The 123957-nt window shown below is 39.7% G+C and overlaps 3 protein-coding genes across 4 annotated transcripts; all 3 read right to left on the bottom strand.

Moving 5' to 3' along the window:
• Window positions 1-8964: 8964 nt before the first annotated feature.
• On the bottom strand, window positions 8965-50188 carry EOGT (EGF domain specific O-linked N-acetylglucosamine transferase). Its single transcript, XM_036738451.1, has 18 exons — window positions 50122-50188; window positions 48953-49090; window positions 46225-46279; window positions 43896-44121; window positions 40247-40347; window positions 39524-39632; window positions 38000-38094; window positions 36118-36222; window positions 32962-33068; window positions 28543-28646; window positions 22972-23064; window positions 21991-22062; window positions 21756-21842; window positions 21005-21073; window positions 17685-17746; window positions 15748-15867; window positions 14226-14328; window positions 8965-9875 (listed from the first exon to the last, which is right to left on the bottom strand). Exons 4-18 carry the CDS (start codon window positions 44100-44102, stop codon window positions 9729-9731), a joined length of 1581 nt encoding a protein of 526 aa, XP_036594346.1. The 5' UTR covers window positions 44103-44121; window positions 46225-46279; window positions 48953-49090; window positions 50122-50188; the 3' UTR covers window positions 8965-9728.
• Window positions 50189-59006: 8818 nt separating this feature from the next.
• TMF1 (TATA element modulatory factor 1) lies at window positions 59007-91164 on the bottom strand. Its single transcript, XM_036737958.1, has 17 exons — window positions 90803-91164; window positions 87334-88562; window positions 86187-86290; window positions 84705-84831; window positions 83078-83183; window positions 81296-81438; window positions 80946-81112; window positions 80303-80459; window positions 78474-78566; window positions 70596-70752; window positions 68770-68962; window positions 68100-68169; window positions 67782-67874; window positions 66448-66567; window positions 64386-64538; window positions 63664-63789; window positions 59007-62169 (listed from the first exon to the last, which is right to left on the bottom strand). Exons 1-17 carry the CDS (start codon window positions 90942-90944, stop codon window positions 62026-62028), a joined length of 3324 nt encoding a protein of 1107 aa, XP_036593853.1. The 5' UTR covers window positions 90945-91164; the 3' UTR covers window positions 59007-62025.
• Window positions 91165-92147: 983 nt separating this feature from the next.
• Window positions 92148-120307, bottom strand: UBA3 (ubiquitin like modifier activating enzyme 3). 2 transcript variants are annotated; one of them, XM_036737930.1, is made up of 18 exons: window positions 120177-120299; window positions 119962-120003; window positions 116775-116895; window positions 114858-114938; window positions 112494-112576; window positions 109042-109122; window positions 102130-102173; window positions 101435-101499; window positions 100445-100600; window positions 97437-97539; window positions 97156-97269; window positions 95233-95286; window positions 94548-94584; window positions 94306-94387; window positions 93598-93698; window positions 93431-93494; window positions 93283-93337; window positions 92148-92972 (listed from the first exon to the last, which is right to left on the bottom strand). In XM_036737930.1, the coding sequence occupies exons 1-18, from the start codon at window positions 120194-120196 to the stop codon at window positions 92884-92886; spliced, it is 1392 nt and encodes a 463-aa protein (XP_036593825.1). In that variant the 5' UTR covers window positions 120197-120299; the 3' UTR covers window positions 92148-92883. The 2 variants fall into 2 exon arrangements, with proteins under 2 accessions (XP_036593825.1, XP_036593826.1); XM_036737931.1 differs by lacking the exon at window positions 119962-120003 and having other exon boundaries at window positions 120177-120307.
• Between the last annotated feature and the right edge of the window lie 3650 nt (window positions 120308-123957).

The following is a 123957-nucleotide window of genomic DNA, read 5'->3' as shown; positions in this document are numbered from 1 at the left end:
ATAATATCAGTTAAAGGAAAAAAGCAAAAAAGATGGAAATAGTATGGCACAAAAGAAAGAACATTGACCCTAGAGACAGAGGACCTGGACTCAAATCCCGCCCTTCATTGCTGACTCTCTATGTGGCCTTAACCAAGTCAATTAACCCCACTGGGCCTCAGTTTCTTTGTCAATAAAATGCTCTACATCTGTGATCTTATGAACAAGGAGAATCAGGAAAGATCTCATAGAGGTTGAGATTTCACATGATCTAGGGATTCCAAGAGCATAGAGGTGAGGAAAGCATGAGGTACAGTCTGTGAATCTCAGGATGAGGGCTAGGAAGTACCTTATAAGCCATCTAGCCCAACCCCATCATTTAACAAATGAAGGAACTATGATGAGCAGGCAGATTTCAGAAAAACATGGAAGGACTTACACGAACTGATGCTGAGTGAAGTGAGCAGAACCAGGAGAACATTGTAGACAGTAACAGCAACATTGTGCATTGACCAATTTTTATGGACTTAGCTCTTCTCAGCAATGCAATGATCTCAGAAAATTCTGAGACTCAAGATGGAAAATGCTATCGACATCCAGAGAAAGAACTATGGAGTCTGAATGCAGATTGAAGTATACTATTTTCTCTTTTTTTTGTTGTCTTTTTCCTTTCTCATGGTTTTTCCTTTTTCTTCTGATTCTTCTTTCACAACATGACTAATGTGGAAATAAGTTTAATGTGGTTGTACATGTATAGCCTGTATCAGATTGCATGCCATCTTGGGGGAGGGGGAGGGAAAGGAAGGCAAAAAAAATTGGAACTCAAAATCTTGTAAAATTGAATGTTGAAAACTATCTTTGCATGTAATTGGAAAAAATAAAATACTATTAAGTGGGGAAAATGAAGAAACTGAGGTGCAGAGAGGTTAAGTGACTTGTCTAAGGTCACACAGTTAAGACTTAGAAAAGGTTACATTTGAATTCTGGGTCCTGTGACTCCAGATCTGGCTTCCACTGTAAAGCACACTGCCATGGCATATAAATAGAAGAGCAAGTGGCCTATTTTTGCTGACATGCACCTTCAAAGTTCTTCCAAAGCAAGTGAGAAAGTATTTGGATATGCAGCTCTGGTCACTTGAAACATTTCATACACTCAGGTAAGCCTTTCATGAGATGATGAGGAAAAATTATATAGGATTTGGCTGTATGATACAGCTACGAAAATCTACATTAAATCTGAAAACTGTCCATAATAATTCTTTCTGCTTCCTCTCAAACCAGGAAAGGGAAAAGGGAAAAAAAAACCCAACAAGCCATCATTCATCTACTCAATGCTTGCTCTGTTCGCGTATGAAACGCTCTGAATTCACAATGAAAGTCTGGAGAGCGCGGAAAAAAAAAATCATGTTTATATTTGAAAGGCTTCTACTGACACCTAGTGGTGGAATCTTGAATTACGTACAGGAGCTGTCCCCTTCATCAGACTGGCCATCAACAGATGAGCTCATTCTTTTCAGCAACCAACTCCAACCCTTCTGTTTATTTGTTTTTTACAAGAGCTCTCCTGATACCCTTTGACATCTCCCAGTAGCCTACTGAGGAATTACGGGCCAACTAAAGCCATGGGAGAAGCTCTCTAGAATCAGACATAAACTCCTCGAGCTTTTAAAGCTCTTTCCAGGCACATCGGACATTAAGCTCCCCTTGCATTCAGACCAAGCCAAAGTGGCCTCCATGCTATTCTTCCCACTTTACAAATATTCTTCACCACAACCCTACGTATAACCCTATTTGCACATGAGGAAACTGGGGAAATAGATTAACTTGACCACGTTCACACGACTAGAACCTGAAAGCTTAAATTTCTTCTATTTGGGAAAGGTTCTTATTCTTATATATTTGTACCAACGGCCTATGGATTTTGCAGATAAGACTTTGTTTTGAAAACTTTGCCTGTAAAATTTTTCCCGAATGAACTGTTTCCCTTCTAACTACATTGGCTTTATTTGTGCAAAAAATGTTCAGTTTTATATAATCAAAATTGCTGATTTTATTGCCCATAATCTTCTCTATCCCTTGTTTGGTGAAGGATTCTTCCCCCAGGGGATGGATGTAAGAGCTGTCTCTTTCCTGCTTCCTCTCATTTCTTTATGACACTTCTTGCACGTAGGTCATTGTCGGAAACACGTTGACGTCTACTTCTTCCTACCATCCTCTCCACTGCTTTTTAGGTGGCCTTTCTGAGATAGCATTGTTTCAAGATTGAAGCCGTGGAGAATCGCTTTGACAAACAGAAGGAAAACGGTTAGCTGGGGGTGGGGGGAGGACATTGTCGCAGCAAGGTATTTTTTTTTTTGATAAAGGTCTTGTATCTAAAATATACAGGGTGTCCCAAAAGTCTTAATGCAGTTTTAAGCTTTAAGAACTTGAGACTTTGGGGATACCCCATGTAGGGAATTAATACACATGTATGAGTAAGACCTGTTTTCCATAGAAAATTAAAGGATATTAAAGAAAAAGTGTGAGCTATCAATAATCTTGTGGAAAAAATGTTGCAAATCAGTAATAAAAAGACAAATTCAAACTAAAACAACTCTTGAGGTTCCACCTCACACACATCATTTTAGCCAAGATGACAAAAAAGGGAATTGGCAATTGTTGGAAGGGCTTTGGGAGAAGCACACTAATGTCCTATTGGTCTAGAAAACAATTTAGAACCATACCCTAAAAGTCACCCAATTGTGCATACTCTTTGACTCAGCAACACCACTACTAGGCCTGTCATTTTCAGACACACAATTTTGCTCGACTCTGCTTGCTTGTTTTAAGGGAGGGTTTTTCTTTTTGGAAGGGAGGGATCTTTATGGGAGAAAAGAACATAATGACGGTAATGTCAAAAAAAAAGAAGAAAAAAGAATCAATGAAGCAATTTTAAAATGCACAGAAGAGAGCCAAAAGAAGTTCAGGAGGCAAAGAGACAGGGAAATGTTGGTATTACCATGTTAAATTTAATATTTTCATTAATATTTAATATTAAAAATCTAATATCAATACTTTTTAAAACAAGCTATATGTAATAGTTTCAGTTTTATATCTAATCTTTTCTTCTCTTCTTTGAATGTGGAGATGTTCATATTGGCTGGTGTTTGTCAAGTTCAGAATAATAAAAAAGAAAATGTAATAAAACTTTATTATTACATTCAATAAAAGCTTTTGTAGAGGGGGGAAAAACACAGATACCAAAGAAATGTGTGATCAGAAAAGGGGATGGGATGTAGGAAGAGCACGGAGTATAGAGGATAGAGGATAAAGGATAGATCCCCACTCCCTGTTTCAAGCTTCTTTGGTACCCATGGAATATCAAAAGACCTAGACAAAGGCTCCCAGCACATTGGGCCACCTTCTCTAGAAGATGTGTGAGAGAATATGGATAAGAATCACATAAAATAAGAAGGCATTGATGGGTGGAGATTGAGTCTAATGGAGGGGATACCCACACTAATGGGAGAAAATAGCCATCTTCTACTACTAGTATTACTACCACTACTACTACTACTATTACTACTACTAATAATAATAATACTCCCCCTTCCTCTTGGGGGGAGTAGACCATGAAAACTGCTGCACAATTTCTGAAGCACTGTTGTGAGAATACAGCCTAAGTGGGCCTGTGATTCTCATAAAATTTTTCACTGAACAATCTTTACCTGGCAAAGTACAGGAAAACATTGTCATTTTCTATGTTTTAATTTTATATATGATATAATATATAATTTATAACATAGTATGGTATAATACAATAATAATTTATATATAACATATATTTTGTTTTGAGAAGCAGGAGAGGCATCTGGCCTTGTTACCATCTCAATATAATGGACTCCCACTTTGGAAATGAAAACTCTTTCCACCCAGACAGATCAGCAGCTTATGGGCAATTTAACAGCTTAGAAAGTTCCCTGGGGCACTGAGGAGTTAAAGGACATAAGCCATTATGTGTCCAAGGTGGGATTTGAACCCTGGTCTTCCTAACCCTAAAGCCAGCCCCCCATCCACCAAGCCATGCTGCCTCTAATATGTCTGGAAGCCTTATTCTTTCTTAGCCTTATTCTTTTCTTAGGGGTAGAGGACCAGACTTGCAATTTCCTTGGTGCACCCCCGGGAGTTTCAGGTATAGTAATTTTATCCATGATAATCAGCGTCAGTCTTAGAAAGCTATCTGAGGACCCTGAAATGTTAAGAGCCTTGAGCCAGAGTCACACTGCCACCATGACTCAGAGCTGTCAGGAGCTTATTTTAATCTCTAGAAAACAGCTGAGGAAAAAAAAATCAGAATTCAACTAAAATCAGAATTCAGTCCTTAGGAAAGATAAATACAAAGGAAGTCATATAGAAGGGGAAGTTATTCCATCTTTGTGATGTCTCTCCTAATAGTAATAGAAAAGAAAATGGCCCCAGATTTCAGGTATTCTTGTAACTTCACAACACTGAGAAAGTTGTATTTTCCTTTGCTGACTGTTCAAACCAAAGTCTCTTGAGCAGGACAAAGTTTATATGCCATAAACTAGTTAAATAAGACTCCCAAGGAAAGAAACTCACAATATTCAAAGAGAGAAATAATTTTTAAAAATAAAATGAAACTGATATTCAAAATAAAATACAAAAAAATTTATTTCAAAAGCATGCCCCCCCAAAAAAAATAGCAAAATATATCACAGGCTTTTTACAAGTTAATCTTAAGAATTTGGATAGATAAGAGTAGCAAGATTTGCACTTTAAAATTTTTAAAGTTTTCAAATGCTAGGATGACTCCTTCTGTAGTTATTTTTTTTAAAGCCTGATGAGATAACCATATAATTATCAGATGCATTCTCTTGTTTTTATAAAATTTATCATTCTCTCTAAAATATGTGCAAAGTATAATAAATATAGCTTTCTTCTAAAAAAAAAAGCTTAATGTTCTGAAATTCATGCTATTTTACAAAACAATGCTGTCCTAGACACTTCTGTAAAATGAGGTAATAACGCAAATACAGAAATACTGCATTTAACATTTTTGATCCTGTCCCAAAGTGAGACTTTGTTTTTTTCTATTTCCCTTTTGAATGAAGCATGTTTTCCTGAATAATCACTCGGTATTCTGCACACAGAAAAGCAGCAACAACCGTGATTAGAAAATCCATTGCCATCCGCTGAGTTTCTAAGAAAAGGATTTTTCTAGAACCCAAACCAACCTGTGTATCAGTAGTGCTACTATCATTCACCCAGATTTTCACAGGCAGTATAATAAATAGGCCTAACCTCTAAGAAGTCACTTACAATAATCCAACAAAAGGTAGTCAAGAGCCTCAAAAATTAAACTCCGCAAGTGTTTAGACAGTTGTAAACTTCTCATTTCGCAGCAGAATGAATTCCAGCAACAGAAATGAAGCATCCTAGAAGGGCATAAATAGCAGAGCTGATACTAAGACTTTTTCCCAATATAGAGTTTAGTAAGATCTTACCTGTTTTCATAATGGTATCCTTCTGATCTAATAGATCCTTCCGTTTTTTTAATTTGGGTGAAAAAAACCACTCTTTACATTGACGATCAGGTTGAATATAGAAATATGTGAAGACCTAAAAAACTTGGGTCTTTCCATGGGGGTGGTGACCCAGGGAAATACGGGGTTTATCTACCTCAATGACAGAACCTAAGCTTTCTTTAAAAAGAGACACTTTACAAATTAGGGGGTCTTGTTTTCCCTCACTAAAAGGACAAGTTAACCAAAATACTGCTACTTAAGCAAGAAAAATTAAATACTTTGCTATACAATACGTAGTTCACATTAAAACTTGACTCCCATTAGTTATAGACCCTATCGCAATTGCATAGGATGCAATTTGATCTCAGGATACATGGCACCACTAGGTGACTGAAAAATCAGACTAAGGTTGAAGGAATTATTAGCTTATTCTATTTGAAATTTTTTTTTCATGTCCCAAATCATATTAGGGTTGGTTTATAGGGGAAAAGAGCAAGTTCTTTGTTAAAGGTGTGGTAGATAGCATTTCTAGGGGCAGAGCCAAGATGGCGGCTGGAAAGCGGGGACTAGCCTGTCCCCGCCGAGTCCCTCCAAAAACCTATAAAAAATGGCTCTGAACCAATTCTAGGACTGCAGAACCCACAAAACAGCAGAGGGAAGCAGGGCTCCAGCCCAGGACAGCCTGGATGGTCTCTGGGTGAGGTCTATCCTACACGGAGCTGGGAGCTGGGAGTGGAGCGGAGCATAGCCCAGTGTGAGCAGCTCAGACCAACCAGACCAGGAGCCAGGTGGAGTGGGCCCTAGTGCCCTGAATCAGTGAGCTGCGGCAGTTACCAGACTTCTCAACCCACAAACACCAAAGACAACAGAGAACGTTAGTGGGAAAAGCTGCAGGAGTGGAAGGAGTTCACAGTTTGACCACCGCCCCCTGGGCAGTGGAGGTAGGGCAGCTACAGCTGCAGTTGCCTCCGGCCCCAGGCCCACCTGGTGGGAGGAATTAAGTGGCAGATCAGAGCAGGAGTGAAGAGCCTGCTGAAGATCTAAGCCCAGGCCGGGTTGGGGGCTCTTGGGGAAGGAGGAGTGCTGGTGTGGCAGAGCTGGCGCATCCCCCCCAAACGTGGAACATAGAACTCTTTAGTCTACAAGCAGTCATACCCCGCTGAAAAACTCAAGAGTCAAATTAGTTGGTTGGGAATATGGCCAGGCAGCAAAAACTCACCCAGATTCAGTCTCAGACTTTGGATTCTTTCTTTGGTGACAAAGAAGACCAAAACATACAGCCTAAAGAAGTCAACAAAGTGCAAGAGCCTACACCAAAAGCCTCCAAGAAAAACATGAACTGGTCCCAGGCCATGGAAGAGCTCCAAAAGGATCTGGAAAAGCAAGTTAGAGAAGTAGAGGAAAAATTGGGAAGAGAAATGAGAAGGATATGAGAAAACCATGAAAAACAAGTCAATGACTTGCTAAAGGAGACACAAAAAAATACTGAAAAATACACTGAAGAAAACACCACCTTAAAAAATAGACTAACTCAAATGGCAAAAGAGCTCCAAAAAGCCAATAAGGAGAAGAATGCCTTGAAAGGCAGAATTAGCCAAATGGAAAAGGAGGTCCAAAAGACCACTGAAGAAAATACTACTTTAAAAATTAGATTGGAGCAAGTGGAAGCTAGTGACTTTATGAGAAATCAGGATATTATAAAACAGAAACAAAGGAATGAAAAAATGGAAGACAATGTGAAATATCTCATTGGAAAAACCACTAACCTGGAAAATAGATCCAGGAGAGAGAATTTAAAAATTATTGGACTTCCTGAAAGACATGATCAAAAAAAGAGCCTAGATATCATCTTTGAAGAAATTATCAAGGAGAACTGCCCTGATATTCTAGAGCCACAGGGCAAAATAGAAATTGAAAGAATCCATCGATCGCCTCCTCAAATAGATCCCAAAAAGAAATCTCCTAGGAATATTGTCGCCAAATTCCAGAGCTCCCAGATCAAGGAGAAAATACTTCAAGCAGCCAGAAAGAAACAATTTGAGTATTGTGGAAACACAATCAGAATAACCCGAGACCTGGCAGCTTCTACATTAAGAGATCAAAGGGCTTGGAATGTGATATTCCGGAGGTCAATGGAGCTAGGATTAAAACCAAGAATCACCGACCCAGCAAAACTGAGTATCATGCTCCAAGGCAAAATATGGATTTTCAATAAAATAGAGGACTTTCAAGCTTTCTCAGTGAAAAGACCAGAGCTGAATAGAAAATCTGACTTTCAAACACAAGAATCAAGAGAAGCATGAAAAGGTAATCAAGAAAAAGAACAAGAAAAAGAAATTTCAAGGGACTTACTAAAGTTGAACTGTTTTGTTTACATTCCTACATGGAAAGATGATGTGTATGATTCATGAGACCTCACTATTAGGGTAGCTGAAGAGAATATGCATATATATATATATATATGTTTATGTGTATATATATATAAAGTGAATGTGTATGTATGTATATATATATGTGTATATATATATATATATAGAGAGAGAGAGAGAGAGAGAGAGAGAGAGAGAGAGAGAGAGAGCGGACACAGGGTGAGTTGAAGATGAAGGGAAGATATCTAAAAGAAATAAAATCAAATTAAGGGATGAGAGAGGAATATATTGAGAGAGGGAGATAGGGAGAGATAGAATGGGGTGGATTATCTCACATAAAGATGGCAAGAGGAAGCAGTTCTGTGGGAGGAGGGGAGAGGGCAGGTAAGGGGGGAATGAGTGAATCTTGCTGTCATCAAATTTGGCCTGAGGAGGGAATACCATACACACTCAATTGGGTATATTACCCCACAGGAAAGAAGAGGGAAGAAGATTAAAAAAAGGGGGGGGGGATGATGGAGGGGAGGGCAGATGGGGGTGGAGGTAATCAAAAACAAACACTTTGGAAAGGGGACAGGGTCAAGGGAGAAAATTCAATAAAGGCGGATGGGTTGGGAAGGAGCAAAATATAGTTAGTCTTTCACAACATGAGTATTGTGGAAGGGTTATACATAATGATACACATGTGGCCTATGTTGAATTGCTTGACTTCTTAGGGAGGGTGGGTGGGAAGGGAAGAGGGAAGAGAATTTGGAACTCAAAGCTTTAAAAACAGATGTTCAAAAACAAAAAAAAAAGTTTTTGCATGCAGCTAGAAAATAAGATACACAGGCAATGGGGCATAGAAATTTATCTTGCCCTACAAGAAAGGAAGGGAAAAGGGGATGGGAGGGGAGTAGGATGACAGAAGGGAGGGCTGACTGGGGAACAGGGCAACCAGAATATACGCCATCTTGGAGTGGGGGTGAGGGTCGAAATGGGGAGAAAATTTGTAATTCAAACTCTTGTGAAAATCAATGCTGAAAACTAAATATGTTAAATAAATAAATTTAAAATAAAATAAAAAAATCAAGGTGTGGTAGATAGTTTTGGACTTGGAGTCATTAAGATCTGGATTCAAATTCTACCCCAGACCTATCTTAGCTGTTGACCTTGAGCAATTCACTTAACCTCACTAAGTCTTGATTTCCTCTTTTGTAAAATGAGTTAGATTCTGTCTTGAATCAATTCTCTTTGTTAGATGAAAGTCAGACTCCAAGTTTCCCTCTCTCATGAGTTTCCTTCTCTCTAAATGTCCAATCTCTCATGAGTTAGAGTTAAGACTCCAAGCCCAGAATTTATGTTCCTCTAATCCTACCACCTCTAAGACTCCTTTGGGCTCCAAATCTATGGTTCTATAAATCTGAATATGTCAGAAATAAGCCAAAGTGATGATTGAAATTACAATCACTATCATATCATAAAAATGAACATAACAACAACAAAAAAAAAAACCCCTTTGCAGATTCTGAGGCCAGAATGCTCAGTAATGCATTCATGAAACTTTCGTTATCACTCGCGAAAAAAACTGACCATTCTTATGAACCTGAAAACATTTACAAAATGGAAGAATTAAAATGATCAGTGCGAAAGTCTTAAATGGTCTTGATAAATAGCAACAAAATAGAAATCAGAACGGTCAAGAAAGACCATAGTCCAAATACTTCAACATTCTAAATGTGCATTTTGGTATAAAACATGGCACTTTTTTGGTTTAAAAAAAATTGTGAGCTGGAGGGCTCTGGTTTAGATCCTGTTGGTTTCCATTCCACCGCAGTGAAATTGATGGGAAAAAACAGAAATTAACATTTCTTTTTCACAGCTCATCACGTTTTTTCTTAAATGGCCACTTTGGGTGTTGAGATACATGATCTGCAGCCTGGAGGACAATAGACATAAATTCTTCTACGTCGAAAGAGTAGTTTGTAAATTTGGGGTGCTCTCCTAGAGTTGGATGGTGACCCTGCAAGAACAGAAAACATTTGTGAACAACCAACATTCCTTAGGTTTTTGCTTTCCATGTAGGAAGGAAACTGCAATTCTGTCACTGGCTATTATAATTTGCTGGTAACTGTAATTTATGGCTCTTTCTAAACTATTAATTCTAGGTAGCTTATTAATATGGAGGTAAAACTGAATCCAATAAATATTTGTTTACTTATTTGTTGACTTAATTTATATTATATATATGTAAATGTACTTATGTGTATATACATGTACATGTAAAAATGTATATTTATATGTGTGTGTGTGTGTGTGTGTGTGTGTGTGTGTTTGTTCAAGAGGAAGCTTGGCATCATGAACAGAGAGAGAGCCTTAGAGCCAGGTATCACCTCTAATATGTGTGACCCTGAGCAAGTCACTTAACTTTTCAGTGTTTTGAGCAAGCTCAAGTAGAAATGATCCCTGCAACCCACATACTGACTTAGAAAACCACAAATTAACATTACCTATGTTGTATTATATTTTTACTTATTTTGTTACATTTCCCAATTACATTTTAATCTGGTTCCAACATCTCTGTTCTAGGCAACTTTCTTAGAAAGTTGTCAAATATACTGCCAGATCCCAGTGGGAGTATAGCCTGAACTGGATTAAAATGTAATTGGGAAATAATAAGATAAATAAAAATACAATAAAACATTGATAATATAACATTTCAAAACTCAGTCAATATGTGGTCCCCAGGGTTCCTTCTGTGTGGACTAGTGGCCATATTGCTGCTCTGAGAAGGTGCTGACCTGCACTAGTAGAGAAAGCTGCCTCATCTGGGACTTCCCTGTACCAATAAAATCATAGACTGTCTTTATCTTCCTATCCTACTGACTTCCCCAAGTTGAATGTGAGATCCTTGAAAGCATAGACTGTTTAATTGTTGTATTTGTCTTCCCGGGCCTAACCCAGTGCCTGGAACTTAGCCATGGTTCAATACAGCCTTGAAAAATTAAACAAAATTGATTTGATGTTTTGAGGGGAAAAGGGCTTATGAAACTCAATTTCTCCAGCATGGTACAGTGGCTGAAGAGCTGGCTGGCCTCAAAGCCAAGAACTGTGTTCAGTTCCTGCCTCTGACACCTATTGGCTGTGTAACTGGGCAAATCACAGTGCCTGAGGTAACTCCAGAGAACACATCAACCTACATTTGTCTAATGAATTTCCTCACCAAGGAGTTCCCTATATGGGTGAAAATACATGTCCAGTCCCAATACTCAGCCAATCATGTTTTTAAAAAATATTGATATCTGTTTTTACATTATCTCCACTTCCCCATAAATATTTCCTCTCCACTACCCAGAGAGAAGGATACAAGGGAGCCCAAATCACTTAGAAAATCACCACTTCACAAGTTGTTTTGTTTCCTTCTGAAGGAAAAATCTAACTAAAATATTGCTACTTATCTGGCTAAAGTTCTATTTTTTTGCCATATAAAGCATAGTTCACATTATATATTAGGGTTAAGGTTAAAAAGAAAGAAGGTAGAGGAGGAAGCAATTCAGTAAAGCCAACCAAAATACCAACTAAGTCTTCCAGTTAATGCGATGTTGTATATACCCATAGTCCTCTACCTCTGCAAAGGGAGGGAGGTGAATTCTTGTATCTCTTATTCCAGGCCAGGCTTAATTATGTTAATTATATAACTCAACAAACATTTATCAAGCCCCTGTTATGGTGCTAGGGATACAAAATCCAACTGCAAGGCACTGCCCCTTTCTGAGGTGAACATTTTATTGACTGCAAGGGACAGGGGAGGGGAAGGATATTTTGTGTGAAACAAAAAAAAACATGGCTGGGGAGAAACATAGACTGTGCTGAAATAACCAGAGAGGAAAGCAACCACCCAGGAGAGAAAAGGTGGTAGGCGGGTGGGGAGGAACGGGGAGAGGGGCTGCTGAGGAGACATACAGTGTTCTGAGAAAACCGAGTGAAAGCAAGACCTGACTGACTGTAAAGACGGCTCCAGTGCATCTGTTTCCCAGCAGCTGTTTTGAATCTGACTTTTTGGGACTATGATGTTTAAACTCTGAATCAAAGATCTGTTCTGGGACTATGGGACTATTACATAATAACTATGTGTCATCTCTGACAGAAAGGTGGAATTTTAATTTCTAAAGCTAAGTTAGAGATGGGTCACTCCCTATTCATGAAGAGACTGCTGATTTGAGTCATTAGAAGCTAAATGAGGCTAAAAATCAGAGGCCAAATCAGGAGTCACCAACCATAGAAGATGGAAAAATCAGAGAAGATGCTGAGAGAAGTCGAGACTTCAGGCTACAGAGTACAGAAGACCATGGTGAGAAGCCAATGAGCCAACAGCTTGACAGGAGCTCAGCAGGGTAGAGAGTGGCTTTGTGGTAGATGCAGGACCTGATGTGACTGGAGGATAAGTCTGCTGGTTGAAAGAGCTGATTGGATAAAAGTATAATCCTTCTTTGGGAGTCAAGAGCTGGCCCCCTACATCTTCCATCTACAGCTTGAGAGAGAGGAAACCCCTGAAAGGCTAGGCTATGTTACCCTTTAAGGCCCTCTATTGCTCAGGGGCAGGAATTCCCCAGACCCTAGTGAGAGCAAATCCTAAATAGTGTTGCAGGTTTCAGGATTAAAGGGAACTGCTTTTTGCTTAAAAAGTGTCAGGATACCCCAAGCTTGTAAAGCTGCTAACTGGTTAAAATGGCTGAATACTCCTTTAGAGGCATAACAGGAGCAGAGAAGGGGTTTCATCCAAGAAGAGAGTGGAGAGGCTCAGAAGAGGAACAGTCTCACCCAGTAATTGTGGTGTGGTACAGTCTATCCCCTAAAGAGATCAAAGATATTAAGACCTGAAGTCTAGAGTCTTGAGTTTTCCAAGGAAAACATGGGATTCCCTACTCATATGCCTCAGTGCCTCAGTTCCTATGAGTTGGTGCTCACTCTTCCTCTTGGACACTGTGAAAGAGTGGTAGCCCAGGTTTACAAGTGGATTGTTATATTTTGATTATTCCTACTTTTGCCTTCTATTGAGTAAATGTTAGTTATAGTTACGTTTGCTTTTGCTTTCTTATTTAGTAGCGTTTCATGTTTAAGTCTTAATAGTGTAATTTCTTGTCATATGAAATGGCCCTCTGGGAGGGAGAAGGAAACAAGTTACAGAGGGAAATTTAGGATATGTAAAAAGAAAAAAACATCAATAATGTTTTTTAAAAGTTAATAGTGTCATTGTGACTAATTTTATAAATGGGAAGCACACCAGTGGGGGCTCAGGAAATAAAATTTTAAGGGTTAACATATGTCTTTCTCCCACAATAGGGCAATCCCTAGGATTCTGAGAGCACGTGTGGCCGCCCCATTATGACAAACCATTCCAACCTACCAAAGTAGGTACAGATTGGAGTGAGTGAGCCATCCCAGGAAGAGAGAAAGCATGGAGGAAGAGAGTTGGGGAGTTAGTACCATACTCCTAACTATCCAGATACACAAAAACAAAACGTTCTCTAACCTTGAGGAGCTTGCATTGGGGTGAGGAGTCCTGAACAAGGGACTGGGGGGTGGGAAAAGTCTATAGACAGGCAAATAAATAAAAAGTATTACCTAAATAACCTCCACCCTCAATAAGTTTACATTCTCTTCAATGGGAATACAATGGGGATACCAAGGCAAACGTAAGGAAATGCAAAGTATTTTATTTGCCCTGACCTCAAAAAGTTCACCTTTCCAGTGAACTAGGAAACTAGCCACATTTCCTTGTTTTAGCTCTTGCTCCTTTAAGCCAAAATAACTTACCAATTAGAGGAGAAAAATTTATTTGGGCTAAAGTAGGTGAGTATTTAAATTCATTAAATTTACTTAATTAAAATATGCAGTATGAAAGTATATAAAGCCTTTCACGTATGAGTGTGAATTCTACTACCCACCTTGAAGGGTTGTGATGAGGAGAGCACTTTGTAAAACTCTCAGCAGGAGAGAAAGACAAGCTACTAAAATATTGTTAATATTGAGGCAGCTAGGTGGTTCAGAGAATAAAGCATTGGGTGTGAAGTCAGGAAGACCTGAGTTCAAATCTGGCCTCAGACACTTAACAGCTATGTGACTCCGGGTAAGATTCTTGACTTGTCTGCCTCAGTTTCCTCAACTGTAAAGTGGGAATAATTCTAGCACCTACCTCCCAGAGTTGTTGAAAGATCAAATGAGATGATGTTTGTAAAGTGCTTAGCATGGTGCCTGGCACACAGTAGGCTCTTAATAAATGCTTATCCCCTTCCCCTTTCCTTTATTATGGAGGAGACCCTAACATTTTAGTTGAGTTACAAACAAGAATATGAGAACAGGCAGGATTTACCTTATCTTGAGGGAAGACTTTGCTCTTTTTCTTCCAGGTGACATAGTGAATCCCTCTCAGCCTGGCTAGGTCTAAATAACAGTGTTCATCCTCACAGTTATACCTAGAGACACAAAGATTTTCACAAATAATGTCCCCATAAAGTCTTTATCATCCAGCAACCTGAAAACAATTCCTAAGAAAATAAAAACCTCCTTGAAAAAGACAACTTTAGGAGCTCAAATAAATTTTAATCTCTAAACAATAAGGAAAAAGGGAAATCACTTTTGAAAGGTCACCAGAAATGAACTATTCGGTCTGTCTTTAAGGTAAGGACGATAAAAAACAAATACTAGAGATGAGGCCTGAGGTTGTAGGGAGAACACTGGACCTGCCTCTGTCATAAACTAGCTTTGTGACCTTGGGCAGGTCTGTCAACCTCTCTCAGCCTCACTTTCCTTATCTGTAAACTAAGGCTAACTCCTTTACTACCTGCTTCACAGGGCTGTTGTGAACTTCAAATGAGATCATGTTTGTAAAAGCACTTTGTAAACCTGAAAGTACTCTATTAATACCAGTTATTATGATTATTATCAAGTCAAGGCAGAGAAATGAAGAGAAGAGGCAACGAATCGGGTAATCGTAAACCAGATAATCTGCTTGAATTATCTAGATATTTCACAGAGATGTCAATTACTGCAAATGGTTAGAAAGTCCAATTACTGTATGTGGTAGAGTAGAAGCCAAAGGCTCTAGATTCAAATCTCATCTCTGACATTACCCGAGTGATCTTAGACAAGCCACAAACTCCCTGGGCCTCAGTTTCACCATTTGTAAAATGCAGGAATTGGGCTAGATATCTCTGAGGTCCCTTCCAGCTCTGGAGCTATGATCCAGGGGCCCAATAATAGCCAAGTAGCTAGCCCAATTCAAGGGTAAGATTCAAAGCACATATAGAATAATTTGCACTGTAATCGGTCCACTGAGAACCTATGGTATGTTTTCCCTTAAACATTTGCCATCCAGCTACCACTGAGTGCAATTATCCCAAGAATGAATTCCTAATATGATCATGGACCTAGATGACCATAGACTTACAGATGAGAAAACTGAGACCCATAGAGGAGAAGTGACTTTCGCAAGATCACCCAGCTAGTAAGTGTCAGAGGGAGAGGTTTGAAAGCAAATCTTCCTGACTCCTAGTTCGACAGTTTATCCACTCTATTAGGATGTCTCTATAAAACCAAGTGGAGAAAACATAAGAACGTTGATGGGTGGTATGCTCCAGAACATAAGACAACAGTGTTATGCTATTCAGAGCCCTGAGGCCTTCTTTATCTTCCTCACAATAGATTCACTGGGTAACCTTGGAAAAAGGACTCTTCTGTGGATGAGCATTGAGTTCGTCTACTTGTCAAAGTAAACGACATTCATTAGTGACAAGATACACATCCCCATGTGATGACAACATACAACCATACTCAGGCCCAGCATAAGGAACAAAGACTGGACACAACCAAGTAGTCCTTACAGGATGACTCACAGTTCAAAAATCACAGCCCAGTCTGGGAGAAAAAGCAAGTGCGTCAGGCCAGCTCCGTGCATGCCGATAAATATGTCTGTGTTGTGCGTAATCCTCAATTGTTCCAAAAACCCAATCTCCCTGCACAAAGGGGAAACATGAGAAAAATGTAGGAAGGAAAGAAAGAAGAGTTCAGTTAGAGCTGGTATATGAGAAATGCTTATATCATCTATCAGGTGATAAAAATCCATTCAATAAGCATTGGTTAGACTCCTCCTAGGTGCTAAGCAGGAAAGGGACCAAGACTGGATATGTCATACATTGGCATAAAGGACTAACTACCAGATGAAGAAAGTCCTCATCAATGTACTGAGAGGCCTCCCAGCCAATACGAGTAAGAAAGATTTGAACCCAGGTCTTCCAGGCTTTGAGGCCAGTTACCTAGCCACTTAAAATCCACTGCCTCTGGCACAAAGACCCAAATGAAACAAGTCCTTTATCTCCATGACACCTACTTTATTATCTCTTCCAGCTGCACCCAGTAGGCACTTAATAAATGTCTCACAAGTCTGAACTACATGAACAGTATAGCTGCTCCTTCAGGCACCCAAGCTTAGAAACCCCCAATTCTAGTAAAACACAATAAACCCCTATCACAGGCTACCTCATATTTAACTCCTATTCATGTTATATATGCTGAAATAAGTGTTTGCTGACTCCCTATTGGAATGTGTAAACTCTGTACAAATAGGGATTTTTTCATTCTTGCTATTTGTATCTCCCAGCGCTTGGCACAGAGCCTGGCTCCTGGTGGGCATTTAATAAGTGAATCTGTTGATTGGCTGACTAATTGATTGAACAGGAACCCCCAACTCGAGTGATCAGAGCAAGCCAGCTACTACCAAGTTTCAGCAGAACGTCTCTAGTATATTTCCTTACGTTTTTCCTTTGATGTATAATGTTTCATTCACACTGAGTAAGGGCCTCATATGGTATTCATTCCAAGTTGAATGTAAGCAATTTGAGGGCAGGGGGCCTATTTTTCATCTCAATCTTTGTGTCTTGTGACATATAAAATGTTCGAGACACATAGTTTGTTTTATTATTTTATTAGTCATGGTAGCATGTAATTAATAAACGGGGTCAGCAACACTCTCAAATACCAAAGACCTGTCATGGAACCCACTCAAAGCTTATATGCCCTTGAAAAGTGAGTGTCCCTGAAAGTAGCAATCAACTCTGATTGGTTAATAAGTAATGAGAGAATTAATATCATAATGAGAAGTAGGCTTATTCTAATGAGAGTCTGATGGACATGACTGATCACTCACTCTTGGTCAAAGAGACTTATCAATAGAATCCACTTTTTCCCAGACCTGTCTGAGTAAAAGACAATGGGCTGGAATCCATGAGTTCACCTAAGCTAAAACTTCCTTACCTTTTGAATAAATCTGAGTTTCCCTTCTCATTATCAGCCTTGTACTTCAAAGGGTGCCTGAATAGTCTATAGGGACTGATTGCCTGAATAAGGAGGTCGTAATTCAATACTTGGTTATTAACACAAGAGAGAAATAATCATTTCTCTCAGTCTCCAGTGCCTGGCACATAGTAGGTACATGATAAATATTTGTTTTTTGTCTTTGTTCAAGCATATTTCTAGCCTCTACGGCAGGACCCCATCCCACATATTTCTAGCCTCTACAGCAGAACCCCATCCCAGTGGTATTCACTGACAAGTGTGTGATAGGTGTGAATATCACCATGTGACAAAGATTAAGGCTCCTTAAGACCATAGGCAGAATGGATTTAAAATCCCAATGCAAATCTGCTTTCCATAAACACTTGAAAAATTAATGATTCCCTGTCTACAGAAGACATCAGACTAAAAAGCCCTGACTCCCCATTAATGAGATTCAAGCAAAAGGTAGCCCAGGCAGAAGGTAAAGCACCATACTTACTTGTATTTGTAATCTACTATTTGGACCTCAAATGCAGACACAGTTTTCAACGCATTTACAAGCTAGGGAGAAAGAGAAGCATTTAGATTGGAAATTCCTTCACTCATCTCCTTTCTCACCATCCCAAAAAGTTACCAAAGCTAAAACCACATGTGAAAAAAAGCCTCCTCATCTGACTTTCAACCAAAACACCAAAAAGGGGCTGGGATTCAGGATGCTACTATTAGAGGGTTTGATGTCCTAACAGCTACAAGTGAGCTCTGGTGCTAGAAATGTTAACCTGTCATCTGAAAATGCAAGCCAAGGTCATTCTCTGCTGGGGAAACACTCTGAATGCTTTTTAGACTGAAATGTTTACTCCATTAACAAAAGGAGATCATTGGGTCTCATCCCACTAAAACCACAATTATGTTGCCTTGACTTATAAATCACTTCCCATTTGGTAATAACAAATGACAAAAGCCCTGAACTAGCAAGTTTTCTGTAACATATTACAGGGTTGTTCTAATGACAAAAGGGGACAGAAATGATTTCCCCCTCAAATGTTCCCAAGACAGTCTTCCTTCCTAGAGAGCTCCAAGATTTTCCCAAACATACCATTTCCATCAGAGCTGAAGGAGGACTACAGTTATCCCTTCCACATTGTGATTTTCCCCATCATGGTTTCGATATATCTTGGGTCAACATAAGAATGGGAATTTGGGGGGAGTTGTGTGGAAGCCACAGACAACATGTGAAGGCTAGCAGATGACAAAGTTTAGAAACTCTGAAATGCATAAAATATATGTATAGTATTGTGTAATATAGCCTAAGACCAAATATTTAACCCAAATTTTATAATAAGGTGCTGTAAACACCCCATAAAAGAAAAAGGAAAAAAATTCAGATTTTTTTCTCTGGTATGAAGGGAGAGCTGAAAAATTTTATGGAGATTTTCCAGATCACAGGCGCACCACATCCCTAACCCCCAAAATGTAGAAGAGATAACTGTAGATGAGTAGGGGAACTTGAGTTTCCTTTTCCATAGGAGAATTAACCAAGTTTGAACTTTCAACCAAAAAGGCCAACTTAGAAGGAACCGCCAGGTCCTAGAGCATCCAACCAGAAATGTACTTATTTGGAAGGTAGAGCGTTTCCCTGGAAAGCACACTAAACTTGGAGATGTGAGTTCTTAATTCAAATTTTCATGCTGCCATTTACTCCTTCTGCGACCCTGGGAAGATGCTTGGTCTCTGTGGGCCTCAGTTTCCCTATCTGTAAAATAAAGAGGTTGGACTAGATGACTTCTAGATCCCTTCCAACTCTAGAACTGTGACCCTACAATCCTAATTTCCAACCATAGCAGAGAGGCTGTCAACAAAAAATGTATCCTTTCCTAAACCCTGCAGAAGGATGTGATTTCATTAAAAAATAATCTGGTTGATGCACGTAGGCTTTATCATTAATTTACAAATCCAATTATGAAAGAAAGTCATTTCTTCAGTACCTACCAGCTAGCTTTTCAAGAAGTCTATTACTTAAAAGGAATATGGACACATCATATGTGGCATAAAATCTGTAGCTGAAAGAGCAAATTCCACCCATGAACTAGAGATGGGGAAGAATGCATCTGAAAATCTCAGTGCCCAAGGTGAGGATCTATGGGTTGAACATTGCTTATACTGTCAGATTGGCCTGACAGGTTGGTTAGTCTCACTGAACTGTTTTTATAAAACCAGAGATCATGGAATGATAAGATCATGGATTAAAGATGGGAGGGAACTTAAAAGTCATCAAAGCTAGGGGTTCTTGCTCTTTTTTTGTGTCATGAACCCCTTCTCAAATTAATATTTTTAAATGCATAAAATAAGATCTATCTATAGGATTATGAAGGAAAACAATTATACTGAAATAGTTATGCAAATGGACTGCTAGGTCATACGGTGAATAGAGCACTGAACCTGGAATCAGGAAGACCTGACTTCAAATCTAGCCTCAGAAACTTACCAGCTCTGTGACCCTAGGCAAGTCACTTAACCTGTTTGCCTCAGTTTCCTCATCAGTAAAATGAGCTGGAGAAGGAAATGGCAAACCATTCCAGTATCTTTGCCAAGAAAACCCCAAATGGGGTCATGAAGAGCCAGACACAGCAAACAACAACATTATCAGAAAAAAAAATTAATAACAAGTTCGAACAGTAGCAAGGGGGCGGAGTTGGAATTCAAACCTGAATCCTCTAACTCAAATCCATCAACCTTATCTTCTCTCACTTTTATTATGACAAGCAGTGGCCCATTGGGTAGGGAAGAAGAGGAGAGATATATAATTATAAAATAAGAAAAAAACCTGGCATGGGATCTAATGTTTTGGGGGCCATGATATTGAGCTCTCCACCTTCATTCCAGTGGCCTGGTGCTGCCTCCAAACCCACACCTAGTTTATGAGGCTGGCCACAAAGAAGGCCACTTTGATACCGAAAGTCAAGAGCCAGGGAGTTGGGAAGTTGATCTCCCTAGTCTATTCTTTAATAATACCACTTCTCACATCCGTCTTGGCTGTCATATGCTCATGGTCCATGAGACAGTAGCCATCATCCACATTTTGCTCTTGCCCTCCAGAGAAGAGATACTCTGAAGCATCATACTGCACTTCAGTATCTCACAGAGGGGATCCCTACTTCTCATTCTGATATTAAACAGGGCATGTGAGCATAATCCTATAGATCTTATTTTATGCATTTAAAATATTAGTTTGAGAAGGGGTTTATGACACAAAAAAGAAGGGTGGGGGGAGGGCTAGACTAAGTGACCTCTGAGATGACTTCTAATTCTAGGACTATGACTCCATTTCTTTCATTGGTCTGGGGAATTTCCTTTATCGACACAAAGCAGCACCTTCTCTCCCACTTATAGTCTTAATTGTTTAAGGTGAGGGTCACTCGGTCAGTATTTGGGAGAGGCAGGATTTGACCTCAGATTTTCTAGATTCCAAGGCCAGTTCTCTTTCCACCTCAGTCAAATTGCTTCTCTGAGATTATATGTATGAAAATTGACCCCAAAAAGGGTCTTGGGTAGGGGGCTAACTACTATGAATACAGTAGGTACTACTATGATCCCCATTTTGCAGATGAGACAGATGGGTGAAGTGACTTGTCCAGGATCACAGTTAGGGAGGGTCTGAGGCCGGATTTGAATTTAGGTCTTCTTGACCCCAGGTCCAGCACTCTCTTTATTATGTTTGTAAAAGCTGCTAATTTGGATAAAAACTTTTCTCTAGTGTGAAAAAGAACTACAAAGTAAATTCTCTGTGACAGTAATCAGAACATTCAGCAAAAAACCAACCTCATTCTGGTTTAATATCTTCCGATATTCTGTACTGCGGGCAAGGATGGTGATGCGGATTTTTCCATCCTGCATTCAAACAAAAAAGGCAAATTACTCTGTAATACTGACTGGATAGACAGGGTGCTTCAAAAGTCTTAGCACAGTTATAATCTTTAGTATCTAAGACTTTGGGGACATACCATGTAATAACTTGCTGGCTGCTCTCAATGGAGAAATTCACTAAATTGGATACAATTCTGAAAATTCTTTTGATCAGGATTCTCTAAGCATCCTTTTCATCTGGGTCATTAGCCAACCAGGTCCCATGGTGAACACAGAATACTCCTATCACAGCCAAGGGACAGAGCATGTCAATTCCACAAGCACTTAGGGCTAACCGTGGTACGTGCCAGGCACTGTGCAGACACTACACGAGCAAAGGTAAAATCTAAATTGACCTGCCCTCAAGAAACTTACATTCTAACAGAAGCTTCCAATTTTTCCTCCTTTTCACTGTTCCTGTCTGTTTTATTTAGTTTGGTCAATGGGCAAAGAAGTGATCAAGGCTAGCTGGGAGAGAATTTGCTTTCTTTCCAAGACACATGCCTGGTGACTCACCATTCCACACAGATATAAGAGCCTGACCTTTGATGCTCAATCCTCACAGAGTGGGGGGGAGGGAGAGAATAAATAGATTTTCTTCTTTTTATTGGTTTTAATTGTCAGCAAGGAAAAAGGTCAAGCTTAGGGCACACAATGTATGGATTACCTGTGATCCATCCCGTGTGATGTTCAGTCTGTGCAACACATGTTGGGAAAATGCTCGAAATAATCCCGTATTTTGGCAGCCAGAGATCTGAAATCAAAGTCACAGCTGTCACACTCAAGCTCGGTCCCACTCCCAAAAGCTGATTTTGTTGTCCCATAACCTACATCTTGAAAGTTGCCAGGAACCAAGTCCCTATAGTATAAATTTATATACCCAGTTATTCAAAAATACTCACTAGCGGCGTGTTATAAAACAATCCGTATCTCATTCGGGGAAGTAAAGAAAAGACAGCTTCCTTGAAACACACCTGGAGAAAAAGGTTGTTTAAAACCGTGGTGTCAAACCTTACAGACCATATAGTAATATTAAAAACTACAGATTAGTATTATCTATGTTGTATTATTGTGCATTTTGTGGAACATGATATACAAGTATGTGTATTACATATATACTATATATGTGTGCATACATGTATGTAACATGCACCATATACACATGTATACATATGTGCGGGTATATGTCTATATAATATAGATATATATAGATGTTTGTAAAAGAGCAATTAGGATAATATCCTAAAGGACCATGAGATCATAGGCTGGGAGCTTAAAGAGATATCAGAGGCCATCTGGTCCGAGTCCTTTATTTTGAGATTAATGATTTATGCAAGGTCATATAACTATCAAGTAGCACCACCAGAATTTGAACCCATGCCCTCTGACTTCAGATTGAGCCCCCTTTCCATTAGTCTTCTCTGCTTCCTAAAATTGTTGCCCACCTACCAGATGATACTTTTTAATAAGCTGCATTAACATACTGTGTTTTTCCATCACCTACATTTTCTGCTGTATCTCTTCCCCTGCCTACTCCTAGAGAGCTATCCCTTTTAACAAAGAATCTTTGTTTAAACAGGAAGAAGAGGGGAAAAGTTCAATAAAACGAATCAACACATAAAAACAATGTTCCCCAGTTCTGCAAAAGAGCAGGAGTTGGGAGATGGGGGCACCTTCTCATTCTTCTTTGAAAGTGAATGTTGAGAAATTATAAAGAACTGAACTTTCTAGAAGACATACTTTTCGATTGTCAATAAGTGGAAACATTCTATTTTTTAAATTATAATGATAAACTAGAAATCTATACCAAAGATAATCATGTGCCCTTATCTCATAGGTAAGTCACGTGCCCATGACACATATCTGTGTAAAGTTTTCATTACCGTTTTTGAATCATATACTTTCAAATGGATGACATCATGGTCGGTGAATGCCTTCCAAGTCTCACTGAACAGGTCACCATATCCATAGGAGCTCTGAAAATGCACAATCAAAAACAAACAGGCACACATAATTATAACGGAGGAACTTGGAATTTTGAGGGAAATTTGGATTTTTCAAAGAGGCTGCAGAAGTGGTTGCCCAGGCATTTAACATTCTCCTTTTGGTGATCCAAAGTAGTCAGCAAATATACAAATGAATTGCTAGTTAAAACACTTAACCGAAGGACTGATCATTCTTTTACCCTGGATACTGATAGTCAAGAAAAAAATAAAGACCTGAGAAAATGCCCATCTCATTTGCCCTAATGAATCCTAGCAGAAGGAATATTTCAGCAACAAAAGTAGTCTTTTCAGCCTGCTACATATCACTTTTCCTACCAGGCACACTTAGCAAAATTCATGATATTCTGTCTTGGTGTTTGTTCATTTCTCCTGCGAATCATAATCAAGCATCCAACAAGCATTTGTTAAATGCCAGGCCTTGTGCTTGGTACAAGGACAAAGGGAAGATGCCCCTTGCCCTCTAAGAGTTTACATCATTAATAGGGGAGACAGCATGTACACTTAGGGCTGTTTAAAGAGAATAAATACAAAATTAATACAAGGTAGATTTGAGAGCTCTAACAGTAATAACAAGGGTTAATGAGACTGGGAACAGCTTCAAGAAGGTGGTCCTTACAACAAAACTGAAAGAAAGCCAAGGTGGTATGTAGACTGTTGGACCTAAAGTCAACCTTGGGATCAGGAAGTAGGAGGTTCAAATCCTGTCTCTGACATTTGTTAACAATGTGACCATGGGCAAATGATTTAACTTCCCTGACTCTCAGCTTTCTCATCTGTAAACTAAGGATAATGGCATCTGGGGTACCCACCTCACAAGCCTGTTGTGAGGCTCAAATGAGATACTAGGAGGGCTAGTATGTAAAGGTCTTTGAATGTGCTCGATACTGTTTTTTCCTTGCCCTGGACCCATGAGTTCATTAGCATAGGTAATTCTCCATGACAAAACTCCTTCTACCAACAAATAGCAGCACCTGAACCACAACTTACAGTCTTGGAGAGTTGCCAGGGATCTGAGTGGTTAAATCATGTGCCCAGGATCAAACAGCCAGCATGTGTGAGAGGCAGCTTTCTAACTCTGAGACCAGATCTTTGGCCACCACCTAACACTGACTCTTATTCTAAAAATGCCAATGTTCTCATTATTATCTATTGTTTACAATATCACTTGTGTGGGTTCTAGACACCATAAAGAGATTACTAGTAACAGATTTCCACAAGTCATTGAAACACTGTATTGTCATAAATAAAACCTATACGAAGTCTGCGATATTAACCTCATCAATGATTGATGGGTTATTTGCTTAGTTCCCTTGCTTTTAAAAAAGGAATCTCATAGTAAAAGAATCCCATAACAAGTCACTGAAACACTGTAATGTCATAAATACAACCTATGTGAAGTCTGTGATATTAACTTCATCAATGATTGATGGGCAATTTAGCTAATTCTCTTACTTTTAGAAAAGGAATCTCATGGTAAGAGAATCCCATAATGAGTTATTGAAACACTGTAATGTCATATATGTATCTATATATATAACCTATGTGAAGTCTGTGATATTAACCTCATCAATGATTGATGGCTAACTTGCCTAATTCCCTATAAAATCATCGCAAGCAATAGGACACAAAAATATCTACTGAGAGAAAAGAGGTTAGCTTGCTTCATTTATATACTGAATTGTATGATTCAATCAATGGTGATGGTAATTCCGTCCTGTGCACATCTGGGCAGATGTCACAATCTTATCAACGCTCCTGAGTTTTGTTGGATGAAGTGATTTAAAAAAATCTTCCTTTCCAAGTCTCTATGATGAGTTCTGAAGGAAGGTTCTTCATTACATCACCTAAAGGGAAACATCTCTTGCCAAGGCTCAATAATGAATGAGCTACAATTAGGAAAGGTACTTCTAGACCCTTCCTTTAAACAAAATCAGGTACGTTTGGAAGGGAAGTTTAATAATGAAAGAGTAATTCTGATTCATCTCTTTTTCAGAGATGTGATGTATAATTCAGTAAGATCTGCCTCTGGATACTTTCCTGCCCTTTCTCCTTCAGATTTAAGTTTTCTATTATGGAGAAATAAACAAGTGATACAATGGCATTTTTTTTCTATTTATAGATTCATGGTATTTTTTTTTGCCTCAAGTCTCTCCTGGCACTAATGCATCCTCCACTCCACTGCCAAAATGACTTTCCTAAAGCACAGTCTGATCACGTCACCTCCCTACTCAATAAACTCCACTAGTCCCCAATTAACCCTTTTGCTGTTGTTGGTTTTGTTGTTCCATCATTTCAGTCATGTCCAACTCTTCCTGATCCCATTTGGGGTTTTCTTGGCAGAGATGCTGGAGTGGTTTGCCATTTCCTTTCCCAGCTCATTTTACAGAGGAGGAAACTGAGGCAAACAGAGTTAAGTGACTTGTCCAGGGTCACACAGTTATTAAGTGACTGAGGCCTGCCCCTCTCACCCCTAGGATCAGATAGAAATTCCTCTGCTTGACATTTAAGGCTTTTCATAACCTGACTTCTTCCTCCCTTTGCAGTCTTCTTGTACTGTCTTCCCCAACATGAACAACACTGTCCAGCCATATCTGCTGTTCCTCACACACATGACCCATCAAATCTCCCGTTTCTGTGGATCTGCACCTCCCGTCCCCCATGTCTAAAATACTTTCCCTTCTCACGTCAGCCTCTGAGAATCTATGGTTTCCTTGCAAAGCTTCCTTCTGTTCCCCCTGTAGCCAGTATCTTCCCCTCTAAGTGTCAAGTGGATAAGGTGTAGGATGTGGAATCAGGAAGACCAGAGTTCAAATCCTGCCTCAGACAATTACTAGATGTGTGATCCTGGACAAGTCACTTAACCTCTGTCAGCCTCAAATTCCTCATATATAAAATGGAGATTTAAAATAGCATCTGTTATTAGTATCAAAAGAGATAACACATGTAAGGCACTTTACACCCTTTAATATCCTCAATAAATGCTGGCTATTATTATTATTGTTGTTATGATCATGTCTGGTCTGCCAGAATCTTGCACTCCCACTAGAAAGTAAGCTTTGGAGGAAAGGGACTGTTCTGCCTTTTTCTGTGTAGCCTTAGCACAAGATGAAGATTTAACAAATGTTTGTTGATTGACTGGTAGAGTGTTAGAGTGAGGAAGCCCCGAGTTTGAATGCTGTCTCAGACAATGACTAGCTATCTCACTTAACCTCCCTCAGCCTCAGTTTCCTCATACATAAAATGGGGATAATAACAGCACCTACCTCCCAGGGTTGCTGAGGATCAAATGAGATAATGTATGTAAAAGCATTTGGTGAACCTTAAAAAGCTGTGTCCAATTAGCTATTAACATCCACCCTATTTTCATGTGAGAAAACTGAGGGTCTGTGAGAAAGACATAGAAAATCACTTGGTACTTTTTTTAAAGGTGACAGGAGAAGTCCCACCATGTGAAATTTGGGACACCCAGGGGCAGCTAGGGGGCACAGTAGATAGAGCACTGGCCCTGGAGTCAAGAGGACTTGAGTTCAAATCTAGCCTCAGACACTTGACACTTACTAGCTGCGTGACTCTGGGCAAGTCACTTAACTCCAACTGCCTCACCAAAAGGAAAAAATTTGGGACACCCCAAAAGCATTGCACTAAAGATTTTCACAGAACAACTAGGAACACCTGCTAAAGTCTTTAGATCTTTCTTCTCAAAGGAGCTGTGGTTAAGACCATTCTCCCCACGCTGAGCAGCTGTGCTACTGATTTTTGGAGCCCAAGGTGCATTTACTTAACATCTTGGTAAAAGTAACTCTCACTCCAACCCTGGGAGATCTTGTTTAATCTTGATTTTACTCAGCCCACCCAGCCCTGAAAATGTCCTAAGTATTTTTTCTGTATCTTCCTCCAAATAGTTGATTACAATGTGGAATAGGTTTTAGACATGGCTAATGTGAGTGTATGTTTTCCTTGACTATGTATATTTGTTACAAGTGCTACAAAGTGTTACAAAATTTTTTCCAGTTTGGGGGAGAGGGAACAGAAGAGAAAGGAATAAAATAGTGGGAGGGTAGGACTAATTGAAGGTCATTGAAGCATTTTTGATGGTCCTATTACCCACACTTAAGGATCAGGAGGAAGAAGAGAAGCCAGTAAAAGAGATGGAATGTTCAGGTAAGTAGAAGGAGAACCATGAAAGAACAGTCATGGAAACCAATGGAGAACATCAAGAAGGGGAGGCTCAAATTGGATCAGATGCTGCAAAGAGGTCAAAGATGTTGAAGACTGGAAGAGATAAACCCACTAGACTTAGTCATTCTGAGGTCATGAGTGACCTTACAAGAACAAGGGCCAGAAATGGAGCTGGAAGAGATTGTGCAGGTTGTCATAACCCAGTCAGGACAGCCTAGGACGAGAAGAAACCAGCCCCCTCACAAAGAGAGTCAACAGAAGCAAAGTGGAAAGTATCTTTCAACTCATTTGAATGGATACAGAGTAAAGAAAGCAGAGCCAGAAAAGCAATAATAAATTAAGAATCAATAAACACTTACGAAGCACCTACTATGTGCCAAGCCCTGTGCTAACAAAAGTGACCATAACATAAATGAAAACAACAGTCAAAGGCAACATACCTCTGAGTAACTTTGATGACCCACCTTGGTCCTAGAGAACAGATAACCAAATATCGAGGCCTCCTCTCAGTAGAGAGGTGGGGGAGGATGGAAGGAGAGCACTGAATCCAATGCCAAGCACAGTCGCCATCATCTGGTTTTTTGCTTACCTGTTTTTCTTTGCTACAAGGGAAGGCTCAATGCTATGGGATGAGGCTGTACCTAGAAATGACTATATTCAATAAAACTTACTTAAACAAAAGGTCATCCTCAACTTTATGCTGTATGGAAAGATTCTGTAATCTTTTAAACAAAATCTGCCCCAAAAAATAGCAACACCATAAGACCCGGTGCTCTCTGCCTTCAACAGTATCGTTGTCAATCATGAAAGACAAACAAACTTCTGTGTGTCTCATGGAAGACAGTCATATTCCATTACATTCACACTGAGAGAAAGACAGAAAAGGAGAGAGGATGGGAGGAAAGGAGAGGGAAAGGGCGGGGAAGAGATGGGGGAAGGACGGAGGGAGAGAGAAGAGAAGAGAAGAGGTGAGGAGAGGAGAGGAGAAGAGAGGAGAGGACAGAATGAAAGAGAAAAGGAGGGAGAGAAGGAGGGAGAGAATGAGAAGGAAATAAGAGAGAGGAGGGAGAGAATGAGAGAAGAGGGCAGAAGGGAATGAGAAAGACAGAAGGAGAGAATGAGAGAAAGATGGAGAAAGAGAGAGAGAAAGGAGGGAGAGAATGAGAAAGAGAAGGAGGGAGGGAGGAACAGAGAGAAGGAGGGAGAGAAGAAGGAAGAGGAGAGAACTGAAGGAAGCAATGCCTTTGGATACAGCATAGTCTTACTCACAGTATCCCACATGATGATGTTGACATCTGTACTGAAGGAATTGTTAACGTGCTGAGTAATGTAGAGATTGATAAAATCACAGAAGTGGTGATACATGTTAACACCTGGTATTGAAGAAAAGAAATCTATCATTAACCAAAAAGAATCAAGAATCATAGATTTCAAGTTCAAAAGGACCTCCAAGGCCATCTCGCTTTACAGATGAGGCACAGGGGCCCAGAGAGGTTCAGAAGCCCCTCACAGATTTCCAGCTAGAAGAGATCACCGAGGCCATCTAGTCCAGGGTCCTCATTTTAGAGAAGAGGAAATTGGGGTCCAGAAAAGAGAAGTGACTTGCCCAAGGTCACACGGGTAGTAAGGATCAGCATGGCCTTGAAGCCAAGTCACCACTGCACTATGCTGCCTCTGTGTCAAAGGTAAATGAGGTAACCTACAATTTCTCTTGCCCCCACAGCCAATCAGCTGTCCAGTTCTGTTATTGCTCCCTTCATAACGACTCTCCTGTACAATCCCTTCTCTCTTCTGACACTGCCAGGACACTGATGCTGGCCCTTATCACCTCATACTCGAACCCCTGCAATGATCTAGTCATTGGCCTCCCTGCCTCTAGTCTCCCCTCTCTGATCTATCTCCCACTCAGCTTGAATTGCTCTTCCCAAAAAACAGGTAGGCCCTTGTCCCTACCGCATTCACTAAACTCCAGTGGCTCCCTATAGCTCCCAAGATCTAACAGAAAATCTTCTGTTTGGCTTTTATAGCCCTGCATTACCTGACCCTTCCCTCCTTTCCAGTCTCCTTACACCCGACTCCCTTCAGGTATTTTACAGGCCAATGACACAGGCCTCCTTGCTGTTCCTCAAACACAACCCTCCTTCACTGGACTTCAAGCATGTCCCCCAGCTGTCCCCCATGGTGTAAGCACTCCTCCCTCCTCATCTCCACCCCCTGCCTTCCTTCAAGCCTCAGCTTAAGTCCTACTTTCTACAAGAAGTCCTTCTTAATCTTGGGCCTTCCCTCTGAGACTGCCCCCAACTTCTGTCTATACCTTGTTTGTACTTGGCTGTCTTCGTGATATCATTCAACTGAGAGATCCTTGAGAGCAGAGGTTAGTTTTTGCCTCTCTTTGTATTCCCAGCCCTTAACACAGTGCCTGGCATTTGTTGACTGACTGATAAAATCATAGAGCCCTAAAGTACCATGGGCAAATGAGAATCCGGTCCCCTGCCCAGGCCACAAGAGGAAATGTGAATTTGGAGGCAAAAGACTTGGGTTCAAATCCCAGTTTGGCCATTTCTGAGTCCTTGGGCAAGTCACCTGATCTCTCTCATCTCAGTTATTTCCACCTAAAATGGAGTGGGGTCCAGTGGGATTCATGACTTCGAAGGCCACTTCCAACTCTGAATCAATGAATGGTGCTAAACTGATTTAATCCACAATGGAGCAGAGCTATAGTATAGATGGTACTATAGAACAAAACCACCATTTAGAACACTGCTTCTATGGGGAAATCCTACCAAGTTACAAGTCAGGATGTGAGAAACTATCTCCTCCTGCTCCCATGGTACGGTATCTCCATTCTGGAAGGGCAGAAGTAAAAGCAGGATACACTAGGTACAAGGTTGGGGGGTGGGGGTTGGGACATTGAGGCTTTCATATTCTAAAGGTCACTTGGTTATTGCCTGCACTTTGAAAATTGGGATCCATGCTCTCATCATTCTGTAAGCCACACCTAAGTCTATAATCTGCTGTTGCAGAATTCTGTGATGTTAAACTGAACCACAAAGATTAGTGTGATTAATTATTAAGATTAATTATTTTAAGGAAGGCAAATGTTGAATATAAAATGAAACACTGTGCATATTAAGACCTGAAAACATAAAGCATTATGGCTTTATTCCTATAGTGAAACAAATGACAACCATAAAAATAATCAGTTCTTCTAGCTACACCCTCTCAGATACAGATTTACTGGATTTTCACAAAGGGTATATTTTCATATTTTTCAAATAGGAGGAAGTCTGGGGTAGTGGTTAGAGATCTATCCATAAAGTCAGGAAGTCTTGGACTTAAGTCCTGCCTTTAACACATACTGACTATGTGACCCCCTCAAGTGCCAATCTTGGCACAGGAAGTTCCCTAAAACAATGAAATCACAGATCCAAAGACAAAACAAACTAATAAACAAAAACCATTTTCTAGATCCCGATTAAGCACATACCAATTAGGGTGTAACTCTAACTCTTTTTTTCAAATTAATTCACTGTACCTTCTTAACCTAATATTAAGAGGCTGAATTTATGTAGTGGTTTACATATGTTAACTCATCTGATCCCCACAACAATCCTGTGAGGTAAATGCTATCATTATCCCCATTTTATAGATAACAAAACTGAGGCTTAGAGAAGTTACATGAATCATGCAGAATCACACAGCTTCTAAGCTTCTGAGACTACATTTCCATAAATTTAAAAAATATATATATTTTTGAACTGTATTTCAGTATAATTGTATAAACTGTGTAATTTTTTTCAGTACAATTGTATATAAACTGTATAATTTTTTCAGTATAATTATATAAACTGAATAATTTTTTTGTAATCCTATATATTGTGTTTTATACATTTAAAAACACTGTTCTTAGAAAAGTTCCATAGGCTTCCTCAGACTGCCCAAAGGGTCCAAGACACTGCCCTCACATTATAGTATAAATATCTGTAAATATATTCATATAAATATTATCTATTAAAATGCCAGTTCCTCGAGCCCCGGGACTGTGCAACTTTTGTTTACGTATTCCAATAATTTAGTATCTGGTAAATACCCATTCGTTCAGCATTTAGTGTGTTAGCCATATTCCCCAAGGCCCTTCAGTGATCCTCAACTACACAAAATGTTCTAGAGAATGACAAAAAAAAAAAAAGTAGAAAACGCAAGCCCTGCCCCCTCTGAGGAATTTGTAGTCTAATAAATCTTATCCTTAAAGATACTCAAACACATAACCCAAGTTTTAACAAGAATTTTTTTTAAATGTCAAGTGGCAATCATGGTTCATATATGGTGTTAGAGACATAATCAGTTCAATGTGGGATAGGGAGGGAGAACAGGAAAGGGAAGGGGGAGAGGGAGAGGAAAGTGTACCTCCCCCTCCCACCCCCATACAGAGAAGCTGCCACTGGAGGTGAACAGGTCAAGTAGAAGCTGGCATGAGCAGGGGGTGGGAGGGAATGAGTCATCTAGTAACTTCCTATTTTAATTAATTATCCTCCCTAATTGGGTGCTAAGTGCAATTCTTTCCATGCTGGATAAAGTGCAAAAGCTATCAGCACCCTCTAAACTTCAGCAACCTGGAGGAAAGCCCCTGCTGTTCTGCCCTAGTTTTGGACTTAGTTGTTAGGAATCTGGAGAAGAAACAGCACATCTCCACACCAGCATTTTGCTTTTACTTGACTTACTTCTGTCACTGTGTACAGAAATTTCAAATGTTCACTGTGAAGTCAGTTCTTTCACAGACTGTTTTTCTTGCCCATTTTTAATTTGCATTTTTTATTGAATGAATCAGAACCTTCATCATTCCATCTTTATTTGCTGTCCCTACTTAAAAAAAAAAAACACCTGAACTTGTCTGAATTCTAAACCCAAAACTTTCTCACATAAGAATTATGTCTTCAAAAGGCGGGGCACATTAAAAATACGATCAATAAATTGTGATAATTCTGAAAGATTCATGACAGAAAGTTCTCTATATTTCACTTTAAGCCCAGCCTTTCATGAATTTTGATCAGGTGTAGCAGAGCAATCTGCCTCTCATAATGAGGGAGATAATGTATTATGGCCAAAATTCAACCTCAGAAGTAGGCCATGATTTTAAAAATTAAAATAATAGGTTTGTAGTCAAAAGACACAGCTCTTTACGGAAAAAAGAAATCATTTTATTTTTCAAAACTCACAGAAGTGAATCCTTCAGTCACAAAAAAAACTAAATTAGAAAGCTCACCTTGAAATGCTTTTTAAAAGTATTTTGGCCACCCTGAGCACAAAAATGACTTTTAGTGAAATTAATTTTCATGGAGTGTAATCAAAAGAAGACTGGACAGCTGTGTCACTTTGAAGAATCTTCCTCGTAAGATATGACAGAGAAAAGAAGTTCTCACCGGTTTAGTTCCTTCCCCCAGAGATATACCCTACTTTCATTAACTAGGAAAGACTGAAAAGAAATTCACCGCTCCTATCACTGTTCAAGCTGAATTTCCAGTCCCAATTGATACCATATTTCTGCTTTGGCAGCCAAAGGAAATCATCATAGATGATCACTACTGAATACACAGAATCTTCACTGTTAACAACGGGAAACATCCCCCAGACCAGCTCAGAAACCAAAGAGCATCTTCAAAAGGAGCAGACAGACAAGCCATCCATTACCTGCATCTAACTTCATGAAATAGGTTGGCTTTTCGATGACGACGTCACATTTGCCATCTTCGATGGGTTTGAAGCTTAGCTCTGTGTATGTTTGTAGTTCGGCAAACCTGAAATGATCAGTTATGACATGCTTCTCAAACCGCTTCTGAGACTTTACTGCGAGATGGTAACTTACAGATCTACAGGAGACATTACCTGTCTGGGACAGCCAATGCTGATTACTGCAGCGAAACTGAGGAAGCAGCTTTGAGGTTACATGAGGCTAATTTACACTTAATCCAAGAAATAAACAGCTCTTTCCTCTCCAGATGAAGAGTGGGGCACATTAGATGTATTCCTTGTCCTTCCACATCAACAACTCGGAACGCTAACAAGTGTATAGATGGATTCCTTACAATCGTTACAACTTGCATCTAAGTAACTTGATGTCAACTTTAAGACACAATATATACAAGAGGATATAAAATGTAATCTACTGAACAATTAAACTAAATTCCAATTTAAACCAGTGAGTTACATTCTGATGTAACATTGTTTGCAAAATAAAGATTGAAGCAACTAAGTAGCCTGGAGCCTAAAGAGTCAGGGAGGTTTCCCTGAGTCAGAGGCAGAGGAAAAATGAACGTGCCTTAGTGAACACACTACTAGACCTGAAGCGAGAAAGACTTAGGCTCAAAACCTGCCTGAGATACTTAGCTGAGTGACCTTAAGCAATGAATAACTAAAATGAATGAATGAAAAAGCCTTTGTTAAGCACTTATCATGTGCCTTAGAGTATAGACACAAAGCAAAGCCAGACCCTGACCTCAACAAGCTTATATTATATTATACTATCATATGTTATATATCATATTATATCATATTATATTGTATTGTATTATATTATATTATATTGCATCGTATCGTATCATATCATATCATATCATATCTTATATTATATTATATTATATCATATCATATTATATTGTATCGTATTATATCGTATTGTATCGTATTATATCGTATTATATCATATTATATCATATTATATGATATCATATCATATCATATTATATTATATTTATTGTATCATGTTGTGTTGCATTATGTCATGTCATATTACATAATATCACACCATCATATTATATCACTCTGTATTATATTATATCATATTGTGTTGTGTTATACATATCATATTATATCATATCACAATAATGAAAAGTGACACATAAGGAGAGTAGTGACTAAGGAAGGGTACTTTGGTTTGAAAAGTAACAGGAACAGGGAGTGAAGTGGAACTAGAAGAGATCAGTGCACCCTTCTCAGGAGCAATGCAAATATTGACTGAATGATGGTGTTGGGGAGGGAGGAGATCAGGACCCAGGCCCTGAGGGCAAGACATCTGGGGTAAAGATGGCCTGGGAATGGAGAGTAAAGGGAGACATGTTTGGGGCCCACCTGAAATACTGGGCCAGTTATGGCATTAACCACTCAGGTGATAGCCTTGAAAGGTTTAAGACAAAGTTCCTTAATCTCTTAATGCCTCATTTTCCTCATCTGTAAAATAAGATGGTTGAACCTGGCCTCTAAGGTCCCTTTATCTCCAAGATTATCAGGTGCCACAAGAATATAGCAACGCTTCTCAGCTGCTGCTGGGGAAAAAATGAATCATCAGTTCTCTCTTGCAAAGCCTTGTCCCGGGTTATATAGCATAATTTCCTGGAATGTTAATGAAATTAGTTTCAGCATGGATAAAAAAGCCATAGCAAAAAAATATCATGAGAAATTTACAAAACTCATCACAAAGAAACCTTTATTTAAAAAAAAATGAATGTGCAGAATACTGAACTGTAATGGTACATTAGCCTCACGGCTCTAGATTTGGAAAGGACTTCGGAAATCACCCAGTGCAATAAATGAGGAAACTGAGGCCCAGAAATCCAATGGCTTGCCAAGGTCACAAAAGTACTAAACGGCAGAGGTGGGGCTGGAAGCCAGGTCCTCTGACTCTACATCCAGCTCACTTCCCACAGCTTCCTATATGCTATGAATCAAACTGTCCCCAGACATAGCAATTATGAACCGTAGAAAACAGTTACATCATGGTTTGCCACACACAGATGTTACTGTTCTTACTCCGAGATCAGTGTCATGAACAGACACCACTGCATTCCTATCACTCCTAGAGACTGAAACTCACCACTCAGTTACAGAATTCCTTCGGCCTCAGGTTTCATACCCAACAAGGTGGCTCGATGACAGGAAAATTTTCCTAATCATCTAAGCTATTCAAAAGGCAAATGGGCTGCCTTGGATTCCCCCCCCACTACAGATCATGAAGCAAAACTTAAATGACCAGTTGCCGTGGGTGCTGTTGGAAGGATTCTCAGCTAGCTACAGGTTGGCTTCCATGGTCTCTGTGGGCTCTTTCAGCTCTGAGATTCTGTCATTCTGTTTCTGTGTCCCTCTCATAGCTGTCAAAGTATGAAGTCACAGATACTCTGATGAACTCGAATTGGTAAATACTAATCTATTCCCCATTGGTATTTATAATCAGTTAGGTGTTGTTACAGATATTCACCTATCTTGAATTTCTAATAAACATATGTTTCTTTGGGGTGTGATGTGACAGAATCTCTTTATAAGCCCAGCTCTGTCTTTTCTAGAAATATAATGATATCTTCCTAATTTTAAATGCCACACCAAAATCTGAGAATATGTCAGCATGGCTGGAAAACAATTGGAGAAAGAGTTGGTCTCAGATCTAGGAAGAGCTGGGTTCAAGTCCTGACTCTGACATGTACCAACTGTGTGACCCTGGGGAGGCCCCTTAACCTCTCAGGGCTCTAGGCAACTCTCTCAGGTTATGAGTTGCAGAGAAAGCCCTGACTTGTATTAGGAGAAGGAGTTTATTCATCTGAAAATATACACTGGTATCCCTATACCCATGGAGCCACAGGCCCAAGCCCTATCCCTCTCTCTCTATACTCAAATACTCAAAAGGACCTGTAATCTCATTGATACAGGTGAGGTACGGGGAGAGGTCACTAGACAGAGAGAGAAAGAGATGGATGGATGGATAGATAGACAAACAGACAGAGAGACAGACAGACAGACAGACAATCCATGCATGCCTGTCAAGGATATATATCCACAGAGATATTTTTTTACTCTTACCAAGACTGTAGAGGGCTTTTACGCTGACCTTCAGATATCAATGTGCCACCATCAAGTTTACAATGACCTCCTATGTCACCTTTCTGTAGGAAATTTTCCTTAAATCTGTTTCACAATGAACGAACAAGAAGTTAACTCTCAGTAGCTTCTAATATGACAACACAAAGACAGGATCAAAATATGCACATTCAATTCCATCCAACAAGCATTATTAACGACTTAGTATGTACAAGGCCTACACTAGGTACTGGGAACACAGACAAAATGAAAAATCATTCCTAACCTCAAGAAGCTTATGTTCTGTTAGGGGAATAAAACATTTAAATTTATTTTTGTTTAATCCAACTTGTGATTTCCTTGATGTAGGGAACTCCTATTGAGAAAGTTCTCTCTACTGTTGGAGATCAGCAACTGTTCTGCAACTTACAGTATTAGAGAGTTATTTAGGACACTTAGGGGTTAAGTGACTTGCCCAGGGTCACACAGCAGGTCTGTATCAGAGGTGAGACCTGAAGCCCAGCCTTCTTGCCTCTCTAAAGATCAATAATCACCACACCATTTCGGCAGGGAAAGAGCCTAACAAGTAGGGGGATAAGGAAAGGCTTCCCAAGGCAAGCCTTGAAGGAAGCCAAGGAGACTAAGAGTCAGAGGTCACCAGGAATTGTATTCCAGGTAAGGGGCAAGCTATGCAAAATCATGGAGATGGGAGATAGAGCGCCAAATTTATAGAAAAGCAAAGAAACAAGTTTGACAGGAATAGAAGGTTTGGAAGTAGACACTGAGTTAGGTATTCTCAACAATAAATGTATATACTCCATACAAAAATCTCAAAATATAGATGGCTTTGATCTCTAACCTCCTAAAATATTTGTTTCAAGCAAAGTTGATAGGCTCCCTGTCACCCCCAGGATCAAATACAAAATGCTGTTTGGCATTCAAAGCCCCTCATGACCCAGCCTCCTCCTACCTTTCCAGTCTTCTTACACCTTACTTCCTAACATGCATTCTTTGATCCAGTGACACTGGCCTCCACAAACAAGACACTCCATCTCTCTGCTCCAGGCATTTTCTCTGGCTGTCCTCCATGCCTAGAATGCTTCCCTCCCTCCCCCTACTGTTCCCACTACCGAACTCCCTCACTTCAAGTCTCAACTAAATTTCCACCTTCTACCAGAAGCCTTCCTCAAAATCTCTAAATTCCAGTGCCTTCCCTCTAGTTATCTCTTCCACATCTCCACTTTCCCCATTGCCATTTTGATATATTGCAGGTTGGCATACAGGGGTGGGTTACCTGCAGCCTCAACATGACATGTGGCCCTCAAATCCCCTTAATAAAAGGATTTGCCTTGAGGCTGCAGGTTCCCCACCCCTGGAAGAAATTAAATGGGAATTTAGGGGGAGTCTTGCTGAAGCTGCAGACGATTCGCGAAGGCCAGCCCGCAACACAGAAAAAGTTTAGAAACTCGGAAATACATAAAATATATGTTTAGTATTGTATAATATCAGCCCAAATTTTACAATTAGGTACTATAAACACCCCATAAAAGAAAAAGAAAAAATTCAGACTTCTCTGGTACAAAGAGAGGGCCAAAAAATTTTACGTGGATTTTCCAGATTGAGGAGGCAATGTACCCCTAACCCCATGATGTGGAAGAGATAACTGTATTATTTCCTATTTATCCTGTACATAGCTTGCTTTGCATATATACTTGCATGCATATTATCTCTCCCATTAGACTGTAAATTCCTTGAGGGCAGGGATTGCCTTTCACCTCATTTTGCATCTCCAGCACTTAGCATAGTGTCTGAAACATAGTAGGCACTTAATAAATGTTTATGGATTGATTGAGTCCAGCAGAACTTAGATGAGCCATAAAAGTACCTGTCATGATTTCTCTTCACTCCTCTTAGATCAATGTATAAGTTTGATGCTCTGCAGTACTGAAGGTAGCGTGAGCAAACTAGCCAAGAATCGCCCTGAAAGGATTAAATAAGAAGAGACATTTTTCAGTATCAAAGGATATGCAAAAGCAGTTTTCACAAGAATAATTTCAACCTATCAGCCAATATATTTTAAAATGCTACAAATCACCAATAATTAGAGAAATTCACAACTCTGTAGTTTTTCATGAGATTCATCTCTCCAGTTTCCATTGAAGAAAGAACATTACTGGTACCATCTTGGTGGTATAGAATTCTTAAACTTTTCCCATTCGTGACCCCTTCAGCACTTCTTAAACTGGGGGTCACGATCCCATATGGGGTCAAGTAATATCTGGCCCACCACTTTGGAAGATGCCATTCAGAATAAGCTGAAAAGTCTCCCGGGGTCATCCACAGATGTGTTGCTAGTCTCTCTCTGGCCAAAGTATTGCAACGTCATTATTACTAACACAAAGCTGCCTTAGGCCCTCAGATGCCATTCAGAATAAAGTGAAAAGTCTCCTGGGGTCATCCACAGATCTGTTGCTAGTCTGTCTCTGGCCAAAGTATTGCAACATCTTTATTACTAACACAAAGCTGCCTCAGGCCCTGCAAGAGCTAGCTCAGTCTTGTGCTATGATTATTCATTTAGGGGAACTACAATTGAACTACCCCAAATTGCTGAGGGGGAGAGGAAGTAGAGCTTTATAATTTCATACGATTTGAATTAATTTAGTTTAGGGATTTTTTTTTAATTTCACAATCCCTTGAAGAGATAACGGGAAATATCTTGGGTTAATTACTTAACTTCTCTGTGGCTCCATTCTTTAATATGTAGATATGAGGATGTTGGACTCCATGGCCTCTGAGGTTCTTTCCAGCTCTAGGGCTGGGCTCCTGGGATCTATTGGGAGCACAAACCCCAAGCTGGGATCAGGAGATTTAAACATTACCTTACAAATTTGGATTCCTGGACCCAGCCTCCACAAACTGATGAATCAAATACTTTGGGTAACCCATTCAATAGCCATTGGCAAAATGGAGAGAATGTCACCTGTTCCCAGATTACTTCAGAGGGAAATTATAAAGATAAATCATAATAAAATCTCTAAACATGTTTTAAATTCTCCAGAAAGAGAAAGCAATCTTAAATCCAAAGCATTATCAATGTTATCAATACCCCAACAATCTATGTTTTGGGCATAAGAATTCCCTTCCGTCTCCACAGAGTGCAATCCAGCTATCATTAATTAAATAGGCTCGAGAGTAAATCATGCCATGCTGTCTTCATTGCTACTGAATAAGTGTGATGGAAAAGGGGAAGATTTTGATACAAAGTAAAGAAATATCCGTATTAACAAATTCCTCTTTGTATCATAAGGATACACTCCACAGTACAATCTATGATTTTTCTTAAAAACTGGAATTCAGATGGTTTTTGAAATGAAGAAAAGCATAGGTTTTTTAAGACCAAAATACCTACTATTTCCATAGGTTGGCAGAGGGTCCGTAATTCATGCAGGCGTTCCTTTGCGTAACCAAAATCCGCTTGTTTCCAGAATATCTCCTGAGCTGATTCAATGGTATTAGTCCTATTTTTTTTAAAGTTCATAATAGTTATCCTTTTTATAAAAATATATTTAATTTTTATTTTTCTAATTCTTAAAGTTAAGATACCCAAGTGATCTTGTACCCACATCAATAAAGATAAGAATCAAGCCTTAGCAAATATTCATGGCTTCATAATAAAATCCGAAGTAGAAATAAATGAATTATACCCTGGAACCTAAGATAACAGGCTGCTAATTAGGACAGTTTTACTTCATTAACTTAATAGGTTTTTAAAAGATTTTTATACTTAATCTTCCTCTTCAGAATTGGTATATTGCTAGTGTTTTATCTTCCAGAGTATTATGGAGACAGAAGTCTCCATAAGACCATTGTTTTCACCCCTAGGAACCCACAAGGAGTTCACAGGTCGCTATCTCAAGGCTGGGAGAGAGAGGGAGCCAGATTTATTAATGAGTGGGGCAGCTTTTGCAGCCACCTTGAATATCCACCTAGTAAAGTTCCTGAAACATAATAGGTACCTAATAAATATTTAATTATTAATTACTTGGGTATCTAGGAAAATGATAGATACAATAAGATTTTTTAAAATACAAGATTTTTAAAACAGAAGAGAAAAAGAGATAAAGAATCCTACCATCCCATGTCCACATAACTACAAATGGGATAGCCAAACCGAGCCTCTGGCCGGCATGATTTCTCATAGCCCCAGCAGGATTCAAGATGCTTTAAATGTTTCTGAAATAAAAACAGAACCATGATTTTTACACACTGTTAGAATCTTCTACTAACATTCAAGTTCCATTTGGATGCAAGCTACCTGTTAAAAAACCAATTTCTCATAACTAAATAAGAGATTAAAAGGATCACAAAAGAAAAATAAACAATTTTGATTATAGGAAATTTTAAAAGTTTTCTGCAAACAAAACCAATGCAGTTAAAATTAGAATGGAAGTAGGTAAAAGGGGGAAATGTTTGTGGCAAGTTTCTCTGATAAAGGTCTCATATTCCAGATATAAAAGGAACCAATTCAAATGTATAAAAATAAAATCCATTCCTCAATCTCAAAAGATATGTAAAAGCAGTTTTCACAGGAAGAAATCCAAGCTATCAACAAATATATGAAAAATTCTACAAATCGCTAATATAGAAATTCAAGTGAAAACAACTCTGAGGTTCCACAAAACACCTATAACACTGGCAAAGGTGACCAAAAATGAAAATGATCATTGTTGGAGAGGCTGTGGGAGGGCAGGCACATTAATGCTCTGTTGGTGGAGCTAAGAATTGGTCTAGGAGGAAATTCGGCACTATACCTAAAAAGTCACTAAACTGTGTATTGACCCAGTCATACCACTGCTGGGCCCATAACTTTCCTAGGGGCCAAGCACTGTCCTAAGTGAGAAGGATACAAAGACAAAAAACAAGAGTCCCTGTTTTAGAGGAGAATGAGTTCTTATAGACTTATTTTAAGAAAAGAAATGCCATCAACATCAAGACTAGAGTCTTAGAAGTAAAGGCTTCACATCCTCCATGTTTAAAAGTTGAAAAAGTTATTTGAAAGAAACATGCTCTGACCCAAACATGCTGCTCACCATTAGACATATGCCCCAAGGAGGTCAAAAATAGAAAAGCCCTATACTCATTAAAATATTTATAGCACAACTTTTTAAAGGGGAAAGAACTGGAAACCAAGAAGATGCCCATGAACTAGGGCAATGGGAAAACAGGGTAGCATGTGAACATAGCAGAATATTAGTACAGCCTAAGAGATGATGAATATGAAAAACTTAGAGACATATGGGAAGGCTTGCAGGAAGTGAAAAAAGCAGATCCAGGAGAAGAATAAATGAATATGATTATGTAAATAGACAGAACAGAAAAAAGAGCAAACTAAGGGCTGTGTAATCTGTGATCAAGCTTGGTCCAAAGAAGAAAGGAGAAAATGTATCACTCTCCCTTCTTTGCAGAAGTGTGGGGACTTATGGGTTTGGAGTACTGTATACCCTATTAGACTTAATTGATGTATGGTTTTGCTGAACTGTTACTCCTCCCCCTTTTAAAAAATTCTTTGTTACAAGCAATAAGGAGGGAGTCGTGTTGGGTGAGGGGGGAAGGATATATTTGGAAATGAAGGAAATTTAAAAACAAAAAAAAAAAATCAGTACAAAAGAAATTATTCTTTGAAATGAAATGTGCTTAGATGATTTTCATCACCACCCCCCCAGAAAATGTTCATTGCTTAGTTTGCCAACAAATGCCATCACACCTGTAGCCCCTTAGGCCAATTTAAAAGGAATTTCTTAACGTAGATTAACAAAAATGGCTCCTGGGGTAGGCAGACTAGCCCTAAATTTAGTCCTCAAAGATTCTTTTCAATTGAAGTTGTATTTGCAAGATTCCCCTGCTCTCCCTGTGAAAAGGGGAAAAAAGATAGACTCACAGTCAAATCAAAGAGCCTTATCATCAAGGCCAACATTGGTTCCAAAAGAGAAGCATGACCTTGTTGCTGGAAAACACATGGGCTGCCCCCTGTCCATGATCTCAGAGGGCAGCTCTCCTGCTGGGTCACAGACGGGATCCTTCTTGATTCCCAGGCAGTCCTTCCCCACCTCATTTCCTGTGCTAACAAGCCTGGGAAGGGAAGCCTTACAATGCTCAGCTTTGATCTTTCTGGCAACAGAACAACGTCTTAATGGGCTCCAAACTGAGTCACTTCCAACACCACTTAAACAGAAAGAAGGCTGAATTGATCGTCATCTTAATTACATGGACACCACCAAGACAGAGACTTTAATACTGAAGCCAAGAGTTTCAAGGAAGCCTCAAGGAGATGTGGGAGATTCCTCTGTCACCTCAGTGAGGCTCTTTTCCTTCCAAGTGGTGCATTTTGCTTCCTCTACAAAGTGCACAAAGCAGGTTTTGATGGCTTATGCCATTGTAGGCTTTCTGAAAACCTGTGTATTGGTTCGTTTGGGGCTGTTTTTTTCAAAGTTGAGAGGCAGCCCATAGAGCACTGACTTGGAGTCAATAAAAGCCTCGGTTCCAATCCTATTTTAACTATTTACTCCCCATGGGATTTAAGGCAAGTCAAATCACCTCACTAGGTTCCAGTTTCCTCCTCTATAAAATCAGAGTTGGACTAGATGGCCCCTTCAAGGTCTAGATTTATGAACCTTCCATCATTGTTTGCTGTATTTATTTACTGGGCACAGGATCTATGGGTGTGGGCAATAGGATGTATTCATGTACTTTTTAAGCATTCTCTACATGCATTTTGAAAGTAGTTAAAAAGCTGGAATCAACAAGGCCTGGAATCAAATCATAGGATGGTAGATTTAGAGACAGGAAGGATCTTAGAGGTCAGAGTTCAACCCATGAGGAAACTGAGACCCTGAGAAGATAAATGGCTTGTCCACAGTCCCATGGGTAGTAAGCATCAAAGTCAGAATTTGAACACAGGTCCTTCAACTCCAAATTCGACTCTCCACCAAACCCCCTCTGCCTCTTAAGTCCTGCCTCTCACAAATAAACTGTGTGGCAGTGGGGATATCCTTAGATGTCTCAGTGCCTGGGCAATCATCCAACACACTAAACTTCAGAGGAGTCATGGTTATGCATTGGGGAAAGGTATTTTTTAATCAAAAGTGTAGGTGATGCAGTGAAGAGAATGCTGGATCTAGAGTCAGGGAGTTTCATCTTTATGAGTTCGAATCTGACCTCAGCCACTTACTAGCTGGGCAACCCTGGGAAAGTCACTTAACCCTGTTTGCCTCAGTTTCCTCATCTGTAAAATGAGCTGGAGAGGGAAATGGCAAACCACTCCAGGATCTTTGCCAAGAAAACCCCAAATAGGGTCACGAAGAGTCAGACACAGCTGAAATAACTTAACAACAACCCACCCCCACATCAATCAAATCACAGTTATGCACCCTCAGCAAGTCCAAAGTACATTTTGCTACCTATAAAATAGGAGTACCAGTAATGCTTACCTCACAGGTTTATTTTAAAGATCAAATGATGTGATATGTACAAAGTGCTTTGCAAATCTTAAAGCACTACGTGTGGCTGTTATTACATTCATGTCTCTCATAATGGAAAAAAACTAAAATAAGAGCTTAGTAATTTAAAAGCATCCACTGAAGTCTAAGCAATAAGGCACTTGGGGCAGCAAGCGATGCATTTCATCCCCACAGTCAAAAGACCAGCAGGCCTTGAAACCAAAAACAGGAAACCATATGAAACAACATCTTTCCATAAACAAGCAAGAGGGGGAAAAGACCTACTTTATATGGGCATTGTGGGTCTTTGTCACAGACTGCAGCAAGATGTCTATTGTTGTGGAGAAAGTAAGGAATGTGCTCTTCGGGCAAGTGAAGGTTCCAGTTGGCGGATGACAATGCCCCTGGAAGGTCTTTCAGGTGAGATGCTTCATCTTGGTTGCTCCCCAGAACGTCATAGAGCAGCACCCCAAACACAAGCAGCCTTAGCATTGTAACCAGGGAAGAAAGCCTGCCATTCAAATGGAAATGCATCATTAATTCACTTCCCTTGATTCTATTAAAGTGCCCAAAAAGCACTAGATTTAGAGTCAAAGCGCCCAGGTTCCTATCTTGGCTATCACCTCACATCTCAGAGACAAATTTTCCCCAAGTGAGGAGATTGGATGGATGACCATCCTAGCTCCAGGGCTAGAATTCTATGATCATCTTGCACTGGGTTTATGTAATGGGCTGGTTCATCACCTGTATCACATCCTTTGCGTGTGAGTATCCCCTGGAGCCTTATTGTGAGTCCTTTGCTCTCTCTAGATCTTCTTTCTTAGTGACCTCATGTACTCCCATGGGCTTTGTTATCATCTCTGTCTGAATATCTAGACCCAGTCTTCTCTCCCAAGCTGCAGCCCCCTATCACCAAGTTCCCATTAGACATTTCAAACTCAACGCCTTGGAGACATCTCAATTTCAACCTGTTCAAAACAGAACTAATTTCTTTTCCCCAGAACCCACCCCCTCTTCTGAAATTCCTACATCCTTCAAGGGCCCAACAATACTGCTAGCCTCCCAAATTCACAACCTTGGTGTCACATACATAGCTTGCTTTGTATATATTTATTTGTATCTCGCCTCCCCCATAAAAGTGTAAGCTCCACAAGGGCAGGGACTGTCTTTTGCCTCTTTTTGTATCCCCAATGCTTAGTATAGTGCCTGGCACATAGTAGGCACTTCATAAATGTTTACTGAATAGAGTAGAATCCTCAGCTCCTCATTCTCACTCATCCCATAAATCCAATCAATTGTCTAATCGTATCATTTCTACCTTCCCAACATTTCTCATATCTATCCCCACTCCTGATATCCCCTTTGTCTGCATTTACAGACAGCAAGCTAGTCAAGGCCTTAATCACCTCTCACCTGAACTACTGTAATAGGCTCATAATTGGTCTCTTTACCTCAAGTCTCTCTGGACTCCAATCTTCCCTCTGAACAGTTCCCAAAGGGCAGGTCTGACCATGTGTCACTACCATCCACAAAAAACTCCAGTGGTTCCCTATTCTCCCTCTATTAGCAAACATTAGGTCCTCTGTCTGCCTTTCTGGCCCTGGCCTACCTTTCCAGACTCATTACATTTTACTCCCCTTCAGAACTTTTCACAAGCCTGGCAAGCCTCACAAGACTACAACTGGTCTTTGTCTTCCTCATACAAGACACTCCATTTCCCACCTCCACCTTTGCACTAGAATACACTGGCTTCTCACCTCTGTCCCTTTCAAATCTCTAACATCCTTAGAAACTAAGTTCAAATACCACCTTCTACATGAAGCCTTTCTATTCTGCCCAAAGCTATTAGTGCCTTCCACTCTTCCCCCCAAAAACATTACCTGCATGATACCTTTTCCTCCACTTCTCTTTCCCAATTTGCCCATTTATAACAAGTTGCAGATTACTCATACCTATTATGTGCTTTTCCAAAACCTTCCTAACACTAACTTTAGTCCTGGGCAACAGACTATAAATCTCAGTTGGTCTAATTTATAACCATTTGAGTGAATTTCTCAGTAGTTGGAACTTTTGCATATATCAAATACAGTATATGCTCCATAAGGACCTTATTCCAGATTCACTTTTTTAAAAAAATGTTATTTTCTTATTATAAAAATTCACTTTCCTTCCCATCAATTCACTTTCCTACTTCCCCCCGCCCCCACTTTTCTCATAGGGAAAGAATGTTTTTGCCAGGACACCTCTGCCATATTGTGTCGGAGGAGGAGGGAATTCAATGCACCACTGATTTTAATATTAGCCTTCACTAACAAAATTGGGGGAGAGTAGATTTTAGAAAGATGCTGATATGTTTAGGCCAATCCAGAAGGTCATTTTATCGCAAATACACAGGGGAAAGCCAGTATTGACCTGAGGTCAGCAGTGGTGACCTTCGCATTTCCTCTCCTCTGTGGTTCACAGGGCTTAGGGTGCCAAGTAGAGCCAAAGGGGAAGGAGGTCTGGGCTGGTTTTCATTAATGTCTTTATTTGGAACTGTCATCTTAGAGTGATCTGATTACAATTTTACAGATGGACTCTATTAATAATGACAAATAAGAAAAAGTTATTTTACCAATTTAATCTCAGAAGTTCAGAAGCTGCGGGTGATGTTCTTAAGAGTCTAAAACCTATAAAGAAAGAAGTACAATAGCAGTGAAAAGTGGGTCAAGTTTTTCTGTTTGGTAACTGTGGGGCAGTGAGAAGGACACTGATTTTGGAGTTCAAGACCAGCTCATGACTACCTGTGCCATTTTTACCGGGTCATGTCAACTATCTGGGCCTCAGTTTCCTCATCTATAAAAATCAAGAAGTTAGACAAGATGATCTCCGAGATCCCATCTAGTTCCAAGATCTTACGACCCCACGAAAAATGCCCCCCTTTTCACTCACTTTTAGTCACATCTGACTCTTTATAACCCCATTTGGGGTTTTCTTGGCAGATACTGGAGTGGAGCCATTTTCTTCTCCAGCTCATATTACAGATGAGGAAACGGAGGCAAACAGGGTTAAGTGGCTTGCTCAAAGTCACAGAGCTACTAAGCATCTAAGGCTGGAGTTGAGCTCATAAAGATGAGTCTTCCTGACTCTAGGGCTGGCACTCTATCCACTGCACCACCTAGCTGCCTTTAATGCCATTAATATCTGTTAGAGAACATTTTTAAATTATTTAATTCTATTATTAAAACTAATTTGAAGAGAAAATTTTATTTTTGAAATTTTCTTTTATTTTCATTATGAGCTTGACAGATATCAACAAACATGAAGAAAAAAAAAGACACCATGAAACTCCATCCTGCACAGCTTTTGTTTCAATACACTAAACTTAATCCTATCAAATCACTTGTTTTGACCCTCTAAGATAGGAATCACATCAGCCAGAGATGGGGGTCTGGAAGGGGCTCAGAAGCCATTTAGGCCAAGGCCCTCATGTCACAGTTGAGGGAACTGTGGCCTAACTACCTGAAGTGACTTGACTAAGATTACACAGGTGGTAAAAAAAAAAAAAAAGGGCCCAAAGTAGGATATGAACCCAGGACATTTGACTCCGGTCACTTCTGCTCTATCCACTACTTCCCATATACTTAAAGGACCATATCAGATGAGGTGTGTGTGTGTGTGTGTGTGTGTGTGTGTGTGTGTAATCGGATTGCTTGCCATCTCAGGGAGGGGAGGGGGAAGGGAGGTATAGAATTTGGAACTCAAAACTTAAAAAAAGTTTAAAAGAATTGCTTCGACATGTAATATATTATGTATACACACACATATATAGACAGATATAGATATATAACTTTAGGGTTTATAAAGGACCTTAGAGAGCTTATCATCTCACTTGATCCTGACAGCAGCACTGTGAGACAGGTACTACACGTTTGATCGTCCTCACTTTACATATGAAGAAACTGGGGCTCAGAGAGTTTGTGTGACCCGGCCTGGGTTACCCAACTTGTAAATGTCAGAGACAAATTTAAATCCAAGTTTTCTGCATCCCAAGTCTGCTGTGCTAAGGGGCCACAATAGCAAGCCCTAATGACCCTGCGAAGCAATGAACATTTTTGTTTCTGGCTCATGCTTAGACTAAGACTCAACGAATCCCGTGTTTTACCCAAATTGGTATCCCACACTGGGAACTCACCGCCGTGTGACAAGCCTGGTACTCATTTCTTATTGATTCCCTATCACTGCTCCCAAAGTTTCTCCTTTTCCCTCAAGCCCCACAATGTCCTTCAGAGGATGCCCCCACTGTCTTCACTGCAAAGACTAAGACTAGACAAGTAGGACAGTGTACAGAACAATAAATTTGGAGTCAAAGGACCTGGGTTCAAATCCTGACTAAGCCACATACCACCTGTGTGACCTTGGGCCAGTCAAATAACCTCTCTAAGCCACAGTTCCTCATCTGTAATACGGGGATAACAATGGCCCTTACCTCACATGGCTCTTGTAAGGATCAAATATGTTTGTAAAGCACTGGCAAACTTAAAGGGCCATGCAGAAGTCAGCCCGAACCTCATCAGAGTCATAATGGTTTGGCTTTTATTTCGATCCAGATTCACGGTCAGGTCATTCAGTCTCACATTCCTCTTCGGTAAAATGTGGACAATAGTTGTGGTGATGACCAAACGAGATATTTGTGAAACACTCTGCAAACCCTAAAGCATCGTCTACACGTGTGGGGAGATCCCACCACCAACGGAGACAGAGATATGTAACTCACAGTCTTAGCAGTCTGCCTGGTTTAAGTGATTTATCCAGGGTCACAAAGCTAGAATGTGTTCACAGGCAGGACTTGAATCCGGATCTTCAGAGACTATGCCTTCTCTAAAGTCAGAATGTTTGTCCAAATTCTTTCCCCCCTTGACTGTTCTGACCCTAACAAAATCCACAAATACAAGGAGTTCCTTATGGAAGTTCAGCGCTGAGGTCATGGGAGAAAAGCAGAGAAGCCTGATCAGAACCTTGGCTCCCTGCCTGGGACATGTACCCACGAGTCCTAGGCAGAGGAAGCTGGCTGCTGCCGAAAAAGTGGGCCCTGGGGCGCCTGGCAGCCTTCCTTCAAAGAGCCCACAGGGCTGGGGAGAGATTTTTTCCCAGTAGGTTGGGGAACAACAGCTCAGGAGTTGTTTGGAAAAGGGCTACTTTTCTCTGGTTTGTCCCTAAGTGTTCATGCCACCCATTTTATTTCTACACCAGCCAGAAGAAAGGAAAAGAGGTTGCAAGGGAAGGGAGGGGGAAGAATTAGGGGAAAGAGAGAGAGAGAAGCAAAAGAGTGTACAGAGGGGCACAACTGAGATGATACCTACCTTACTGGGTTACTGTGGGAGCAAGCCTGCTACAGTCGGAAAGAAACCACCCAATTTACATTCAGAGGACATAGGTTTAAATTCTGGTTCTACCTGTGTGACATTAGGCAAGTTACTAAACATCTCTGGGCCTTGGCTCTGTAAAAATAAATGGGTTAGACCAGATTACCTCTAAGGTTCATTCCACCCCTACATCTAAGATCCCAAAGCCTCCAGAAAAACAGAAAGGAACAGTACACAGAACCAGCTAATTCCCTCTCAAACATCACTCCAGCCAACCCCTCTCCCTTGCTCCTACAATGAAACAAAGTCCCACTGCTAGTCAAAAGAGCCCCTACTGATGATGAGCAGAGGATGTCCAAATTTCCCACAATCCTTCCCCACCCTCCCACCGCCTGTCCCCGGCCCCCGTCCGTCTGTCTGTCTGTCCATCTGTCTCTCTCTCTCTCTGTCTCTTCCCCCCCCCCCCCGCCCTCCTTCTCCCTTCTTTCCTTCTTCCCTCTCCTCCCTCTCTCTTCTCTCTCTTCCAATGCTGAGAACCCTTTCTCACGCTCAGGTCCTGCCCTTGACACCGGGCCAAAGCAGCCTCCCTTCAGCGCACCAGCCAAAAGCTGGGACTTAGCTGGCGAAAGGAAGGAAAGGAGACTTCGGCTAGCCCGCCTCGGGTCCCCAGGGTACCAGGGGGTCTTAGCTGCGGAGCCTTGGCAAGTGCGAAGGCAGTCCTGGAGGCAGGACATCCCCTGAGCCCACGCCACCGGCCGGGCAGGATGGGAGCTGAGCCCCCGAGGCCCCTTTCCGCGCAGCTCCCGGACGGGACAGCATGGGACGGGCCGAAGAGTTGCCCTGGGCAGAGCCCGGGAGGGGACAAGGTGCAGCCGGGAGCCGATGGGGTAGGAGGCGAGCCCGGGAGTCCGGCCGGACACGCCAGCCGGCTGCGCCCCGCGCGCCCGAGACTAGCCGAGCCCGGCCGGCCAGTGGGGAAGCTGGGGAGCTGGGAGGGAGAAGCGGCGGCGGCCGCAGGCTGGAGGAGGAGGGGTAGGAGAGCTGGGCGCTCCCGGTCCGGCAACCGGAGAGCGTCGCAAGAGCCCGAGCCAAGCACCGGGGAGCCGTGGCAAGCGCTGGGAGATACCGCGTCAGGGGCGCAGAGCCCCGGAGCGAGCGCGTCCCACCTGGAGCCCAAGGACCGGCGGCCGTGGAGGTGGCGGCGGCGAAGGAGGAGGAGGAGGCGGCGCCTGGGGCTAGCTCTCGAGGAGGAGGAGGAGGTAGTGGTGGAGGTGGAGAAAGAGGAGGAGGAGGGAGTCGTCATAACCGGCCCCGGGAGCTCACCGGAAACCTCAGGCGCCCAGGGCCCACAGCTGGGCCAGGGGGCGCCCAGGAGCCGTCCCCGACACCTTCCCGGGGAGCGCGTCGGATCCGCCCTCCCTGTGCCTAGCCTCTAGGGCGGCAGGATGGCAAACGCCCAAGCCAGGCCGGGCCGCCGCCAGCAGCTGCTTGTCCTGCCCGAGATCCTGGGCAGAGGGGTCAGCAACCCCACCCAAACGAGGTTTGTTCTGAGAAGCCCGCAGCGAGCCTTCCTGGAGCTGGAAGCCGGATCCCAAGTTGAACCTAGCCTAGTTTCTCGCCCTTTCTTCCCCTTGTCCCAGTCCCGCCCCCAACTTGGGGGACAAGGAATGGGGAGAGCCTCGCCCAGTCGTTTCTTCTTTCCTGCTCACCCTCTACCTCCTCTTTATACTCTTGAACGTCGTGATCCTTTTTAAAAAGAGCCAATCATCGTCTCTTTGCCCCCGCATCACTCAGATTTTTTCCATCGTGTTTATACCTTTCCAAGTATGTTATTAGTTTGATTTGGCCTGAAATAATTTAGCTCTGATTCAATTCACAGGATCATAGGATCATAGGATGGATGGTAGCAGATATAGAGCCGGCAAGGACCTGAAAAGCCATGTAGAACAAGCCCCTAAACTATGAGGAAAGTAAGACCCAAAGAAACTGAAGGGACTTGACCAGGGTCAGGCATCATCAAGGAAGGAATCTGAACTTGGGTCCTCAAAAATTTGATTTAAGGGAGGTGGAGCTGCAAAAAGTCATCAGCCTCACTCTCTCCTCCAGAGTCATCAAAGTCCAGGGGTGAGACATAAGTCAAGATGACTGAGGTAGTCCAGCATACAGTGGGTGACCATGGCCTTTTTAGACTAAGGTCTTTCCCAGGTCTCAGTTTGTCTTTGGCAATGCCCATTCAATGGTACCAATTGAGACAAGAGATGGCTGGTACCTAGAAAACACTTAAGAAATGTTTGTTAGGACTGACTGATTGGTTTCCAGGAGGCAGAAATGAGGAAGGAGAGAATTCTAGTCATGGAGTTCAGAGAAGGCAGGCCAGTCTCATAGAGTAAGGTATAAAAATCATGGAAAGGCAGAAAGGGGCCAGGTTATGGAGCGCTTTAAAAGCCAGAGGATTTTACATTTGATTTTGGAGGTAATTGGGAACCACTAGAGTCTGTTGAATGGGGTGATGGTTAACAGAGTCAGATTTGCCATTGAGGAAGATCAATTTGACAGGTGAGTGGAGGATGAAGTAGAGTGGATCAGAGGCAGGGAGATCAAGCTGAAATAGTCCAGGTGTGAGGTGATGAAGGCCTGCACCAGCCTGGTGGCAGTGTTAAGAGGACAGAAGGGAGTATATATGAGATATTACAAAGATAGAATCAACAGGGAGAGAAGCCGAGTATTACCCCTAGGTTGTGAGCCTGATTGATTGGGATGATGGTAATACCCTTAAAAACAACAGGCAAGGTAGGAAGAGGAGAAAGACAAGAAGTCAGTTCAGTAAGTTAAGTTTGAGGTATCCATGGGACAACCAGGTCAAGATATCCAGTTCAGGAGGTTAGTTCAGTTGGGTTGGATAAAAAGATCTGAGAATAATCATCATAGAAATGATAGTTGAATCCATGGGAGCTGATGAGATCACCAATCAATATAATATAGGAGAAGAAAAAAGAGCCCAGGATAGAACTTTGGGCAATACCTACATTTAGTGTTGTAACTTCAATGAAGACCCAGTAGAGGAGACTGAGAAGCAGTCGGACAAATTAAAGAGCCAGGAGAAAGTAGTGTCATAAAAGCGTAAAAAGTAGACATTATAAAGATGATCAGTGGTATTAAAAGGCCAAAGACAAGTTAAGGAAGGTAAGGCCAGGGAAAATATCGTTCAATTTAACAATTAAGAGATCATCGGTAACTCCAAAGGACAGTTTCGACTGAATGATGAGGTTGGAAGCCAGACTGCAGAAAGTTAAGAAGGAAGTCAAAAGAAAAAAAAGGAAAGAAATATAAAGACCAGAAAGATAGTTGGAAGTTAGATGGTGGAGGGATTTAAATGGCAAACTCAGGATTTTGTATTTTATCCTATAAGGAACAAGAAACCTCTGAAGATTAATGAAGAGTCCGACACTTTCAGATTTGTGTTGTGGGAGTATCCACTCTGCTGCTGTATGGAAAACGAAATGGAGAGGCGAAGAGACTGGAGGCACAAAAACCAACTGGGAGATTTAAAGTGGTTTAAATGAGGTGATGAAGCTTTGTGAAGAGAAAGATATTGGAGAGGTAGGAGTCATCATCAGCATCATCATGAGTACAGTCAGCATTAATACAGCTTTTCAAGGTTTGCAAAGTGCTTTACGAATGATGCCAGTTTATCCTCACCACAACCATGGGAGGTAGGTGCCATCACTAACCCCATTTCACAGATGAGGAAACTGAGGCAGAGATGTCATTTGCCTAACTAATGAGTCTGAGGCTGGATTTGAATTAAGGTCTTCCTGACTCCACATCCAGTGTTCTATCCACTGCACCACCTAGCTGCCTCACGGTGATTTCATTTGACCTCCTGGAAATAGCTTAATCCCCAAAAATAGGAAGCTCAAAATGGGAATGCAGTTCAAGAATTTAAAAATATCCATGCATTTTGGTAATAACTTACCACTGAAAGTCTTATTTGCCATCTTAAAAAGCCCTAAGATTAATACATTCCATGTATTTCATTCCTGTCACAAACCACCTCATACCATCAGCGTAAAGCTGAAATCCTAGGGATGGAAGCTCCTCATATGGACAACTTTATCAATCAGGCTTTTTGTTTGTTGGGGAAAGGGTATAGGAAGAAGGGAACTGGTCCTGTTATTTCATTGATGATATAAGATTGTTCACCAGGAGTTCCCTTTGCCAGCAAAACCTCAAATCACAATTTCCAATGCTCAATAGAGGTTAAATCCTATTACAGCAAATACAATTACACATGCTAGCAAATGTTAGCACGTTAGCTCCTCAAAGGCAGGGATGGTTTTATATAGCCAGTACCCAGCACAGTGCCCATCATGTGGTTGGTGCTTAGTAAGTTTAATACACTTCCAACCCCCAGACAACCTAAATAAGTTAGAGGCTGTGGGAAGTAATTCCAGGAATGTGAAGTAATTAATTGTCAGAGCCCTTTAGATCTGCTAAAGGAGGGCCTGACTTAGAGGGGAAAAAAACTGTATTAAAGGCTCATGGTTTATTTGATACTCATCCAATCTCATGGCCAATTAAAATAAAGGTAGCAAAGGACAAATACTTTTTTTTTTGCATTTTCCCAACTTACTTGCCACAATGCTACTTTTAGCAAACACAAGAAACATACTGAAGTTTTCCTATCAAATAGTCGAAAATCAATTTTTCTTTTAATTCCAAACTTAAACTGGTTTTCATTTGGTTATATGCTGAGACTTTCTGGCATAAAGATCATGCAGAGAAATTTCTATATCAAGTATGATATTTTAAATGGTTGCATCTGTTTCTAGTGATCACAGGATCATGGATGTTGAGATGAATGGCCGCTAAAGTCCATCAAATCAAATGTTTTCATTTTTCATAAGGAAAATAATGCCAAGAGAAGATCAGTGACTTGTCCAGGGTCACACAGTTAGTTTGCCACCCAACTGAAATCAATGTAAAAACCACTGAAGGACATCAGAAATAGCAATTCACACTAGCTGGGCATTTTATATAATCCCATTGGATCCTCACAGTTTTGCAAGGTAATGTGGGCCAGGAGTTATTCTCCCTATGAAGAATTTTTTTTTAAGTAGCAATTTTTCTCCCAATTACATGTAAAAAGTTTCAACATTCATTTTAAAAATTTTAAGTTCCAAATTCTCTCCCTCCCTCCCTGAGATGGTAAAGGTTATAAGGTATACATGTGAAACCATATGAGTCATTTTTTGGAAGAAAACTAGAACTAAAAAAAAGTGAAAATAGTATGAGTCAGTCGGCATTCAGACTCCATCAGTGTCTTCTCTGGAGGTGGTTAGCATTTTTCATCATGAGTTCTTTGGGATTGTCTTGGATCACTGTATTGCTGAGAACAGCTAAGTCATTCACAGTTGTTGACAGAACAATTTTGCTGTTACTGTGAACAACATTCTCCTGGTTCTGCTCACATCACTTTGCACTGGTTCATGTAACCCTTTCCAAGTTTTTCTGAAATCACCCTGCTCATTTCTTATAGCACAGTAGTATTCCATCACAATCAGCCATTCCCCTCATTTTCAGCCATTCCCATCATTTTCCAATTCCTTTGCCACCACAAAAAGATCTACTGTAAGTATTTTTGTACCTAACGGTCCTTTTATATTTTTTTTTAAATCTTTGTTGCATTGCTAGATCAAAGGGTATTCAGTTTCGTGGCCTTTTTGGGGTAGTTCCAAATTCTCTCCAGAATGGTGGGATCAGTTCACACCACCACCAACAGAACATCAGGGTCCCAATTTTTTCACATCCCTTTCAAATGTGTCCTTTTCCTTTTCTGTCATATAAGCCAATCTGATAGGCATGGGGTGATATTTCAGAGTTGTTTTAATTTGCATTTCTCTAATCAAGTGATTTAGAGCATTTTTTTTCCGTACAATTAAAGATAGCTTTAATTCATGAAGAAATTTCTAAGGCTGAAATGAAATGATCTGCCCAAAGTCATCCAGAGAACATGAAAATTTGGCCTGGAGCCCGGCTTTCCTATGTCTAGGAACTAAGTTCGATAACCACCTCTCCACACTTTGACAGTTCCAAACTTCTCATTCCTCCTCAAGCTTTCCACCCACCCTCTCCTCTCACCCTCAAGCTGTTATCTTTGATGTACAGTGAACTCGGTCTTGAACTAATAAGAGGGCATGGTCAAGAGTCACAGAGGACAGGCAAACACCATAGGTTGTGAACTAACTATATTGCTGGAGCAAATTTCCAAAGTGATGAGATCACAAATGGGTCTTTTAAAGATCCTGGCAAATAGGAGAGATGTCTCAGGTCTAGAAAGGGGCAAGTTTTGTTTTGTAAAACTTGACAAAAAAAAAAAAGTCATGTTTTGCGAACAACATGTAAATGGTAGGTATGAGGTTGGTTTTGATTCCTGGCAAAATTCTAAAATTTATTATCATAACAGGTGGTTTGTAAAGATCTAGAAAGAAAAGATGTGATCACTAAGACTCAGCCTGTCTTCACCAAGACCAGAGCATGGCACTTGGCATGATCAGCAAGATAGTTGTTATACAAACACCTCTAAAGAAAACTCTGTTCCAGAGACAGATTAGTTATAACGGATTCCACGGGAGTCCTTCCTCCCTCCCACCCCCTCACACACAGAAGGTAAATTATGGACTCGTGACTTTATATCAAGGGATTTTAATATTTAGAATTCTCCCTATCACCACCTGGACTACCAGCACAGCTACTATAGCAGCAAATCCAGCTGTAGGAATGCCTCTGCCTGAACACCATACCAATGCTCCCACCCCACAAAGCTGGCACTGGTTCTGCTAGGCTGGGGTGGGGAACCTGTGGCCTTCAGACCACATGCGGCCTTGTAGTAGTAAGGCCTTTTGACTGAATCCAAATTTTAAAAGGCTGCACTTAAGGATCTAGAAGGCCATATGTGGCCTCAAGGCTGCAGGCTCCCCACTCCTGTTAGGCTATCAAAAGGACTAGGGGAGGAAGAGGAATAAGGACAGGCTAAAAACATGGGATGCTTAGAGCAACACTCCAAGCCAAAGACTAGAGAGAAAGTGTTTGGGGCCTGATGGAAAGTCTTAAGACCAGTCCTCTTCCCCCTACCCCGCATCCCCTGGAGGTTACTCAAGGTAGGTATAGGGACGGTGAGTCCTATTAAAGCTAAAAGCCAGGCCTCAGGGGTCTGTGTCCTGGTAGAAAGGGAGGTACTAAAGAATGAGTGATGGGGAATGCAAACAGAAGAGATCAAGAGGAAGAGAGAAGTCCTGAAACAAAAGGAAAATGACGATGACCAACACTGTCTTCATGAAATCACAAAATAGTTTTTAAAGAATAAAAGTCAAAAACAACCTTTGACATAATTGGTTTTGGAATATAGAAGAAAAATAACAAAAAATAAAGTTTAGTATAAAAGTGTTTTACAAAATAAAAACATTTCCTGTGTTTTATTGCTACAAAGGTCTTCAAAATAGCGCACAAGCAGATAAACCAACAGAGAGGATAATTCTGCAAACAGAAGGAAAACTTTGTAAAACCTCAAAGAGAAACTAAAATACTTTAGATAAATACTGAAGGAAGGAAGGAAATGAACATGAAGGAAAATGAATTAATATTGCCTGCATACTAACAAATATTTGTAGAGTACTTAAGGATCGGCAGTGTGCTTTACATATCTCATTTAATCCTCATTTGCCTGGTGAAAAGCTGAATCAAATGGACTCCCCATAACAGCAAAAATTAAATAATAGTTCAAAGTAAAATTCACTAAAAAAATAATAATCGGGGCAGCTAGGTGGCGCAGTGAGTAGAGCACCGGCCCTGGAGTCAGGAGGACCTGAGTTCAAATCGGACCTCAGACACGACACATTTACTAGCTGTGTGACATTGGGCAAGTCACTTAACCCCAATTGCCCTGCCTTCTCCCCTGCCAAAAAAAAAAAGATAAACTAATAATAATAATCAATGATGACCAGATATTAAAGCTCTCAACATATAATTTAAAAACACAATTAGCAAAATAAGTTTACCTGAAGACAGTAAAACTGAAGCTCTCCAAAGCAGAAGTCATGAGAAAGTGAATGAGTTCAGAAAAAAACAAAACCTAAATTGGAGGACGATTTTGAAGAGAAGCAAAAGAAAGTATTGGAACACTGCTTTCTACACAAGCAAACTGGCTTTGAAGATAGACCCTTGGCCTCCCCAAAGAACAGTGCAAATCAAAAAACCTGAAAGTCACGATGCAGGAAATAAAAGGAAAAAAAAATCCATGAATTTTGAAAAGCAGATCATCACACAAATCTCATTTCCTTTCCTGCTAAGATCACTAGACTAGTAGTTCACGAAACTAAGAAAATAATTTACCTAGATTTCAGCAAAGCATTTTACAAAAGTCTCTCAAGGCTACCTTTGTGGACAAGATGGAAAGATGGAGGCTAGAACACAGCGCCCAGAAGAGGGTACAAGACTGGCTGAGTGACTGGCCGTAAAGGGTAATGAATGGGGAGAGATGTCAAATTCCTAAAAGTTGCCATTTATATAACAGCAAAAGTGCTTTATATACATTATTTCACCTACAATCTTCACAATCACCCTCAGAACTGAAATGGTCCTCACTTTACAAATGAGGAAACAAACTCATAGAGGTTGTAACTTCTTCGTAGTAACACAGCCACCAAGCGGCAGAGGCAGATTTTGAACCCAGAGCTCTCCTGACCCCCCAAATCCAGTGGGAGTTCTCTAGTGGACGTCCCCTCCTCCCAAGGATCTGTCCCACTGTGTGGTGGTCTACATTTTTATCAGTGACTTCCATAAAAACACGTATGGCCATAATTATATTGAGAGCTAACCTGTTGGAAGACAGAATCAACAGCCAAAAAGAAAATAACAGACCAAAATGTGCCAAATCTAACAAAGCAAAATTTAATAGAGACAAGTGTAAAATCTCCCCCAAAAGTCTATTTCCCAAAACCAAGACGGGGGAGAGTCACGGAGAGAGAAAAAGCAGCTAGTCTGAAGAGTACCTAAGGATCTTAGTGGACAGTAAGCTCAGTATGAGTCAGTAATTCAGTAAGATACAAGACGGCCAAAAGAGGTCAATGCAAACATGGGCCAACTGGAATAATGTCCAAGTAAATCAACCATCCTGCTGCATAGACTCTACCTGGAGGACTGAGTTCCATCCTGTGCAATACACCTTAGAAAAAACAGCTGGAGAGCAGGCAGAAGAAGGGGATCAGGCTGACAAAGGGCCTGCCTCAGGACCTCAATGGACAACTGGGCCAATGAACTCTGTTTTTAAGTAGGAGCAGACACTCGGGGTGAAGGGGAGGAAGCCACGAAAGCTTTCCAGCACCAGAAGGGCTATCATTAGAAGAGGGATTAGACTTCATTCTATTTCAGCACAGAAGGTACTACCCATGCACACCAAACATGGGAAAGAGAGATGAATCTAAGCTTGACCTAAAGGAAAAAACTTCCCAACAATCAGTTATTGAAATGTGGAACAGCTGCCTTGGGAAGCTGAGTTCAATTTAATTTAAGATTTATCAAGGGCCAGGATTGGCACTAGGTACATTGCGGTCCCCACCAGAGCACTCCCAAGCGAAGGTCGTAGCTGGGCCTTGAAGCCCCGTCCAACACAAATATTCCAGGGGATTCTATCAATCCTAAACTTAATGGGGGGGGAAAGGGGGGCGGGCAGAGCAAAAAGGAAGTGAAGATAAAGAAAAAGAACATCCTGGCTTTGGCATCCTGCCCCCAAGTGCACAGGCCTCGGGAATCCATCTGCAGGTCATGAACTGTTTGTTACCTGATGAATTAAAAGGCAGCCTTTCAGAACGATGAGGGGAAAGAGACCAAACCCAAATAATCTTGACAAACATGGCACACACAAAATACAGAGTGTTTTTAAATGTTTGACTTGTCCTTTTGCCCCAATTAAAATTTCAAACCTACATAATGGTCTACATACGAAGCTAACTCACAATCTGTGCGTTTACAAATGAAATGCATTATTATTTTAAAATCTTTATTTAAACAATACCCATGCTTTTTACAGGTTATTTACATTATATTACAACTCGAATTAAAAGACTAGCAATCTCTTCTCTTACATTAATCTATATTTTGAATCATTTTAAATTCTTTAAAAAATATGATCTATCAGGAGATAAAATCTGGCCTATTCAAATGGAAAATTTAATGAATTTGTAATGAAAATAAAAACTAAGCAAAAACAGAACATATGTACATAGGGTAGAGTTTGGACATCTCCAGGTATCTCCTATTTTACTCTGAGACTATCCATAAATTACTTATATTATATGCTTTTAGAGAACTTCAAAATAAACATTTTCACTAGTAATAAAGGACCTAATTTACAATTCAAGAAAGCATCAGATTCTTATTTCTCTTGAACTGCAAAATTTAAATGACCTAATTTAGAAGTTTGTTATACTCCATTTTTAAAGCTGTACTATCTTCAGTTACAGTATAGAATTACATAGCTTCTTCCAAAAGCAGTACTCTCCCTTAAAAAAAAAAAAAAACAGGGTAGAAAGGGCCAGAAGCAACATATCATTCTCAGCTTTTATCTACCAGAGATTCCTAAATGTTTTATAATACAGAGACATGAGAACACTCCCTATATTAACCTGAACTATTTATTTTTCAGCTTGTAAATTTAGAATTCTTATTTTAGAAAATGTAAATATTTTAATGGGAAAATCAAATTGGACATAGCATCTGCTGTAGGCTAAAAATATAAATCCAACATTCTGTTAGATCTTTTTTCTTTACAATTAAAGACCTAAACAGTTCAATTTTCCAATATTGTATCCTGTCAATAAATGATTCCTTTTTAAGTATCATCAAAGCAAAGTTCAAAATCACTAAATCAGTACTTGATAAAGTGATGATAGAGATAAATACTTATCTGGCAATTTAAAATTAAACAAGAATATGATTTAAACTGTCAAACATTACCTTATATTCATTTATCAAAATGTTAAAGTACTAAAATTTATTAATTTCTGGAATGCTTAAGAAAGACAGTGCACATAAGGTGTTTCATTTTAATTTTCCCAGGAAAAGTTCATTATTTCAGAGATTCGTTGACTGGGTCGTATAATGGGTTGTTGGGTTCCTCCCCTTCGCCCCACCAGCACTTATAAAGAACCTTTTCAGAGAGAATTTTATAATTCCTAAACTGCTACATTGTAGCTCTGAACTCTTTAAAATCATGCAAATCCTTAACTTTCTAAATTTTATTTTGTACTTCTCTCCTGGCCAAATCGAAAAAAAAAATTATGTAACTGGACTGTCTCTAAGAAAGACCTTATAATTTCAATTTCATTCAGAGTAATTACAGTAGTTTGTCCCTAAATACTCACATTACCACATTTGCCAAAAGAAATCAGATTGCTTTGTAGAACAAAACACAAGAAATTAACTTCATTAGTATAGTTCACATTGAAAGAATATTTATTAGTGCTACAAATCAGAGCCCAAGTGACACAACTGCTGTCTGGAATGCAAAGAGAAAAAAAATGAAGTCGATTGTAACTACCCTGGAAAAAGTTCTTCAACATGGTTTTCTGTGATAGTAAACTGTTGGAATTGCAAATTTAACTAAAAATTATATGGAAAAGTCACAATTATAAGTTACCAGATGGCCAGTGACATAAATGCATCAAACCATTTCACAGATCTAAAACTCCACCTGGCTGTTTTCTAAACAAAAACAGAATTTAAAAAGGATGGTTATTTATTAAGTCGCTCAAAATAAAAGGAAAATGACAATGATCAACACTGTCTTCATGCAGTCACAAAAGAGTTTTTTTAAAGAATGAAGGTCAAAAACAACTTATGACATAATTGATTTTGGAATATAGAAGAAAAATAACAAAAAATAAAGTTTAATATAAAAGTGTTTTACAAAATAAATTAAAACTATAAATAACATGGATTTACATTAATATCAAACTAAAATGGCTTCTATAAATTTTTAAAGTTCTGTTTCAAATATTCACTTTTTAAAGTGCCAAAAATATTGCTTTATAGAATTAGAGCACTGATAGTTCTAAAAGAACCAATTATTTTAATAAGTGAATTTACTTCTTATTCTTAGTAATGCTATAAAACAGTCTCTCCTTTCCAAAAATATTTAAATGAAACTGTTTTCAAGCACAAAACTAAAATTATAGTAAGAGGTAAATTTCTGCTCAACCAAATGTAAAATAGCTAGAGCTCTCTTTTGCTGGCTACAAAAAAAGGACATTTTTATAGAACTAAACCCTATTACTTTGGTGAAATAACTCCCCTATATGTCAAGTGAGAATGCCAATGTCAGCCTGAGAACATGAAATTCACCAGAGAGCAGACTGGAGTAATGCTTAGATCAAAAAAGAAAAGCCACGTCTGAATTATCTGCCCTTTATATTTCAGACAGCAAGTGCTTGTGATTTATACTTTCTAAAAATTAATGCGAGATTTAACAACATACCCCAAGGTCAGTAATTTTTTTAGTCCAACACATATGTACATACTCATGAGTGGCAGATTAGATATACTAAAGATTTTATCATGTGAAAGATTCCAAGGCTATAATGAGCAATGTATCTCAATATATACATTATATACACACATATAAATTATAGATATATTTGTGTCATATATCTACAACATATATATGAATTCCATTCTATAATTTCCTTCTATAATATTTAATTGTAGACAGATTTCCTGATATGAGGGCAAAGTAAAGTCATCAACCTCCATGTTGGTCAAGACATAAAAATCAGGTGTTTTTAAAAGTTAATTTTAAATTAAGAGAATAGTTTCAAAAATAAAGTTCAGATATTGCACCAAATAACTTAACTTCAAATAGTACTGTATGTTATAAAACAATCTTTCAAACTTCTAAATTCTATAAGAAAATCACATTTTAATACTTTAATAGAATTTACAAGTTACTAGAATTCTGCATTTACAATTATTTGCTCTTTCCTTTGATGTGCTGTAAAATTACTTTTCGCCAGAATCTAGTTCAGTCTTTGTCTTAAGAGTTCATCTATCTGAGTCTTATACATATTTTTCACATCTTCAAGATCTAATCGAAGCTCTTCAGCCTCTTCGGCTTTCTCTCCATACATTTGCAGAATAGTGTTGTATCTCTGATCCAAGTCCTACAAAATGAATTTTTCGCCCATTTTAAATCATTATAGCAAATGTCTCAAATCAGATTCATGCCATCATTGTTTTACAGTTGTTCTAACAGTCTACAAATGACAAGCATCATATCCACCCATCACCCTTTCCAAAATTGTAACCTCCTACAATTTATTAGAATCTAAGCTGGAAGACACCTTAAAGTACCTTTTTCCCTGGAACACACTGGCTTTTTTTTTTTTAAACTGAGTCTTCCTCTGATGACTAATCATAGGGTGGAATTGATCCTGGATTCTTCCAGACCCAGGCAGTGGAGCACAACCTTTGGTAGGTCCTAGGCAAGTGACAAAAGCTTCCAAAGCAGACCTGGTAATGAATGCCGGGCCATCCAAGGCCTAATCTAGATCAATCTTCCCATCGCCAGAGGCCTGGGCATCAGGTGATTACTAGTTTTGGCCACAACAATTCAGGTAACCCTCTACTAAACCATGAATTACATAATCTCAAATTAGAGGCACCGTTGGAGGCCAACTTGCAACCTGGAATGGTGGAAAGAGTACCCAAAAACAAATGAGATGAAACTGAGGTCCAGAGAGAGTAAGCGGATTTCCAAAGTTCCAAAGCCAGTTATAACAACAGAACCAAGACTCCAGCTTAGGCCATCTGATTCTCGAACCACAACTTTTCCCATGGTCCCATTAATGCTAGGATACAAAGTAGCTGGTATAGTGGATAGAATGCTGAACTTAAACAGTCAAGAAAATCAGCATTAAAATTCCACCACTGACACGCAATTGGATGTGGGACCAGGCAAAAGCTATGTAAACTCAATAAGTCTCAGTTTTCTCATTTGTAAAATCAGGATACTAGTAGTAACTTCACAGAGTTGTTATGAAGTTCAAATGAGCTAAGGTATAGAAAGCCCTTTACAAACTTTAATATATTATGTAGATATGCCACTTACTATTTATCACTGCCTTGTGTGAGCACAGTTCATGAAAAAATATATTCCATGTGGGACAGAATAAGCAAAGTATAAACTGACTTAAGTATGAAATGTATTAAGAAAAAGCCTTATCAATGTACACAGCAGAACTATAATGTCTTCTGATGGCTGTTTTATTTTTCTCTTAAGATATACCAAGTTAAATCTAAACCCATTTCTTTTCATTTTGAGTGTATTTCATAAGCACTGTTCCCTCTTAAGGTATCAACAGAAATTTTAACCCCACCAAAAAGCAGCACAGATAGACTTCTACCAATTGCGCTGCCAAAACTAGTGGCAATGAACTAATGATATAAAAAGCAGTCCTTCAGCCATATGAGGTTTTTATTGCCTTTCCAGTACTAGACCAAAACCAATACACATAATTAAAAACTACCCTGAAAATGTAAAATTACATACAAAATATTCCTTAAAAATTTCTATTCTTTTAAACCATTTTTCAAATTGCTTAGTGTATTCCACTTGAGTTTCCAAGTTAAATTTGAGTAACTTAAGACATGCCTACCCTTAGCTGTGCACGAAGCTTTGGTATTTCCTTCACTTTTTCTTCAAATTCATCATTCTGATTTGTTAACTTAACCAACTCTTCAGCCATTATAGATCGAGTTTTTTCCAGATTTCCAATTTCCATCTACAAAGAGAACAAACATTACAAATCAAAATATTTTATCCATAAAAGATAAATTATTGAGATGGTGTTTTCAAAGAAAGGGATATACGGTAAAAAACCATAGAGGAAAAAACACCAATAAATGAAGAATTCCAACTTTTTCTGGTTGGCATCACTGACACAGTTTGAACGATAGATCTTTAAAAAATTTCATGGGTTGCCATTGCCAAATATTTCCTCACTGAGTGGCCAGTATTACTAGTAATGAGCCTCCCCTTTGTAGCAAACTGGTCCCCAAAAGCAGACAATGTGAGTTGCTAGAGCTGTATTTGAAACCTTTCCAGCTTGGTAAAACCTGCTTGTGCTCTCCTGGAATAGGCTTCAAGAGCCCAGAGATCACCTCCATACCAAAAGAAGACATAAGAAGTAATCTTCGTGGACTCGCTAAAAACCAGAAAACCAAAAATGTCCTTATCTATACAAGTAGAAAATGCAACACATTATATTCCTGAACAAATCCGCCTCTGAGAAGAGTGAAACTTAAACTTCTGCTGATTCTATTAGTTTTGTTTTGTAAAATAAAATGTATTTGACACACACCTGGGATCAATAATTACCTGTAAGTGAGTAATTTCTCCTTCCTTTAGTTTTAATTGAGACTGAAGATTTTCAATAACACTTGATCCTGCTCCCATCCTTACAGCATCATAAATATTGCTTCCGTTTACTGACACAGACATTGGTCCAAATGAATGATCTTGAGATTCATCCTATGTTTATTATTAAAAAGATTATATTAAATACACGTATTTTAATATGCACATACACCATGCAAAACATTCAGATACATGGCTCAAAAATATGTTTAAATTTCTACTGCTATAAATTTGTTAAATTCTATAAAGGCATGATTACCACCACAGATACATGGAAAAGAAGATTCTCTAAGCCCTGAGCGCCTTTCTTCTCTTTTCAACAGTGACACGTCAATGATGTACATCCGGACACATTATGCACATTTTAACTGCTATATAACAAAGCGCTGACATATTCTCACATCTAAGAAATCATTCAATTAAACTAAACTAAGTTAAACTCGCATAAGATCCAAATTAAAATACAAATGGCTCCTTACTTTCCAGTTATCAGCACCTTCCAGATAGTAGAAAAAAACTCTTATACACTGGATACTATAAATTTTATTTCATTTTTGCAACCCTTTCAAATGTTTGAAAAATCATCTGTTTTCTCACTATAGCTAATTGGGAACACAAATACATTCAGCAGAGCCAGGAAGGACCTGATTATTTTCTAATTAGAAACTGCCCCCTCACTTGGGTTTTATGCCTCTGTTTCTTTTTTTTCCTCTATCAATGACATCTTTCTCAGCTCACTAGCTGTGAATGTTTGTTTTCCAAGTCACTGCTACTACTTCACAGAAAGCTCATACATCCCTCCTGGCTTCAACTATTGTCTCCTTGTGAATATCACCCAACTCTACATTTCTATCTCTAACCCTTCAAATGTGCTCCAGCTGCCCATTTCCACTTGGATGTTCCATTATTGCCTCCAATCCTTCAGTTTGACAGACTCCTATTTCTCACCAAAATGGTTCCCCTATCTAAATTTCTCCATTTCTGTCCCTGGTATTCCCATTCTTCTAGTCTCCCAAGCCTGAAACACTAGGCACCCTTCCTCTCCATTATCCCCTATACTCACTCACTAAACCCTATCCATTTTCCCTTCAAAATGTCTCAGATTAGTCCCTGCCTTTCCTATGTCACTGTTGTTCCCTAGTCCAGGTCCTTATCATCTCAGAGTTTCACTAAAACAACTGTTCTATCTAACCTTTTAATGCATCTTTCTGCCTCCAGTTCCTTCCCATCTCATCCATCCTATACACTATCATAGCCAGGTAATTTTTCAAAACCACCACCTTCTTCGCTACTCCCTTGTTCAGCAGCCTCTAAACACTCCGTATTATCTATCAAACCAAGGTCCCTCTGCCATTCTTGAACCTGGATTTCCCAATAATCCTTAACTCAAACCCCTAGTTTTAACTAAGTCAGTCTCTTTACAGGCACACATCCCAGACAAATCACACTTCCTTGTTTCTGCTAAAGCTGTGCACTTGGGCAAAATAAATCCTAACGCCCTTCAGCCTCTTGTCAACCTGTCCAATTCCTTCCCATTCTTGAAGGCCCAGCTCAAGTCCTGTCTTTTTCTCTGACGACTTCCCTGGTGGCTCTGGCACACACAAAATCTTTCCTTCTATTCTATGAACTTCATTCACCACTTGTTCATAGGGTCTTGTATACCTACCCCAATAGAATGCCTGAGCAGTGGGCTCTCAGTAACATTTGCTGTTTAAGCATTATTAATGTAGCATACACACGAGTAAATAACTCACGTGCAAAGCAGTTAAAGAAATTCTTGTTTTCCATTCTAACTACTTTTTATTTATAATTTCCTAGAATCTTAATTTTGAAGAATGTACTTGAGGTACAACTGGCTGCAGGCACGTATTTATATTTCACAACTTATTCATACCAAGAAGATTAAGAAGAGACAGGAGTGTGTAGAAAATGGAAGGGGCAAAGGAGGAGCATATGTTGGTAAATCTTTTCTTTTTCTTCCTTTTTCTGATTAGAAAATGTGCAGTAAGAAATAAACCATTACCTGGGAAAGATACGATGCTTGTATGCCGGCCATATCAATTCCACTTACAGAACTAGAACGCGACAATGTAGGAGTGCTGGAAACAGTATCCAATGTTGAAAAAGAAAATGTCTTACGTTCCTTTGAATATTAAAAAATTCAATTCAGATGAAAAAGCAAAAGAATAAAAACAAAGATAGGTTATTAGAGTTAGGTTTTTGAAACAAAAAAATAATGAATTTCACATACAACAATGTATATAAGTCTTTTGAAGTGCTATCATTAAAGGAGTGCTATATTTTAACATCTTGTCTTTAAAATGTAACTAAACTTTATTAATAAATGTTACTTACTCATATGACTTCAGGGTCTTAACCTATTCATATCATTATCATCTAGTTTTGGGGGGGATACAAAGGCATTTTTTCTGTTGAACCACCTATAAAATTTTACTTTGACAGCACAAAATATAAAACCAAACCCATTTTACACAAATCAAATTACTGATGATTTCAAACATTAGACGCTTATAAGCCAGTTTACTTAAGTAGTTCTCTTTTAAAATTCCAAACAATTTCAAAAGGTAATCCACGTATACCTGATTATTCTGACTTTCCAGTAAGAATGTATTAATTGTTCAATTAAAAGAAATTTCAAATGAATACTTTCCATAGCCAACAAGTTAACAATTCAGTTTCATTGCTAAGAGCCTCTAATAATGCCAATTAGTTTCACCAATATAATAAAAGAACAAAAATGTCACTCATTGGGAAAGGCTTACACACTACTCAAGATTCTAGAAGTTATAAATTGTGCTCACGGTGGATGTACAGTGAATGAGAAAGGTGCGTGGTAGCTAGAATTTACTACAGGATTTGGAATCAGACAAGACCTTTGAGATCATATCTCATTCGACTCCCTCCTCATTTTACATATAAGGAAACTGAGGACCAGAATGAATAAGTGACTTTCCGAAGGTCCCACAGACAAAACCGAGATCTGAGCATAGGCCTCTGAAACCAGGGTTCTTTCCACAAGCACCTGCTCCCTTCCAAAGGAAGACCCTGGCTACTTTTGGTCACGCAGCAGGACATTTCAATATTAATACTACAATTATTTAAGAGTGAGTGATCTGACTGCACATGCGGAACCTCTATCAAACTGTTCACCATCTTAGGGATGGGGAAGGGGAGGGAGTGAATGAGGGAGAAGCTTTAGAACTCAAATTTTTTTTAAAAGGAATGTTAAAAATTACCCTTACATGTAACTACAAAAAATAAAACACTATTTAAAAAAAAGAATGAATGACAGAACATAATTCCTACTGAATGATATGGGCAGACAAAAAGCAATACCTTTTCTTTCATCATTTCTTGGGATAAAATTGCTTTTTTTCTTTCTTGCTCAACTTTCATTTTCTCCATTTCTAGTTGACTGTTTAATAACGTCTAAAAAATAAAACAAAACTCAACTATTTATTTGAAGAGATCTCAAATTGTTATGTAAAAGCAATCTGATGAAGGGACGTAAGGACAGACTTGGAACCCTTTTACTGCTACAAATGGAGTCTCAGGGATCTGGCACTTTCTGCCCCACTCCTCCCCTGTCCGCCCCAGTCACCAAACCTAGTCTGAACGAGGGGAGCAGATCCTAGCAGGGCCTAGAGGATCTACCTTCTCTTTACGAGCCTCTTCCAGGGTTTTCCCATAGTCTTCCTTTAGGTTTTCGAGTTCAACCTGGTACCTAGTAAGCCAGAAGGACATGAGAACACTAAGAGAGTAATAAACAAGACTGTTTACGATAAGTGTTCCTAGCTTGTTATGTACAGTGCAGTGTTTCAGTGAATCCGCAAAAGGCCACTTTTGATTGACAAGCTGAGGTTCTAAAGACGACAGCTCTATTTAGAAGACTCCACTGGTACTTTTGAAAACTTTTGCAAAACAGAAATAGAGATATGCCCTCCCTCACTTCCCTCTCTAAATGTATTAACAAACATATAGAAACAAGGGGCAGCACATGCACTGGGACTGGTGCCAGACAAAGATGTGCATATCAGTGAACTCTCAGGGCTTCAGGCAATGCTCCAAGCCTATAAGGTCCAAGGAAGTGCCATTTGCACTGGCAGAAAGAGTTTTCTTTATCTAGGAGTTCCCTAGATCAATGAAATAACAGGTCACATCTCTATTTCTATAAAAAGTAAAGGATTTATCATGATTACATACTGCTACCTCAAACAAAAAAAAAACTTTCAAAAGTTAGTCAGCATTTTGAAAGACGCTGTCACTCTTCATGTTTCATATCTGACTTTCCAATAAAAGCTTCACTCAAAAAGGTGATGCTCACCGGCTGTTTTCGTCTTCCAGTTTTTGTAGTCTGTTCCTCTCGGCTTCAAGCTGGACCTGAAATCTACTATTTTCCTGTCTCAAGATGCTATTCTGTGACTCCATGGAAGACACCTGCATTTTGTTATTAAGCAGCTCTTCGACAGCAGCACGTTCCCTCTCCACTGCTGCTGCCAACGAGGCCTGGGTTTCACCTGATATGAAATGAAAGAAAATAACCACTTCTTTCTAGTGTTTTTGGACCACCAAGATTCTAACTTTAAAAATTTTAAGATGCAAATGGACATTTACAAATATATGAATTATAGCATGCCTAGTTCATGACTAATGACCATAAATAAAAGAAAAATTAATCAATTCATTAATTATATTTCTATTTACCATACTTCTCCCAAGGACAATTACTTTGAAAAGGGTACTTCCTTCATTATTGCTCTAAGTAAACTTGCATTTCATCGGTGCCTCAATTTTATATACCCTCTGCATCACCAGAGCAAATTTTTTATGTAACATATCTACTCAAAGCCAATGCCACAAATAATCAGGGTACAGTGACATTTAATTTATAAATGTATCATCATAACATGTATAGCACACATATGCTACCTCTGTGCATATACATACATATCATACATAAACAATATGAATAAACAACAGCTCTTTTGTCAAAAGTCAAACAAAGCAAGCCCTCCCCTCCCTGAGCTTGATTCAGAGTGCCCCTAGGCCTAGCTCCACTAGTAAGGATGTAACTCTAACTTTCCCAACACTCCTTCTGCTCTCCTTGCCTTTGGAGGTGTTACCTCACCATACCCAAGCTAGGAGAGTCAGACCCTACCGATGGCAACTAGAAGGCTGATTGTCAAGTGCACAAAATGTGCCACCAGCATAAGAGCAGGTCAAAGATAACAAGTGACAAGATTCAAGAGTAAAAAAGTTGTGCAAAGGACATGAAAGAATTACCTTTGTGATATTGACCGCAAAGGTAAAATGAGAGAAACTAGACATAAAATTTGAACCTCAATTATGGTGGATTCCCATTTTATGCCACCAAACTAATACTGTAAATAGCTGTGAAGCCTTCTCGCTCTTTCAGTAATGAAAGGTAGCACAATGAATACAGGCACAGAAACCAAGCCTTGGAGACCTAGCTCTGAGGTCAGCCCGACACACACTTGGCCGTGTGACCCTAGGCAGAGAAAGGGCCACCCTGCGAGGCAGAGGGAGTTACATCCTTTGGAAGCTTCCTTTATCAGAGAAATCACAGGTTCAGTCTCTCCCCCTTGGATCAGAGAAGGTGAGCCGGCCAGACAAGTGCAGCAGGCACACCGCCCAATGGCAATCTTAAGGCACTTTGAAAAGGACCCAGTGAAAGCCTCTGGGGCACTGTGTTGGGAGACCCCATGTAGTAGCTCTCTCGGAAAATGCAGACAAGACTCTGAGGATGAGAGTGCAATGACAGGCTATGATTTGCACAGGTTTGGGGAGTAGCTACACGGCTGAAATCACAGATCTAAGGTATAGTAAGGGAGGCATCAATAAGTGAAATGTTAATGAAGAAAAATAATCTATAATGCTTGTGCACCTCTTGTGGCCCTAAAACATCTGGATATCAGTCTTAGTAGGGAATCCTAAGTTTCAGCACCACCACCTCCCTCCTAGCAAAGTCCATGTTAATTGGCACAAACTATACATGATGCCTAAGTAATATATAAACTGAAATCTTATGACAGTTCCACTCATATCATCTACATAATTCACTGTCATTATACTATTTCCCTCAAATTTATACAATCTATTAACTTTATAATACAATTCAAAGTTGCTTACCAAGCCTATCTGAGAGATTCTTTTCTAACTTTTCCCATGATGACGTCTGTGCTCCCAGAGTTGCTTGTAGATTTTCTATCTGTCGAAGTAATGGTCTTGTGGTAGATGTAACACTCTGGCTTAGTTCTTGGTTCCTATTCTCTGCCTCCTGCAGTCTCTAAATTAGGAAATTCTTAGGTCATTACCACTGATATCCATAAAATTCATATCAAACATTACTAAACTTCACAGGAAAATTTCTACATATTAAAATAAACTTTTCCCAACAAACAACATTTAGGAGACACAACTGTGTCTCCTTTCTATGTCTAACATTCAAATAAAAAAATAAAATGAGGCTGTCTTGCTACCCGAGCTCACCCCCTACAGAGGCTGCTCCTTTTCCTCCCCTTTCACACTGACAAGCCCCACACCAACAACGTATGATTTAGACTATTTTCCCAAGTAAGACCAATGGCCAAAATCCCCCATTATTCAGAACATATTTGGCATCATTATACACTCCTGCCTTCACCTTCATTTCCAAGAAAAATCAATTAATCAACACATATTTATTAAGCACCAACCACACTTCAGGTACTGTGCTAAGCATTATGAATATAAAGAAAAAAATGTAAAAGTCCCTCCCCTAAAGAAGCTTACATTTTACTGAACAATGCATATCATACACAAGAATATTTTAAAAAAATACTAGGTGATTTTGAGAGGGTCACACAAGCAGCTAGAGGTGAGAGCAGAATCAGGAAAGACCGCATTGAAGAGATGTTGCTTGAGTACAACTCAGAAGACTAGGTATTCTTGACAGTGAAAGTGACAAGCAAGCACGTTCCAGGGGAGGAAGACCAGGCAAAGTTACGGAGAGAGGTGTGCCAAAGGCAGGAAGCACTCAGTTCTGTGGAACTGACAAGTCTGTGGAGAGGAATAAGTAACAAGGCTGAAAAAATGGGTTGGTATCAGGCTGTAATGGACCAAACAGAGGATGTCCTAGCAGTAATGGGAGCCACTAGAGTTTAGTGATCAGGGCATTGACAAGGTCCAATGTGTGCTTTGGGCACACTGGCAGCTAAGCAGAGAATGGACTAGAAAACGGAAAGTCTAAAGGTGGGCAGACCAATTAAGAAGCTCTTTCAGAAATCCAATGGAGTGATAAGGGGAGCCTGAACTAGGCTGGTGGCTTTGGGAGGGAAGAGAAGGGAATCACTAAGACCTGTCTGGTAATGTGCATGACTGGAGGGACCACTGCACCCTCCAAAAAGATGGAAAAGTACACGGGGGGGGGTGCAGTGTGAGGAGTAGGGGGAGTGACGAGCTCTCTTTGAGGATATATTGTATTTGAGGTGCATATGGGACACCCAGTGAAAATACCATACTCATGTTAATCGTTATGACTGAAATTACCTCTCGTTTCATGTGCACTTGTTGAAATCCTATCCATCCTTCAAAATTGAGCTTAACTGCCACCTCCTACCTCCTATATGTATCTTTTCCTTTGCTGATTTCCCACACTTAATAATGTTCTTCTTGCCTTCCCCGGATTTCATAAGACGGTTTTTTGTACCTCTCAGCTTAACAAACTAAGTGACTCTGGTGTATGAGCTACTTGCACATTTACCAAGCTCTTGTCTGCACTGGGGGGAGTGTGCTTCCCCATCCCAACAACTGGACTTTCAAGCTTCGTAAGAGTGAGCACTGCCTTATTTATCTCGGCATTTTCTATGCCATTGTTAACTAGAACACTATCTAGCAGTAAAAACTTCTGGACAAAACAGAGACATTTAATATTTGTTGAACCGCTAATGAATTGTAGTCACATCTCCTCACCTAAGTATTTCGAAGAGTTTACAGAAACAGAAAGATGAAGTGATCTGAGTTTCACCCTTTCTGTGCCTATCTAATATGGAAAGTTCAAACAAAGAAGGGTGGGCAATGAGAGACACGGAGCGAATAATGTGCTGTTGAAGGCTACAGATAAAGCAGCTATTTGCACTATGAAATAGTTATACTAAAAATTCTGCAATGATATAGCCATTTCTTCTGAAACTCAATAATGTTTTCTGAGATTTATTTTAAAAGACAGCGACCATCTGATGAACTACTACTGTGCTGTAAGAAATGATGAGCAAGTTCATTTTAGAAAAACATGGAAAGATCTGCATGAAATAATGAAGAATGAAATGAACAGAACTAAGAGAACACAGGATACAGTAACAGCAATATTCTTCAAAGAATAACTGTGACTAAGCTATTCTGAGTATTAGAAATATTCAAATCAACCACAACAGACCTATGAGGGAAGATGCTACCCACCTCCGGAGAAAGAAGTGATAAATACAAGTATGCATAGCATGGTTTTACATCTCTCTATACATCTACATCTATATCTATATATCTATGTCAAATAGGATGGGAATGAGACAATTTGAAACTTAAAATATAAGAAAAAATAAATTAAAAAAAATTTTAACAGACAGCTAACATCTTTTGGTTCATATTAGCAACAGAAGAAATGGTATTATAATCTCTTCTTCATTCCAAAAATATTGCCTGAAGTCTATTTCAGAGGAGCCGCAAGGTGCACTGTAATACAGCCAATCTGGCCAGCTGGGAGGCAGACAACTCAGCTCCCACATACCCATTCCAACAAAAGCATAAAGTAGCAGCAGAGCACACAGTCATCCAGAAATACAACGAGAAACTTCACTAAGTGACTTCATCTACCCTGCTACTGAAGAAGTCCTTGGGAAAGGGAACAGAAAAAGTACACCCAAAAGAGATGGTAGACTCTCAAAGCAAGCAAAAACACCTGTCACCTTAGGCAGCATGAGAAGAGTGTTCCTCCCAGATGAAAGTGCTAGCATGATTTCTGGAAGCAGCATTAGTAATTAAAAAAAAGAAAAGCAGACCTAAGGGCTCCAAGGGTCCTAATACTCTGTCCTGAGACATCAGAAAGGCCCCTAAAAATCCAGTCATCTAAAGTTAAAAATCCATGGGAACCTAAAGCCTACTGGTGCTTTTAGTACAGACACACTACTGTGAGAAGTGCAGGTGAAACCAGCAAGACCCAGGGGTCAAGACGAACCATCAACAACCACGTCACACCTAAGTGAACATCACAGGCAGAGCATGATTCCCAATTCAAGAACCAAGGCTAGAGAGAGGAGTAAACAGAAGACACCACCATATGGAGAATTACTGTAGATCTAGTAATAGCCAAAACTCCAGCCTAAAAGGAGAAAACAACTCCTTAACAACTATAAGCAAAGATTAAAAGAATTAATGAACTTTCCACAAGGACAAGAATACTTAAAAAATTTAAGCAGAAGATAAAAAGTAAAAGCTTTTCAGGAAAAAACTGGAAGACTAAATAGCTCGGAACCTTACCCCAAAAGTAATGGAGTCCCTGATAACTAGAATAGACCAGAGATCAATGGCTCCATGAGATAGCAAGGAATACTAGAATGAAAGCTAAAACTCTAGGATATAGATGGATTATGATCTGCATCCCTGGAATTCCCACATCAATGAAATCATAGGTCCTTGGTGTATTGGCACATAATATATGATGTTAATTCTCTTTTTTCATTAGTATCCCATTTTTTCTCCATTTCACTGCTTAGTTTTTTTCCTTCATTAGTTATGTAGCATTTTGGAATTCCTAGAAATAAAAGAAAATGTAAGGTATTTGCTATCCAAAACAAATCAAAGCAAGAGGAGATAATTTAAGAATCATCAAAATCCCTAAAAACCATAATTTTTTGAAATGCCTAAATAATATATTTCAACAAAAATGCTGGAAAGGATGTGGGAAAATTGGAACATTGTTACATTGCTGATGGAGTTGTGAGCTGATCCTGCCATTTTGGAGAGCAATTTGGAACTATGCCCAAAGGGCTATAGAAATGTTCATACCCTTTGACCCAGCAATACCATTTCTAGGGTTGTATCCCAAAGAAATCACACAAGCGGGAAAAGGACCCATATGTATAAGAATATTTATAGCGGCTCTTTTTGTGGTAGCCAAGAATTGGAAATCAAAGGGATGCCCATCAATTGGGGAATGGCTGAACAAGCTGTGGTATATGAAGGTAATGGAATACTATTGTACCATAAGAAATGGGGATGATACGGACTTCAAAACAACCTGGAAAAACCTACATGACATAATGCTGAGTGAGCGGAGCAGAGCCAGGAAAACACTGTACACAACCACAGACATATGGATTCCATGAGAACCAACCCTGACAGACCTCGCTCCTCTCAGTAACACAAAATGCAGGCACAACTCCAAAGGACTCAGATGGAGAATGCTATCTACATCCAGAGAAAGCACTATGAAGTTTGAATGCAGATTGAGGCACACTTCATGCTCGCCTTTTTCTCTTCTCTTTTGTTTTTGGGTTGGGTTTTTTTTTTTGGTTCTGTTTCTTCTTTCTCATTATTCATTCCATTGGTCGTAATTCTTCTCCGCAACTTGACTAGTGTATAAATTAATTCAAAGCTAAGTCATTCGTGGTAGTTATATGAGATTCCATGCCGTCTTGGGGAGGGAGGGGGGAGGGCGGGGAGAAAATCTGGAACTCAAAATTAGGTAGAACCATCTGTTGTAAACTAAAAATAAAAATAAATTAAATATATATATATATATATATATATATATATATATATATATATATATATATATATATATATATATATATATATATTTCAACAAATCACCAGTGAAAACTATCTTAAAGCCAGAGAGTAAAATGAAAATAAAAAGAATATAAATTAGTCAACAAGTAGTTAACAAGCGTTATTATGTGCTGGACACTGCCTAAACATTAGGGATACAAAGAAAGACAAAAAACAGACCCTGGTCCCACAAGCTCAGAATTCTAATGGGGAGACAACATGGATAGCTAAGTCCATGAAAGATATAATATGGCATAAAACACAAGATAATCTTCAAAGGAAGGGACTACCTGCAGAAGGGACTGGGAAAGCCTCCTGTTAAAAGGTGGGATGAGATCTGAGTAGAAGGAATTCAGAGAAGCTAGGAAGTCTAAGTGAAGAAGAGTTAGATATATTGAGTGAGCGAGACAGGAGATGAAAATAATGCTGAAGCTGCAAGACTGGGTAATTAGGGGATGATGGTTCCCTTCCACAGTAATAAGAAATATGAGAAGGGGTGGGGAACCTGTGGCCACAAGGCCACACGTGGCCCTTTGACTGAATCTAAACTTCACAGAACAAATCCTTATTATGTGGCCTCAAGGCCACAGACCCCTTTAGGGGAAAAGATAATAAATGAGCTGTTTTTAGCATGTTGAGTTTGAGATGTGATGTCCAAGAGGCAGTTAAGATTTAGGAAAGCTTAGAAGAGTCAGGCTATATACATAAAGATCTAGGAATCATCTGCATAAAGATTCTAGTTGAACCTACAGAAGCTAATGAGATTACTAAATAAGAGGAAGAAGCAAGGAGAGAAATGAAGACAACAGGAATCCAGGATAAAGCCTTAGGGCACAGTAATGGGTGAGACCTAAAAATCCAACCAAGGAGACTGAGAAGGAATAGTCAGTCAGGTAGGAGAATCAGGAGAAAGCAGAATCATGAAAACCTAGAAAACCCAAAGGATCCAGGAGAAGGTGATCAGAAGTATCAAATGCTACAGAGAGGTACAAAAGGATAAGGCTAGTTGATTTGGCAATTAAAAGATCATGAATGACTTTGTAGAGAGTGGTTTTAGTTGAATCAGAAGCCAAAATACAGAATGTTTAGTTAGAAGAACAGTAGAGGAAGTGGAGGTACTTAACGTAAACAGCTTTCTCAAGGAGTTTAGCCAAAAAAGGGAAACAAGATAATAGCTGGGGGGATAGTGAGTTCAGGTTTTTAAGGATAAGAGAGACATGGGTGGCTTTGTAGGCAGCAGGAAAGGAGCCATTAGATATGCACAGTGAAGAATATATGCATGAAAGTGGAGATAATCTGCTGGAGAAGATGTTGAGAGAATGGGATAAGGGTGCACACAGAGGGGTTTGCCTTAGCAAAGAGGACCATCTCTTCATGTTAGCTCTAGAATGGGATGGTGGAAATAATGGAGAAGATGCCTAAGTAATGTGGAGAAGAGGGAGCTTTTAGCAAATGTCCTGAAAAAAAAAAACCTCAAAGAATATTATAGCTGAAATCCAGAGTTTCCATTATCATAGAAAAAAAATACAAGAAACCACAGATGGGATCATACAAGACCTGGCAGCTTGCATCACAAACTAGAGGAGATCTTGGACTACACTATTTCAAAGGGTACAAGAAATAAGCTGACAATCAAGTATTATTAACCCTACAAATATGAGCATATAATCCTACTGAGAATGGGGGGGTAGGAATGGACCTTTAATAGAATAAGGGACTTTCGAGCATTCTTGATCAAATGACCAGAACTGAATAAGAACTTTGAAATGCAAACATGAGAGTCAAGAGAAAGCTAGAAAGGTACATTGAGTAATTTATAGGACCAGAAAGATAATGCAATGTTAACATTCTAGTAAGTGGAGAAGAAACAAGTGTTACTATTAAAACTCTAATGTCTTCAAAGATTATTCAGGAAGTTAAATAAGAAAAACAGATGGCCTGGGGTGCTTTAGTTCTGTCGAGGGTTTTAAAAGAGGGAAGAAAAGGGAAGATAAAAGAAAAATATATCAGGATAGGAAGGAGGAAGAACAGGGTGATCTCATGTTGCACTATATAAGAAGAGCATAGAAACCCAGAGGATAGGGTGAGTGGAGTGGGCATCAGATGAACCCCAATCTTATTTGAAGTGGATAAAGGAAGACTGAACACACAGGGAAACTGAGTTTGGTGTAGAAAGAAATCAAACTCAATACAGAAACAGATAGGGATACAGAAAGAAGGAATATTTCTGGGAATGAATAGAAGGAAATTTCCTGAATTGGATTAAAGGTTGGATTAAAAGGGGGGAAGAAAAAAGCCAAAGAACTGAAAACTGGGAGTGCAATTTAATCAGGGAATGGCTGAATAAACTGTTATTATATAAATCATGGAGTATTATTGCATTGTAAGAAATAACAAAAGAGATGATTTTGAAGAATCCTGGGAAGTATGACCTGATTAAAAGTGAAGTGAGTAGAAGCAGCAGAATAATTCAGATGACAACACTATAAAAGAAAAATGACTCTGAATGACTTCAGAACTCTAATCAAAGCAATGAACAACTATATTTACAGAGGGCTTATGAAAAAATGTTATCCACCTCCTGACAGGGTGGTGATGGATTCAAGGTACAGAACGAGACATATTTTTTGATGCGGTTACTGTGTAGATTTTTTTTTTTGCCTGACTATGCTTAAGTGTTATGACTTTTTTCTTCTTTTTAATTGGGGAATAGCTATGGTGATGAAAAAAGAGAGCCAATAAACTTTTTTATTTAATTCAGAGAACAGAATGAAGTCCAAAAGAAAACATGGATAAACAGGGCAGTTTTGAAAGTAATGTGTTTAATTACTATATACTTAAATGGTATGGAAAAGAGATTCGTAGGTTCACATACAATCTTCTCTTTGTGTTCTACTTTGTGAAAATGCTCTTTTTAAAATTTGGTATTTAAGTACAGAAAAACCAAATTTTAAAAATGTTTCAAGAAAAAAAAACAAAGCAGTATCATGTCCTGGAATTGGAATCAAAGGACCTAGGTGAGCCTGCCAGCTCCACCCATGTGAGATTTGTGACCTCATAGTCATCTACCTTTCTAAGACAGTTTCTTTGTCATTATAAATGGGAAGAATAATGTCTGCATGAGCCACACACCTCATGGCTTCCCTGGAAAACTATTAGACGAATGTGAATGGTTATTCATGGAAAACACCTTTTCCATAGTACCTGTTGCAGTTCACTGATTTCATGGCGTAAATAATCTTCCTTTCTTGCAGCAGCTTGTTCTGCCCGCTGCAAAGCCAATCTAAGGTCTGCCACCTACATCAAAGGAGAAAGATTAGAATCACTCATCAATAATCAAAACACTTTAGCATGTGAATTACTTAGATGGTTGCTGGGCATATATTTTTACTGCGTTGCTTCATCTTTCACATTTAACGCCCTATATTTTTAGTATACTCTCTTATGCATTAACTTCATTCATTCAGTCAACAAACATTTATTAACTGCTATTGTAAGTAAGGGGACTGGTGTGAAGTACTATGTAAGATACTGTGGAAGTCCTGGTCAATGCACCCTCAAAAAGTTTACAATCTAGTTGAAGAAATAAAGCAAGAAAATGCCCAAATCTAACCCAAAGCTGCACCGAGTAAGCATCAAACAAAGGTACCAACTAAATAAAACAGGAATTATACAGAGGAGGGTGCCATCGCTTCTAGGTAAGGCAATTAAGGCAGGCATTTAGTCTGGGCTTTGAAGGATGTATAGGATTCCAATACATGAAGATAAAGGGGTTATTATAGGGGTAGGGGGAGCATTCCAAGCAAAAGTAACAGCACAAATAATGGACAAACTTTGGCAGGTCACGAATGCCAGGCTATATGAGGCAAGCAATACAAGTATCCCTAGTTTTTTAAATAAAATGACTGGACCAAACTCACATATTTATAGACCCAGGACTTGAATCACACAATTTATAACTGGAAAGGAACTTGGAAACCATCTTGTCCAACTTTCTCATTTTGAGGATAACAAATATGAAGTTCAGTGAAGTGATCTTCCTTAGGCCACACTATCAGTAAGTAGCAGAGCTAGTATTCAAATTCAGTGTTTCTCCCACTATACCAGAGCTACCCCCTTAATTTCCTGTTATGGCAACATACCATATGGTAGGATTCCAATATGAATTCTTAAGGTATGTATTTTTAAAATAAATTTTTGCAAAGTTTAATTTAAAAAAAAAATTAACAAAAATGTTAACTATTTTAAGGTTTTCTCCCTTTTCTTATTTTTATTACTTCAATACCAATTTTGTTCACTCTCCATTTTCCGTAATATTAAAACATACTATTTTGTTTCTTGGCGTCATGATAGGAATGAGTACATTGCAGGCACGTGCGACAACCAGTGCAGACACCAAGGTAAGAGATGGAATGTCACCTATGAAGAATCAAGAAGCAGTCAATTTGGCTAGATCCCAAAAGCAAGAGGGGGAGATAGAGCCAAGGAAGCTGGAGAGAGACTGAGGCCAGACTGGGAAGGGCTTTAAATTTTATGCTAGAGGCAACAAGAAACCAACAGAGTTGAGCAAGTAGGAGTGTCAGAGGGTCACATCTGTGCTTGGGCAGCAGTGTGCAGGATACACTACAGTGGCAGAGAGGCTTGAGGCTACTGTAACAATCTAGGCAAGAGGGGATGAGGGTCTGAACTAAGATGATAGCTGTGTAAGTGGAGAAAAGGGGTTAAGACAGATATTTAAGTGCTCAGGATGAGGTTATCTCTAAATATTTATTTAGTCTACAAAAGAAAGACTAATTTTGTTATTTTGTTTTGCAATTAGCAAACATCACATCAATCGATCAAGTTTGTATTCATTTAGCACAATTAAAGAGAAATACATCTACAGGTCCCAATGAATTGTGAAGGAAGTACAATAATTTCACTATCTGGGAGTTAAAACATTTGGGTCAAGCTAGTCCACAAGGTTCTTAATGTTAAGAAACATCCTATTAATTACAAGACGGGATTTGTTTTGTTCATCATTTACAACTCACTTGAATTGCTAATGCTTCTTGTTGTTGACGGGCCTCTTCCTGGGCCTTCTCAAGAGCCAAACACAGCTCTTCTTTAACTTTCATTTCACGACTTAAAGACGCCTCCTGCGCTTCTGTATCCTTCATGGCATTAGCTTTGTGAAGATCTGCAAGCTCTCTGAAATGATTAGAAAACATATCCTGTCATGCTACAAACCCAAAATATGTCAAATGTACAAAAACCCTGAAATGGGCACATCTTATTCCTATCAAACAGTCTCAAGCACCCATGCAGGTAAGCGCTTTATAAAAGAAGCTATTAGTGATCAAACACTGAGAGCCATTCTGCTGTGACGGTATTAAATGAGGCAACTGGTCACCTAGCACTTACTGGTGCATCTTGTGCCAGATGCTGTGCTTAGTGCTGGGAACATGAAGCAAGGTAAAAGACAGTCCCCGCTCTCAGGGAGCTCACACTAATGGAAGAGGCAATACAGCAACAACTAAGAACACACATGGCATAGACAGAATAAACTGGAGATTATCAATAGAGGGAGGGCACATCCCCTCTTAGTGGATGGTGAACGACTCCCTGTAGAAAATGGCATGTCAGCCCGGGGCACCCAGGGGTGGAGAGGAGGAGTGAGTGGCTGTGTTTCCTTACTTGTATGCACTATCCAAGGCTGCCTGGGAACTTCGGTTTTTTTCCCCAAGTTCGTCCATGTCCATTTGAAGTCTGCCAAGATCCTTTTCTTGTCGTTCTACTACAGAACTAAGTTTTTTAATGTTCTCTCTATGTTGTTTCTCAATCTCCTCTTTGCCATCAAGAACCTACATTAAAAGGTCAGAAAAATAATCTTTCAGCATATAATCATTCTCGGGTAAAACTCGAGTTCTACTGAAGAACAAAGACCTGCACATCACCAACTGCCTGATGAATCTGCCTTCCATTCCTGGTTTTCTGAGGTCCAACATGACAAAAGACACGACGACTTGGGTGACAAACGTCCTCACCTGCTTTAAATGTTGCAATTCCTCTTCTAGCTCCTTAATCTTCTTGCTCTGCTTTGCACTGATGTTTTCATTTTCTCTCTCTTTAGCTCTTAACTTCTTAATGATGTTAGAATTGTGCAGCTGCTGTTTTGAAAGCTTTTCTCCTAAAAGAGAAAGAAAACAGTGCAAGCTTAAAGCAGTGCAGAATCTCCAAAACTCAGTTACGCACTCCTGCGCTAAATCCTGTGGATTTGTTACCATCTTTGTGATCTTGGGGAAGTCAGCCACCTTCTCTGGGTCTGAGTTCTTCAATGATAAAATGAAGAAGCAGGACAGAATGACCTATAAGGTTCCTCACAATTGTATTTTGTTCTATGCCCACAGTATAGCTTTAGGAGATCAGAGGCAGCATATTTTGAAGCAGGAATAAGCTTATGTACTAATAAGCCATTTACATAATGTTTTTGAAAGTTGTCAAGCCTTTTCCCAGCAACCCTGTGGGCAGTCAGTGCAAAGTGCAAGGACTATCATTATTATTTTAAAAAATGATGTAAAATGGGAATACTGGAGCCCAGAGAGGTTAAAAGACTTACCTATTGTCATAATCTCAAGTCAGGATTTGAATCCAGATCTCCTGACTCCAAATCCTGTCTTTCAAACAACATGGTAGAGTGGAAAGAATAATGGATTTCAAGTGAGAGGACCTGAGTTTGAATTCTCCCTCTGACACTAAAAACCTGTGAGACCATGGGCAAGTGACTTGACATCTCCGATCCCATTTCCTAACCCATAAAATAAGGGAGTTGGACCAGATGACTTCTCAGCTCCAAAGGGGCTCTAAATCTATGACCTTAGGATTGTAAGGTCTCCCTCTAAAGCACTGAGCTAAGAGATCAATGGTAGGTCTACATATGCAATTAACTGAAAATTTTCTTTTAAATAAGACTTTCTAAACCTCCTCTTGCCTTTCCTTTAAGGAGCCAGGATCTCATCAGGGCACACCAAATGTAACCTACCATTCCTTTATAAAGCAGCTGCTGTGGCCAAAAAAAAGGACACATTCTAGTTTAAGAATTTTTATTTAGAACAAATTATCCTGTGACAAGTCTTTAATTTATCCCAATGTTACCTATTGATTACTACATAATTGTACATAAATGTAAATCTGAGAAGGAAATATTTATGAATAAGAAATGAAATGAATTAAAATGCACTGTCAAAATGCAACTGTGAGAATGAGTTAGATAAAAATACTGTTCCTGTGCACATGTGCGCGCACGTGTATGCGTGTGTGTATGTGTGTGTGCGCGTGTGTGCGCATGTGTGTGCAGAGCCCTTTACAAACACAATTTCATCTCCTCCTCACAACCGCTCTGGGCGGTAGGTGCTGTTACTATTCCCATCTTACAGATGAGGAAATCAAGCCAGAAAGAGGCTCAGTGACTCGCCCAGTTGGGTCTCTGACTCGCAGTCCAACGCTCTCTGCACTGTGACACACATGCCCAAACATCAGGGCTTAAGACTGCTTAAGAGCTTTCCCACATAAACCTTTTTTCCTCAAAAGACAGTTTACTCTTTGGGGAGTTATGCTGTCAGTCCTCTAGGAGTAAAAAGGAAAGAAGACTGACCACTGCTCTACCTCCGTGCCTTTCCTGGCAGCCTGTAAGCCATGACATCTAATTTCCTTGCCTACATCTCCCCAGTTTCCATAATCTCTAATGGGAAGTAGCGGATAGCCATGTACAAAGTACGATTTTTCCTTCTCACAATTGAAGACTGATGTAGTCAGTTGAACATACCCACCTTCTTCCATCAATCCTTTTATTTGCTCATCCTTCTCTTTCAAAAGTTCTGCTGTTTCATTACAATTTAACCTAGTTGCAAGTTCTTCTTTTACAATTCTTACTTCCTAAAAACAAAATATTATCTATGTGTGTTTTTAAAATTACCATTTTTCTTCGAAATACATTTTTTCCCAAATGCAATGCCAAGGAAATTAAATTAATTTAAATTTCCCAAAGAAGCTATCGATTTCCTCCCCCACCCTGTTTCTGCCTCTCAGAATCCCTGATTTCCTTCCAGGATGCTCAGGGACCATCACTTCCTCCCTCCCCTCATACATCCAATTTACTGTGCTGTCTCTCAGTTTACTTTGTATTTTCCTTAGGTATATACACGTTCATTCTCTCTCTCTCTGATCCTTGAGATCTGGATCTGTTTCATTTTTGTCTGTTTCCAGCCTATCACAGTGCCTTGAAGATGTCAGGCACTTAAGTAGCATGCCTCCTGAATAGACGGTCATTTCACCCAAACAGTGAAGCACTGTTGGAACATGAACTGTTTTTCTCCTAAGTAAATGTATATCCTTGAACATGAACATCTCAGTTTGCACTGCCTTTTCTTCACAAGACTATTTTCTGCACTTGTACAAAGATGGCAGCATGGTCTTCAATAGAGTGGCCAGAGAGCAGGCCTCTGAACCAGAAAGATCTAAGTTCTAGGCCAGCCTCTGAGCATCCTGGCTGTGCAATCCTGGGAAAGACATTTCACCAGTCAGTCTATAGGCAATTCTAGAAGAATAAAAGTTGCAGAGGCATAACCTGGATTAGTGCAATGTGGCCTCATCCTGGAGTTCCCTATACCAGTAAAATCTGAGGTCCAGTCCCTACCCTCTCTTTACAAAGATGAAGAAAAAAAAATCCAAATGCATGTTATCCCATATCAAATTACCAGTGTCTGAAATCTCCTTGATAAAACATATACACCAACTACAGATTCAAGGCAATATTGAGATAGTTTGTTATTGAATTAAAGTCTGCTCAGTCATCCCAGTCTCAACTCTGCCACTAATTAACAAGGTGACCTGAATGAAATCATTTAAGCTCTCTTGATCTTACCTATAAAATTAAGAAACTGGACCATGCCGCCTTTGAGCTCCCTTCTATCTCTAGAATTCTAAGACTCTTTGATTTTATTTTTAAAAACAAATACATAAACCAAATGTCCAATTGTTTTTACGATTACTTTGGTTTGGGCAAATACACAAATTCTTTTACAGGCAGGTGCTAAGTAAGCCCAAGTTGATTATAAAACCTTACATTTATATAAAGCCTTTCTTGAAACAAGCTAAAGCTGGTTATCAAAATGCTTAAGTATATTGTACTCAAGTAGTAATTGCCTGCAACATACAATTAGGCTGAAAGACCTCTGATTTACTTACCAAGCTGTGTTCTGGAGAGTAACAGTTCTATTAACTGTGCCTTTATTGCAATTTTTCACGCACACATACGACCTAAGATTTGAGTGTAATACACTGAACACTAACCCTTTAATCTCCCATCTCTCCAGACTCCAAGGCTTTCCCTATCTTCCCCAAAAGTTTTGTCTCTAAAAAGTTTACTGTAATAATTTTAACAAGATGGTGATTTACCTTTTTAGCGGCATCTCTTTCTTTGCAGGCCAACTGAACCTTCTTTTCTGCTTCTGCAATTCTTTGTGTAAATTCATCTTTTAAGGATGAAATGCTGTTGCTTTCTTCTTTGACTCTAAACATTTCACTACATAGAAAATATAGAATAATCATACATCTGGAAAGGTGACATAATAACTTCAACATTCAAACTGACATGCCACATTGTTTCTATAATACAACAGTAAAAAAGCAAACTTAAGGCACAAGAAGTTTAAGAAAAAAATCTACATTATATTCAATATAATTTAGAGAGAAAATTTATCAAGGGCTGAAAATTTGCCATTTAGTTTATAACATCTGAAAAGAATTAAAAACTAATTTCTGATGTGACAGATTCCTGCTTTCTCCAACTAAAAAAAAATTCAAAATTTTTTTTCTAAACTGCTATACTTTAGCCTGTTTTCATAAATATTAAAATTTATTATTACCTGAGATCATCAATAACACAATTAAAGAGAGAATATAAAAATTAAAAGAGCAGGAAAGGAAGTGTTTTTGTAAGATACCTTTCCTCTCTGAGATAATCTTATAAATCATTTTGGGGAGAAAAAAAATTATTTTGATAAAAAGAATTAAAATGGGTTAAGTGTCAATGTTATCTGATATTTCAGTTCAGGAAAATTTAGATATGTTAACTAATTTGGAACAAGAAACATGGTTATAGACATTTCAGTTATTTTGGAATCATCTATACCGGGGCTGCCCAAAATACGGCCCATGGGCCACATGCAGCCCGCAGTGAGATTTTATGCAGCCTGCCTGTGGGTTTTAATTTTCATGAGCGAAAAAATAAAATAATAATTTGCATGGAATACGTATTAGATTTTTTAATTCCATCACTAATAAATAATCTCGTTGATGTTAATTTTCTTTGGTGTTTTTAAGCAGTATTATGGGTGGAACATATCACATGGAATTTTCAATCGATCTGTGGGTTGCGTTCCATCTCTATGATGCAGACTAGTCAGTATGTACCTACCTTTATACTGTTGTGTTGTCACTTTGTGTTTTGTTTGCTTTCGCGCTTTGCACCTTCATATTGATGACGTTGGGCATGGCCCTCAAATAATTATTGGGGGGGGGCAGGGCAATTGGGGTTAAGTGACTTGCCCAAGGTCACACAGCTAGTAAGCATGCCAAGTGTCTGAGGCTGGATTTGAACTCAGGTCCCCCTGACTTCAGGGCTGGTGCTCTACTCACTGCGCCATCTAGCTGTCCCCAATTATTTTATTTTAATGCAGCCCTAAGATAACCTAAGGTTGGACAGCCCTGATCTATACCATCAAATTGCTGTCTGATTCAAGCAAAAGCCAAAAAAAAAAAAGGCAAAAAAATGAAAAAGAGTAATGTACAAAGTATTTCATGAAATTACAGAAACTCTGTTTTAACATGTAGACATTGAAAACAAGTTAATGATACTTCATTTGCATTATTACTTACTCTTTTAAATTATCATAAGCTTCTTCTAGAACTGCTTTCTCCTTGCTAATGGCTAGTAACTGGGTTTCCCTTTTCTCCAATTTTTCATTCAGGAGGTCAATTGTCTAAATAAATTAAACATGCAAGAGTTAAAAATATTAATATAGAAAATCTTACTTTTATATAAAGTCTACCAGCAAAAATTATTCTAACCACTAAATGATAACCTTATATAATATATAACCAATACATAATTCCCTGCCAAAAGGATAATCTATATTAAAAAATAAAAATACAAAACTGAGTCATCTCTAGAGCATTATCAGCATGAATCAGTCACTAGAAATTATTCAAAGTAACATCTGGAATACAATAATTCTTAGCTTCTGCTAAGGCAATGACATCAAGCTTTTAGGGGTACAAATCAAAACCTTTCTTACCTGAAACTTTTTTGAGATAGGTTTAATGACCATGTACAAGTCATGTGACCTGTCTGCCTCAGTTTCCTCATTTGTAAAAGGGATGATACTACCTGCGCTCCCTGTGTCAAACGTGTCAAAGAGCTATTTGGAAGAAAGTTCTTTATGACCTTGAAGTGCTATTCACCAGTTTCTTATTATAGGTTAGGTATGTCTTATTTAAAAAGCAAAGCTGTTTTCATTGGTTCCTGTTGTGAAAAATCTCTATACAAGTCCATGGACTTACCAACCCTCCCCTATAACATGTCAATGACACTGTTAATATACCAATGGATACAGCAACATATTCAACAATTTTTAGTAATAAGAAAAAAATCTAGAGAATTCATACTAATGGGTCTCATGATCCTCCCTCTGCATGGAAAGAGGGCTACAAGTTTAATTTTGGAAGGAAAGAGTCCAAAGTGATGTTATTTCGTGGCATATATAATGCCAATACAATAAGCCTTTGGATGGAAGAGGCAATCTGACATAAATGGGAGTAGTCAGGTAACTGTTAATTATATTAAAATATTAATCTATTCCAAGAAATTTCAACCATAAACTTAATATCTTTCAAAGTTCTTAACAGTAAAGTGAAAAAAAATCTATTTCAGACACCATCAAGAATTATGCGATACCAAAAATGTATATAAGATACTTTAATCATCATAAGACATTATATAAAATAACTTCCACATTTTAGTTACCTTGCAAAAATCTTCCTTCTCAGAAGGTACTTCTGGCTGATTTTCAACATCCTGGCACAGCCCAGGCACCGTTTCTGAGACCATGTGTCCTTCAATGCTTTGTAGGGAAGAAACCAAGACGTCAGGCTGTTCACAGTTCACGGGAGTTGCACTTCGTCCACTCTCTTCCATTTCAGTTTCTTCAGTTGGTATAACTAATGTTTCATTTTCTTCTCCAGATTTTCCTTCAACAGACGCTGTTATCTTAGTCTTTGGAGTTGAAGAATTGGCTGTTATAGGCACTAAAGTATATCCCTTGCCTGACAATTCATCATCTGAATTTATTTCACTTACACTCCGGCTATCTAAAGACTGAACACTAAATGAGTCTATTCTTTCAAAAGCATCAGAGGAGCAGCAACTCTCTGTGAGTTTTTGGAAATCATCTAGCCGATTATATTCAGTACAGGCAGAGGCAGATAAAAGCTGAAAGGATGTCTGCATCAAGTGAAGGGTGGACTTTGAGTCTGTGGCCTCTTGTCTGGAACTTGCTGAACTCTCACTAATGACGCTTTCATGGTCCAGAACTTCAATATCGCTGGTGGTAGAAGTGCCTGAGGAGAAGGTACTGACAGGAGGGGAGGGAGTATTGCTCTGCCTATCTTCATGCTTCTGTTCCTTAGCATCCAAAACCAGATCCTTTGCCTCTACCAGAGGAGACTGGCTGCTGGGTGCTCCTTCCACAGGAGTTTTCACATCAGCGGTACTTTCTGCTACCTTCACACTTAGAGCTGACACCTTAATCTCAACAGCATCAGGTCTGATTTCTTCACACTTGACTTCATCATTAGGTGCTGGAGTGTCCACTTCCAAATTCTCCACAGAAACATGACAGCTTTTTGAGTCCTCTGGTACAGCCAGAAGAGAAGACTCTGTTACTTCCGCCTCTGTTAAGTCAGGTGTTTCTGACTGTCCTGGCTGCAGAGGTTTCTGTAAACTGTTTGTGACTTTTTCTTCAGGTCGTTGTGACTTGGTGGGAGGCTTAGATACCACTGGACTCCGCTGTATTGGCTGGACATCCGTTGGAGAGAGAAAGGCACTAAAAAAACTTTCAGATTCATCGACAACAGTCCTCTGAACTGGCTTTGTAATTGCTTTAGGGGATGCTACTGGTTGACTCTGAGGTTCTGTACTTGAATTTAACCCCCAGGTGGAGGTATCCCATCCTCCACTTACTGGGGAAGTTTTTCCTTTTATGAAAATGGAATTAGAAACATAAAAAAGGATTACTAGATTTAAATACTTTAAAGGAAGAACAATAACACCTTAAACGAAGTCATCTCTAGCTCCAAAACATCAAAAATAATTTTAATTACACTTCACAATGTCAAACTGGAAGAAAAAAATACAGGACTCAAAAAATTACGTGCAGGAGATTCTGGTGATAGCTATACTTCCCTTGAACAAATAAAATGGGGATAGGAACAATAATTTCCTATAGAAGTATCTATTCTGTGACTTTCTGACTTAGGAAAAAATTAGTATTTTTTGCTTCCATTGGTTGCCTGTTGGGTATGAAAATCCTTCAATAGTTATGGAAAAGCCAGTATGAATAAATAAAAGCCTGAATCACAGAATATTTTTAAGGAAATGCAAGATTACTACTTTATGTCCTTAAGCCACACAATAAAGCACTACCCAATAAAAGATCCTAGCAGAAAGTACGCTATAAAGAAAAGCATGAAATTGTTATATTTACTACATATAAATGGTTGTTTCTAAAGTGTCTGAAAACAGTTTATCTTAAATATCTGTAACATTTCTTCACGTAAGCTTTTTCTATTAATTTGGTTTGTCAAACTTTTTTATGCTATAGGTCATACAAAAGTAAACTTTAGCCTGATCTGTCCAAAATGTTAACCTAATCTGCCTCCAGAAATTGGGTTCCCTTCACTGGACAACTTTAAGGAAAAGTCTGGATGACAACTGTCATGGATGTTGTAGGAATTTCTGTTTAGCTATAGATTGGCCTAGAGGGCCTTTGGCTAACCCCTGAGAGTACAAATTATCACAATTTCTATAATAGCAGAATCCATAGTAAACAGGGTTTTGGTGTACTTCAAACTAACAAGTGGAAACTGGTAAGTATAACTTGGTAGCCATGAGGGCTAATCAGACCAGTTCTGAATACAATCTTGACAATGGGTGTGTGAGACACCACATCACTTAAATGTCTTATTTTCTATACTTGAGAAAATGAAAAACACTCAAGTTTGAACACAACTAAGTACTACGAAAAAGGGTAAAAAAAAAAAAAAAAGCCCTTAAAATTAAATGTAATATCAAGGGTTTAAAGGTGATGAAGGCAAAGAGTACAAGGAGAACTTAAAATGGTAATAAATGCTGTTCAACTGTTCAGGGTCATGATGTGAGAACAGGTATAGGACCCGATGTAACCAAAATTGAAAATATAGCTGGACGTGATTAGAGACAGTCATTAAGGTCAGGTATTTCTACCCAAGGGAAAGCAGAAAAACTTGAATTGTATCTAATGAATTCTATGAACAGAGCCTGGAACATTGTGCTTCTTGAAGAACATCTAGATAAATCTTTAAAGATTATCTACTTTCCATCTCAACTTCCCCACTGCAAAATAAGTGCTTATGTATTATTAAATTCACAATTTAAAATCAAACCTAAATCCATTTTGGATCTTTTTTTTTTTTGTAAATTTGTCCAACAGGTTCTCAATTCGATCTAAATGTTTTGAGGAAAAAAGCAACTAAATAAAATTGGATGACAATGGCTTTCAACGATCGATTTATGACAGCTGTCCTGAAAAGAGCAGTGTTGAGAGACTTTAATAAATGGAAAAGAAACTGTAAGGGTCCAACAAAACCATTCCGTGGGCTTCCTGGGACCCCTCCACCTTCCCCCCGCCCAAGCCCTCCGGAAGTTTTGTCCGGCCTTAAGTGGGGGCCTCTCCAAGAAGCTGGAAGGAACAAGGTAGAAAGGGGGGAACCCCATTTCCTTCCTCCTGAAGAAGGTTCAGCCCCTGCGGGGGTCTCCAGGCAAACCACTGCCACCGTAAAGACAAACAAAGGCGGAAGATCCGTTACCCGCCCGCTGGGGGCCCCGGACCCTAATTTGCCTGGCGGACCTGAGGGGCAGGAAAAGGCCCCATTTTGGAGGCTGCCAAAGAGAAGGCAGGTTTTGCTCGAGGGGCGTCGGGGGGAGCTCACCCGAGAGCCTGCGGACCCCAGGGTCCAGGGGCGTCCCAGGGCGCACAGCACCGGGGAGGACCCACAGGGGGCCGCCTGCCCCGCGCCACGTACGAGGGCTTCGACCCCTCTCCCTTTCCCAGGAGACTGGGGGTGGGGGTAGGGGCCGCGAGCGCCCCTGGCCGTTTCGGGGCACGGCGCCGGGCCTAGCACCCAGGAGGCGCCCCGCGGGGGCTAGCAGAGTGACAGGGGTTCCCGCCCTTCCTTACCGGGGTCCCCGAAGGGCCGCGCCTCTGCCCACGCGCCGGGCTCCTCCTCTTGGATGTCCAGGACCCGGTCGATGGACTTCTGGGCCTGGGACAGGGCCTGTTTGGCGAAGCTCGACAGCTGAGAAGCATTGAACCAGCTCATCTCCGCGCCCTGAGGGCCTCCCCGCGAGGCTCGGCCACCGCGGTCAGCGGGCCACCATGGTCAGCGGGCCACCATGGCCCCCGGGACGCGAGCCCTCACCGCCTCCCAGAGCCCCCGAGGCGAGCCGGAGCCGGAGCCGGAGCCGGAACCCCAGCCCGAGCTGCCGTCGCCGCCGCCACTGCGCAGGCGCGGAAGCCTTCCACGTACACAGCAATCCACCACGGGGGCGTGGAGGCGGATGCGGGAAGAGGAGAATCTTGCGTCACTTCCTGGAGACAAGCGTCGCCCTTGATCACCGAGGTAACCCGGAACCGCGGACGGGACTGCCCTGGCTGGTGGGGTAGTGCCTGCGCAGGGTGTGTGTGTGTTGTGAGGAAGGAAGCCGAGCGTCCGAGGATCGAAGGGCCCGCCCTGGGTCCAGCGCGCCCACCCTCCCAGCGGGGCTCGGCCAGTCTCCCGCCGGTTTCTGTATCCCCAGTGTCATGCGTGGGTGGGGAGGGGGGGCACGCAGTAGGCGCTCAGGTGTCTAGAATGCTCTCAGTGTGGTTCCCCGTCATCCCTCCCCCCCCGGAAAGGCGGCGGAGGTCCCGGTGATGCCTCACCTCCGAGTCCCACGAGCTCGGGTGGGCGGCACCGCGGCAGACCCACACAGATGGTAACGTCCGTGTTATAAATTGGCACGTAAGGCAGCGCCCAGGGACCGCTTCGCCAGGACCCTCGCCTCGGAGTAGAAACTTTGACGTAAAGAGCATTTGAAGAACCGCTAGAACCACTGGAGGGCAGCTGGGCGGGGCAGTGGCCTCGGACTCCGGAAGACCCCAGTGTGACTGTGGCCTCAGATACCCTCTAACTCCGAGCCCCGGGCCATCACCCCACCCTGATTGCCGCAGAAGACCCCTTAACTATTTACACCGTCTGCGTGGAGTACTGGAAAGAACACCTAGGGTTAAGTCTCAACTCTATCTACAAGCCGGGTGACCTTGGGCAAGTCCATCTATACTACAAACCTGCCCCTCCAGTAAAGAAGCCACTAAAATAAACATAAGCCATTTTTCTGTCAGAGCAGGTTAGAATTAACCTGTAAATTCTTCTTATCAGGAGTATGTTGATTGCGTGCAATGGAAATGGAAGCAACAGCATTACTTCACACATTCCTACACTACTACGAAAACTGTGACTGACCTCACTTCACTTGGCCCAATCTCAATGTATACAAGGTAGGATTTATTAATAAATAGTATGACAGATTCAGTGATAATTGTTTAAACATTAAGTTCTAGTACAGAACATCAGTGAGCTTCTGGCTTCAACACTGTGCATTATTAACCACCATAGCACAGCAAATATACACATAAAAATGTTTTCCACTTTCATGCACAGATGTTAAGCTGAAACACTTTAAAAACATAGTGGACAATGTAATCCCCTTACAATACTTAATATTCATTTATAGACAGTCAAAATCAAGGGAATATTCATTCAAACAGGAAACATCCTAAATTCAATATATTATACAGGTACCTAACTCTTCACACAGGTTATATTTATGTGACTTACAAAATGTGATTTAATATCTTAATTTTCTTTAAGGACATTCTTTTGCATATATGGTTATTCAACTGAAAGCTAAAGATTTACACCATCTGACCATCCTAAAATCCTCATGTACAAGACGGCCTTTGCCTTCTAAACAGAAACAGGGACACTACAACCAGTCAGAATCTGTCTCCAGGCTTCTTTAGCTATATGTTAATGAAAACTCTCACAAACAACATCCCCCAAATTCTGGCTTGGAGGGATGTTCTGAAGTAAGAAAGAGCGATCCATTATAAAAGTCACTTATACTAAAAGGGACATCAATTAGGTTATTCTGAGCATCCACATAGAGCACAATATTGCAGTAGATTTTAATCCTCTTTTAGATGTACATTTATTGTTCTTAAGTAGTAAAATGAAGTTTGAACAGTACAGTCTGTGGTGTTGTAACATCGGCAACAGCAAGCTCTTGTCCATCCACAAGGCCCAATTCTAAAATGGGGGGAAAAAGAATTGATTCAAGTCAGTATGTCAGCAAAAATTTCAAATACATACAATATGAAAGTACTATAAAGTTTCAGTAATCTAGAGAAACTAGTGAAAATGAGTTCAATTCTCTGTAATTATAAATCAATTAGTTTTTGCAAATAAGGTTTTAGGTTATTGTGAGACCTCCAGATTTCATTCTCAAAGAAAATACTTTATAAACAAAATGCTATAAAGGGGCTTCATAAACTACTATGTACATGTCTACTGTTATTAAAAACATTTAAATGTATTCAGGAGTCTTTACTTAAAATACCTTTTAATGTCTTAGAAAGATTTGGCCTTGTTCGTTCTTCAATGGAAGTTATTGTCTAAAAATATTAAAACAAATTTTACTTAAAATTCACAAACACAAATTCTTTAATAGTTCCTAATGAAAAGTACAAAGAGTAGGGATCCATCACCTGTAAGTAAAGCGTTCTGTTCTTTCCCTCTAACGTGGCTGTGATGGCTGGGGATTTCATCTGTCTATAAATCAAGAAGGAAATAGTATCTTAAGAACAACTTTTTAAAAATGCAGAATGCCTCAAGTGCATAAACTGTTTCAAACCCCCCAAATGTTTATACTTACAATGAGGCATTATTAATTAGATAATCCAAAACCTCTTGCAGTTTAGCCGATGGAGGAAACTGGATATTTTGGGGAAGCTGGCTGCAAGCTGGGCAATTCTCCTATAGGCAGAAATAATAATAGCTAGTATTTACAAAGTGGGTTATACATATCATCTCGTTTGATCCTCACCACAAAGTTTGTGAAGGAGATGTTATAAGCCCCACTTTACAAATGAGGAAGCTAAGGCAGACTGAGATGAAGTGACTTTCCCAGGGTCACATGGATAATAAGTGTGTGAGGCAGGATTCGACCCCAGGTATCCCTGACTCCAAGTCCAGCACTCTATCCACTGTGCCACACTGCCTCTCGTAAAAACAGATCACAGTATTATGCGAATCATACCAATCTGTTAAAAATCCTTAAGAAGGCTAAATTGCCACACAAACACTCTGAAACAGTTTAGCATTCCAGTCTAAAATAAAAATCAATTAGCTTGAAAATGTTTAAGTCAGGCAGTTCTCGGGTTGTCCAGTTTATCGGAATCAATGCCTGACTACTAAGATTACACATGCAGCAGGACATAAGGCCAGGTGAGGCAGAGAAACTAAAGGGTTGAGTCTGGCAAAGTTAAACCATGAACAAGCTCACTTATGATCTTAAGAAGGCACTGATACTTTAAAATCAAAGTATGCACAGCAATAACTATTCATTAGTAGTCATACTAACCTTTCTTTCTGCTTCAAATGTGTATGTGTACAGCCCATCTACATCATTAAATACCAAGTAATTATTAAGGGGAATATATGCACTGTAATGGAAAAACATGTTTATGTTTATATAATATAATGTAATAAAATATATATCTAATATAGCCTTGTAGTCAGACTTTGACTACATGTTTATTATTTAATAGTCTGAAATGTGTATACACATACATATATATGTTTATGGAAAAGTAAACACATTACCTTGTAGCTATTTTAAACACCTCAGTGGCACACACAGCTGGAAAAGGAAAAAAAAATAATTGCTTTGTTCCAGTACTAAGGAAGGTTACTCAACACTTCATTCATGGAAAAGAAAAACTTTGTTCATTTCTAATAAGACACAACTCCTAATGAAGAAAGCTCAGCTGTCAAAAGGCTACTTTGCGTTGTTTTACATAATCTAGGCTGCCTTTGTTTAATAACCCTTTGGGCTAGAATGAGTCTAGTATTAATGCTGAAGATCTGGTCAGAGTAAGAAAAAAAGAAACAACAGTATAGTTGCACCTCGTATTTACATAATTCTTGCTTACAATGAACTCTTGAATCTAGCACATGCTCAGACGTAAGTCACTACTTTTAAAGTCCTTACATCACAATCGAAAAAGGTACCAAATCCTTGAAACTCACAAGCTCTCTGAAATCAGGCGACTGTAGAAAATTCTACTCAAATTATTTCATCCTAGAGTTTGTGCTTTCCTCCTGAGGACTCCCTGCACTGATATACCTCTGACATAGGTGGATGGTCACTGAAAGTGGCCTGGCTGAAAGATTCATCCCCCTGCAGCTGCCTGCTGATAAGCTCCTGAAGGTAGGCAGATACTCCCATAATTAAGAAAAAATATGCCAAGAAAAAAAACCACATTCAAAGAGCGGTCTTTCTCCTCACCTGCAATGACAGCATTTGTGGAAGCCACAGCTGGAATGATTCTTTTTACAACCCCTAGTGAAAAAGAGAACAATTCCAAGTAGACACTTAGACACTTCTACGGTTCAACAGAGAATCTGGTTATAAATATGACTCTTAGATCTTATACTACATTCTTGTGAACCTGATCAATATTTAATCTCTCAATCTCCTTTACAGATGCCAGCAACAAAAGGAAACACTAGAATTCCAAACAAAACTTAGGTGACTGTATAAAATGCATGCAACAAGGCTTATTCCTGAAATAATGTATTTATCAAACATCATATATTTAATTCAACATTTGTTAGGTACCTATAATACAAGTATTCAGGTGATTGTATAAAATAAAATTATACCAAATTATTGATCAATACTAGAGAAGTGGATGAAATATAAATATAAATACGTATTTTAAAAGCCATTTGGCTTGCTTCCAAATACAGCCAATCCTTCTCGCCTTCCAACTCTTCACTGCCTACCTAACAATATAGCACAGGTCAATGGAAAGAGGCCTTGTAGTCAGACTTTAACTATGTAATCCTGAGCAAGTTAATCTCTCTGATGCCATTCCCTCAGCTAGAAGATGATCATAAACACTATATCATACGGTTGTTTCAAGAATCAAATATGTGGCAGTCTTTTGTTAACCATAAAGCACTATTTATATGTAAGCATTATTAATCATAGATTAGAAATTACTTGGATTAGATAAAGATAATTCAATTTTTAATGTCTTATTATCAACATAACTAACACTTATGGTATTCATAAAAATGAGACAGTAGATAAGCAGCTCTTTATTAAACATTTCCCAGATAGCTAGCAGCCTCAGGGCTACTTCCTTGGCTTTCCCTATGGAATCAGGGAATCCCAAGGCCCCTTCTAAATCTTCATTTAACTTGTCTTCTCTGCAGCTTCTGACACTGTTGACCACCTCCTGCTCCCTCTCTCCTCAAGACTTCTGGGATACTGCCTTCTTTCTGCTGGTGCCTGTGTGCTTTCTGGTTCCTTTCTAGATCATCATTATCCATTATGACCCGAAGTATTGGTCTGCTCATACTTAATGCCTTAGAGATTGGTTCTGGTCCTCTTCTACTTTCTACTATACTCTCACTAATCTCATCAGATGTGATGAGTCCAATCATTTCTACGTAGATGACTCCCAAGTCTGTCCATCCAGCCCTCATCTCTCAAATGCCAATCCTGCATGGCAAAGTGCCTGCTCAACAGATCACTTAAATCTGTTTATCTCAGTTTCCTCAAATGTAAAATGAGGATAAGGTGAAGATCAAATGAGATAACTGTAAAATGCTTAGCACAGTGATTGGCAATTTCCCCTAGCATAAAATACAAAATCCTCATTCTGGCATTTAAATCCCTCTATAACGTAGCTCCCAACCACACCACCATACATATTCCTTGATACTCCCTTCCAAGACACTCTAATCTACTGCAGTCAAACTGGTCTGCTGGCTGTCCATCAAACTTGACATCTCACCTCCCATTTCCATAAGTGCCTCATGTTTGAATACATTCCTACCTCCCAAAAGTCCTGCCCTCTTTGAAGGCATCACTACCTGCCAGTTAAAACCTCCTAAATGAAGCTTTTCTTGATTCCTTCCAGCTGCTAGTGCTCTCTCTCCTGAAATGACCTTGTATTCACTCATCTACATACATGTTCTATTCCCCCCACCACATCACATCAGCTCCTTGTTTCCTACTCGTCCTCCGATGTATCTGGCACAGTGATTTGCATATTAAAGGCTCTTAATAAATGTTTGTCAAAATTAATTCAGCTGGATCATCATTGAAATTCTCATGGCTATTTTACAGAGCTCATGTGAAAGGGCAATGGGCACGAGGTCCCTTCATCCAGGATTACCTAAAAACTCACTGACTTACCTTGGGTTAGCCTATAGGTAACACCCCTAATGTTAAATTGTGACGCTCTCTCTAGTGATTTTTGGAAAATCCATTGAATGTGATCAGGATCATCTCCATCCAATGTAACTCCCTCTGGAAAAAAAAGGGGGAGGAGGGGGACATAAATACATAAAAAATGTTAATTTTCTAGAAATAAGAATTCAAAATACATTTAACACCACCAAAATGAATGTATGGCTCCACAAAATCGAAGATGTTTTTTGTTAATTATTTTAGAATTCTTAAATTGAACTTTTTACCTCCAAAAGGCTGTTCCTTGGGCCACTGTAATATTCTTGCATACTCAATACAATGTTCCGGAAGCCTGGGCATAGATGCAATGGTACACATGGGGAAATTAACCTAAAACCAAAAATAACTGTATTCAGCTGAGGGTTTTAAAGGGTGCCCCTTTTTCCTTTTATTTTTTTTCCTTTTAAATTTACTTTTACTATACAACATTCAGTTCCACCAGTTTTTGAGTTCCAAATTTTCTCCCCCTCCCACTCCTCCCTCTCCCCATGTAATACAATATAGGTTCTACATACACCTTCACATTAAACATTTTCACAACAGTCAAGTTGTAAAGAAGAATTTATATATTTATTAGCTTTAGAAGAACCTATTTTTCCTTGACTAAACTGTTTGCCTGAAAAACTATCTTTTTATTAAATTATGTGATTTATAAAAATTTACCGTGGTGTGTTACTTATGCATGTTACTAAAACATTTTAAAGCATTATAAAGTTTTCTAAAATGAGCTAAAAATAACTGAGCCCTTGTCCAGCCTAAAATAGTAGGTCTGACAGTAAGCTTTAAAATGGAGCTTTTTAATTTTATTTTCACCGGTTAAACAGGGAATTACTGAGCAGATTCTCAAACACAACTATCTTATTCCCCTAAATTTAAATTGGAATGTTAAAAAAAAGAAAAGTAAATTCTTGACAGAAAAAAATTTAGCAAAAAGTATCAGCTAACATAAATTGTTACACCCCAGCTCCAAAATTCTAAGTAACTATTAAGTAACTCTGAGATTTTGAGATTAAATAGCATATCCTTGCGTATGTTAATGCCTGCTGCTATCTTAAACACTGGAAGAACTAAAAAGAATGGTCAATTATATCTTTATTTCAACATGCACAGATAAAAAGCTATCTTTGATGAACCCTGGGGGTGAACTAGGTAATGGGATAAATCATTCTTTTTCTGGATGATAGAAAAAACTGTTTGAATGGTATTTAACACGAAGCTTCTGTTTTGCTTTTCAGAAGGACAATATAAATGGACAAGTGATTATATAGGAATGTATGAAAGAAAATCCAAAAGCCCATAAAGACAAGATGGAGCCTCTGGCATTTGATGTAACTAGATGTCTCCAATTCAAGGTATTCAGGGGTCAATCTGCAACCAGATAAGAAGGGAATGTGAGACTGGATCTTCTTGTTTTGGAGTAGGACACCTCAACGGAGGGGGGGGGGGGGGGCTTGTAGATAAAAAAAATAGTAGAATCAAGGACTAAGTCAAGTTAATTAGAATAAACTAGTAAACTACAAAGCCCAATACTCTATCCAGCAGTAGATTACATACTCGGTATTACTTGCAAGCCTATTATTCTTTCTCTATACTATTCTTTTCCCATAAGAATAATCACACTGCTGGTCTGAAGTGTGTAACACATGCATTAGGATGGAAAGAGAGGAGCAAGTATTGGAGCAAGGACACCCAGGTATGGTCAGAGCAGAAGAGGAAGAAGCAGTCAGAGCCGGAGTTCAACAATCTATGAACCCAAGGAATCAAACAGGATCAGCTTAGTACTGGGACAACTACAGAACCATTGTTATACTGAACTATAAAAGAATCCTGGTGGCCAAACAGAACTCCAGAATCCAGTCAGGCCACACCTGGTTCAACCTGTACCTGACCAAGAATTACTAAATCACCAACAGAACACCAAGTGTTTGCCTAAAGTCTTCCAGTGACAGAAAGTCAATTCTCCCCCTCAATTGGTGTGGACAACTTTTTGACTCATTTATTTAAAATAGCTTCTTTGTTACTTCTTCTCATGCTCCCACTTCTGACCCCTCTAGGGCCAAGCAGAACAAGTCTAGTGCCTCTAACATATGACAGCCCCTTCAAAAACAGACAGTTCTCACTTTACATTAAGTGGACCATTTCCCCAGATGTCCACATAAAGCAATCTTACGTAATTCAAATTGGTCCACAGATGCAAGGAAGGGAGGGAGGCAGGCAGGAAGGGGGGCCACATTCTCAGAGGGAAAGTGGCCACCACAAAGTTAAAGGACGTGTGGAGGCTGGAGACAGACAATGGTATCCAAGTAGACAGATGGATAACATGTTGAGAACTGGATATTCGGGCAGGTGGGCAGAATGAGGCAAGGTCTCCTCTCTATGCACTAGTCTCAGTGCAGCAGGTCTCAAATCAAGCCCCTGTTCTGGCAGTGGTGGCAGTCTCCCCCTTTCATTCTGCTTTCACTTTTTTTTAGGGTTTGTTTTTTTTTTATGGTGAGAGGTTGGGAGGCTGAAGAGTGCTGAGCCAAGGGGCAGAAGCAGAGAGTACAGTACTGTACGGTGAAGTTAACATAGGTGTTTTTTGGAATGTGGATTTCTTTCAGAATTCTTTACATAAAGTTGCATTTGCATAATGTGAGAACTATCTGTACCTAAAGATAACTGTATCACAGGCCCACAAAGTCCTCAACTCTCCAGGTTAAACTTCCTTAGTTTTAACAGCTGTTTATATGGCCCAATCTCTAACATCTTATGGGTCCCTCTTCTTTAAGTTCTCCTCAAAATGTGCTGTCCAGAACTGAACCCAGTCCCCTGAATGCAGTCTGAGCAAGGCAGAGTATCCAAAGACCCTCACCTTTCTCTTTTTGGACACTGTACCTTTCTTAAGGCAGCCTAGAATAGGCTCTTCTGGCCCCTAGGTCATGTAGTAGATTTAGTGAGTGTATCCTACAAATGCTGAGGGAGAATTACAAAAGATCTAACCCCTTAAGGAAACCAAGGCCCTGAATGGGACATTCCTAACCTAGTCTCTCTTATCTCCCAGGTTCCCCATTCTGTTCATGTAGCATGAGCTCACCCCAATCCCTACCCAAGCATACAAAAATGAGTTAATAATATGAGTATAACAAAGACAAAGATGTTTAGTCTATGTTAATTTCTTTTTCCAAATTATATCTAGTGGTCTTTAAACATGTTAATTAAAACTTAATTCTCTCTAGCAGTCCATAAAACAAATTACCTGTGGTGGATAAAGTTCCAGTGTACATTCAATACAAGCTGTCATTCCAGGTAGAATTACCCTAGCATTTCCTTTAAAACCTTCTGTTCCCCCATCTATCAAAGGAATAATGGAACTTGGATCTAACACACCATCTTCATAATTTAGAAGTGATATCTAGAAGAACATAAAACAACTATAAAAACAGAATTAATGCCAAAATTATCCCAGAACCTTCAAGGTAACATCATGCGGGGGTGGAGGGGAAGGGAAGGGAAGCTGTTTTAAAGTTCGTTTTATTAACAAAAGTGGCATCAGATATTACCATACTGGTCTGAATATATGTTATCATTAAATACAGGCCTCACCCTTAGAAGTGCAATTTCTCTAAAAAAGACAAATAGAACTAAGGATTCACTAAAAAAATTTAAATTACCATATTAATAATACACATATGTGCTCATGGGTTTTTTTTAAACATTTCTTTCAATTAAAATACGGATATTTAATTCATTTTTTGCATAATTGTTCTCAGTTATTAGATTTATCATAGGGAGACAGCATGGTACAGAAGAACATGGAATGTGGAGCACAAAGACCTGAGTTTGAAGACTAGGACTTACTAGCTTACACTTACTAGCTGTGTGGCCTTGCACACATCACTTAACTTCAGCTTCCTGTCAAAGGAGGCAGCCAGGCAGGATCCCCTCTAAGCTGATGCCCTTTTGTTAACTGAGAGAGGTCAATTACAGACAATACTGTGGTTTTGTGCAAGCCATATTTGGAGGAAAAGTCTGGGTACAATCAGATAATTCAACAACTTTCTTCACCCATAATGAGAAAGGCTTCCACTAACTAATCTACTCCCCACAAAGCAGTGAGCTGTAACTACTAATTCAAAACTAAGCAGCAAAGTAGTCCTGAGTCTTAACCACAAAAGATAACTCTAATTTTCTTGGTGCCAGATTATCAAGAACTTAGAGAAACCAGAAAATATATGAAAGCATTTACCAGCATGCCATTTATCCATCTTCTAGCAATAATGGAATCCAGACCACATACAATGATATGAAATTCTAGGAAAAAATGATGGAGTTTTAGTTTAAAAAAAAAAAGGAAGCCATCTTCTTCATCCCCCTCCCTCCAGAACCTGCACTCTGCCCCAGGAACCTGGGCTCCTATTCGCGAGTGTTTACAGTTGTGTCCAGAACCAAACCTTCAGATGTCACTTTCTGGTTATTTTAAGTCTCAACCCTTTCTAGTATTCCTTTATGTGTTGCCTTCCCCAGTTAAAGTATAAACTCCTTGGGGCAGTCCTGCCTGCCCGCACTTATATCCCCACCTCACAGCACCTTGATGGGTACCTAGTATGCACTTAATGATTTTTCATTCATTTATAAAATGTAAATAATTCAAATTTACACAGGAGGACAGCATATTTTATCAATATGTAAAAATATCAATTTTAAAACCCCATCTTTTAACTTTAGTTTTGCTGAATGCAACAGGGAGAAATTTAACCTTTAAACATTAGCACTTTTTCTTCTCTTGCTACATCATCAATAGCTGTTCATGTCCCAGTTTAGAAAAAGATAGAAGATATCATTAATTCAAAGAGTTAATAATCTCTATAAAGAAAAAAACTAACTTTAGGACAATGAATAAATATTTATTGTAAAATTATGAGATTTCAAGTGAAAACTTACGTCTATAGAAAGTATCATCAAAATTTTGAATCTTGTTGAAATGTCTGAATATGAGTAAAGGAACTAATATATGTCTAGGTACATATATAAATAATAGACATACTCAAAATTTCATTATGCCTTAAAGTCACCAGCATTCAAAGCAACTAAAACCATAAGACATTTGACAAATCAGACAAGTTAGCATATCCATTTATTTACACACTTTAGATATGAATAACTGTTGAAAAGCTAATGCCACTATGAGGTGCTATTAGGGTTTGGGGAGGAGGGGAAACTAAGGAGTCATCTCCATTGTCTGCTGTGTAAAAAGCCTTTCTATTTAACTCCATACCACATATTCTTCATCTATCAGTCGAGTAGTTCTGTTAAAGCAGCTAGACTTAGATTAATTATGACGAACAATTTTGGTCCAAGAAAACAAATCATGAAACAATTTCATGCTCTCAGTAGAGACAGAGATTTCATAAGCAGAATGCTGCCTAGATACACTGTCAGATACCGAGCTCACCTCCTCTCTAAAAACTTCCCTAAGCAATGTACTCTGGAATCAGCTTTCCTTCTGCTGGATTCAGGATCATCTGTTTAGAGCTAGACTGGACTTTGGTGGGAATCTAGGATAACTCCTCTGATTTTACAGATGAAGAAATACCAATCTGGAGAGATGACCTCCTATGGCCAAAAACAGACCAGAACCAAGAACTGATGCCACGTCTTCTGACTCCAAAGTCAGCGCTCTTCTGTCTCACACAGGCCATGAATTACAGAAGAACTTGTAATAATCACTTTTACCATGTCTTGAGCTGTTCTTTTCTTGCTATGTGAAATTTTCCTATGTGTAGGCCACTTCCACAACTAGACTGTCAGCTCCTAAGGGTAGAACAGTACTCCACACTCATGCCTTCCATAGCACTTACACAATGCCTTGTGCAGCCACACTGAGCTGTTGGTTTGATCTCAAGTTCTGTATGTTTCCTCATGTCATTTCTATGCTCAGTAAGAGAATTCTCCATGTCTCTCATATACCTCTTTTCAGGACTGGGCTCATCCGACCCTGTCCAAGGAGCAATGAAATGGCCTGCCTCAGTGACATCCAGTTTCATGGCTCTGGATATAGAGCCTGAACAATGATATTAAGGAACTTTCAGATGCTCAAGATTCAAAAACAAGTCAGAAAGTTATGACAAAAACACTCTGAGATATACAGTTGGTTCCTTTTCCCCACCAAAGTTCTAACTGAATGGATCAACCTGTCATTGTTTTTTGTTCTGGAGGTTCTGCAATGGCTTTTGGCAAAAAACAATGAAGTGCTGACTGCACCTGAACAGAAAATTAAGAGAACATCATCTCTCATCAAAGAGCTTCTCCTCTTCTGGGGTGCCCGTGCATGTCTTGAGCTCCAAGGAATCACTCTGGGATAAAGAGGAATTTTTAAAAAAAATGAGACTTTTAAATCATTTCAATTCAATGGGATGTTGCCCCCATGCAAGTTATTGCTTCCCCGTTCTATGAAGTTAACAACTGTTTAAGTCTTTAGAAAAATTAACTGGTTTTGTCTGCATCCAAGGTTCAATAGTAGAGTGACACAGCAATCCAAGGATTCCATTTAAAGACCTTAATAAGTAAACCTCTGAGTTGTCACACCTGGATCCTAGCATCAATGTGAGCTGCATCCTACCCCTAGTCCTAAGGCCAAACCAGGAAACACATCTGTGAACTGAAAATTACAACATAAGAATGTTCTCATAGCATAAAGTGGTGGCAGAGTGTGTGAATGTTAAGAAAACAGAAAGAATGAACAGTGTTATCTAAGTTAGGAAATCTCTCCATTAAAAGGTGTAAGGCATGAGTATCAAGCAATGTCAAAAGAGAGGGCAAGGGTAAAGAGTTTACTTTCATGTACACACTCTTTTTTTAGCCAAATAGTAGTATTACACATCCAATGTATGTAAAGCTCTATACTAATCACTGGGAAAATACTAAAGAGACAGTCCAATACTTCAGGGCACTTATCTTTTTCTAACTTCCATATTTCGCTCTAATACTTTACATATCACCACCAAAAAAATCTATTTCTTAGCCAATATTTCTGGCTCTTCCTGGATTTTCTACTATCAGCACCTCAGAGTTGCTAAGCTATGGCATCAAAATTCTGTCTTAACTAATGGCTCCTTCTGGTGTTTGGGGACCCTGGGTTCTCCAGGCCACGCTAGCAGAACACAAGCTCTGGCAGGTTCTACCGAGGTAGAAAGGTCCCAAGTATGGTTCTAGCCAAAGGCTGTGTCTGAGGTCTTAGAGCCAGCCCAGGGAAGGAAGGAAATGGCTGTCACCACAATGCTCGCCACAGAAACAATGAAACCTATAAAAGGTACAAAATGGGTTAAAGTCTAGATAAAAGCCCACATTCAGGGTCAAACATTGGGAAAAGGGCCAGAGGCAGTTAAGAATCATAATGTGCCTTCACCATCTTCACACATTTAATAGCAGATACCCTTAATTTTAGATCTTTCAATAATTACGAACAAATTACCAACTAGAGGAATGAAAGCTTATTGACCATAGTGACATTCTCCCTCTGAATGAAAACAAAGACAATGAAGTTGGAACAAAACAGAATGGCTCAAAGGGTCTCCTTGAATCACAGATTTAAAGTTGTAAGGAACCTCAGATGTCTCCTAATCCAAACCCATTTTACTGAGGAAGAAACTGAGGCTCAGAGAGGAAAAAACCTAAAGTCATACAGGTAGTAGTCGCCAAAGTGGAGTTGAAAGCCATTTCCTCTGCCTCTAAACCCAGTCCTCACTCTATCACACTGTGCTGCACTTAGTTTTCTTGGGGGTCCTAAGGCAACATAATACATCTTTTCATGGAGATTGTGGTCATCTCACTTAAGAGTATTTATAAACTAGCTATTATGAGAAATGTTAACTAGTTATTCTGAAAATAAGCATAAAGACCACCAAGAAGATCAAAAATAAATCAAATAAGCATTTATTAAGCAATGACTGGGCACCAGGTTCTGAGGATACAAACACAAAAAGCAAGTACTTCCTGCCCTCAAAGAACCTGCATTCTACTGAGGAAGACAATATGTACAACATAGATTCCCAAGTTTATACAGAACACATATAATGTAACTTGGGGGGGGGGGTGCGGGGAGGGGAAACACTCACAGGAGGACAGGTTAATGCAGGTAGTTCCTGAGCTGAGCTTTGAAGGAAACTAAGAACTCTAAAAAGGCAGAGAGACCACTTAGGAGTCCATTGCAACAGTCTGGTCAAGAGGTGATAAGGGCCTGAACTCAGGTAGTGGCCATGCTTCCAATGAAGAAAGGAGGCATATTTGAGAGATGTTGTGAAGGTAGAACAGAGTTTATAAGATGTCTTGAGACTTAGTGATGTCAATGGAAAAGCTGGAAAGGAAAAGATGGCAAAAATTGCTGGAAAGGCATCAAGTATGCCTAATAAGTCTATATAAATATATATTAAAATATAAATATAGACAAAATAAAGAGGGAATTGGCACAAATTCCTAAGGACAGGAACCATTCTGCAATAGGTAAGCGGTCAAATGATTTGGAAATTTTTCAAAATAAATACAATTACGGAACCACAGAATTTGAGTGGGAAGAGACCTCAATGACCATTTGTCCAAACTATACCTGAACAATAATCCTACCTATAACATACCTGACAAGTGATATCAAGACTGTTTAAAGAACTTCCATTATCTTTCTGAATAGCTCTGGTGGGAAGGTTCTCCTTACCTCGATCTTCAATGTGCCTCTTCACAATTCCCATATGTTGCTCTAAGTCCTTCCATTTCTATAGGAAAGCTCCTCATGTCCCAGGAGACAGTTCCTATTCAGGCTAAACATAATAGCTCCTTTAACTGATTCTCTTAAGAAACATGTTTCAAGCTCATCACCATCCTGCCTGACCTTCCCCAGACACTTTTCAGTTTGTCAATGAAATGTGGTGCCCACAACTGAACATTAATATTCTGGAAATGGTCTGACCAGGGCAAAGAACAAAAAGACTATCACTTCCTTATTGCTGGAAAGGAAGCCTCTATTCAGCAACTATATGCAAAAATGTTCCAAATTACTAATAAAGATATAGAACAAAAATGAAAACAATCCGGATATCATCTCAAACCAATCAAATTAGCAAAGACAACAGAAAACGAAACCATCTTTACTGGAAAGGCTATAGGAAGAAAGGCACAGTAATTCACTTTTAGTGGGGTGAGAAGTAGCTGACAATTCTAGAGGCTAATTTGTGATTATTTGAGAAAAGTTACTCAACAGATTGTGATTCAGAGATCCTACTACCAGGCAGAGACCCCAAGGACAATGATAACAAAAGAAAAGTCCCACTTATACCAAAATAATCATGGTAGCAATAGAAACAAAGTATATAGATCAAATGAGGAAAAGCTGAACAAATTGTGATTTATGAATGTAAAGGAATATTACTGTGCAGCAGAGAATAACAAATATGATGAATTCAGAGACACATGGGAAGATTTATGTAAAATGATTCAGTCTAGAACAAAACCAGGAGAAGAATATAGACTATAATAACATTTTTTAAAAAAACACTAAAAGGCAAAAGAAATCACATCAAATGCAACAGGTTAAAGGCAGAGGCAACAGAAAAAAAAAAGGAAAAGCTTTCCTATTATAAGAGACTATTTTCCAAACTTTCTCTTCAATGATGATCAAAACTTGGTTACTTATGGCCCAGAGCCACTGAAAAACCTCCAGAACAAAGAGCATTATCAAGACTGATTCAAACTCTGATGACCAAAAGACTCGTTACCATACCTCAAAGTATTTATAATCTTTTACCTTGTTCTCAAATCTTGAGCATCAAAATGTTCCCTGCTATCATCACTGCAGGCTGTGAAAGTACTCTGGAACTAGGGCCAGGATACTCAGGATCACTCACTGAGGACAGTTCATTTCCTGGCTTTTTGCGACAGGGCCAGACCAGCCCAATCCTAAAAGAAGGTATATGAATGGGCTGATCTAAAGAACTCTTACATCCAGCAGAAAAATTACATGAAGAACACACTATATAGGATGTGAGATCACCTAAACCAGGGGTGGGGCACCTGCGGCCTCAAGGCCACACATGGCCTTCTAGGTCCTTGGATGAGGCCTTTTGACTGAGTCCAAGTTTTACAGAATAAATCCTTTTATTAAGAGGATTTGCTCTATGAAGTTTGGATTGAGTCAAGGGGTCACATGGGACCTTGAGGCCACAGGGTTCCCACTCCTGACCTAAACAAATATTTAATGAGTATCTTTGGGCCAGCGTAAGGAACTATGCTAAGTGTTATGGATCTGACAAAGTCAGGACCCCATACCCGCCATAGGGAGCTCAAGTTTTGTGGAAAGATAGAAATATATAAAATATTCAAAAAGCAAAGAATAGCAACTCAAGAGAAAGATGAGACATTACAAGACACCATATAATTCATCATCAGGTGATGCAAAGACAAGACATCTGGATTCAGAATCAGAAGTCCTAGACTTAGCTCCATCACTTGTTAGTCCCTGTTACTTCAGGCTCTATCACTCTAGACCCAAGTGTCCTTGTCAAGAAAACTTGGGCCGGGGGGAGGGGGGCAGGGGGAGGGGTGTGTGTGTGGAATGTACCTAGATGAGCTCTCAATCTCCTTCTGTCTCTAAATTTATGATCCTATGATCTCACACCTATGTGATCTTGGGCAAGTCACAACTGAGGGCATGTACCTCTGAGGTTCCTTCTAGTTCTAAAATAAGGATCTTCAGTAGCACACTTCCTTCCTCTTGACAGAAGTGAGCAACTAAAGTTCCAATTACACACTCTGTGAGTCCCCATCACTATATTATGAGGCTTTTCTTAATTTTTTTCCCATTTTAAGGGAAGGTGCTAGGAGAGTATGGCATAAAAATGCATTAACATGATAGTAAATTGGTCCTAGATTTTAAAAATGAAAAGTAGCAAAGATTGGTAGAGATTCCTCAGAAATTTTACAGTGTTACATCATAAATGCTTTTTTCAAGAAGGAAACCCAAAGGCACTGGTCATCATAACCATGAACAAAAACAAAACAAAATGATACTAGAGAGAATGAAGCCTTCTGACCAGATACACCAGCCAGAAAGCAAATTAACTCTGGAGGAGCCAAATGTGCCTCAAAGGCAATAAAATGGGCATTTTTAAGTTATCTCAAAGAGGGGAAGAGGTCAAAGAATGGAAAAGATAATGGGTGGTATTTTTATATATGTATGTATTAAGGGAAATCTATAAGACATCGGCAAATGATCTGTATACCTTCTCATCTCTACAAAAATCTTTATGAGACTACACACACATATGAAAGGAATCCTGGATGAAAACATAACAGGTCTAGATATACTCTTCTTGAATACTCTTAAAAAAATTTCTTCCCCAGGATGTATGTCACTTGTAAGATTTTACAATTTATTTACATCAAAGATTTGTGATTTTATCTGTGTGAGGACAGATGCCACCTCTCTTAGCAGAAAGGCCTCAGGAATTACCAGCCAAACACGATTATCTTCTCAAGGGCAGCCTTCGGGTAATGAGCTTATCCCCAAGCTCTGCCTCCAAGCCTATAGTGACAGTCTAACAGGAACAGTAGAGCTTATGCTCCAGTGGCAGAGCCTTCCAGAACTGAAGGCCACCTGATAACCAAGATAAAACATCCAAGGAGGGCATCAGAAGAGGCCCATCCCATTTTCCCACTCCATTCCAGGGTTTTTACCAATAGTAATGTTTTTTTTTTAATTCTGTCAACTTATACAAAGGTCAAGATTCTTAGAAAAGATGGCATCTAACAAACCATTTGAGTTTAAAATAAATTCATCAAGAGACTATTTCACAGCAAAAAGGATACGGAACTACAGCACAATTAGGGATCCTGTCATTTAGGAATTCTGCAGCAACTTCAGCTTTGGATCTTCCGACATCCTTAGGCCTGGAAAAATACACCATTTAAAAAGTTCAAATAAGTCACGATGATTGTGTAGAGATGAAAACTCTTCTAGAGGATCTATTTAAATTCTCAAACACACCAGTAAATAATTGGATTGCCACTGCCATACTCCCCACCCCCTGCTTTGAAGCCAAGGGCAATGATGTCCTTGGTGTGAGGAACTCCCCAGGGATGATGTCCATCTGTAGCTCTCTACAATTCCAAGTGTTACTGACTTGCCGAGAGTCACACAGTTAATAAGTGTCAGAGGCAGGCCCTAAACTCAGATTTTCCAAAGCCTGATCTGCCAACAACTACACTGTGCTGTCTTGTCATTTAATGCTTTCCATTCCAACAGGATTTCAGCCACAGTGAGTACTGTGAAAAATATATTAATGTCACAGCAATGAAGTGAGAATGCCATGAGCTGAAGTGAGATCAGTCTCCCCAGCTCTCAGCGGTTTCTCCTGCCTGCAGTCTGAAAGCTTCTGACCACAACCCCTGGCTTTCCATCTTAGCACATCCTGTGCTTCCAAGCAAAGGTGATGCTCCACTGCTGGTCCCATGGTTTTCCCTGCCTCTGACACTGTAGTCCAACTCCTCAGGCCCCTCTTCCTCCAGGGTTGTGGGGGCTACCTTTATTTAAGGACAGCTGAATCTCTGGCTCTTAATGGCCTCTGGGTACCTCAGTTCCCTGTTTTCTATGGGCATAATCCTGGCACCCATCTCCCAGGGTGGCTGCAAGGATAAGATGAGATCCCATTTGGCACATGCTTTGCAAACCTCCAAGTGCCATATGAATGCTAGTCAATGCTGTCACTGTCATCATTAGCCTCTTGTACCTTCCCCATAGAAAGGACAGCAGACACATGAATGTTCACTATGATACATACACCTGTAGGATTCTAATTATCACTCCATTGACATAATCTTATTATGCTGTTTCTGCTCCTCCACAAAAATGACTAGGGTGACAAGACCAATAACAAGTTCTTATGACAGAATATATAGAAAATGCTACACTTTTTGAGGTACTACAGCTATATGAAATTCTATCCACCTCCAGGGCAAAAAGTGCTGTGTGCTATTGTCCTTCAACTCAAACAACTTCAAAGAATGGGAGAAAAACCAAAAGATTCCCTTACCAGACTTCCAACCTTAAGCCAGTTCCTAGAGGTCCAACCAATCCCTTGGTCAGGAATATCTTAGAACTGAGATCTCAAGAGATATGTTATAGTACATTCTATGAATGCAAAGAGGTGATTCAAGTCACTTTCACCCTGTGGGCCTCAGCTGCTGATCTGTGAAATGACAAGACTGGACTAGAATGGTCGCTAGGGTACTTAGCTTCTCTTCCATAGTTTATGTGGATTGTAAATAGACTAGGAAAAGTATTAGTCTCTAAAGAGATTCTAAAGGTTGAGTAACCATTTCTAAGGCATTACATTGTTGTTGTTCATCTCTCGTTTTCCAAGAGGACCGATGACTTCATATATTATTACAATGCAATCATAAAGGTATATTTGAAATTCTTAAAATTACAGAGGTGTTGAAAAGAATAGAAAGTCTTAAAACAAGTGTGATGCATAGGAAATGTCACTTCTAGTAACTAAAAACTTTCTTCCATAGAAAAGATCGGTATATTTTTATATGTAACATTAATTTTCACTGTTATTTGTCCTCATTAAAAACTGTTTTCAACTTGCCAATTAGTGTTTCTTAAAGATTTACAATAGAAAGGCTTGTCATTATCTTTCTTTGTCAACAAAGCCAATATTCTAACTAAATATATTTTCTAAACCAAAGTATTAATCTACGATGTGATAAAAAAAAATGCTTACTCACAACTAACAATACTGTAATCCAAATTCTGACAGACTTCTAATGACTATGCCAAAATATGGCCTTCCGGGCAGCCTCCAAACAAAAAGTCATCAAACTGGTAGATTCTGCTTGTCCAAGCAACTTTCTACTGCTGTTACCCAGGTCTACTCCTGAGAATAAATGAGTTTTCCCCTTTCCCTTCGCCTGAGTACTGAGCAAAGGTATACAACCTATTCTTCATTAATCAATTTTACATACTGCCTCTTACATAGTAGTTGCTGAACAAGGATTTGATTGGTTGAAAAAAACCATAAAGCAACCTTAAGATATAAACGACACAAGAGAAAAATAGGCTGTTACCTAAATGGTCTCAACCAGGTCTTAAACTGACTTAGCTATTTCTTACTCAGTCCCACTCAGCCCTTCCCTGTTTCATCCTCGAAGCCAGCCAGCTAGCTTGATCTTCTGAGTCAATGACCTTCCTTAATAAGACCCTCACTTTTTCCACACGTAATCGTTTCAGCGATCTTAATCACTGGAGAGGCAAGGTCCTTTTCTTTCTGAACCACAAGGTACACTTGTTCACTTCAGGTCAAAATATAGCCCACAGGCCTCTGCCCAGAAATTCTCTTCATTGGCTTCTTTGTTCTGAGAGCACTACCAGTCAGCCTTTCACAGCTGTCTCTCCTCCAACCACTCAGCTGTTCCTTTTCATGCTTTCCTAATGAACTGGTTAAAACCACTCCTCATCTCAATCAGGTCTTCTCGTGTTCTTTCATCCTCATTTTCCAGGCTCCACTTAGCTAAAAGTCTCAAACTGTTTTACAACTTCACATCCCTACCATCACTGTACAGGGCTCAAAACTTCTGATCCAGATAATTACCATCACCACCTCTCCATGCTCTCCCCTCCTAAACAAATGATTCCTTTTCTCCTTTAACGCCTGACACCACCTGTTCCGGGAAGCCCTCCTCAAAAGCACTAACCTCACACAGTACCCAGACCCTGCTGCAGTGGTGCTTTCTCCACTTTAGTAATGCATATATCATCACTTCCATTGCATGGTCATTACATGTAGGTGAGTCACATCTACTAGACTATAAAGCTCCTTCCTAATTGCAGGAAATATGTTTTATCTCAACTTTACATCTCATTTAGTATCTGGCAAAGGCTCAGTAGGATTTACGGTTTGAAGTGCAATGAATTTCCAAACTGCAGCTGGAAAATTATCACAGCTACCACTGCTACAATTGCATATTGATGTATCTAACCTATCAGGCCAAGACTTCACAAATCTGCACAGACGGACAGTTCGTTACTGAGACAGATTTGTTCATATGTATTCACTCTATTTTCAGTAGAATATCACCCTGAAAGTGTTTTTTTTTTCCTGTAAAGTTTTAAGCTGTAATCCAAAGTATTTTTATAGAAAAAAGTATCATTATCCATACCTCAATTTATTTTTAAAAGAATCACTGAAATTAAACCTATTAATAAAAGTTTATAAAATAGCATGAGTCCTAAGAAATAAATGATTTAGGACACTTACCTAAACAAAAACTGCCTATTTAGGTTGGAAACATCTATGGTGTCCATGTCTATTACATGAATTTGTCTAAAACCAGACAATGCCTGTAGGAATAAAAAAAAATCCAAGTAAATAGAACAGTGGGGGATTGCCTGACTCTTATCCAAAGGAAAGATTTCTCTCCCACTCTGCAGTGACTAGCCATCATAATACTACCAATTCTGCCTCAGCAGTAATAAATTCTGGTTAAGATTGCAAGTTCTGTCCAATGATAGAGGATCCTAACAGCTTTCAGCAAGATATATAAATTTTCATACATGACTAAAAGTCCTAATATTAACTATCTAGTTCTAAATATAGTAACCAGCATCCCAAATTTAAGGGCCATAATCCGGAAACCTCACTGATCAAATCTGTTTTAAAACAAAGTCTCTATTCACATCATAAAGTCATCTTTTTAAAAATCCTTCTTGACGGGATATTTGGCCTTGTGAAGATGAGTAGCAACTTTCTACTTCTGAAGTACAATTCCTTTTGCATCTGCCTGCAGATTTAGGTAAAGCTCATGGCTGTCCACCTCTATGGAAAGGCAAGATTTCTAGTCAGTCTTTTTGCATAATGCTACAAAAATAAGTCCTGCTCCACGTTTTACGTAAATCAAGCTAAATTTCAAAGTTTCAGTTTTTAATCAGGCAGAAGGTTCTGTCCCGGCTTCCAGATGAAAGAACTTTTCCCAAGAGTGACACTTCATTGAAAATGTCTATCTTTAGTAATGTGGACCAATATGTTTAAGTGATCACAATAAATCATTTAAACATTTTATTTAAAACAGAGAAATGCTACAATCCTCATTCTAACCTTTCGTTTTAAATGAAGTTAATAAACAGAACAGAAATCTTGTTAGTATTTTATATGATTATCTCTAAAAAGCAAAATTTGTAGAAAAGAAAATTTTTCAAAAAACAAAATTGAATTTTCCCATTTGAAAAGCTTACTCGTACACATAAAATGGTACAGGCTGACTAGTACTGAGGTTGTTAAAACTACTCAAATTATTATATAGGTAAAATTCCCGTTTCATGAACTTCCACACATATAAATGAAGTTTCCTTAAATTATAATTAGTATTCCAAAGAAATATTGGTTGATTATCACTGAATGAATGTGTATCAGAATGTATAGTTTTCACAACTCTGTACTTGCAAATAACAGCTTCTTGAGAGTACAGAGTATGAATGAAATCCTACCTGGCCTTCAAGAATCACACTGCAAATCTTTTTTCTTCCATAAGTAAAGTTTTGCCTAACTCCTGCTAGAACACACACATTGACCTCTCTGACATCCTATGATACTTTGTCTATACTGATGTGCTGCCCCTCTGGCAACTAACTGTATGCTATTTCTAGCTGTGACTCATTTCAAATGTGTCTAATCTTCCTAAAGATAACGTTAAGTCCCTTGAAGGCTGGACACCAAGGAGTATTTGTTTGAACTGTTCACAGTGACTACTCAGTAATGAGCACATAAGAAATGTACAATTAATTGCATTTTTGAAATTCTCTTTAAAGATGAGTTTAAGGTTTATGGCTAATAAAATGCTGCTGTAAGTAAATACATATTTATACGTCCCTCTGCTATCTAATTCCTTCTCTACCCTCACTATCCACTTCCTCCACTCTGCATCCCACACAGACCTTGCAGCAAGAAAGGTTAATGAATCACAACCACAAACTCTTCAGGAAAACAGGCTGACAGGAACTAGTAAACTTCTGCTTTTATGTTAATAAAAATCATTGTTACTACTGGTCACTAGACAAGACACACAGTTAAAAGCTTCACTAAACAGCACTCTTCATCGAGAAAGAATTTATTAAAATGCAATTCTTCCAGAACACTAAAAGGGGCGTTGGCATTCCTGATTCAAGAAGACTTTGCCCTCTCAACACACCAGGGGATCTACAAAGTCACCAATGTGAGTATTTCCTCTGGTAATGTAGATTACAGCCTATCCATGTTCTCAACATTTTTTAAAAATTCTAATGTCTGACCCTGCCACCCCTAGTTGAGCAAAAATTTCACTGACACCAGAACATGCCTTTGCCAAAGTAAATCCAGAGTTTGGTTGGTACAGCACTAAGGAAACTATAACCAAGAAATGCTATTTGATACTCATATTTATTGACTTTGAGGAGGGGATACTTAAGAGTTCAAATGTAACTAAAGTTTCTGACACATATTTTAATAACCTCCTAAAATTTAAACAGCTGAATTCATCTAACAAAGGAAAAAGGAAAAATGATCAGCAAATGCGATAAAGTTCCTGGGATTAGAAATGGGGGAAAGGTTTAAGTTCTCTCAGAAAAATAAAGAAAATCAATTCATTACCAGATTTTTCAGGAGTTCACATCCTAATCCTCCTGCTCCAATGACTAGCACTTTACAAGTATCTAACAAAAACTGAAGAGACTGTAAAGAATAGAAAAGTACATTACAATATGGAGATGTAAGGTAAAATTTGCATACCACGAAAGGCATCAAATGAAAGTCTCATAAAATCTTAATAATCTTATGTTTGTGAAAATTAAAATGTAGGGTTTTGTAAAAGCACACATACATATTTAAGTTTAGATGTGTTCATTCACTAGTTAAAACTTAAATTCTAAACCTTCAATTTTTTTCTGATTTTCTTTCAGTTTCTTTTTTTTATTTTTCATTGATGAAATTTTTTAAAAAGGTATTTTAATTTTCCCTATTCAAGTCTGATAAAGTGAAAAAATGTTCCTAAGTTAGGCTTGCTTTCTTTTAATGCAGAAGTAGGGAAGGTAGCATGTTTATCATATGTGAAATTTAACAATTTAATGGACACAAAAAATATCCCAAGAATCCTCAATAGGGACAGGGACAGGAACAGGACCTGTGATTTCACTGGCAGGTCACTCCTGGGTGAAGAAATGTCCTCTACCAAAGCAGGTCACCTCTGCAAATTACATCCTTAAGATTAGCCTAGAGCACTGAGAGCTTAACTGACTGGAAGCAGGTCACCCAGCAGAAGCTCTCAGGGGCAGGCTTGAACCAAAATATTCCTGGCTTCTAGACCACTGTTCCATCCCCATCAGGCCATACTGCTTCTCTCTCATTAAGTATTTAATAAGCCTTCAACGTTTTAAAGTAAATTCTGAAGCTGAAAGTTATTTTTTCAAATGTAGAAACACAAAACCAACACTTGACAAGAGTTGGAGGCAATATTAGAGAAAAGACAAGCCTATTAACAATAATAATAGTAATAATGATGAGTTCTAAAAGGTGAGCCTGTGTAAAAATTGGCTACGGTATTATCTGGAAATTATAATTAAAAAAGGCAGGAAATCCCTGTTACTTGAAATACAATTATCCGGTAGCAAAACATTAAAAAATAAATAAACCCCATGATAACAAATACATTAAACAGAAAATTAAATAGAAAGACACATTCTCCAACACTTAAGAAAAAAATGTGAACAAATATTGGTTCTACCTTTCTTTGAACTGTCAACAGTTGGAGAAAGAGAAATTCAAATTTGCATTGTTTTTATGAACATACTTCTCTCTCAAAATTTAAAAAAAAATCTTAACAAATACAAATATACACAAGTGGTCCCCATTTTTCTCCCCTATCATACTGTGAAACAAATAGCAGTGAGAGGAAAAAATCACAGGTAGAAAAAAATTATTTCAAGTCACTTCTCTTCCAGTTCTAAAAATTCTATGATTCTGAGTCCAAATTACATTTCAATTCAAAATATTTAAATGTCTATGTGCAAAGTACTGATTTACATGATTTGTAAATGATGATTACATGATTTAGAGTTACTCTGTGCTCAATGGGAGTGTATGTTCCAAGTAAATACTCAATATTATAAAAGTGACATGTTAAATGATCAATGGCTATTTTCACTGGAATCCTAAATGATCTATTGCTAGATTTTGAATGAATAAATAAGCTCTCCAAAAAATGTTTTCAATTGATACAGCAACAGAAGGATGAAACTGACAATTTAAGGGGGGGGGGGGGGAGGTAGGGGTGGGTGTGTGTGTGTGTGTGTGTGTGTGTGTGTGTGTACACATATACATATACATTCTTAAAATTAGTTGCAAGTATTCGGCTTTTTAATAGTTAAAGATTAAGATTAAAGATTTTAAGTTTTCTCTAAACATGGTGATTAGTATCACTCCTAAATCAGAGAACAAGTAAAACAGGTATTGTTTTGTTATGATTTTGAAACAGAACTACAAGAGGAGTTATTTAAAATAAATACTTCTCACTTCAGTGCTTGGTTCGAAATCAGGGTGTGTGAATGGTCCAGATCGCTCGAGGAACTTCTTTACATGGTTCCAGCGACCGTCCCAGTCTCCAGTGTCCCCACACCCACCATCAACAGCCATTCTGCATAGAACACAGTAAATTGAGCTGCAAAAACATCTGTATAAAAAAAAACTCTACCTACAGCTATTTATGTGATTTTTTTTTTACATTGCAGGAAAACAATCTGCCCAATTACTACAAAAATATATTCCAAGAACACGTGATACTTTCAAAATTTTTCTAAGCTACTCAGTTCATTAAAAGTTTAGAAATGTCTTACAAAGACTCTGTTCCTACTTCCATTTCATTCTATGAAATACTCCTACAGCATGTCCATATCCTCATTATTTGAAACTATGTTAATGAAGTTTATGATCAGGCATTTTAAAAATCAGTCCACAATAAGCCTTGATTTTTCTTAAATCCTGTAGAGCAATATAAAGAATCAAGTTTAGCCTTTAGGCTGTCAAGAAAACCAATTCTCGTAGTCTTGACAAAGGGGGCATTTTGTAAGCTTTTCCAATTTGCTTGAATTAATTACCTCAAGAAATGACAAATTTTTTAAAATAAAAAACTAAATTCACAATGATGCCTGAAATCACAATGGAATAATTGATGTAACCTTTAAAGGTATGAGTACTTTCATTTTTTAAAATAGCTTCAAAAATAATCAGCATAATATTTTCACTGAAAAAAAATATTAAACTCCATTTTTTAACAGCAACTTAAGTCAACGTGATGATGTATGAGTCAGGAATACCTAGGTTTGAATCCTACTTCTTAAACAGTAACTGTGTGACCATGAATTCACTGAAGCTCTCAGGGTCCCAGGAAACTCTCATATTTTAATTCAAAAAGAAGTTGTGGACCTGACATACAGGGAGAGACTTCTCCACAATAGCAACCAAAAATTAAAAAATAAAAATCCAATCGCTGAATACATCCATGTATTAATTTCCTGTCACCACTAAACACAGAGAAGAATTCATTCAAAAAGGCTTCAAATTCCATCACTGATGGTCACTGTCACTAAAGACTGCTTTCCCAGCCCACGAATGATAGGTTGCTGTTTTGTTGTTTTTTTAACATTCTTACAACCTTGTTTCCAAATGTATGAACTACTTCTACACATACAAGATGGATAAAGGAAAACTTTGAATTTTGGTGTTTTTAAATAAAAATGTAAAGGCTTAACTATATCTTTAATTATTTAGATAATTATTTAAATATTTAGATTAATTATCTAATATCTTTAATTATTTAAACTCACAAGGTTTGATGAAGAGAAAGAGAGATAAGTTTGTAGCTGGTATTAGGTGAGGTATCTCACAACTACACCCAGTTTCTCCATCCTTTCCACAAAAGGACAATCACACAGTTGGTTTAAAAAAAATCTATTGTTTAGAATTGCAAATTACTTCATTGCTACTTAATTAAGTTATTGCTACTTAATTAAGAAACAGGGTGTGTATTCTAAAGGGAAAAAAATCAAACCATTTACCTTACTTTAGTAGCCAGATATTTTCAAAAACCTTTTTAAACTATATTTTACTTTGTATTTTGTTAAAAGTTAAAAAAAATCAAACTTCCAATTTTAATAGGTTTGGAAGTCTTGACAACTGGAGAGGGGGAAGATATCTGCATATTGATACAGGTCTCGGGTTGGCCAATAACTATTTGTATGACCTTGGACAAGTCATTTCCCTACAGTGAGCTTCAACCACCTTACACCTCTAAGAGGAAAGGGTGAGCCTAAACGACCTCTTAGGTCCCTTACAGCTCTGTGAATTTGAAACTAGGATGCAGCCAAGTATAACTGGAAAGCACGTTGGATTTTTAGTTGAAAGACTTTACCCATGTGACCTTGGGCAAATCATTTAACCTGAGTCTCGGGTGACTCATCGATAAAAGAAGTTTTCCCTAAATGACCCCTGGAAGCATATCCTGATCCTCACAGCTATTCCTGCACTGCCACCCCTGATCCCAAACTACCTTGTATATATTTTGTATCTACTTATCTTTGCATATGCTCTTTCCCCCAAATAGAACATAAGCTTCTTGAGAGTAAGGACTCATTATTTTTGGTGTTTGTTTCCTTATCTCTTAGGAGGAGTGACAGAATCAGTGACAAGTGCAGCAGTCATTGCCCAGCTGAGTCTCCCTCGTCCGATTTGGTAAAATGAGGAGACGGGGCAGGACGACCTTCTAAGATCTTTCCAGCTCTAAATCTATGAACCCCAGACCCTAAGGCAGATATCCTCCGGGTGCCAGGCCCCACGACCTGAGCTAAAGCAAAGCGTTTTTAGTTGGGGAAGAGGCAGAAGGAAAGAGGTGAACAAAGAGACGCAGCAGGTCCGGCCGGCCAGCCCCTCCAGGGTGCACAGCGCCCTTCTCTAAGAGGGGCCTGGCCCGGGCGACCTCTAAGGTCCTTCCCGGAGGTGACCACACAGAATGGCTGCACGGACTCAGAACAAGCTCTTCCTCCCCCAACCCAAAGGTCCTTAGGATAGGGAGTTTGGCATGCAGGGAAGGAGGGAAGGATGGAGAGGAGAGATGCTGAGGGTCTGGTTAGTGGAGGAGGAGAGGGGAGGACAAGGGCAGCGGGGAGGAGAAAAGCAAGAGGGGAGGAGGGGGAGCAGACGGAAGGAGGGGAGCATAAAAGAGGAGGGGGAGAATAGGGAGGGGAGGAGGACGAGGAAGAGGACTACAGACCGCAATGGGGCTGCGGAGGGTCAGGGATGGGGGGCAAGGGGGAGGGGCACAGAGCGAGGAGGGGGAAAAGACAGAGACGAGGGGAGGAGGATTTGGGAGGGGGCAGGGGAAGAGATGTCAGAGGGGGATTGAGAGAAGGGGAGGCGGATGAGGAGGGAGACGGGAAGCAGCGAAGGGGCTGCGGGTGAGCAGGGATAGGGATGCAGGAGAGGGGCGGAGAACAATAGAGGGGAGAAGGGAAGGAGGGAATGAAGAGGGGGGGATGGGAGGCGGCAAGGGTGGGGCAGAGATGGGGGTGCAGGGAAGGGGGCAGCAGGGGGGTGCCTGGGGGCGGGGCTGGCTGGCGCGCCCGCGGGCGGCGGGGGCAGGGCGGGGACCCCGGGCCCCCCGCCTCCCGGGCCCGGCCCTGCCCGCCCCGCCCCCGGCAGCACTAACTTCTCCGCCAGCAGCTCCTCTACTCTCCTTCTTTTCTTCTCCCTAAAAGAAAGAGAGAATAAAAGAAGGGTCAGCGTTCCTCCGCCGCGCACCGGGCACCGCGAGGGGGAGGGCAGCGGGGGAAGAGTCGGGGGAGGCCCGGGGGTCGGCGGCGCCGCTCGCTCGCTCCCTCCCTCCCTCCCGGCCCGGCTCTTTCGGCGATCCCTGATACTTACGGCTCCTCGCCATCCGCCATATTGTTTCTCCCCCTCTTCCCACAGGGCACCGCGGCAGCCCCTCCCGCCCCGGCGCGGTTCCGCGGCGGGAGGAGGAGGTGGCGGAGAGGGGGACAGAGGCCAGGACGGAAAACTGCAGGGCGCAGGCGCGAAGACGGAAAAGCGTAAGGGCAGGGGGCAAAGGGCAGGAGGCAGGGGGCGGAGCCTGGAACGTGCGGCCTCCCTCCGCTCCGTCCTCCACCCACTCACCTACCCACCCCCAACCTGTCCTCCAGCCGCAGTCATCCGGGGCGGGGCTTCGAATGCGGGCTCCGCCCTCCCCGGTGATTCGCGCTTCTTAACCCGGAGAGGCCGGGAGGGAATGGTGGCTAGGGTACCTGCTCTTGGAAGCGGATAGATACGGGTTCGAACCCCGCTTCTAGCTGCCAAGAATTAACGCGCTTTTAGAGGAAGGGGTCATAAGTAAAGGCACCAGTTGCAGGTGGTATTGACCATAGGAAAGGAGTTAGGGTTCTAGGAGGTGGAGGCAAAAATGTCCATTCCCTTGACTCCTCTCCCGCTGTGCACTCATAGGCAAGTCTGAGGCATCCTCACTTCCCTCTCCTGTAAAAAGGCAGGTAATAATTAATACCCGTAGTCTCTGCCTTGCAAGAGTTTCTGTGAGGCACAAATAAGATAATCCATGCTGGGGGGGAAAGGATCCCGGTCCTGGGTTCAAATCCCCGTTCTGCTTACCACCGGCGTGTCAGATTACTTCACTTTTCTTGGGTTCCTGCCTCATCTACAGAGTGAGAGGGTTTGCTAGATAATCTCTGAGGCTCCTTCCAGCCCTACATCTATCACGATCCAAAGCTTAGAATGCTATATAAACGCCAGCCATCTCCCTTTCTGTTCTTTCTACGCCTTCATAGCAATGGGGTCCAATTTGGCGGCCGCTAGCCACATGCAAAAAGGTCAGATTGCATGATTGACAAGACTAAGGTTCATAGAAAGTCTCAGAGTCAGAGCACAGTGGGCTGCAAAGCCAAGCTTCCTGATTCCAAATCCAGCTGCAAGACAAAGAACAAACTTTGGACCCTAAGCAGAGGAGAGGGACCCCAGGTGCAGACGTGTACCTGTGATGAGCAACTGCAAGCGAAGGGCACTAGATATAACTGTGAGCAGTTAAAGCCTCGTTTTGGTGGGCTCATCCGCTCATGGAAGGAGCTGTCTGCACAGAATTTGCCGTTGGACTGCGCCTGCCTTGTCACTTGTCACTGGGCGATTTTGCCCACTTCCTGCACCATTGCGTCCTGACGAGCTGGGTTTTCCTGCTGTCAACCCCAAACATGTGAAGACTTCCCAAGTGGAACAGGCCGATGTGAAGGCCGGGAGCAGGCACTGTGGGGTACTTAGAGCTTGCTCGAATGTCAAAGACAACAAAGTCATCTACAGTTATTCATTCCACATCTCAACTTTCCCCATCATGGTTTCAATATATCTCCGGTCAATACAAGAAATTAAGTGGGAATTTTGGGAGAGTTTTGCAGAAGTCCCAGATGACGCATGAAGGCCAGTAGATGACAGAGAAAAAGTTTAGAAATTCAGAATGCATAAAATATATATATAGTATTTTTATTTAACATTGACTTACATATGGCCTACGACCAAATACTTAACCCAAATTTTACAATAACATACTGTAAACACTCAGTTAAAAAAAAGAAAAGAAAAAATTCTGACTTCTTCCCTGGTAGGGCCAAGAAATTTTACATGAATTTTCTAACTTGCCATGGCGTGGCACCTCTAACCCACACAATGTGGAAGGGATACATTGTCCAAGTCACCACCAGTCGTGGACTTCAATGGTTCTGGAAGATGTGAGGCAGAACTGAGCAGAGTCATCAGTCTGGTGATAGCTGCTGACTTTGCAAAACTCTGCCTAGCTAAAATCCAATTTACATGTGAGTCAAAAGGTATCACTCATACCATTTTACTATTTTATTATTTTACTGACTATTTGTGCCTGACCTATGATGGAGTCTTCCGAGCTCATATTGGTCTGATCAGCCACAGTTGAACACACTGTATACAGACCCCAATATATTTCCAGTGACACAAAGGATTTTAGCATGATATTATGTCTCATTGATGCAGATTGACATGTCATATTCATCAACTCACCCCCATCCAAACCTTAAGGAATCCTTTGGTCCTGAACACCAAAGCTCCCGCTGTTTTTGCCAATTCTCTGAACCCAGATCCACTGAAGGTCCAGAAAGTCTCTTTCCTACCCTTAGCCAGAGAACTTGTGAATGTCTTCTACATCAAGAATCAAGAAACTTTGGGTCCTAATCCCAAGAAAGAAGAAATAAAATATCTGAACTCTGATCTAGAGAACTCTCATTTCTGGAACACAAATGATACCAAGGAATTTCCATTCAGAATTTGAGATTAAATAAACAGGCATTTGTTTAGCAAGGAATTGTCTGATCCCAAGACAGAAGAGATAAAATATATGAACTCTAAACTAGAGAATTCTCATAAACAGAACAAAAATGATATCATGGAATCAGGATTTGAGATCAAATAAACAAGTTTTTATTTAGCAAAGAATTATTATCCTAAGAGCTGTGGAAGTGACAAGGTATAAGATATTGCTCCTGCCCTAAGGAAGTTGTGGTATTGACATCAACGTGGTAGAATCTATATAAATGGGAAAATATCAAAAATATCAGAAATAAGGGCTCAAAATCATGCTAGAAGAAACGTTACAAGGCATTGCTAATTCATTGCCAGTGTAGTACAGTGAGAACCACTCAATTTGGTGTCCAGGTATGACTTTGTTTTTGACCTTAGACAGGAATTTTCCCCTCTTTGGATCTCAAATTTCCTCATTTGTAAAATGAGATGGGGGTGACCACACTGGACAACTTTTGAAGTCTCTTCTAATTGAAAATCCATCATTCAATGAATTCTTCAGGTCAAAACTGCCAAGGCCAAACCATGATTGCCCAATGTACTGTTGGGAAGAGATTTTGTTCTCAGGAAAAATTATAGAAAATAAGAATTTTAGGTATAAGGCAGGGAGGGAAGGAATGACCATTAAGGGCTCAATCCTTAGAATATGCTCAGATTTATCCTTCCTGGTGCATATATTCCCTAATTGCTTCTGATCCAACAAATGAAACTTTTGAAGACTGTTTCCAGCCATGGGGAACTGAGAGGCCCCAGTATTAGATGATGATAAAAAAAATCTTCTAATTGGCTACGGAGCCAGAAGAGCCCAAAACTTGGGAGGCAGGTGCTGTGTTTGAATTCAAAAGGGATGACTTGCCTATTTCTCCTTCTCTTTTCCTTCCTGGAATGGAGTAAAGCCAGGACTTCTGTGAACTTCTGAGCGGCTTCTCCCTCTTTTATCTGGCTGCCAAGTGGCTATAAACACATGGCAACTCTATTTCTTTTGTGTTTGTTATTTCCTGAAGCTTGATAAATGGATGTTCTGAGAGGGGAGTTTCCAGGTGACTGTATAAGTTTGGAGGAGTCAAAAGTTCAATCAGAAGTCATACCAATGCCTGGAAGGCATAGCAGTGGCCACTGGTATGGGAGTGGCCAACCACAGAGGAAGCACCTTAGGATGGATGTGGAAAGAGAGTATAAGAATGTCAGAAGCTTGAGGAATCATGCCCCTAGTGACAGAGAAGTGCTGTCTACAGACTGAAGGAGTAACCATTTTTGGAGTCCAGCTGAGAGCTAAACCTAAGGCGAACCTCATGAGGTGTCCACCAAGGGAGAAAAGGAC

Source organism: Trichosurus vulpecula, chromosome 9 (assembly GCF_011100635.1).
Source record: "Trichosurus vulpecula isolate mTriVul1 chromosome 9, mTriVul1.pri, whole genome shotgun sequence".
NCBI classification, from domain to species: Eukaryota; Metazoa; Chordata; class Mammalia; order Diprotodontia; family Phalangeridae; genus Trichosurus; species Trichosurus vulpecula.
The sequence above is the reverse complement of the archived record's forward strand: the minus strand, read 5'-3'. Positions and strand labels throughout refer to the sequence as shown.

What these genes read in the sequence shown, in the direction of transcription:
- TMF1 (XM_036737958.1), bottom strand. Translation starts at nt 90,944, where the DNA reads ATGAGCTGGTTCAATGCTTCTCAGCTGTCGAGCTTCGCCAAACAGGCC. An exon ending in GAATCTCTCAGATAGGCTTG is followed by an intron (nt 68,963 to 70,595) that starts GTAAGCAACTTT and finishes ATTTCATATCAG; the next exon opens with GTGAAACCCAGGCCTCGTTG. An exon ending in AAGAGGCTCGTAAAGAGAAG is followed by an intron (nt 67,875 to 68,099) that starts GTAGATCCTCTA and finishes TTTATTTTTTAG; the next exon opens with ACGTTATTAAACAGTCAACT.
- EOGT (XM_036738451.1), bottom strand. Translation starts at nt 44,102, where the DNA reads ATGCTAAGGCTGCTTGTGTTTGGGGTGCTGCTCTATGACGTTCTGGGG. An exon ending in ATAGTAGATTACAAATACAA is followed by an intron (nt 15,868 to 17,684) that starts GTAAGTATGGTG and finishes CCCTTTGTGCAG; the next exon opens with GGAGATTGGGTTTTTGGAAC. An exon ending in TGGGCTGTGATTTTTGAACT is followed by an intron (nt 14,329 to 15,747) that starts GTGAGTCATCCT and finishes TTGTGTCTCTAG; the next exon opens with GTATAACTGTGAGGATGAAC.
- UBA3 (XM_036737930.1), bottom strand. Translation starts at nt 120,196, where the DNA reads ATGGCGGATGGCGAGGAGCC. An exon ending in AATAGGCAGTTTTTGTTTAG is followed by an intron (nt 109,123 to 112,493) that starts GTAAGTGTCCTA and finishes GTATTTTTCCAG; the next exon opens with GCCTAAGGATGTCGGAAGAT. An exon ending in ACAGAACGCTTTACTTACAG is followed by an intron (nt 93,338 to 93,430) that starts GTGATGGATCCC and finishes TAATATTTTTAG; the next exon opens with ACAATAACTTCCATTGAAGA.